Consider the following 143,738-nt stretch of genomic DNA (forward strand, 5'->3'; position numbering starts at 1 on the left):
TTCACAGGTACATGAGCACTTAAGATTATGAATGGTTATTGTGTATGAAGGAAACCAACTAGGAGCAATATAAATGTCCACTGCTGGATTGTGGTACATAATATAGTGAGAAACATGCAGCTTAAAAAAATGAAGTAGATTTGTTGAGACTTAAGAGGAATGGTAGGTAAATTTTCATATCTGTGAGATTTCCATCCCTAGCATTTCTACTAGCTATTGAAACTGCCACTAACCTGAGTGCTGTTTGAAGGGATTTCATGGACTAATTAACATCGAGTTTAACACAGGGGGATCACTTTCAGTGGGCTTATGTGCACTCATCCTGGCAAACATGCTGGAAATGTAGAGCTTGCACGAGGACAGCCTCTATTTCTGGCCGTCGAGATGAAGATCAGCCATGTGGCAAAGCCTGCGCTGCTTCTGAGTGTAGATGGCAGCCCTACAGCTGACAGCTCAGAAGGAAATAGGTGCCTCAGCCCGGCCTCAGTAGGGAACGTAATTCTGCCAGTGACCTGCATGGCCTGGAAGTAGATCTCTCTTCCAGCACCCACAGTCAAGAACTCAGCCTTTAAACAGAGACCCCAGTCATACCGGATTCAGATTTACTGAAAGCTCTGAAATAATAAGTAGATGTGGCTTTAAGCTGATACATTTACGTTAACGTCACATAGAAGCAGAAAACCAATACAATAGATAATACACCTGGAAACATACATTATGATCCTATTCACCTGGTTTTCAGTGTGTGTGTGTGTGTGTAAGTGGCAGACCAAGCCAAGACCTTGTGTATCCTAGCCAAGCACTCTACCACTGATTTATAACTCCATGCCTATTTACTGATCAAAAAGTAATACAAATTTACAGGAAAAAGTTAGAAGATCATAAATAGTAGTGATTTCTAGATAGGATTGTAGGTGAGTTTTTCTTTCTGTGTTTTATGTTTATGTTCAAATTGTTTAGAACAAGTACATATTTTTAGGAAAGAGAAAAAAACAGAGATAAAGTATTTGCTGTCTTAGAGGTTTAAACATTACCATGTTCAACTGTCTTAAACCTTTGTTTTGGAATATGGTATAGTGTCAGTAAGTATAGTCAGCTCTCAGGAGCATTGTCCTTTCAGTTTTGAATTTATCTATTTAATATGCTGAGCACTCGTGTGGTGCAAAGCAGCCTGCATACACGGTCCTCCCCAACACATCCTGATCCTCTGCAGTATCGCCTGGCCTAGCACGGTGCTCAGTTCCCTATTATTTCACATCCTTCCTGCATGAACCCAAGTTCCCACAGAGCCTTTAACCAGATGTGCTTGGATACCAGCAATTCTTTACTGACATTTAACAGTGTTTTTCTTTTAGCATTAAGGAATCTTAATTCAGGTCATTCATGCCAGGGGTGGACCAGAGGCAGTCAAGAGACTTGTGGCACAGTGGGTTCAGAAGTCCACATGCAGGTTAGCCTGCCCTACAGTTCTTGTGTGTAAAACAAGGTTCCTGTGAGAATCCAGCGAGGCAGGTGGGCACCCTTCTCTGGCATTTGAGACTATCATCTACTATGTACTTAACATACCTCCCCAGTCACTGCCACTGCTTATCGGCAGTACACGGCAGAGTATAACTTGTTTACCCTCCTCATGGATTCCCTGCGTTGTTGGCAACAAGAGAGATTATCCACCACACATTGCTAACACAGGAACAGATCCAAACTCAACGTCAAGAATGGTGGCCAGAACTGAAGACATGGCTCAGTGGCTGAGAACACCTGTGGCTCTCACAGAGGACACTAGTTGGATTCCCGGCATCTACTTGGTGGCTCCCAACAGCCTCTAACTCCATTCTCCAGGATTCCAAACCTTCTCATGGTGTCTGTGGCACCAGGCAAGCACACACATATCTATAGGCTAAACACTTATATGTACTAAATAAATACGAAAATAAAAGGGAAATGCAGAATGAACCTTGGATGAATACAGCTAACTGTGGAAGCTTGTGACCAGCCTTAAATTCATGGTGACACCTAAAAACAACAAAACAAACGAAAAAAGATGAGTTTATTTAGGGACCTCTACCAAAAAAGCCAACAGGAGATTAGGAAAGTTGGCTCATGCCACTGCCTTTCCGGGATTATCGCACCTTCCAGAAGCATGTCAAGATAAAATGCCCACGTGGGAATGGTATAACACAGAAACACTGAAGTCGAGGGCCGGTATCCTAGACGCCAAATTTTGTAGCGCACCTTCTCGAAGCTTTGCTGCCTTTCCTCAGAGAGCTCCATCATTTTGGTATTGTTAGAATATGGTTCTATATTGTGCTGTTATCATATTGACCAGGATTTGTCTCTTCAAATGTGCATCTTCTAATGTGTCATCCTAGTGTTAACTGGCCTTTGAGGACTGATGGTGGCGGTTTTGAGAACTGGCAAGAGTCTCTTTACACTCACTTTTAGTCTTTCCGTGTTTTCAGACATAGGTGGCAAACAACAACAACAACAAAAGACTCCAAGAATCCCAGCCGATTGGCATCTTACCATGGGAAGAACAGTGCGCTCCCAGTGGGTTCTCGGGCCTCAGTGGGCTCCGCTCCGTTTTACAATTCAACTTTTAAGTGGATTGGGACTTCTAAGTTTCTCAAAGCGGGGCCCTCTGGTTTGGGATCAGAGAGAAAACGAGGGATGTAAAGGCCAGCCCTGGGTGGGAGGAAAGGACCCCACCCGGAGGCCTGGGAAGTCTCTAGGGACAGCGCCCTCGGTTGGATGCCCCTTCCATGCCCGGCTCCTGGGCGCACGCGGGTCCGGACCCCTCTGCCTCCGCCCCCGGGGAGCCCAGCCCGGGCTGCGGCCCCGCGGGTCTCGGCGGGCGGGCAGGGCGCGGCGAGGGCGAAGGGCGAAGGGCCAGCAGCGGCCTCGGCGGCCGCGTGTGGCGGGGGCCGTAGGGGGAGGACGCGGGCCGAGGGGGAGGGCTCACATCTCGGCGAAGTTCCCGGATGGTCGCAGCCTCCCCGCGCGGAGCGCTTTTCCTGCCCGCCCCGGCTCAGCCCTGCGGACCCGGAGAGAAGTTTGCCAGAAAAAAATGCCCCGCGCGCCGCGGGGCCGAGGAGCCGCCCGGAGCCGCCGCGCGGTAAGGGAGCCGCGCCCAGCCATGCAGGACCAGGGCGTCCGCGGAGTTGGGGGGCGGACGGGCGGGATGCCGGGGCCGCGATCCCCGCTCGGGCCCGCGCGGGAGGAAGGGGCGGCGGCAGTCCCCGGGCTCTGGACGCAGCGCTCCCTGATGAGCGCTGCTGGGCTGCACCGCCCCGAGGCCGCCCGCGGTCGGGACCCGACCTAACCGCGGTCTTCCCGTGATGTCCGGATGCCACATCTGCAGCCCCAGGCTCCGCCGAGGGCGGGTGACTTTGGAGCGTGTGGATCCCAGAACTTGGCGCCCCCCTTCAATGCTCCCAGGCGGCCGGACCCTAGGTGACTGGCCCTGGAAGTGCGGCCAGCTCGGGTCAGGACTTTGCGCCCAGGGCGTTTCCCCAAGTTTCGGACAGCTTCCCTTCAGTCTCATACCCCCCTACTTTGGCGTGCTTTCCTCTTAAAAGAAAGAACTGCTAAACTTGCTAGTGTAAGGGAAATTCAATAGGGATGACCCAGATCCTCAGTTTGTGGCTAGACTTTGAACTTAGATTAACAAAAGGTGTGTCTATGTGGAACCTGGCTGGGCTAGGTTCTGCTTAATCTCCAAGGAATAGTCACCCCTTGGCTATGGGCTCCCAGCCCCTCAGGTTCTCTTGAGTGAGCAGATTTGGCTTTTCTTTGAAAATTGTTAGTCTGCCTTGGATCTTCCTTGCCCTTCATCTCTCTCCAGTTGTTTGGGCTGGGATGCAGGTAGGCTCAGGGACCCTCAGGGATGGTTTACGCATATGCAGTCTGGGTAGGTTTTCCTTTAACACTTTCCATTCATTTTTAATACTACAGTTTCATTTGGAGTCATTGATAGATAGATTTTGCTTCCTCAAAAATGTTTATTTCAGTAATGGATAAAGACATTTTCTGTTTCAGTTTGTAGAGCACCTTTTGACTTCTTAGAGAAATGTTTGCCTAAACTAACAGCATTGCATCTCACAGCGCTCAGGACAGTGCCCGAGTTACCTGTCAGCTGTCATTCATAAGGTCAAGTCTCTCAGAGACATAGGGGTGTTGCGTTGTATAGATCACACACACATCAGTGAGTGACCATTGTGGGCTGGAGAGGAGTGGCAGACAAGGCTTTGCAAATGTTCTTGCAGCTTCTCAGCAACATCACTTATTCCCTGGCACCTACCCAAACCCTGTTTTTCTCCCTAGGAATCACATGAGCTCTTTTAGGTTAAGTGGTGATGAGCAAAGAGCTTTGAAAGCAAGGTAAGATCAACTTCTGGGACATTTAAAGAGAATGAAGTTACTTCCAGCCGGCAAGCTTTGCGTCTTCCTTCATTTCATACATTTTTCTACTGTGTGTTTAGCTACTTCCTAAAGTCCTTAGGTTTACCACGTGATTGGAGCCTCATTCAGAAATGAATGAGTGGATAATCTTGACAGTTATTCAATTACAGGGTGTGAGGATGTAGTAGAATAACAGAGTACGAAACAGCAAGAAGCAATATGACACAGGGTAACTCAGCTGTGCGTCATCTAACACCAAGACACGGGCAAAAATGAACTGGCTGTTACGTTTTCATCACTGTCTTTGATGTCTAAGTGTGTTCCCAACCAAGCTGTAATTTTAAAGATGTGCACTTTCCACAGTGAAACCATAAGAATAGAAGTACACAAGAACATTTTGATCCGTTGCTGGGTCCCCTTCGTCTGTCTCCCAGAGCTGGGCCTTCCAGGGGCCTGTCCACCAGTGGAGTCTACTAGATTTCTAATGATTTCCATATAGAGTGCCCTCTGCAGCTGGTTCCCAGCAACCCACACAGTTAGGCCATGGGCCCCACAGATGCCAATTAGGTCGCATTTGGAATCAAGCTGGCTGCTCTTTGAGCACTGAGGGCTCTGCTGGAAGATTTAGTCATGGTTTCTGTTGGTAGAGGGGAACTTAGCAGAGAATGGCTTGCACCTGGACGCTTCCCATCGGTATACACAACCTTGTTTTGAAGCAGCATGAAACTGCAAGGTGAATGTGGTAGGACGGAAAGGGGTACAGAACGAATACTAAGGGGTTTCCAGGAGTGAAATTGCTTGCAGCTGGTGGGACTCGGTCCATCACTGGCTTGTCCCCTTAGCAATTATTTATCATTTTCTGTGTGCTTGCCATGTCCCACCATCCCTGCTTCCGTTGAGAAACACCCCTGGTTTCACTTCCCTGGGACAAAGGACTTCCTCATGGAGCCTCATTGTACTGCCCAGCCTGTGGGAATTATAGTCAGGTTGAGATCACTAACTCTGACTCATGTATACTTTTGAATAATAAAAGCTCAGAGAATCCCTTCAGTTAGTTAGTTAGTATTATCTGTTAACGTGTGAATTAGTGTGGGGCAATCTGGTCCTTAGCTGTGTGTGACTAGAAGACCCAATTCTGTGAGTGTGGAGTGAGGGGTATAAGTTTTGTTTTGTTTTGTTTATGACAGGGTCTTGATAGATAATCATCCCTGGCCTGGAACCTGCACTATAGACCAGGCTGGCCTTGAATTTGGGGCAATCTTCCTCCTTCTGCCTGTCAGTTACCGGGATTACATGAATGAACCTCTAGCCTTAGATGTTTCATGTTTTGAGAGCTCCCAGGTAATGCAGTGTGTACTGAATACAGTTCCCATGTGCTTACTTCGTGGACTACAAAGTCTTCTCCATCTTGCATCTACTACAAGTACTGTATCTTACGCGGTCATTTTCTCGTTCACCCTAAACTGGGAGCAGTGGTCTCTACACAGGGGATTGCTGTGAGGCTCATATGTGGTCATGTGCACAGTATACTTAGCAGGTTGTATACCATGGTGCTATTGGTGTTTGTGGACTGTTATCATTAACGTTGTTATGATCAGTATTAGTGTGTACACAACAAAATAGCCTGCATATTGGAGCTTCTTTTTGCATAAATTAACATATAGGAGCAATCTCTTGGCTCTCCACAGTCTATCCCATGTTTCATATCTACCATGCAGCCCTAGGGAGGAGAATAACCTTGGTGTGTAGGTGCTGCAGTATCTGTATACCCAGTAGCCTTCTCCGCTGAGGTTTTGAGGACAGATGAAGGACAGGGAATGCAAAGGTGGCGTGCATCACTGTCTGAGCGCTTTGGCAGCAGGAAATATTGGCTATCATGCTGTGGTAGTCACGGCATAGCCTCCATTCATGGGAGTGGAGAATGAACAGTATACTAGACTGCCTGCCTCAGGCCGAGCAGTTTGATCTCAGGTATGGAACCCAATTCCAGTAGTCAGAATACCATTGTTATTGAGAAGTATAAGCTTTGCTACTCAATGAAAGAATACAGGTGAGATTAACAGGAGATGTAATTAGCTACAGTTTTTGTATTGTAGCTTTGATTGCTATGATTTACATAAGAATGTGTCACTATGTAATATTTTAATGCTGTTTACTGTATTTTTCCTCTTTGAATAAACTTTTTTTTTGTATAACTCATTTCTTGTTTTAATTCCTCTTTATCTCTTGGTTATATTACTTGAGGCTTTTCTTTTTGCGGTGCTGAGGTTTGAACATAGGGCTTTGGGCATGCATAGGGCTTTGGGCATGCTCGGCAAGACTCTATCACTGAGCTGCAGTTAAGTGCAACTGTATCTATTTAAGTGAGTGAAATTCTTCATCTCTTTGAATGATTTGACTCAGGTTAAAAATCAAACAATCCAGGGCCTGTGCACCACATGAATGCAGGTGTCCTTGGAGCCCCAAGGAGCATGTTGGATTCCATGGAACTGGAGTTACAGATGGTTGCCAGTCACCATGTGGGTGCTGAGCCATTTCTCCAGCCCTCTCTCTTTCCTTTATTTCCTTTGTCTCTTTTTCCTTCCCTCCCCCTTCCTTTAACATTTCCACTCACATGTCCCTTAGCTGATTCATTTACTATTCATGCAACCCTGTGAGATTTCTGCTTCTGTGGGCCTGAGGCTAAACTGCATAGCTAGTGACAGGATTAGTGTTCAGACCTGGGCAGTCTCCTCCCAGACCCTGCACCTTTAACTCATAACTCTGTCCCCAGCCTTATTCTACACTACTCTACCATCCTGGGCCCCAGCCACACTATGCATCTCATTCTCATCTGATGGCCTTTCCCTCCTCTCCCCTTGCCTTCTCTTCATTTGCATGGTGAATTCTGCAGACTTTTTGGATTGGTCACAAATCCTTAAGAAGACAGAGATGATAGAGTTTGCTGCTTTCTGTAAGAGCAGAGCTAAGTCAGTGGGAGGCACCATTCTGCACACATCTCTTTAGTAAATGTGGTCGGCGTGGCACACAGTGTAAAAACTCACTCCTGCACACTGAGATGCTCCGAGCTCTCCCGCTTGTTCCTCTCAGCCAACTTCTGTCACTGTTAGCCTGGGCCCACTCTGTGCTTGATTTCTGATGTCCTGTATTGCAGTCATTTGTCTTTTCTTCCCCATTTGACTGCAGGATCTTCAAAGCAACCACTTTTTAAAAAACATCCATGTTTATATTTACTCCCCTGAAAAGGTAGTTTATCTGGCCATTAAGTGGTGGTAGATCTCTCACCCTGTCAGAGTTGAGGTGAATGACTTCCATGTGGAGTCAAAACAGATCCTTGGTTTGCAGAACACTGACTTTTATGTCAACCTAAAACTGGACTTTTACTCTGTGTGATCTGTATAAGTGACATTCATCACCATGGATGACCTTAACTGTAGAGTATCTTTATACATTCCAAAGTAGGAAATATTCTGATAATGCATAGGATTTGTAGGAAAGGTGACAATCATTGTTGGAGAATCTGAGAGGTGATATTCTCTGCTCTACTGCTGTTAGAGACAGCGGGTAGATAGAACTCCAAAATGAGGTAAACAGGGACCAAGAGCTCCTGACTAATCTTGGGAGTATGCCCTTTGTAGTGACACAGGCCAACAGCCAGGAACATCCTGTGGGAGCATCCAGCAGTTAAGACCCAGGCCTGGGGACCCCACTACAAGCCTTGGATAAGAAAAGCCCAGGAATACAAGTTATTTTAGGAAACCAGGCCAGCCTACTTCCTCCCATCCATAGTGATTCCTAAAAAGGGGGGAGAGGAGGCAGACAGACCCCAGACCCAATTGAGAGCTCTGTCCAGCCTTTAGATCAATCAAAGCTACTTTTTTAGTTAGTTTGTTTTGTTTTTCAGTGGATAAGAACCCCAGACTGTCTTCTTGGCATTCCATTTTCAGGCCCCCTCTCATTTGCTGAGAACTTTTTCTTTCGGTTACTGAATTTCTCCACCCACTCGCTGTGATTCATGTGCCTCCTTCTAGTAAGGTAAGGACTGAGCCCAGGACCCCTGTTGAGAAGCCTGCATTTGCTTCTCTTCACATGAGTGTGAAGGCTCAGCTCAAGGCTGAGAAGAGACACAAGCCCAGGGGAGAAGCTGAAGACACCAGCCTCCCCTGTCACTCCTTTGAACTTGGATTACAACCAGGTCTGTCAGGAAAATGGTGCCTGTAGCAGGAAGGAAGTGTGCATGGAATGTGGCTTCAGATCCAGTTTTCTGGGCTAGTGCAGTCAATTGTTTAAGTCAAAGTTGATTTTCACAAGTTTTTAATTTTCCATACCAGACAATACGGGCTCCTTTAAATATGTCTATATGTGTTCAAATGTGTATAGTCTCTAGAGAGCAAAGCTTGTCACTTTAAATATGTACAACCCATCTGTCTTCTCTCCCAGTTCATGCCCGTCATTCCTCATATTCTTACCGTCCTTGTGTGTAGCATTCTGAAGTTGGGATGTATTTAATTAGTCCCCTATTGGTTGTTCACAACCAGCCATTAATGTCCACTGCTAGTCAGTGACTACCAGCTCACCTATTAGCTTTTGCTAAAGTTGTCCACACAGCCAGCCATTTGCTCTGTGGCAGTATGCATGTGTCCTGTTGACCCTACATAGACCAATGGGCAGCTGGTTGAACTTCTTGTTTTTCAGCCACTTGTATTTCCAGTGACCTCAACCCATTTCTGAAACATCCCAGACATTTTCTTGTTGATATGTGCAAGAGATTGTGTATAGGGAATAAGGAAGTTAGACCTCCGAGGGTCAAAGAAAGCAGACTGACTGTGAGTAATACCACGTTGAAAGTGTTAACGTTAGCTATCAAATAATGCTCGGAAACCTTGGGTCTCCCCTCCTCCAGCAGAATAGCTTTGCATTGCAGAGAACCTTGATGGTCTTGAGAAAACATGTACCCTAGCTATTTACTCTCTGAGAATGTAAACAGTGAGAGTTGTGTCTTGACCACAATAGTCATGTGTTGTAGGGATGAGTAGTTAAATAATAGAGGCAGTCAGATTAGCCCTGGATAGAGGAGAAAGGAAACAGCCTGCTCTTAAACAGGCCACAGCCCATCAACAGCCCCTGTATGTGGATGCCATTAGGCGGGCTGTGGGTATGACTTCCAGGAAGGACTATAGTAATGGATTGGGCATGAAAGGGTTAGAGTGTTCAGAAGAAAGAAAGAATAAACCAGTTCTCATCCCTGGATCTCACAGCCATCTGAGGAACGTTGAAACAAGCTTTTAGGTGTGCCAAACTTCCTGATTATATTTTTGAGAACCTAGAAAAAGGCAAAATAGCTGAAGGTCTTTTAAAGGATTTTAAAAGCAGGAAGGTGGTTTGCTTTAGGCAGGGCCTGTGTGTCCATTACAGATGGAATCTGATTATCATGTATGTATACATTGCCAAAGAGAAAACCCAGAATGCCAGTTTTAAATAATACTGGTTTTTTTTTTTAATTTTATAGCAAACCCTCACACTGTCCTTTCCCTTAGTGTCAGCATTGCTTACTTTCAAAAATTCACATTTTGTCTGAGACAAATAAAAAAATATTAGGTTGAGGGTATATGGGGCTTCTGTTAGCATAGAAGGCTCTAGATCTAGAAGGTAATTTTTTAGATAGTATAATTCCCTCTTCCCTCAATATGTGTTGAAGAGGAACTAGAATCTGAAGAAATTACTCTTGAATGATTAAAGAGCTGTGAGTATAGTATTATAGTCTTATTTTAACCATAAAATTCCTTTCTGTGCAAAAATCTTTAAATAACCACCTCCATTTGCTATGATAAAACAATGAGCTTGGGAGAAGTTTTACTCACCAACAGGCCAGGCATTCAGCATTTGTTATGTAGTCCTACTGAACACGTGACTCTGTCACTTTTTGAAAATAATAGTTTCAATTTGTTCAGATCACAAAATTATTATGTATCCCTAGCTGAAGAGATGGCTCTGTGGAGCATGGGGTCTGGGTTTGAATATCCAGCACCTGAATGAAATCCAGGTATTGCTTTGCATACCTGTAACCCTAGCATTGCCTGGTGAAGAGAGAGGATCCCCGGAGCTCATTGGCCAAGCAGCCTCATCAACAGTGAGCTTCAGGGTTAGTGAGGAACTGGTCCCAATAATGAGACTGAGAACAGATGTCTTCTTCCTGTCTTCACATGTCTGCATGTTTGCACGTACATGCACGCACTCATACACATTCTCTCTCTCACACACACACACCTATATACCTCACACATATGTAGACTTTAAAAAGACCAAAAAAAGTATAAAAAGTTGATTTTCTCCTCTTTTAAATTCTCATTCCTAGAGGTAATCAATATGAGTAGTGCAGGCTGATGCTTTTTTCTTGCTTACATAACTGCTGACACGTGCATTTTCATAAATAGCTTCCAGTACTAAAAGTGGGAGTCTACATACTAGCCTATGACTTTTTTCCCCCACAGCACTAGGGATTAAACCCAGGACCTCAAACATAGCTAGGTAAGTGATCTACCAATGAGCTACACCCTCAGCTCCAGGCATAGTCCTTTGAAACATGATAAAGCATCATAGACATTCTCTCCAGGTAAAAACTCAACTACAGTGTGAACGGTTAATATTCTGTAACTTATTTCCCCATTCATGTTGTTTGAAGTTTTCTTCTGAAACAGTAGTTGTCTTGAGAACATGTTCTGCCTGTGTGTTTGAGCATGCTAACACACAGCAGCTTTTGTTTCTGTGTGCTGTGTGGTATTACTTTCAAAATTATGGCAACTCACAATCTCAGTAACAAATACTGTTTGAAAGTGTGCTTCCCCATGTCCTCGACACACGATTCAGTTTAGGGATACAAACTTTCTAACCTCCTTTTCCTGATTTGTTTCATGTGATTCTTCTAGAGAACCTGTGTCAGTATCTCTCCCCACCCCCCCAAAAAAGCACTCATTTGAATTATTCATGCCTCACCTTTTTCTTAATTTCTTAAATGTGTGTGTTTGCCTTTTTGAAACAAAAAAGAAAAACTTGTGCCAAGGCTCACAGAGCTTAATTGTTCTTGTGCTAAACTAAAATGCTTAATTTCTATTTACAATAAAGTAAATAGAGACCTTTCAATCCTGATTTTTCTCCTTCTAAACATATATTATTTAAGACATTGTCTCAGGAAATATAAATGTTTTAATGGGAAAACCAGAAACTTACCACATACAAAGTTGGGAATACTTAAGGAGGTTTGAGCCCACAGAGCTAATTGGGTCTCCCTCAATTCCAAAAATCCTAAGACAAAGGTTCCTTGAGAACGAACATTCACTGTAAGCTCTACAGAAATTACATAGGAGGAAAAATGAATGCACACATAGGGATTGAAACCTGGATTGCTACTGAAAGCCCCCGCCCTCCCTGCTCCTGCTTTATTTTCTTGGGAGGTGAGACTAGATTCCTCTTCCCCTGCCCCTGTGCTTGCTGAGTTCATTATAAAATTATTTGTATATAACTCCAGCACTACACTGGCTAATCAAAAACAGCTGTGCAACTGCAGTCGTTTATACGAACAGAATAACCATCAGCGAGATTTCTTGTGTTTGAGTAGGTCAGGCCAGCATTGTGTAGCCCAGAATAACAGCATTTTGTAACTAACCTGTTGTTGGGGCAGCAGCAGAAGTTGGGATTGAAAATTAGGAAATTCTGTGAGCCCTTGATAAACACCACAGTAAAGTGGTACTGTGTCTTTAAAAAGCTAGGGAGATTCATAGAGGGACATCTTGTTTAAAATACAGACTGTTCTCTAAGCACTGAGTCCCTGGAGTAAGGCTGTATTGGCCTTGTCAGTGTTCCCAAAGAGAAGTCTGCCCATTCTGCCAAGCTGCCAGGACTGAGGCAAGTCCAGGGCCTCATGCTAAGTAAGACAAGGCTATAACACAGGTGGACTGACACGTCTGCCTACAGGTATCAGAACCAGGCCAGGCACACAACATCTGTTTCCTAGGAGCACTGAGACCAAAGTCCTGCACGTTTCAGTGTTTGAACTGTGTCCCATAGCAAGACAGTGTGGGTAGAAAGGTCTCTCCCTATACAACTCTCTGGCTAAAATGCAAAGGTGAGTTACACCTCAGAGCCAACCAGGTACTCACTCTCCAGTTCAAGCTTAGAACTCTGGTTAGTGGGGGCAGATAGGTATGTGGCCTTGCAGGGGCAGGATCCTTCATAACCACTGTGGAGGTGCAGATTTCTCATCATCGTCAAGCCTCCCATCCTCCCATGCTGGAGTCCGCATTAACACTGATGACTTGTAGGGATAGGAATCACAGGCTGTATGCTCACCCTGCTGCCATGGGTCTTTGGCACTGATACCTAAAGGCAGGTGATCTCTTTTCCCACTGTCCCTCCGCTTCTAGTCCTTTACTCCCACCAACCCCCAGAGACAGTACAGACTCTAGAAACTGATGGTATTCTCAGATTAAGACTGGATTATCAACTGGCTCATTGACTCAGTTCCTTTTATACCCTTTGTTAAACAAATGGTGCAAGAGGAGCAGAGACTCTTTAAGAGATGAACAGCGATACCCCACTGTGTAGGAGAGGTTAAGAATTTGTAGGAAGAAGATAAAAGTTTAGGTTTCTCTGGTGGAGCAGACCACTCCGGAGTAGTTCTGGAATAGGACCTTCTTAACAGCATGGTCAGTACTGCAAACTGTCAGCCAGAGATCTGATGAGCATAGAGTTTTTGCTGTGCCTTTGTTGTTGTTGTTAAGTAATAAATAAGGGAAAGAAGCAATGCTACCACATTTCTCAGTGAGCTAGTATATGTGTAACATGTAAAGATCAAGTTAGATTTTAGCCAGCTTCTAGAAATATTTATTTATACTCAGTGGGTACTTACTGAAGAAAAGTCATTAGCTGGAACAATGATCTTACTATGACAAGGGGGCTTTTAGATAATATTACTTTTCTAATACTTAATACTTGTATTATATTGTTACATAGTCTATGCTATAATATTACTTACTTTTGAGACAGGGTCTCAATAAGTAACTCTGGCTGGCCTGGAACTTCCTATGTAGACCAGGCTTGGCCTTGAACTCATAGAGATTCTCTTGCCTCTGCTCCCCAAATGCTGGGATTAAAGGTGTACACTACTATGCCTGGCCTATTACTTTAAAAAAAAATTACTAGTATAGATGAAACTTGACCTAGACAAGTAGATTTTGTGTTATATACAATAAAAACCAAAATCATACTCACCGTTCATACACACATCCTTCCTTTATCGCCTACCTTTGTTTTGCACACAAGCATACAATCTGAAACCATCTTCCACACCATGTGTGTGTGCACCCTCACACACAGAGGTGTCATGGCACTTTAAGGGGCATTTGAGCTCTAACCAGCTCATTCTAACCACCCATTCCTGACTTCCTAGGACAAGTCCTGTATTGCTGCTGTGTGCACTTCGTAGGCGCTTCGGAAGTTATTGCTTCCTGATGAGTGTGTGGTACTGCCCCAGACCAAACCCCACATACATGTGACTGTGTGTGCTGTGGAGAGTGTTTGCCATGGTGGTGGGGATTCCTGAGAGTGGATAAGAATACCCACATGGGCAGCACCGTTGAGAGTTCTGACCTGCTGTTGGTTGGCGGCTGTGCACATTGCTGGTTGAGTCTCTTGCTTGCGATTTTTACTTAGGGTCTGAGGGACATCACATTGCTGTTTTGACTCAGCCCAGACTATCCTGGATTGCAGTTGTTCATGGAAAGTTTCCATCTCTACACACTGATGTGTGGTTTCCCTATGAACTCAGATGCCCAAGAGAGTGGAGTGGAGTCCTAGTAGGTTCATCTCCTTGTCATCGCTGGTCCTAGTAACACTGAGATGGAGAGGAAAATCAGGAGGTTCCTGGGGATAGGGAAGGTGCAAAGCCTACCAATTAAAGAAGGATAGAAGTCAGGACTTCCAAACTTCAAGGAGAGGCTCAATAGGAGGACAGAGAGAGAATAGCAGCAACCTAATTCTCCTCAGTAGGGATGTAGCCCATTGCTGTGCAAAGAATAACCAGGCAATTTAGAGACCAATCCTGACCTCTCAGCTCCTTGCTGGAGGTTTGGATCCAGCGTTACTGTGCTCTGATCAGCTGTGTTAACATCTGCCACCCATCACAGACACACATCCCAAACAACCTTGAGGCTGCAGCAGTCCCTGATAGGAAAACCATCTTCTTGGGACATCTAAAGATCTAAGACTGCTCATACAGAATTCATGTGAAAACTGCAGAACTTTGTATCTTAGCCAAATCTGTAATATTCTAGGGTGTTAGTGATGAGAATCTGTGCAAAGATCTTGTTGCCATTTGGTGGGTGAAGAAGACATGGTAGAAGTTAGGTGTCCCAGACCAGGCCAGGGACCCGCTGGGTATGGAGTTGAGATAAGAACACAGGCCTGCTAAATTCTAGTTCAGTTTCTCTCCACTGCCTGAGTTTGCTTAGTATACCACAAATGAATTTCTTGTTAAGACACAGGAGAGTCAGTCTGTTTTTACTGGGCAGGATCACAGTTATCATGTTCTTAAAGATGGATGTTGGAAACCCATCACATCCAGGATAAATATCAAGAGACAGAGAGCAAGTCGCAGCTGAACCGCCAGTTGTCATGACACAGCTGAACCGCCAGTCTGCATGACACAGCTTTCTTCTGGAAGGTCCTAGTAGATCAGTCGTTAGCCCCCTCTGACTCTTAGATGTTTAGGAGGTGATGGCGTTAAGTTGGCTTGATTCATAGCAGAATTCATTGATGGGGTAGGGACAAGAGGGATGTGGCCTCTTCTTTCTGGCAAAGAGGACTGCATCTCAAACCCAGCTGTTAAGGGCTTGGACTCAGGGAGCTGTGACCTCACTGGCCTTGGGGATGAAGAGGCCAGTAAATAGTGGATTCTTGCCAGGCTCCAAGATGGAGCTGGAAGCCTTTCCTAGAGGAGGTTCAGGCAGCCTACTATTGGCCCAGACTAACAAGATGGCTATAAAACACCCTTGCTCCTGTACAGCAATGGCCTGGGGATCTTCAGAGCATGGAGGGGAGTTTAATGTTTTATCAGATAAGTTAAGATACACCTCTGAGCTGGAGTTCCTTAACCCAGTCCCAGGCAGTAGGGTGGGGTAGAGGGATCTGTGAGGTGTCATTGGCCTGGGACCCACTTTAGCTGTGATTCTGCACAGGTCTCTCCACAGGAAGAACATTTTGGGGGAACTGAAAAGGCAAGGCCAGAAAGGAGATGTGAAAGGAATTCCCCACAGCAACTGCAAAACACCGTACTTTGTAACCTGGATGAGAAGCGGTTCATTCTTTTCCACTCTCCATCCAGCAGGCCTGAAACACTGTCAGCCCCCACAATGATTCCTCTGCTGGAATATGTGCTAGACAACAACAAAACACTCCCACGAGTGTCAAATGGAGTCATGCCGACTCTTCACCCTGTCTGATGTGGGATCCAGCTTCAAATCCATGGGTCATTCTTTGTTCTAGATTAGAGTGCAATAGAATTGAATGGTTTGCCTATCCTCCCTTCCTCCTTCCCACCTCCCTTACCTCCCTTCTTTCCATGTATGTGGAGGGTTGCGTGCGTGTGTGTGTGTGTGTGTGTGTGTGTGTGTGTGTGTGTGTGTGTGTTATGTTTACAGAGATCGATTTTGGCATGTGTTTCTTGGGGCAGACTTCTATCCACCTTGCTTTTTGAGACAGAGACCTTGGGCTTGCCAGTTAGGCTCGGATGGCCACTTGTGAACCTCCTCGCGCCTCCCGTCTCTTCCTCTCCAGCCCTGGGATTACAAGCGCTGCTTCATGCCTGTCCTTGTGTGTGGGTTCTGGGGGTGTAACTTGGGTCTTCGTGCCTGTGTAGCAAGCACTGTGTAGACTGAGCTCTCTCTCCCAGTCTCTTTGTTTTTCTGGTATGACTCAGACCATTCTAAAATTAAGGAATTAGAGGTGGAGCTTGGATTCTGATTTAGAAGTCTCTGATGTCCAGTGTTTTGTACCTGCCTTGTCTTTGATTAGAATGACACTCTGGGTCCTGCTGTTGAGGGTGTTATTGTGTCATGTCAGCCCGTCTTCTGTGGAGCTAGACCTCCGGGTATGTGGAAGCTATTGCCTTAGAACTGCATTCTGTGGAGAGTGGCTTCGTCTATCTTCCAAACAGCCCAGAAGAAGCCTGCCAGGGCCTTGTGACTAAGTGACCTCGATCTTTTCCTGCCCTAGTCCCAGCATAAATCAGTGAGCTCCCTCAAAACTAGTAATGGCTTTCTTGCTTAGAGGAATTGGAGAGCAGAGTGTGCTGTGACTGACCTTATCGTGTAAAATGACCCAGGACCTTCCTCTTTGTTCCCCCTCTGTGAGGTAAATCAGAAGGGCCCACAGAAGAACAACTTTAGGAATAAACCCCCTATGAGCAAGGGAGTTTGCACCGTGTAGCTTCTAGGGAGTGGGGAAACAGATGTGGGGGATTCTTCAGTTCTTCCCAGAGTCAAAGTATTTTTACAGTTTTTACTGATGTAAGAATCTGTAAGTGGAACCATGAGTGGTGGCGCAGGCCTTTTATTCCAGCACTCTGGAGGCAGAGGCAGGCTGTTTTCTGTGAGTTCCAGGACAGCCAGGGCTACGTAGTAAACAAAAAAGGAACCTGTAAGTGTAAACAAGAAAAGGGAGCTTATGGATCATGTTCAGAGTGGGGCCCTTGACTACATCAAAATAAATTATAGACATGAAGGGAACAGTGGGGGCAGCGTCTGAAAAAGGATTCCTTGTAAGCACAGTCTAGCAGGTAAAGAAGCAGTATCTGAACCAGTGCTCTGAAACCTGTTCTTGGCTGTGGTCCGGAGTAACAGACACATTTTCCATTGAAGCTGGGTAGATGATGGGTGGGTGGGTGGATGGGTGGATGGGGGGTGGATGGGTGGGTGGGTGAGCAGATGGTTGGCTGAATGGATAGATAGAAAGAAACAAAAAAAACCCAAAAGTTTTATGAAACAATTCCCATGTTTACCAGATATATTTTCTATTCTGGCCTGTTTTTATTTTTATTATTTTACTGACTTGGCTGAGCTCATCAGGCTTGGAAGCAGGCAGGTATCTTTCACTTCTAGCCTGTTTTAAAAAATGAGAAGAGCTGGGGCCAGCAAGGTGACTTTTGGGTCAAAGTACTTGGCACTAAGCCTGGTGACTTGAGTGCAACCATTGAAACACATGGGAAGGTGGAAGGAGAGTTGGCCTCTGACCCGATAATTTGGAAAGATAAGAAAAAACTGGTTGGAATCCACCAGGGAATGGACAGCAACTTGCTGTGTGAAAATTGCCAATCTGAACAAGCATTTGTCAGGTAGGTGTAAACCAGTCTCGGATGCTTCCGCAGACTTCTGCAGGATCCAATGTCGGAGGCTGCATAATGCTAGATGAGGTTTACCTTTCTTTTGTAGTCCTAAAGGCTGGTGAGGAGGCGGTGATGGAGCACCCAGGGAGGGAGTGGGGATGATGGCTGATGGGGTGAGTACACGCTGAACCTTCGTTCTCTTTGGACAGGAAACATTTGCTTGTCTGACTTTGTTTACCCGATATAAGAAAGACATGAAACCTGCTCATAGTTCATGGTTGTCTATAGTCTAATGGATGTGTGATGATTGCCATAGCATTACATCTGAAAATAGTATGATTTTAGAGTGAACGAGAAACTTAAATGATGCTTTATTCAGTAGGAAGAACCATGTTATAGGACGCAAGCGTGTTATATCTCTAATTCTGTGTTTCTTATGTGTGAAGTTTTTATTGAATAGCTCTGTTGTACTGGGGATGTTCTCAGTGATAAAGTGCCTGCCCCGCACATGTGAGGCCCTGGGTTCAACCCCCAGCCCCACACACATCCCACCCACACAGAAAACAAACAAATAAAAAAAGCATATTAGTTAGCACTTTCAACTAAGATAGTCATTCTTCTAATTAGAGATAGCAGTATTGCTAATAAAGTATTATTTGAAGGGCACTGTGACACACATGATCTATGCAGCAGAGAATGAGACAGAAAAGTTTGGTTTATGTAACGGAGCCGCCCAGACTCATCTGGAACTTCAGGTCCTCTGCATGGCAAGCCTTCAAAACGGCAAGGGCTGTCAGCAGTGAACTGTAGCTAGGCTTAGGGCGGTGTGCTCTAATTCTTGGCCAGATCTAACTTTGATGTGCTAACTACTGGGAAATAAGTATGAATTAGGTAACATGTTCTTTCTTTCTCTCTCGTGTGTGTGTGTGTGTGTGTGTGTGTGTGTGTGTGTGTGTGTGTACATACATATTCCTGCCTGTGGTCAGGGTGGAAACCTGTGGGCAGAGTGGGAGTTGTTCATTACATCCTGACTGTCCAGAGCTGGTCTTTTGAGTCTGGGCTGAGCTTCCCGTCCAATGTCAACGTTCTGGATGATCTGACTCAAGCTTCAATCAACCTGGTTTATATATGATGGGTTTCTGTGGAAAGGGGGTGCTGATTCTCCTGTGGTCTTTGTTCTGGGTGTAGGAACACCCCAGCACTAATGGGGCATTGAGGCTGAGGAGTCAAGGACAATCCAGCCATTCTTGGCACCCTCTCCTTCCCCCACAGCACCCTTCCATAAAGAAGTTCTGCTCAGCTTACCCCATTCAAGAGAGAGAGACAGAGACAGAGAGACTGGCAGACAGAAAGAGAGAGAGGGAACGCAGGAAGGAGCCATTCTCAGGCCACTGTCTGCATGGCTCTGCCTCAGTCCCCTCATCCATAAATGGGGGAGGTTGGAAATGTGTGATTTCGGCTCAAATGCCTGCGGCTCTCTCTGGCCTGAGAAGCGTTTTCTGGCAGGAAGGAGTGGCTGCCCAGAGTTTCCTTTCCAACAGCCAGTGAGGACATTCTTTCCTGTGCCTGCATATGGAAGCAATTTCTAGATTAGCCGAGGCACTCTAGCACCACTGAGCTCGCCCGCAGCAGAAGAGCTTGGTGGTGGTGAGTGGAAAACAGAGAAACCTGGCATGCCTTTTCCTGTGTTTTCTACCACGGCAACTTTGCTGTATGGAATCTTAAGATCTGCTCTTCCGTGCTCAGACAGGGCAAGGCTTGGCATATTTCACAGTAAAACCTTAATAAACAAAATGATAATGTAGCTTACAGCTAGTCCCCAGAGGGCCGAGAGTGGGGGACTATGGGGCCCATGAATTCCTGAGTTTTGTTCCCACCGTTTATCATAATCTTTCTCTCTGATCTATTAAAAGTGAGGGCCGTTGAGGGACATCTGCACTGTTCTCTGTGAAGTTGGAAACATCAGGGCAAGTTTGGGAGGGGAAGTTGTTTTATTATTTTATTTTCCTCTGTGGAACAAACCCTTTACTAGTGCATGTCCTTCCGAACCCCCGGGGCTGTCAGTGATTGTCCCACAAATCTGTACACTTGGCTCCTAAACACAGGCCAAGAGAGGGACTTTGTCTAGGACACTGCTCTACTCACCAAGCCGTGTCTGCTTCCCTGGTCCCCGTAAATGGTGCCGAAGACTTTGCTTACTCCTCCCACCACTGCTTGAACCCGATTTCCAGAGATCACTGAAGAAGAAACGCCCAGAAATGGCTCTTGTTCCCTTCAGCATGCCCCTGACTCTTCCACTGCCCACCCCACACTGATGGGAAGGTTGAGGTTAATTTTGTCAAGCAGAGCACTTTTTTCCCTAGAGAGGAAATTTGAGCAGTTAAGGATATATATATATGTATATATGTGTATGAATGTTTACACTCATTAAAGGCACTAAATTAATGTTCTCATAAAAACAAGTATTTCTTTCCTAATCCTTTCTGGGAAAAGTCTCACAAAGTCAAGGTAGTAGGCTGTTGGATGCCAAAAGCTCAGCAGGGAACACATTCTTTATTTGTTTTGTTTCTGGTTCTGTGGTGCAGACCCTTCTGGCCCAAGAGCCCTACTGTTGCCTTCAGAAGGAGCATATTTACAGTGAGCCTGCTGAGTCTGGGTTGCTACCCTGAAGGACTGGAAATCACACAGGGCATCAGAGCCTTATAGTCCTTCCGATCCTTACCTCAAGACACTCAGAATTAGCCAAGGTTCAATATGCATGGATTTCCTTGATCTCTAGAACCAGAAGAGAAGAACGTGAGAGAGACCAACATCTGTAGAGCAAGAATGTGAGAGAGGCCCACATCTGTAGCAATGTTAGATTCTCTGCAGTGCTGAGTAGAGAAGCCATGCTTCAGCTTCCTGTCTTCCTGAGGCTTCCAGCTGAAATACCATCCAGCAAACAGAGCTGAAGGCACACCCCCCACACACCCTTTCTGCCCCTGAAGTGGAAGGTTCCTAGGGTAAGGAGGTCATGCAAAGCATTTCCCCCATGTCTCAGGAAAATGACCTAATGTGTTCTTTCACTCCAGGGCCTGAAATAATCCCAGCCACCCAGACAGCACCCACACTCACTAACCCACAGAGTTCAACCCAGCGTCCCACCCACACCTAGCACTTTCTTACCTGTCTACAGTTCCACTTATTTCCTGTATTTGTGGGTCACTTACTGTGAACACTTGCTTAAGGCAAGGTCACTGTCTCCACAGAGTTTATGTTCTCTGTTCTAGGGAGAAAGCAGAGCAAGCCAGAGAACACATAACTTGGGTAAATTAAGACAGTGATAAGCTGACCAGACGATTGGTTAGAGAGTGATGGAGATACTGTTTGGGATCTAGGAAACTCCCTCTGAAGATGTAACTGGAGACTTGAGATAGGAGTGGCCAGAGACCAGACACATGACATCTGGGCAAAATACGTGTCAGGCAGAGGGAATGCCAAATGCAAAGGTCCTGAGGTGAGAACAAGCTGGACACAACCCTGAAAAGGACAGAGGGAGTGTGGGCTTGTGGGAGAGGGGTGAACGGCCAAGTCAGAGCTGTGGGCGTGGACAGATCTAGGCCTGAACTCTAATTGGAACAGTCAGTGGGTAGTAGAGTCTGGTTTGTGTTTTAATAAGTCACTAGGCCCACAACTGCCTAGTTCTGATGATAGCCCCCCACACTGATACATACCTGCTGTGTCAGACCACCCTCAGATCTGCCTGCCAGCCCTCATCATTCATCCACCCACCCAACACTTACTACATACCTACTAAATACAATCCATGTGAGAAGGCACAGCCTAGTGGTAGTCTGGTAAGGGGAACAAGTGCCTGTTCCTGTTGCACACCAAGCCCTTGGGAGTAGCCAGCGTAATCCCCAGCAATTCTCCTGCAGACCACCACTTCTCTTACTGCAGGCTTCTCCCTTTCCTACAAGGGAGATTTCTTTTCTTTGCCCCCCTACCCTGCCCTCTACCCAGAGCCTCAGCCTGAAGCTACTTAGAAGAAAGTTAGAGGCTACATTTTCCATTCTCTAGCATTATCTCTTCATTATCCAGGGCAAGAAAGGAAGGGACCTCTGTGTGTGTCTCTGTGTCTGTGAGCGTGTCAAGGAGGCAAGAGATCAACCCTAGGCAACTCTTCTTCTAGCACTTTCTGTTGTCGTTTTTTGAGATAGTGTGTCTGAACCTTGTGCTTACCAATTCTGTGAGGCTAACTGTCCAGGAAGTGCTAGATACTTTGCCCATCTTACCACTCCACCTGCCCAGTTTTTTAACGTGGATGCTTAGGATCTGAACTCAGGTTCTCATGCCCGCTTGGCCAGCCATTTCCACAGCCCCTGTGGAATTTTTAAATTTTTGTTTTTAGAGACAGGGTTTCTCTAGGTAGCCCTGGCTGTCCTAGAACTCAAGAGATCTGCCTGCCTCTCTGAGTACTGGGATTAAAGCTATGTGCCACTATTTTTTTTTTTTTTTAAAGACAGGGTTTCATTGTGTCATCTTGGCTGTCCTGGAACTCACTGTGTAGAACGGGCTGGCCCCAGACTCACAGAGATCTCCCTGTATCTGCCTCCGAGTGGTACTTTCAATTTTTAACACTAGTGTTTGCTCTTGGCCATGTGTGGTAGGCATGCATGCCTAGTCTCAGCAGTGGGCAGGACATGGGTGTTTATGCTTGAGGTTGTATTGCTCTCACTCAAGATCTGGAGCCTTGCAAACCCCGGGAGTGGATCTTTCTCCCAAATCCTTCCTAAATCTACTTCCTTACTCAAAGTCTCTAACATATAAAATATGTTAATTCAAAGGAAACATGATAAATTACAAAAAAAAACCATAACTTTACTTGCAAGAGTTTGTTTATAAAAAAAAAAAAAAAACTTCGTGCCTTTAGTCCATTATAAAGTATTAAAATATCTATAGGCATTTTGTTTTTGATTGTTTTTAATGACAAAAGACAGATCCTTTGCTCAGGTAGGTTCTTACACAGTAGTCCTTTCTCTTTCTAAGGGACACCGGTGAGGAGGAGGAATCTCCAGTTCCACCAAGTCAGGGTAATTGTGGCCATTTTTCTCATCATAGCAGACAGCCATGCTCATGTAATTGTCTAATATTTGGGGTTTTAAAAGGACTCTGAAGACCCTAGATTGTGCCATGGTGTGTATTAACTGTCTCCATGGGGCACCAGTATACTTTTTGCATGTCTGTAACTGTTTGGATGTCTGGGTTGAAATCACTGGGTAACTGATAACACAGAGATACATCACAAGGCTGTGTGTATAAGGACTGGCCAGTGTCTTCATTTGGGATGGTCCATTTTTCACATAGAACTGAACATTTTGTCCAGGCAGGCTAAGCCAGAGTTCCCATAGTTGTCCTTGTCCTCCTGAGCACTACAGCATGGATGGCTCAGCCCTAGGAGTTTAAGCAGTTTTCATTTATTTGTTAGTGTTCTCTTACATTCTTGGTTGGACTCCTTAATGTTAATGTCAGGCCTGGAATCTTTTTTTTTTTTTTAAGAGAAGAGAGGGAGGGAAATCTTTTCATTGGAAAATGTCTTAAAAACAACAGAGGGAAAACGTTATAGAAACCGATGGAATCAGTTCCTCTATATCCTTTCAGTTCTTTTGCTATTTTCTTTATTAAAAATACATGGAGAGGAGAGAGAGAGAGAGAGAGAGAGAGAGAGAGAGAGAGAGAGAGAGAGAGAGAGAACACAGGCATGCCATCGACAGAGGACAATGTGTGGGGTCAGTGAACCGGCTTTTTCCTTTTACCACTCATGAGTTGGGTTTTGGGGATGGACTCAGTTGTCAGGCTTGGTGACAAGCGGTTCCTCTACTGAGCCTTCTTGCCAGCTTGAGGTTTTCTTTTTAATCTGCTATTTCATTTAAATGTTACTTTAAAACATTGGCTTGTCACATCAATTTATCCTATGTAATGTCTTCTTATTCCCTCTTATGTATGGAGTTAATATTATATATATTTGTATAATATATTGTGTTAAATATCACAACCAGAGTTACCTGGTTTACAGTTCTATATGGCGTGGCAACAGGTAGGCATGGTAGCTGAGAGATCACATCTTTGTTGAACACAGGAAGCAGAGCGAGAATCAGGAAGTAGGGTGAGGCTATAAACCCTAAAATCTTGTCCCCAGTGACATACTTCCTCCAGCAAGGCTTCACCACCTAAAGGTTCCATAATGGGCTCAAACAGCACCTTCAGTTGGGGATCATGTATTGAAGTGCATGAGTTCATGGGGGACATTTTTCACTCAGATTGTCACGATATATTTGCATATTGCTGTGTAACCAAGCACCCTAGAACTTAGTGTTTAAGACATTAGTCATTTCACTTGCTTTACAGGTCTGGGATGACTTCACAGCTGGGCAGCTCTCTTGCTGTTCTTGTCTGGGGTTTATCTGATACTCTAGCTGGGCAAGAATGTGCAGGGAAGCAGGGTTGGGTACTCTCTTTTTCAGTGTAGGTGATTCAGGATCACTAAAGCAGAAGTAACAGGTTCTCATTTCTGTAGCCTTTTTAGGATTAAAGAAATCACAGCTGTAGTGCAGATTCAAGGGGAGACTATAAACAGTGTGAATATCAGCCAGTGTGGTTATCGGAAGCCACCAAAAGACTCAGACACTACACAATCATTTCTCAGTAAGTGGATACTGTTGAGTACATGAGATGCCAGGCACTGGGCATCCAGTGGTGAACATGTGAAGCATGGGTCTGCCCTCGTGAGCTTATGGTCCATGGTGAGTGCAACTGGGCCATCATGAGGTTGACACACAGGGTGGAGAAGGTTGGGATAGGAAGCAAGCACATTATACATTCAAATTATTCAAATTAGGCATGGCTACATAGTAAGACCCTGTGTTAAAAAAACAAAAATCATAAGCATGATACAGCCTGCCAATCATGAACTCATATCTGCTGTGGTTACTGGAACTGGGCCTATGCTGGCCCAAAGTCAGCTGTGGATCAGGGAAGGAGTACAGCTCTCTACTTACTATTGACGACTAAGTCTTTCTTGGAGAGGGGCAGGCACAGTGCCCAACCAGTGGATTATTTCAAACCCATGGGTCACACAGATAGTTTGTGTCAAGCTCAGTGGGACACACACACACACACACACACACACACACACACACACACACACACACACACAAACCCATGAATATGGGGAAGAGATTTATAGGAAAGAAGAGGAAATGGCAGGAGTAAGAGAGAGTAATCAGAGTGCATTTATGCATGTATAAAATTGTGAAAACACAAGTTATTAAAAAGCAAAACAACCAAACCAAACCATCAACTAAACCAAAGCACTGGGGTTGATCTTAGTCACAAAGGGAAAAGGCAGATATGCCTTTTTCAGAGGTTACACTGACTGTAGCAGATGGAGGGTAGAGGGCCATGGGCCCTGAGACACCCAGAAACTGTTGCAGAAGGCCTGGCAGAGGGGGTTGTTGCCATGGCATAAAGTCCAGGGGATTTGTTCCAAAGACAAGAGGAGATGGACTCAACACATTTGGTTATGACTGTCTGTGGAGGTGACAGTGACCCTCGTGCTTTTGGCTTGAACAGTCAGTGATGATGTCATCCACTGTAACAGGAGACACTGGATCACGACGGACCCTGGGAGAGGTAAGGTTGTACCAAGGTTTCCATCTTTAACGCGTGAAATCGGATGTCACGAAGACCTTTGTCAGACTAATACATCATGAGTACCCTTAGTACTTCCGGACCTCTGCTCAGCTCTCATGACTTCCACATTGATGTCCTCTCTGATCCTCTCCTGCTCTCCCTTAGAGACCCACGGAGTGGTCAGGTCTGAGCCACAGTGTCCAGGGTGGCGGGAGGCACTGGGGAGAACATCACGGGATTTGGTTGGTGGGTAGCAGAGACACACCCAGGTTGTAATTAGGGTTGAGAAGTTCAAAGATGAGATGATTTAGGGAGAAATTGAAAATAGAGAAAGGGGGGGGGGAGGAGTTCAAAGTTAACCTGCAACTAAAGATGTAATAAAGAAAAATGAGTCGAGAGAGAGAAGAGCAGAGTGGAAAAGGCAAAGAGAAAGAGGTTCTAGAAGCTATGGCTCTGCTGTGGAAGACTCTAGAATCTTGTTCTCTTATGCTTCCTTTTTGTGTCAGGTTCTAAGCATTAGAAAGTAAAACAGCCCTCGGTGGGTATTGAAGCCCTCGGTGGGTAGGGAATGGGCCTTTGGATGAGGAGATGAACAGTTACTACCTGAGATAAGACCTCGACCTCTTGTGACCAAAGAGCATCTCTAGAAGAAAGGACGTGCAGTTAACATGAATTAAGAAGAAATTGAGTGGAATGCTTTGTTGTCTGTTCCCAAGTGGTCTGCAGAGAAATATTGGTGGCCTCAGAGGATGGAGAGGGAGCATGTCCCCATGATCAATTTTTAATAAACATAAATGGCATAATAAATTATGCATGGAGGAATGGCATAAAGCATTAAACAACGGAGAATAAATTATTTAAGCGATTAAAAATTGTCTGTCATACATGTAATGTATGAGAACTCTGAATTTTCTCTTTAAGGAAATAGAGCAAGGTTTTATTAAAGGGTGCTTTTTCAAAGAAGATTCATTAATGAGTGAGTCATGAGGGCCTGCCAGGAAAGGCGGTCCAGCATGGAGCCCAGTGTCTTTGTGGTTTCTCTCTAAGTGTGTGAGAAGCATCTTGCTGATGAATGGCCCTCTATCACATGACCAATGATACAAGCACTGCCCATCTTTCAGAAGGCTCAAGATCTCTTTCCAGGTAGCCAGGGACAGGTTCAGGGGTCAGCAGGACACTTTCTGTACAGACTTAACCTTACATGATTCCCAGAGAAGAGGCTGTACTCTGCATAGTCCCTGCCCATCGTACACGCCATTTCTGTCCCAGAGACAAGCCAACAAGGCATGGCCCCTTCCAACCAGCCTTGCCTTAGGGGAGTCACATTTATCAGGAGCATCATGTTACATGACATGTGTTTTCATTGAGGTCAAATGTATCTACCTGTGAACTCCACTCTGCTGTGCATTGGTTTTCTCACCTTTACCAGTTAATTTGATCTGTCATAGCTCAGTTCTCTTATCTGTAAAAGAGGCCTAGAGATACCCTCCCCCAACCTCAGGTGCAACTACCAACTCCAGGGCCTGGAAAAGAGTGTCTCCGTGAGTGTTCATTATTAACTGCAGAATTAGACAACGATGTTGGAGTCTCAGATGGCAATGAAAAGTAGGGCTAGGGGTGCAGCTTAATGGTGGAACACTTGTCTAGCAACAATAAAGCTCTGAGTTCAACCCAAGAATCCAGAGGGGAAGCAGCTATTAGAGAGGAACGCAAACTACGGCAAAACCTAAGGAATCTAAGAAAGACCCATGACCTAATGCAAACCAAAGATTATAAGCTGTGGGCCAAGGACTGAGTTTTGAAGTGTAGAAGTACAGCTTTTTAAAACATTGAATCTAAATGCCAAGCAGGGGCGCATGCTGTCCATTGTTTCTATTACCTGGCCTCAGCCTGCCTGCTCAGCTCTAGGAGGAGCTTGAGTTTGCCACTAGAGTCAGTAGTCTACAAGCTAAATAACTTTCTGTTCTCTAGATCTGAAATGTTTTAATGCATTTTTTTTGATCATCTGATGGATGCATACCCTTAACAGAAATAAACTATAAACTGGGCAGTGGTGGTGCACACCTTTAATCCCAGCACTCAGGAGGCAGAGGCAGGATGATCTCTGTGAGTTCGAGGCCAACCTGATCTACAATTCAAGTTCCAGAACAACTAGGGCTATTATACAGAGAAACCCTGTCTCAGAAAACCAAGAGAAAAAGAAAAAAGAAAAAGAAGAGAAAGAAAAAGATAGAAATGATGTTTTGCCCCACTGATAAATTTTAGTAAAATTTTAGTAAAAGTTTAAGGATGAAAACATTTTATCACCTGTTCCCTTTGTTGTTATTCCAAATTAATATTTACCCAACACCAATGTAAATCTTCCAATGCTTTGGGACTGTGACCTCTTCCAATGCAGAGACTGGCTAATTAGAAACATAATTATAGATAGTCATGGCTGGTTTTCTATAAGTCATTATGCGTGTCAACAAAATCTCAAGTTCCACCTGTTTTAAGATGTGCCCGCTAATAATGTCACTATTCCAAGTGAGAGGATCGTCTGGGCCCCTTCTACTTGAATCAGCTGGTGGAGAGGTTTATGACTTCCTTACTGGTGTGTCTGGCAGAAGTAAGTCCTGTGACTTCCAAGGCTGTCATAAAAGGCTGTGCTTGGGCCCTGCTCATCTGAGACCTCCTTGAGCAAACATGTAAGAAGTTTACCTGGGCACTGTGGTTACATTGTAATCCTAGCACCGGGAAAGCTGACCCAGAGGGTTGCCACAAGTTCTAGGCCAGCTTGAGTTACAAAGTCAGTTTTTGACCCTATCTAAAAATAAATAAATAAATAAATAAATAAATAAATAAATAAATGGAAGGAAGGGAAGGAGGGAGGGAGGGACAGAGGGAGGGAAAGAAGAAAAAAAAGAAAGAGAGCAAGAAATCCAGCTATGGACCAAGGATAATGCCAGCTATAGTTCAGTATAGAATATTTTCTTAGTATGACCCTGGGTTTTATCCAGGCGTTAAAAAAAAAAAAATTAAAGAAAAAAAAAAAAAAAGACAGAAATAAATAAAAGACGTGTAGGTGAAACCAAAAAGGCCCCATGTAAATACTTAGACAACCTCGGTTCAGCCCATCCCAGCCTTCCTGGCTTGTGCCAGATGTGTATGTAAATGAGGAGGCTGTCTTGGAAATGGATTCTGCAGCCCCAGTGTTCTAGCTTTCGGTGCAGCTGGTGAACCCGGAGGAGACCAAGGATGTCATGAAACAGTATAGCTGCCTCCACTGTACTGTTTCTGAATTCCTGACAACATGCATGATCCAAGAGGACAGTGAAATGGCAGTGGTTTTATACAGCTAGTCTTAGGGCCATTTATTACATGGTAATGGATGCCTGGAGCAATCAGCCAGCTTGCCTTACTTTATACATAGCTTGGTAGCTTCCACATAACACATCGTATTTGTAAGGTCATAACTGAAATTCGCTGGTCCCATGTGTTCCATACAACTGCCAGTTTTTGTTTTTCCCATGAAAGGTAAGCAGGGACATGGTAATCTCTTTCTTTCATGTGCTTTGGTTCTTAAATGTCTGCAAGGGTCCATGCATTAAAGGCTTGGTCCCCAGTGGTGTGCCAGTGAGAAATGATGGAACCTTTGAGCCAGGTAGGAGGAACTGTGGGAATCCCTGGCCCCAAGGTGAGCCTGGAAGACCCACTGCATCGCCACGAGCTCAGAGCAGTGGGGCTGTGAATTGAAACCCCCAAAACGGTGGGCCACAAAATACCCTAAAAGATGCCTGTCGTCTAAGATATCTGTTATAACAACACACAGCTAGCAACCTCTAACAATGAGTTCACTTAGTTTGGGGCTGGGACTCAAATGAAAGATGACAAATCCAAGAAGTTCTGCAACTTTATGGCTTGCTTGGGTGTGCTTCTGATATTTTCATTCATCAGTAACAATGTCTTCACTTTTTAAAGTAGGAATGGTTTCCTTAGTAATGATAAATTGGACTAATGCACAAAAAGGCACTTTGGATTTTTAAAAATGATAATATTATTGGTATCCATAAACATTTAATGTAATAATTATTTGGGGTTAATGGGTAAGGCTGATTGTGCTACTAAGAGCATTATTAAGTGATCTGACCCCATGGGGCAGATGCTTCAGAGCCTTCTGAGCTGAAGGGACAGTGTCATCCCTTCCTTTTGAAACTACATGAGTGGTATTGTTTATGAACACGTAATTGAGCCAGAAGTTTGACAGATAGTGTGGCCAGTCACAGGGTATGTGATTGCATCCCACAATCTTCAATGACCTAAAATCTTTTTATTGCTTCTGTTGGCTGTCTTTTTAGCCTGGAAAGCAGTTATGGATCTGTGTCTGGCATAGCAACTTCATGGCACATATGATGTCAGTCAGTGGGGTAGTCTCTGTAGGCTTCAGTTGGTCCTGTCCAGGCTATGTGGCAATTACCCAGGTTCTCCTGGCATGGTCCTCTTATCATTTCCTCACTGCCCATGCCTCTGGGTAGAGGTCACAGATACTCAAAGCACAGTTCTGGGTGAATACAGGTTTGGAGCTTTCCTTTGGGATACCCCTCTTTGTATTAAAAATAGTGCCAGGAAATGTACTGCATAATAGTAAAGAGAAAGCAGAACAGCGAAAGCCACTTGGTCATTCTCGAAAAGAACAGTCATGGCAGCCATGAGAAAGCGAGTCTAGGAAATGCTTTCATAAGACAGTAGGAAGAGGAGGATGTTCACATCTGACAGGACTGCTCTCCAAAATATACAAAGAACTCAAGAAACTAGACATCAAAAGATCAAAAACCCCAATAAAAATGGTGTACAGATCTAAAAAGAGAACTCTCAACAGAGGAATTTCAAATGGCTGAAGGACAATTAAGGAAATGTTCACCATCCTTAGTCATCAGAGAAATGCAAATCCAAACAACTCTGAGATACCATCTTAATGGCCAAGATCAAAAACTCTGATGACAGCTTATCCTGGAGAGCTGTAGAGTCAGGGGGACACTCCTCCACTGCTGGTGAAAGTGCAAACTTGTACAGCTGCTTTGGAAATAAGTCTGGCGATTTCTCAGAAAATTGGGAATCAGTCTACCTCAAGACTTTGTAATATCACTTTTGGGCATATACCCAAAGGTTGCATCTCATACCACAAGGACACTAGCTCAACTGTGTTCATAGTAGCATTATTCATAAAATAACCAGAACCTGGAAACAACCTAGATGCCCCTCAACCAAAGAATGGATAAGGAAAATGTGGTACATTTACACAATGGAGTTTTACTCAGCAGTAAAAACACAATGACATCTTGTGAGGTAACCCAGACCCAGGAAGACAAATATAATATGTACTCACTTATAAGTGGATATTAGACATAGCACAAAGGACAACAGGCCACAACCCCCCCCCCAGAGAACCTAAGTAACAGATGAACTTGAGAGGCGTATACATGAATCCACCTAGGAAGGGGAAAAAGGCAAGATCTCCTGAGTAAATTGGAAGTGGGGGGGGCAGGGAGAGAATGGAAAGGGAGAGGGGAGGAGGGGAGGGGAGTGAGGAAAACTGTATAAACTGTATGGCTCAATAAAAAAAGAGGAGAGAGCCATGCATGACTAGGAAGGCTGCGGTAGACTCTGAATCAGCACTTTTATTTTGAAGCGTGTTATGTGTACAGAGTAGACCATTGACAGACTAGTGGGGCAGATCTGTGCATCTTGGGAAGGGGTGCCTCTTTGTTGCTGGACGACAGTAATTTTTCATTTCAAAGATGTCAGCCTAGGAGGAAGTACATCTGCATGGGAGGAGGGCGGTAGCCTCTACTGGTGCCCGATGAGATACAAGACTGTGCTCCTGGGAGGGTCCAGAAGGAAGACACTGACCCACGCCAAGGTGGAGAGCACTGTGGGAGGTTGAACCCTCTCCTGCAGTGCGTATCCCCAGGAGGGCTAACAGTCTTCTCATCCGCCTAATGAAGGGAACTGAAGTGGGAGAGGCTGCCCAGAGGAAGGGTGCTTATCACTCAGCTGGGACAGGAAGAGCCTCGTGGAGGGAGACAGGCTTCTGGTTCCATGCAGTTCAGGGAGGTCAAGGGTCACAGTCCATGCAGAGGTAGGAACACAGCTGTTCAGTAACTCTTGAGCACTATTTCCCTGACTGATGATCAGTCTGTTTAACATCCTTTAAGGAAGTCAGCTGTGGCCTCAAGCAGAGACAACAAAATTCACTATGCTTTTAGGTACTCAGAAAAAAAAAAGAGGTGTATCTTACCACAGAGTGGTACCACCTGTGAAGGAAAGTAGAGTGGCTGGGAGGCAGAACTACTCTCCCAGAGAAAAACTATGTAGGTCAGATCCTTTATCAGGGTTTCTGCATGAAAGGGAAGTCAGGATAGGGCAGGCCATTTAGGCTGGCCAGCCTGAATTATTTTGGAGGACTGCTAGCTCTAGGGTGGTCCCTAGTTACCTGGAACATGCCTGGTCCTGGGATGGCAAAGGCCTCCTGAGTGTATGGCAGAGGAAGTCTGGCTTCCATTGGTGAGTTTGCTTATCAGGAGCCTATCTTGGCTGAACCCTTGCCAGATTCTCCCTCAGCTAAAAAGCTTTTGTTGTCTTTCAGATGTTGAGACCTCTTTTACACGTGTTTGTATTTGTATATGCATACATACAGTATACAGATGAACTATAAATGGTTGTTTATGGATTCTGGGATGTGGAAACTGTATCTTTGAGAACAGGAATCACACCTTAGATTGCATGGTGCTGACACACTGGGAGTCCCAAGAAGAGACTGTAGAGTCACGTCTCGTTTCTGGTCACTCTAGGGGTGTACCTGTGGTATGGAATGGTGCCTAAAATGGCCATCACTATTTCAATGTTTTCTTTCTCTGGCAGGAAAGAGTTGCACTTATGCTATGCATGTAGATAACAAATATGTTTGCCATGCAAACTTCACAAATGCCAAGTGCAGTCCCCTAGTCTCAGTCTACAGGTATGGGTTACAGTTTCCCATTTGGTTCGTTGGTTGTCTTTTTTTTGTTTGTTTGTTTATAGTCCAAGGCCATCTGTCACCATGACAGTCCAGGGTGGTGGTTATTTATGTTTGCTTTGTAACATTAACTTCATACTTCTAATCAGGTTAGGTTTTGTTTTGTTTTGTTTTGTTTTTTTCCTTTTAGCTTTGAGTAGTTTGAGTATATTCTGTAGCACACTATACTTGAAAATAATGTGTTTTCACCTGCATGTATATTTCTTCTTGGTAGGAGAGTTGCACACCTATAAAATCTGTTACTCGAAATATGCTTAAGCTTGATAAATACTTTAGTTTATGGTACTAATTTCCCAGTAATCATGGAGGTAGAGTTTATTAGAAACTGGTGCTGAAAAGGGAAATGGTTTAGCTGGTGAGTGCACCTGCCGTGGAAGCCTGATGACTGAAGTTCCATGCCTGGGACCCACACAGACTTGGAAGGAGAGAGCCCATTGCACAGTTGTTCCCTGGCCTCCACACACATGTTCTGTGGCACAATGCGTCCCTCTCATCATGCACACACACAGCGATAAATATGATTTTTAAAAATAATAAAAGCCTCCAATCAGCTCAGTGTAACATGCCACAACACCCTCTTTGTCACCTCTTGCCACTGTGATGGCTGCCCCGTGGTACCCAGTGTGAAGACGCAGTGCGCACAAATGTTCAGGAGACATATTTCAGGAAACACACTTCATGTTATTAAACAAAGATGGCTGATTATTTCTGTATATAAGTTTGTTCTTGGAAGTTAATTGATGGGTATTATGCTGCATTTAGTACCTAAGTATGTCGTTGAGGTATACAACAGTAATTTAGTAAATTTTAGACATCACCCAGAGTACCAACTTTATTTCCAGAAGCTGATTGGAGACAAAGAAGATAATAGATGCTGATATACAAAATATAGTGTTTCTCATTCATTATGGCTGTTACTAATTAATAAACTCTTGACAGATGTTTGTGTTTTGTAAATTCACTTCCTTTGCAGAACATGTAATTTAGGCTGACTGCAGCCACTTCAAAATCAAAATCAGAGTCCAGGAAAGAAAATATGATAAACACACCAGGTTGGGTTTGATATTGCTCAGCTGGATATGACCCACACTCTAATTATAACCTGAATAAATCTGAGGCTTCACACAACCAGATTCTGTCTGGAGTCACCCACTCCAGTGCCAGAGGTCTTAAAAAACATATCTCTTGAATCCAGGTTTGTCTGAAAGGCCCTGAGTAAGAGTCCTTGGCTTTTACCACATAAACACTTCCCCAAAGTTCAGTGAACATCCCCTTCCTCCCCAGCACACATGGCTCATCCCCTCTCCTCCCCAGCACACATGGCTCATCCTCCTTCCTCCCCAGCACACATGGCTCCTCCTTACTCCTCCCTAGCACACATGGCTCCTCCTTACTCCTCCCCAGCACACATGGCTCATCCCCATTCCTCCCCAGCACACATGGCTCATCCTCCTTCCTCCCCAGCACACATGGCTCCTCCTTACTCCTCCCCAGCACACATGGCTCATCCCCATTCCTCCCCAGCACACATGGCTCATCCTAAGCCTGGTTTTATTGCTTCTCACTAGTAGTGATGCTTTTCTTGTTCATTTATCATGAGATGTTGTAATTCATGTACCATTTTCTTCCTGGTTTCTAGTCAGTTGCAAATACTTCCAAATCTAGGAACAAAATGCTTCCATAACACCTACAGGCTCAGGGCAGCCTTGTGGAGCTCTGGTCCTACTTCCTGACTGGCTGTGATTTTCCAGAAAGATCTAAACTTTAACTTCATTTTTCCTCACTCCCAAATACACTTTATTTTCTGCATGCAGAACACCCCATAAATGAAGTTCTTTGCTTGACTAGTTGTCTCTCTTGCTGATTTAGAACTTCCCAAGAATAAAAGTCCCTTACCTATCAAGAGTGACAACATCCACCATTGTTACATCATACTGCCTAAGATTTCTGAATGTCACATCAAATTTTATACTTGTAAAAATGTTCCTATGTTAAAATGAGAAAACTGGGAGCCAAAAGAATGAAATAACTCACTGCAACTAGTAATTAAGAGATCTGTTCGAATCTAGGCATTCTGATTTCAAAATCCTTCAGCTGTGAAATGGTAAGAACTTATTTACCAGTTCTACCTTATCTGTGTTTTCTTTGTTGTGAAAGAGAGGGAAGAAGAACCTGAGAAGGAAGATTGTTCAGACACTTATATGTTCTCTTGGCCCCATGTTCAGCAGAGGAAAAACACAAATTCTGAAAACTACCCATCTGCATGGCAAGGGGCACCTTATCACTCTGGATGTCGCCCAGCATCCTGGATGACTTATAAAATGTGTGTGTTCCTTGTACTAGTTTATTCACCATTCAGTCTTCGTGGAAGAAATGGAGTGGTCTAAAGTGCTTGAACAAAAGCTCGAGGATCTGCCTTTGATCCCCAGAGCCCAAATTAAAAGCCTAATGTGGTATTTCTGTAATCCAGGGAGACAGATAGAATCCAAGTGGAGATAGGAGGACGATTTCTGAGGCTTGCTGGCCAACCAGTCTAGCAGAATCTGTGAGCTCTGGTCACTGAGAGACCCTGCCTCAAAAAAAGAGAGAGGGAAGTGGAAGATGACAGCTGATGTTAACTTCCCTCGTTCACAGACAGCACTCACAACACACACAGAGCTTGGCACAAGCATCGTGGTTCTTAGCACTGTCTTGGCTGACTATGGAATTCTGTCTTAATGAGGGTTCTTAATCTCATTCTGGATGATAGCAGGGTTTTTTTTTTTTTAATGACTAATGATTTTTATCCCTGAAATATTTTACATTGCATGATTGTTATCCTGAAGACACTCATACTTACATAATTCACCTTTGTAATAGGGACTTTCTAAATGTTATTTTACTGTTCAGGTATTTCTCTTTTATTGAAAATATTTTTTTCTTATATATGTATTGTAATTATAGTTGTCCCTCCCTCTGCTCCTCTCAGCTCCTCCCCGCCTACACTCCCATCCCGATCCACCCTCTTCTGTCTCTCATTAGCAAACAAACAGGCTTCTAAGAGATAATAATAAAATAGCATAATAGGAACAAAAATCAACACATTGGAACAGGACAAAGCAAACAAACGGAAAGAAAAGAGGCCAAAAGAGGAACAAGAAAAAGAGACGAACTTGCTCTCACTCTCAGGAATCCCATGGAAACATAAACTGGAAGTTGTAATACATATGCGAAGGAATAGTAACGTAATTATTAATGTAACAAAAATTTAAAAGTAAGGTAATTTTTTTAGAAGAAAGAAAAGCCTAACACAGCATTGGGAGACAAGAAACCAACAAAGACGCTGTGGAGTTTGTTTTCTGTTGGCCATCTAATGCTGGGCATGCAGCCTTCCTTTGAGAGTAGTTTGCTTCCCCAGTGAGACTCCCCTGGGAGGAAACAAAAATTGCATTTTTAAGTGGTTATCAATTGGAGCTAGCTTCTAGATTAGGGATGAGGGCATGTGTTGCCTTGTCCTTTCAGTTCTTGGGCCCCGTCTGGAGTAGACCCATGCAGCCGTCAGGGCTTTTCTGCGTGCCGAGCCAGTCTTTTTATGAGCAAAGGAATTTGACATTTCCTTTCTGTGTCTTGATTAACAATAAAGATGAATTAATGGCTTGGTTATTTGTAATCCAATTCCATTATGTTGACAGAAAGCCAACTGGGTTTATGGCATCAGGCCGTGTGGTATGCCAAAGAGGGACCATGCTATCGAAGTAGGAGCTCTGGCTTTGGGGGGCAGATAGTCCAGGTCTCAATAATTCCAGCTTGCACTATGTTGCAGAAGTACAGTGTTCCACTGTGTGGTGGTACACCATCAAGAGAACTTTGTTGACCTTTTAACTTCCCTTTAACTGTTCCAAGGGCTCGCAGACATGGTGCATGCAGTCTTTTTGCATGAGTACTAAGGGGGAAGCCTTTGTGTGATGTAATGCTTCAAAAATCCCCCCACCATTTCAGAAGGATGCAGTTGCTCTGTGGTCTGTCTGGACAGCTGACTGCTGCAAAGCTGACTGACAAGCTTTGCAGCACTCAGCCTCTTACACAGCCCACAGAGAGTGCATGGGCTCTGGGCTTCTTTGTCTCATATGCACAGGAAATAACGCTGGATATAGTCAGAAACTTTGGTACCGAGTCCCAGTGCCATCACTTGTTTACCAGTCTGGGGAAGGCTCTTTCATTCTTGGAAGGTTGCTCTCTTAATTTGTAACATGGGGATGATTAAAAATGATTTGATTATATGAAAACAAAATCACCCTTAGCAGACATCCAACCACTTCTTCTTTGTGGTCCTAGCCTGAGTTTCTGACCAGTGAACAATTGCTGGAAGGTCTGTAAATTGTTTCTAGATCTCTACCCTTCTTCCTCCTTTACTGTCACTCCAGTCTCTGGAAAATTTAGTAAGGAATTTAAATATTAGCCATCATTCAAATGCACACAGTGTTAATGTAAATTGTACCCCCCCCACACACACACACATACAACCAACACATTCATTTTATGACCAGAATTTCTTCCACTCTATCCCTAGCCATACCAATCCTTAAGTAAATGACAGACACCCCATTTTCAGAGAAGTTTATGGTGACTTGACTTGGTGCCTTCTTAGCTGTCCACTAGGAAACTCAGATGTCTAGCCTCTTGCAGGTCTCATACTATTTTTCTCAGTTGAGTACCTTAACTCTTCAGAGCATGTGCTAACATCCTATGATCCTGCCTCATTCTAGGGCAGATGCCTTAGCAGGCAGCTGTGGTAACAGGAGTGAGGTAGTCAGAGCCACCTTGGGCAGCCTCCCTCCTGCAGACACACCTACAGATTTTCCTAGTGTCTATGGGTCTCAGAGCCCACCGTCCATACAGGAAGGATGGAAGTGAGTGGAGACATTGCAGCCTGTCCTTTTATACTAATCTGGAGCCTGGTGTAATGGTGCTTCTGTAATCCCAGCATTCAGAAAGCTGAGGTAGGAGAGTCACAAATTCTAGGCCAGTCTGGGCTACATAGCAAGACTGTCTCATCCCTATGCCCTGCAAGGGGACAGTTCCTGATGCCTGTGGAATGCCACCCCTTTGATCTGCTGTTAATGTTACTAACATAAAGCTATCATTTCATTTCCATAAACACCAATTTTACCAGGATCCGGCTGGCAGTGCTCTGGTATTCACCTAGCAAGGTCACATGTATTTGATAGCTAGAGAAAAGTATAGGTAGTATTTCTAAACCATTAAAATTGAAAGCTCATATTCACAGTCAAGGTCAGAGGATATTATTATAGTAAAAAACAAGGGCAGTCAGCAAAATTTAAGACAGAGGGAAAAACTAAAAAGGAAATATGACAATAAATATACTAAAGTGGCAGAGTAAGAGAAACTAATGTAAGTAGATTAAGCTCTAATAAAACCATTGGTTCTCAGATACATCAGAAAGATAATCTAGGAGCCAGGCATTGGTGGCACACACCTTTAATCCCAGCACTTGGGAGGCAGAGGAAAGTGGATCTCTGTGAATTTGAGGCCAACCTGTCCTACAGAGCTAGTTCCAGGATAGTCTCCAAAGCCACAGAGAAAACCTGTCTCAAAAAATAAAAAAAATAAAAAAATAAAAAATATAAGATAGAGAGAAAGAGAGAGAGAGAGAGAGAGAGAGAGAGAGAGAGAGAAGAAAAGAAAGAAAGAAAGAAAGAAAAAAAGAAAGAAAGAAAGAAAGAAAAGTAATCTAGGGACATAACCAGTAGAGCACTTGTCTACCACGATTGAGCTCTGTGTTCAGCTCCTAGCACTGGAAAAACAAAAACTCTCTGGCTATATTCAGGATTGCACGTCAATTGGCATTGCATAGAGAGGATGAAGATCAAGCAGTAGTTGAAATTCTAAATAACAAAACAAAGTTAGGAATAAAAAATTTAGTATTAAAACTAAATATAAAAAACGTGGACAAAGTTACAGAAGAATAGTATAAATCCCAGAAGAAAACTTGCCTATAGTGAACATTTGTTAGTGCAAATAAAATAATACAAATGAAATATAACAAAGATAAAAATGCAAATAAACTTTCATAATTTAATAAAATCCTTTCAGAATTGGTTCAATAAAAAAGGATAAACAAGAGAGTCTTTAAATGGCATTAAGATCACCATTGATTTAATCAAATAGAAACAGTTTTTGTAGAAAATGATTAAATGAATACTAGTTTAAAAACTTCTATTTAATTGATCAAAAATGTAAAAAATTAGACATGAGGTGACCACATGTAACAAAAGTATTGAAACTTTGTGGTTATTTGTGTGTGTGAGAGTTTAAAACATGTTTTTACTTATGACACAGGAAATTAAACATTTTATGACTAAATTTTAATAGTTTAACATTTGTATAAAATGTGAAATGATGGGGTCAAGATAGCTGGTATATCTATCACACATTCTCATTGTCTTGTGTTTTGAGCAAGCAAAATTCTCTCTACTGTTCTCTGCTTTAAAAATATACAATTAATTGTTATTAGCCACAGTTATCTGGTTTGCTAAAGGACATTTAAACCTGTTCTTTCCATCCAGGGACACCCTGTATCTATTGGTAATCTTCTTTCTCCCTCTCCCCCTTTGACAGAAGTTGGTACCAGAAGTGGGGTATTGCTGTGATAGTCCTGACTATGTTTTTGTGTGGAGGAATTTGGACTTGGGTACTTTGGGTTAGGAAAGTGGTGGAATGCTTTAAGCACTGCTTAATGGGGGCATTCTATTAGGAGCACAGAAGACTGTGGTGCTCAGGGTGATTCGAACTGCGGGTAACTGGCTCAAGAGGTTTCAGAGGAGAATTTTAGTATTTTGCCTAGAGATCATTCTTGTTATATTTTAGTGAAGAATGTGGCTGGTTTTGCCCTTATCCAAAGAGTCTGTCTGGGGCTAAAGTGAAGAGATTTGGATTAATTCCATTGGCAGAGGAAATTTCAAAAGAGCCTAGTATAGACATGTGGTTATTAGTGTTAACTCTAATGAAGATTTGTAATGAAAAGGAGCAAATTGAACAAAGAAACTATCAAAATGTATAATTTGAAGAGAAAAAGGGGCACCAAGAAATAAAATTGACCTAAATCCTGTGCTCAAGGAGATAAACAGATTAAAGGAAAACCTGATGCTAAACGGACTAAAGGGAGTGGAGACCTCAGGGCAATATCCCACCCAGCTAAACTTCCAACTTGTGAAAAGGAATTAAGGAATAGCTTTGGTCCAGGTGTGATGGCACTTGTCTTTAATCCCAGCACTCAGGAGACAGGGGCATGCGGATCACTGAGTTCAAGGCCAGCTTGGTCTATAGAGCAAGTTCCAGGACAGCCAAGCTTAGACAGTGAAGGAAACCATGGAAAACAGAAAGTTAGTGAAGATGTAATTGAATGAAGGGGACATGTCCTAGTCCATGCAAGAACAGAATTTGGCACTTTGGCAATGTGGTTCTGGCTTTAGAGGCAAGGACACAAGAAAGGGTTATAAAGTTTGCCTCCAAGAATAAGGAAAGCTGCTGAGGCCAGGCATGTGTCAGGGTGTCCCTGCATGGAGGCTCAGAGAGGCCATTGTGTGAAGCTGTGAAGGTGAGGCCTGGACTGACTTGGAGACCCCAAGATGTTGGAGAATGTAGATTTGTGGGATACCTGCTGAGAAGAAACGGCTAAGAGGGAATGGAACCAGCCCAAGAGAAAGAAATGGGATGCAGTCGACAAAGCTGAGAGTAGCTGGAGATCTGAAGAGCACTTTGACATCAGACGTGGAGATGCAGAGTTTGTAGTTTGTCCAGCTGGGTTTTGATCTTGCTTTGGCCCAATATTTCCTTGCTATGTTCCCTTTCCTCCATTTTGGAATGCTAATGTATATCCTGTGCCATTTTGGAATGCTAATGTATATCCTGTGCCATTTTATGTTTGAAGCATGTGATCTGGTTTTTATTTTTATATTATAGGGGATTGTAATTAAGAGATTGCATGAATCTCAGAAGAGACATTGAATTTTGGCCTTTTAAACATTGTGGAGACTGTTACAGATTATGGGGACTTTTGAAATTGGACTAAATGCATTTTGCATTATGTATGGCTACAAGCCTATTGGGGACAGGGAGTAAAATGTGGTGGTTTGAGTCTAATTGGCCCCCATAATCTTATAGGGAGCGACACTGTTAGGGTGTGTGGCTTTGCTGGAGTGGGACTGGCCTTGTGGGAGGAAGTGTGTCACTGGTGGGCAGGCTTTGAGGTCTCATATATGCGCAAGCTACGCCCACTACACAGTTCTTTCCCTGCTGCTGTGGATCAAGATGTAGAACTCTTAGCTCCTTCTCCAGCACTGTGCTGTCTGCATGCCACCTGCCATGAGGACAATGGACCTAACCTCTGGAACTATGAGCCAGCTCCAGGGAAATGTGTTCCTTTATAAGAATTGCTATGATCATGGTATCTCTTCACAGCAATAGAAATCCTAAGGAGGACACTCTTCTACCACCCTTCTCGGCCTCTAAAGCATTGTTCTGTCTCTACATCTTCAAGGTGAACTCTTTTGTGTGTGAGAACATGTGGTACTCATCTTCCCTCCTGTGCATGCCTTATTTTAGTTAACATTGTGTTCTTTGGTTCCATGTGTGTTGCAACAAGTTGCAGTGAGCGTGGCGGGGAACAGGTATCCCCTCAACATACCGACTCCTTTCCACAGTAATGGTAATGCTGCATCTTGCTGGAGTTTTACTTTTAGGTTTTTTTTTTTTCTTTTTTTTTTTTTTGTTTTTTGTTTTTTGTTTTTTGAGGAACTTCCATAGTGTTTTGCATAATGGCTGCCCTAATTTACATGCCAGCTGATCGTGTATGAAAGTTCCCCTTCTTTGTATCCTCAGCCAGCATTTGTTACTTTTTTGTTTGTTTGTGAGATAATAAGTCATTCTAACTGGAGTTAGATGGTATCACATTCTGGTTTTGATGGGCATTTCCCAAATGGTCAGATAGAACCAAGCTTGCAAGTTGGCTTCAAACTCATCAGGGGTCACTGGACAGTTTAGTGATTTTTAAGGTTGGTTACTTCTTGGTGAAGCAGAGATGACCATAGCTGGCTCACAGGACTGCAGTAAGAATTATCAACATCTATATGTAAAGCACTTAGCTCTGGGTAAATGCTAAAGTTCTGGTAAATGACCAGTGAAAACAGCCAGTGTGGCAGCATCTCTCCACCCTTGCTGGGTGCTGCTGAGATGATTAGGGACCATCAGTACTTTTTTTTTAGCACCTTTTCCATGGGGATGAGACAGAGAGTAATGTTTATAGGGCCAGTTTCTGCCCTGGATGAAAAGGTTGGGCATTTTGTCTGTGACCATTTGTGAAACATGGCAGTAGCAAATGGTTGAGTTAGTCTTCACCCTGTAAAGGAAAGGCACGGTGCTTCCAAAACGGAAGAAGAGGAGGTTCTGGCCATGGAGAAAGGAGTAGTGGGCTCTGCCAGTCTGCGCTTGTCTGCCATCCTGAGTAAAGTAGAAGCAAGGGCCCTCTCCTCCACCCCTGTCCATCTGCTGCAGGGAGTGTGCTCCTCATCCACCAGGCTCCATTTCTCCAACCCTGTGGATGCACCACTAGCTCCCCGGACATGGAGTGAAGAAGCAATCACTAAAGGAGGGAATGTAATCCTCCCTCTTGTGTGCGTAGAACTTGGTTTGAGGTAAAGTTACACTGTATCTAGTAGTAGTTAAAAATCCTGCATTAAAAAGGAAAATCTGTAGACTCTATATCCCTAACTACTTTAATCAAAATATTTGTTCAGTTTCAGGGAAATAAGGAAAGATACTTAAGTATATTTATTAGTTCCAACAAGAGTTGATTGACCACTGTTTCCCTTGTCTCAAGACACCATCAAATGTAAGGTCATTTCTTAACTTTTAGTGTACTTTTCTTTGTCCCAGAAAATATCAGCTATGGACTTGAGTTAATGTTTCAGTACCAGCTTACTCCTTACTTACACATCCTATTAGCATGTAAAATGTTAGTGACAGAGGTGACTGGGTGTAGAATATATGAGCTTTCTATACTATCTCAGATTTTCTGTGGCTTTTCAACTGCTCTAAAAATAAAATCCTAGAGATTTCGAAGTTGGAGAGATAGCTCGGTGGTTAAAACTGTTACACACAAGGATAAGGATAGAGGTTTGGATCCAGAACCCATGTAAGTGCTTTTTTGTGTGTGATGTTCACTTGTAGTTCCAGCCTCCGAAGGGGATCCTCAGAGTCATTTGGTCAACAAGATTGGCCATATTGGCAAGTTCTGGGATGGATTGAGAGACCCTTCTTCGATGAACAGGCTGGAAGAGCAATTGAGGATGATTCCCAACCTTGAACCTCCATGTGCATATGGACACACATACATGTACACCCCACACACATGTGCCCATACATGTGAAAACATACCTGCACTCCACACACAAAAAATGGAAAAACATAAATCTTAAAAATTTTAAATTGTCTTAAAATTTGTTTTAATTTAAAATTTGGAAACAGAAGAAGCATCCACATGGAGAAGCCAGGTTAAGTGTTTGAAGGCCTTAACTGACCCCACACAGCCCACACAGCACAAGAGAGCATACAGACCCGCTGAGTGGAAAACAGAGCTAGAAACCAAACTCAGAATGTGAGAAGACTAAGTGTCACCCCATGTTCATATAGAGCCCTTACTGTTTTCATCCACAAAATTCTTTGCAATGTCTGGTTCCAAGATGGTAAAGAGTTACCTCTACTCCCATTACAAAGCTAATGTAGAAGCTGTAGTGTGTGTGCACAGCCATCTCGGGTCAGCTGTCTAATCCAGATGTGCAGTCCAATCCCCAAGCTGGCCATTAGCTGTCAAAATGGGAGGGTGCTTACTCGTGTTCCCAAAGCCAGAGCTGTAATCTTGTGGTGAGACTCTGGAGTCTAACCATTGTCCACAGCACTCATTCAGGGTTGGTTTCCTCACTGTGGGGCTCACATGGAAACCACACTGAGGAATTACATGGGAAATAGCTTTGACACTTGGCACCTGTCTATACTTACCTTGCTGAAATCCAAAAACAAAATTCTCTTTTATAGCATTTTTAAAAATTATGCTGGGGTGGCCAAAAAGAAACTCATTTTGGGTTTTCCCCCCCAAGGGTCAAGTTGAACAAATTGGAGAATATTCCTGCTAGTAGGACATAGTTTTATTCCCACACACTACTTCCTATATCTACAAGTTCTTGTGTGTTTGGACCCTCCTGAGAGCTGGGGCATTTGTCAGACAGCCAGACAGGAAAATTAGAAATGGTTCTGCCAGTCTTCTCCCGAATCCAGGGCAGAGAGGGGACATAGCCAGGTCACCGCCTCTTCCTTTCCTGCCAGGCTAGCATGAAAGTGACTTAGTGTGTGGAGGCTGACAACGCAGTGGCTTTGTTTCCTAACCAAGGATCAGGGCACAGTGTCTGACAGCACTGCTGATGGGCTGCATGAACTCGAGACTCTCAGACGTTTGGGTTGCATGGCTGTGGTTGCAGCAGGACCCAGAAGTGTGGGCCAAGACCCCATTCTGTTCTGCTGGTGGTAGTGCATCCCTAGAGGAGAGTGTGGAGATATCTTGGAACAGCACTATCAAAAGCCCTTCCTTAGACATCTCCAGGGCGGGCATCATTATCAGGAGAGTGTCCAGATCCAGGCTTTCATATCGGTCTGTTCTTTTTCAGTTGAGGAACCCCAACTCTAGATCGGAGGGCCTGGGGCAGTAGACTCTCCCTTTCCCTGCTTCCCTGTCACGTAGCGTGCAGGCTACCTACCCCCAGCCTTATCTCCTCTTTACCTGTAAACACCCAAAAGAAGCCAGGGAACCACACCACCAGGAAATGGCCATTTCCATAGGCGCAGGCCAGCCTGTGTGAGAAAGCAGCTGGAGGATTGTGTCACATGCCTCTGAGCAGTTAGAGAGGCGAGCAGAAGAAGGTGTCTTGGGGAAGTACAATGTCACATGCAGCCTTACAGGAAGCTGGCCAGAAGATAGCTGAGGACTACAGCACTCAGCAGTTTTCCTCAGCGGATTAAAGCAACGCAGGTTAGTGCCTTTTTCTTTCTAACCACTCCCCCCCCCAGTGGCTCTAAAACACCCACCCGATTGACTCCCTTCCCTTGAACCGACTGTACGTGTGTCTCTAGTGGAAAGGAACCGCCCTGGCTTTGAATGGAAGACTCTGCTCAAAGCTGGTAAGCAACCGCATGTTGTCAGAGGAACAAACGTTGAGCCACCGCAGTGAGAATGAAATTCTCAGAATCGTTGGCTTCCTTGTTTAGAACTTCTATGCCTTTAGAAAGAACAAACTTCAGATGTCCGTGAATAAGTTATTTCATGGAATGCAGCTAAGGCTCTTCTCGTTTTTTTTGCTTATTAGCACAAAATCTGAAACAGGACTGGTCAACTTGTGTTTGCAGATGTGTGGGATGTTAGAGAAAACAGAAATACTGTGGGTAAAAATGTATTTCGAGACTAAGTGTAAAAGCTTCTTGTTTTATGGACTTTGATCTCATAAAACCTGTCTTTTAACTTGTGTTTCATGACAGAATAACTTTTCCGGCCTATACGTTTCTCTCTCTCTCTCTCCCCTCCTTCCTCCCCTCCCTTTCCTCACTAACACTAGCTGTGGGTAGAGGAGAGGGGGTAGGGCAGCTTGAGTGAAGATGGGGAAGTCCTCAGTGTGAGAAGCCCCACGACCTGGACTAAAGCTGAGCCGGTTCAGAGAGGCGAGGCTGGTGGTGACTAGAGCCCTCTGTCCTCACTCTTGGCCTTCAGATGGTAAAGAACACTGGGTGAGTCTAGCACAGTGACAAAAAGGTGGGTGGCAAAAAGAAGGGTTGGGTGGGACGTTCTCAGGAGCCCCTAAGCAGCCCGGACCATCTGATGGCCACAGAGGGAGCACATTCACAAACAGCAGGGTCCACAGAAATTCTGTCACAGTGACTGGCTGCTTCCAGACCTGTAACGAGCAGGGAAAATGTCTCAAGTCTGAGTCAGGAGGAGGAGAACAGCCACGTTAGCCAGGGAGGTGGCTTCGCTCTTTCTGGGGCTGGAGCTGGGGCTTGGTAGGTAGAGCATTTGCCTCCTGTGCACAACGCCCTGGGTTTGATTTTAATTGCAGCACCATATAAACTGGGTGTGGCCATGCACTGGCCTGTAATCTCAGCACTGGGGATGTGGAGGCAGGAGAATCAGGACTTGAAGGTCATCTTCAGTAACATAATGTCTTCAAAGTCAGTCCGACCTATCTAAAGACAAACAAACAAACAAATAGCAATAATGAGAGCGGACTAGGATCAGTTTCCTATTTCCTCTTTCTCTTGGGTCTAGCTTGGGCCTTCTAACGCGTCTGTACCAAAAAACAAGGGGTGATAGGTTAGTGGACTCATGTGTTGTTTACATTCCAGTAGTGCACAATAACCCGGACAGTGATGAAAGTTAAAACTCACTGCTGGTTATATACTGGAATTGCAGCATACTTGTCATTTTTTACTATCATGTTGTGCAAGAAAGTGGAGAGGAAGCTGATGCTGAGGGAGGGTTCTCTGAGCTGAGAGCTGAGCCCCACTGTTTTCCGAAAGCCATTCCCTAGTGCTGACAGAGGCAGAGCATGATTTCAGCGGACGGACGGGACAGAGCAGATCGGACTTCTCTGCCATTGGAGCCTTGGCCACAAACACCGGATGGAGACAGTGGTGTTGGGGCTGCAGCCTGTTACATGGTGCTACCCCCAGAGTACCAGCAAGAGGCCTGTCGTTTAGCCACAGCTGGGCATCCCTCGAAGGAGCACCTCTTTGGTTCTGTTTTGCTCTGTAAAGTTTGTCAGAGAGCTTTGCTATTCAGGGAGTCTTGTATTATGTTAATCTGCTGTTCATAGTAAAAAAGGCCTTTTTATTTTGTTTAATGCTTTCCAGATGGGCCCGATGTCTTTTTTGTGTATGCATCGTTCCAAAGGCTGTTTCCATTCCATCTTCTGTCCTTAGGCATTTCTTGGCCTCTTTTCCAGCTTTCTGCGACCACTGTGTCTGAGACTCCAGAAAAGGCATAGGAAGGGTTCTCCTTATACATCTTCCTGACCCCCAGGCTGGAAGGGGTCTGAAAGGAAGGTCGATCCAGGATGGCAGATGGTGGGTCATGCTGGGTGGGAAAGCACTGGTAATTTTTAGTTAGGCATTGCTGCCAAGTTAAATACTGAGTCAGCTTGAAGGTGAAAAGTGGGAAGAGATGAGTTGTCCACTTAAAGCTGCAGAGAAAAACAGTACGTTTGATGAGGGACCGTGCGGGTGCATTGCAGATGCTCTAGGAAAGAAAGGGAGTGGGAGCCACGATCTTCCTTTTCCCCCAGACCCTGACACATACAGTGTCCTTTTCCCAGGCTCCCCTGTGTAATGGGAGAAGCACTGTGTATCTGTCAGTGCCCACAGCTGTTTGCACAGGTACCTACCAACTTTGTGATTTCTCCACACTATTGAAAATTACTGTTCGGAAGCTGCTAACTGGATGCCTCTCAGAGTTGATGTTGTCTGGAATGACTTGGGTACCTCTGCACTTGCGTTCATCCCTGTATTTCCATGTATATTTCACAGTCCCGTGCATCAGATTGTGGGATAGTAAGACTTCATCACTGCAACAGCATTTCTGGTATGAACTATATAATGGAGGAGTGGTTTGTTTGGCTCACAGGTACAGAGGTTTCAGACAGTGGCTGGCTGGCTCCTGTACTCATGGCATGACAGGACCACAGTGGAGTAATAGAATAACAGAGGAAAGATGTTAACCTCTTGATAGCTGGGAAGCAAAGAAAGAGACAGGAAGGGGCTCAGAATAAAGAATACCTTTGCAGGTCACAAAATAAGGGGCCTATAAGTAGGCCCCACTCCTTGCTTTCCAGCACTTTCCAATAATGCCATCCTTTTTTGAGTCCATCAGGGAATTAAGCCACTGATGAAGTCAGAGCTCTCATGGTCCAATCACATCTCAGGAATCCTAGATCTGAACACCGCTGCAGTGGGTGCTAGACTTCCAATGCTTGAGCTGTAGGAAGAATGCCTCATGTCAAAGCTGGGACAGCTGGAAATCATAGTGTGGCTTAAAAGGAGTTGTAGAACTATAATAAGGGAGGTGTGTGTGTGTGTGTGTGTGTGTGTGTGTGTGTGTGTGTGTGTGTGTGTATAGGAAATTCCTAGGGGATTTTGTTTTCTCAGCTAAAAATCATTAGACGAGTTAGACATGGTGGTGCATGTCTTTAATCCCTTCACTTGGGAGGCAGAGGCAGGTAGATTTCTGAGTTTGAGGCCAGCCTGAGCTACATAGTGAGATTCTGTCTCAAAAGAACTGAAGCATTATTAGATAGTTTCTTCGAGTTATTTGAACCAAGTTGTTACAAGTCATTGTAACAAGTTCTTGTTACTAAGTTATTGTTATTTGACTAAGATGTTTCCTCTGAGTGTGTGTGTGTGTGTTCATTTGGAGAGGCTGCCAGTGGACAATGCTGTCCTCTGTGTGGTGGTACTCTGTGTCTTCTTTGACCTCTAGCCCCCCCCCCCCAGTGGGAAGAATTGGTCTTCCTTAAAGGCATTAGAAACCTGTATGGAGATTCTGACTGCAGAAGACTGGGGCTGCCCAGTACCTCACCAATTTTCTATGCAGAACACTGCACAGAAGAAGCTATTAAAGGATGGGAATTGATGCCCCAGCTCAGCCCCTCACCACAGTGGGACTTCTCAGGAAAAGCATACAAATTCCACCACTCGTTGAAATGAACATACTTGATGAACTGCCACCAGGATTTCTCCCAAAATCTCTCCCACAGATCACCGTGTCTCTCCGCCTTCTTCACGTCCCGTCCTCCCCATTTCTTTCTTCTCCCAAATTTCTCCTCTGCCACTGCTTGCCTGTCACCTTCTGAAGGCTCAAGACCGAATTTTTATGTGTAAATGGTCTGTTTCCTTGTGAGCATTTAACAAGCTTCTCATAAAAAGGGAACACGGCGACACTGGTAAGCGTAGCTACCGGAATGAAACCGTGGAGAGGCTGAGCACAAGGGAAGCAGTTTAGGAAAATTAATTAAGAGCCCGATGAATCAGGAAGGAAGAATAGTTTACTCATTTTATTTTTCTTTAAAGCATTTATAAGGAAATAGCAGTAAGAGAAGACTTGAAAAAGCCAAAGGTAATTTTCATTAAAAGACACAAAAGTCGGGTTATTGAAAAACTGTTTTTCCTTCCTTGGTGCCAGTAACATCTGGCTTTGGAGTTTAGGAAAGGGTCTTACAGATGCTGTTGTCAACATTTAAGGAGGTGAATAGAAAATAGGATCTTAGTAGATTTTGTTGTTTTGTTTTTTGTTTGTTTTAGAAAAAAGGAGATTTTAGGAGGCTCCCTCCTCTCATTTTTAAATTTGGAGACAAAAATCCAGAAAGGCCAGTGACTTGTTAGAGGTTATAACAGCTCATTCATGATAGGCCTAGGACAAGGCCCCTAATCTCAGCACTGGTCACCACACAAAAGAATAATGTTGAGGTGCCCCAAGAATTTGGGGTCTGGATACAGGTGCCTATTTGGTAACTACAGTCCTACCTCATGCCTAATGGGGAGGAGATTTGGAGGTTAAGGGTTTGCCAAAGCAACCTTTGCTTACTGATACTTACTTCTAAATTCTCCTGAGAGACAGCAATGCAATCGTAATTTTGCCAACAGAAACCTATCCCATTTTACCTACATAAAGCCTGTGTGCAATGAGTTGATCCTCAGGGAGTAAAGCAGGGGGTTAGCAATGGGCCCAGGATAGGACAGGAAAATGGGTTGAATCTTGTAGACACAGGTGTGAATCAGAAACTGGAAAGTATAGATGAGTATCAGGGCTCATTGTCAGGCTGCTGCTTCCTCCACCTTCAGAGGTCTGAAGCAAACTCCATTGTCTGGGGGAGGGGCCGTAATCTGAGCAGTACGTGGTCAGTGGACTATACCATTTGTACATTCTCACATGTTCAGCTCCTTGTGCATTTTAAGGAGGGTCAGCCATTCTGAGTCTATGCCTTCTGGCTGTCAAAGGGAAAGCTTTAGGACCTCTTCAGTGATAACTGAATTTACAGTTATTAACCTGCCTCTGAACCAGCTTCCATTTGGACTCAAGCTTCTCCTTCCACACACTCACAACACACATCACTTCTCCAGCCCTAGAAAGCATGAGGATATTTCCCAACTCGTGAAGGAGCAAGCACCTCTGTAGCAGACACCAGCCGGTGTCCTCTAACCCAGCTCAGATCTGGCACGGCCCACCTAGCAGACAGCAGACAGCTCAGTTCCCAAGAGTGCTCCCCTCCTCCCCACCGCTCTACTTCAGATGTGAGTTACAAGCACCCCTTCCCATGATTCTAACTGGCTACAAATTGCTGCTGTCACAACCCCTCCTTAGGTTTGATGAATTTGCTAGAGAAGCTTGTAGAACAGTGGGAGGCAGTTGTGTGGACCTATTGATTATATAGTGTGTCACCAAGGACACTAATAAGGACATGCACAGGTGGAAATGTGAGAGAAGGGGTTGGTGTGCCCTCTGCAGAAGTCTCTGCCCTCAAGCTCTCGGGAAACTCTCCAGCCCTATCCTGTTGGCTAAGGAGAAGCTTCGTTGCATAGCTAATGCTATAGACTGACAGGGGAACCTGTCTGTTAGCTTTCTTGGCCTCTCTAAGCAGCATTCCTCCCTCCAGGGTGTGGAGCAAGGAACTCCTCTGGAATGAGGAGGGTCTTCTGACCACTGTAAGGCAGTGGTAAGTCAGGGAATCCCTTTATGGCCTCTTCCGAGATGAAAGGGTGGGGAAGATTTGATGTTTTATGACCCTCCTGGGGGGGAGAGAGCCCTAGCTCCTGGGCCTGCCTTGCTCAGGAGCTGTAGAGGTGTACATCTTAGCAGCACAGCCACTCCTGGGGTCTTTCCTGGGCAAACACAGCTTTCTCAGTGTCAATCCCCCTTCTCTGTCTTTCCTCTCTGGAACATCACAAGCCAGCTGGAGAGCTGGCCCAGTGGGTAGGACCCAGATTGGATAGCAGCACCCACCCAGCTCACAACTGGCTGTAACTCCAGTCCCAGGGGAGCTTCTGTTAACCTTCATGGGCAACAGGCACACACACGGTCTGCATGCATGCAGGCAGGCAAAAAGCAAAACAAAACCAAAGAACAAACTATACACATAAAATAAATAAAATACTACAAGCAGTGTGTGTGTGTGTGTGTGCGCGCGCACAGTCAGCGCTGAGTTTCCCCACTTGTTCTCCAGCAGTGATTCGGGTAGACTGGCTGGCCAGCAAGCCCCAAGGATCCCCCATCACAGCCTCTGGAACACTGGGACAACAGGCACAAACTGCCAGACCAGGCTTTCAAACGTGAGTTCTGGACATTTGACCAAGCCGGGGCTTGTCACTGGGCTACATCCTCTACATGTATTATGAGAAGAAACAGGGCACACGCAGGCTCTGCCATTAGAACTCACCTGTCCCTTTAGATCTGGGCTTTATTACATAGTTATGTTTGCTTTCTGCACATTTCTTCTTTCCTTCCCCATTCCCCCTTCCTTCCTTCCTTTTTTTTTTTTTTTTTTTTTTTGACATTTCCTCTTAATTCAGAAACATTTGTTGATCACCTTTCATGTAGACCTTCTCTTCTCGTTGAAGGCTGTGAGCCATAAGCAATATACCTAAGAAATGCTACATGATTTTTGACCTAGTCTTGAACTCACCATCCTCCAGCCTTGGCTTTCCTTGTATGGGGATCACAGGCTTGTATCATCATACGCCGTTTTCATGATATGCGCGCTTAGAAGGTTAGAGAGTCATAAGTGTTGAGAGGTAAACAGGGCCAGGCCAGGCACAGTGGTAGGTTTGTGAATCCAAGCGGGTTGATGAGGGTGATGGTGGTAAGAAGATGGTACAGACTAAGAAGGAGTGAGAGAAGTTGCTGTGTAGGTACATGGGAGAAAGCATAGGGCAGAGAGGCAGGAGCATGCCTGGCATGTGCAGGGAATCGCCAGGAACCAGTGCAACTCAAGGCAGAGTGAGGGAGGAAAGTGCTGGAGGTTCCATGCATAGGAAACAATAGAAAGAAATGTCAGATGGCCACGACACTTACATTTATATAAATGTTATATTAAAGGTAACTGGGGTGGCATTTGTCACAGACATTGCGCCTTTCCACAAACTTTAAGGAAGTGATCTTAAGTTGTTTTTCTGTGGAAAAAGGTATATTACATCATCAGGCAAGATCTGGGACTCGTGGGTACTGAGTCCATGCAAACTATTAACTTACATTTTGACATCTACAGTCACTGTTTCGTCTTTGCTTTTTAACCAGCTTGTGTGACATGAAGCCCAGGGAGGTTGTGTACACCAACTAGTACTTGGGAGGTGATGCCAGCAAGATTGTGAGTTTGCAGCAAGCCTATCCACACCGCCAGACCTTGTCTCAACAAACAAACAAAACCAGCGTGTATGGACAAAATCCAACTATTTAAAACTAGCTAGCCCTTAGCACACTGCAGTGATGTTTGGCATGTCTTCACTGAGATAACTCAAGTTCTAAATTCTTACTGTTGCTCTCAAATTACCAGAAGACCATTTGTCAAGTTTGTCTGTAAATTCTCTTTACACCTTCAGCCTGCATAAGAGGCAGGTGAGGCTCGTTTACTAGGTGAAAATTGTCTCAGGGAAGAAGTAACTCGATTGCATTCCAAGAGTCTGTATATGTTCAGGGCCCCCTCCCATCCGCTTCCCACAAGCATAAAGTAAAACACATGGGAGCGTTTCAGTAGTTTAAAAAGCATTTTGTAACTTTACTTGTGGGCCTAGTATATATGTTGCAGAAGGATCTTCATGATAAGCCTAAAACAATGTGGAATCGACCCATGTCCGGTAGTTGCTCTTGGTTGGGAGGATCCATGAATAATGTTTTCCTTGTCCTCTGCCCAGACATCGATGGGCACCTGGGTGCAGTGTTACCTGTGTGCTGCTCAGTCAGATCCATGCAACACCTGACCTCTCTTCCACAAAAGCTTTAGTTCATCTTAGCCAGCTGCAGTGTGTCCCGTCTGTGCACAAGTATGTCTGGAAATGGTGGGTACTGCCAGGCAAATACCCCAGAGAGAGCTGAGTGAGAGGCTTTGAAAGCCTTGGAAGTAGCCAGGACCCTGAGGCTCTGGCCTCAGAGCAGGACCCTGGGAGGAGAACTGGACTCCATCCCCTCCATGCAGCCTCCCAAGGAGACATCATTAAACAACCAGCTAGTGAGTTGTCCACACCTTCTGTTGCCTGAGCGAACCACACAGAGTCCCAGTGACTTCTGTAATGCTGCAGCTGAAAAACCAGTGCCAGGCACCGCTGCAGGACCAAGTTCCAACACTAGACACAGTCCAGTTATGAAATGTGTTGTATGTAGCCTCTGTCCTACCCTGAGAAAATGAACACAAAGTATTTATGTGAGCAAATGACAAGGATTCCCATTGGGTCCAGGATGGCAAAATCTGCAATTGTATCTCTAGTTGACTGGTTCTATGCACTGCCTTCTCAATAGCAGCCCAGGCTAGTCCACGCTCACGAGGAGGGTGGCTACAACTGTCAAGACTATGAAGATAACAGAGGTGAAGCACCGCCCCTCCCCCACATCCTCACACATAATTTAGGTTCCTGTTTTTAGTGGCCCTAGTTTTTAAGATTGGAATTCTCCAGGAAAGTATCTCCATCTCTACTTGTTTTCTGCTTTTCATGAGAAAGAAAGCAGGATTTGTTTGTTCATATAGCTCACGGGTGACCACCTGCCGGAGTAGGTAAAGGTTCACTACAAACAACTCCAGTCATCTCACTTACAGGGGGCAGACATTTGCCTTTTTTGGCTACAAGGGAAGTTTACAAGTTGGATATATTTCCAAGCGGACAACAAACCACGCTTTAAAAAGATCTCTCACAAACACTTACTAGTAAACCCACGTGATGGATTTCAGGGATGTGTGAGGAATCTTTGTGCCCATCCCCAGAGCACCCAGCTTGCTTTTAGATGGTGTTAGATACAGTGATTACCTCATATGCAGGGTTTTCTGTCTGACATTATAAGCTGGATACAGAAATCGGGCTTCTCAGACTGGGGAAATGGCCCAGTGGGTAAGGGTAGGCACTTAACTACCTGCAGAGGACCTGGGTTTGATTCCCAGGCCCCATATGGTGACTCACAACTGTCTGTAACTCCAATTTCAGGGGATCCAATGACATAAGCACCATGTGCACCAGGAACACATATGGCACACAGACATGCATGCAGGCACAACACTCATACACATAAAATGAAAACATAAAATGAATTAAAAAGAAAGTAGTACTTCCTTATCTCTACTAGTCCCTAGGAGAAATTTTGTGTTTCCTTTGATTGTGAATGTAGCCAGCAAACTGTGGTAGAAGTAGGGGCCCCTGTGACATCACCTCCTACAGAAAACTGTAGATGTTTTATGTCACCAGGTAGCAGAGTGCTTATAAGAATGCCCAGTGATCCAAACCCCTTGAAATTCACACCCTTATATAAAACTCCTCATTCGGCTCCACAGTCTTGTGATATGTGTAGCTGTCTTGCTTGTGCGGAATGGATTTAATGTTTCACTTTAGAAAAGGAAGTACAGCAGAGAGGATGGGATGCTCTTCTGAGACCAAGCTACAAAGAGACTTCTGCTTTCATCTTGGGGCTCTTGCTCACTCTGAAGAAAGCCAGCCACAGTGTCGTGAACTGCCCTATAGAGAGAACGAAATGCCACCCAGCCAAGGTGCTGTCTGCCAGCTGGGGGAGACAGAGGGTTTGGGTTGGGGTAGGCAGAGGTGACTTAACTCTGAGGTATGTGAGCTAGGGTGCAGTTTCTTCCTCAGTCAAGCATTTAGATGAGATTACAGCTGAGGCTGACACTGTGGCTGCCAGTTAGGCTGTGTGACATACCTGTCCCATGGGTGCTGTGATATAATGTAATGGTCTTGGTTTAAGTGCTCAATTCTGGGGTAATTTATTATACAACAGTTGATTAATTGATGCATATTGTCATTGCAGACATTTCTATATGTTGTTTATACCCATTTCTACTTTGAAGTGTAGCACATATATAGGCTGACCACTGGATCTTGTTATCTAATGCATAAGGAAACACATGTATTAATGTATAACTAATTTGTTTTAAACCACTTTGATGCCATGAAACTCCATCATTGAAATTTCTCGGTTCTTTGGAGCTTATGAGAATTCAAATTGAAAATCAATCGGCTAACAGAAAGAAATATTAGGAGGGCATTGGTAGGTTCTACAGCTGCTTCTGTCATATGAGATGTATAGATATAAAAATATCTAGCAGCTGGTGGGAGGGCGTGCGGGTCAACCAGAGCAAATGCCAGTCTGAACATAAGCAGCGGGTAGCAGTGTCCATGGCTCAATGTGGGAGGGTGGAGACTGTGAGTCGGGATGTGTGGCCCTCAGAAATCTCCTGCTGTAAAGAGGGCATCTGCCCCAGCTGCCTCCCTTCTCTCCCTGGGACTGTGTGTCTAGATCTCCCTGTTGGTGGTGTAGAAGATGAGTTTGAGAACTATGGATACACAATTTTTTATTTAAATAACTCAATTAAAATATATCTTAGGAGAAAACATAATGCCATATAAAATTCAAGGCTGTGTGTGGTGGCCCATAAAGGTAATCTCCTGTAACCCAGGAAGTAGATACAGGAGAATCACAAATTCATCCTTAGCTAAGACCCTGTCACAAAAAAACCCAACCCCCCACACACACAAATATTGTGGTGGTTTGAATAGGAATGGTACCCTCAGATTCTTATGCTTAAATGCTTGGCTCATAGGGAGTGGCACTATTAAGAGGTGTGGCCTTGTTGGAGAATGTGTGTCACTGTAGGGGCTGGCTCTGAGGTTTTACCTGCTTAAGTTAGGCCTAGTGTGGTACACACTCTCCTGCTGCCTACAGAACAAGATGTGGAACTGTCAGCTCCTTCTCCAGCACCATGTCTGCCTGCCTGCCACCATGCTTTTCGCCATGACAATAGCCAACTAAAATCCAAAACTGTAAGCCACCCCAACTATATATTTTCCTTTATAAGAGTTACCATGTTCATGGTGTCTCTACACAGCAATAGAAACCCTAAGAGAGATTTGCATTTTATTAGGATGGCACCCAAATATGTACTCAGATTTCTTTAGGTTAGCTAAAGTAACAAAAACATTAAGCAAATTGTAGCTATACATCACTTCATAAAGAGGGAGACAGTCTTAGAAATACATTGTGGGTGGTTCCATCATTGTGCTGACATCCCAGAGTACACTTACACAAAATGAGATTGCACTAAGCAATATCTGAGAGGACCATTGTCATCTCTGTGGTCTTGTCATTGGCCGCAATGTCACTGTGCTGTGTAATGCATGACTATAACGTTGGTAGTGTGAAATGGTCACAAAATTATGAAGTTCATTGTAAATATCTGAAGTTGGGAAATCAGTGCCTTAAGAAACTTTCAATAAACTATACTTATATAAACAATGAGAGATAATCAATGAGAGGCTGGAGAGGTGGATCAGCAGTTAAGAGCAAGTACTGTTCAATTCCCAGCACCCACATCCATCAGCTCACAACCACCTGTAAGCCTAGCTACAGAAGGATCCAACACTTCTGTCCTCTTTGGTTACTTGCACTTATTACACACAGATACACACATGTGTGGATAGTTAATAATAAAAACAGGAGATAATCAGTTGAAGGCTATGGATCTCAGTTTAATGGGGTCTATCAGGGTGTTTTATAACCTAGAAAGCCCAGGTTAGAGGGAAGGACTCACTCTGCTTTTTGCCTCCCCGTAAGGTGTACACTGTCCCCTTTGTTTTCCCTACTAGGACAGAAGGAGGGAATGGGCAGTGACTTGGGGGCCCAACAGGCTTCCTCACTGTTTTCTCATTAGCAAAATTCAATTCCATTTGATTTAATCCCACAAATTCCAAGGCTGAGTGTCTTGTTGGTGCTGAAGTCACCAAAGGGTAGTGTCTCCTTCTACAAAATCCAGTGTTACGGCTGTAGTGGATGTGGCCAGGCCATATTGAGACAGACTGTGCTAGAAGCAAAAGATGCATGGCATTTGAAGGCTTATATAAAGCGAAGATGGGAGCTTTTTTGTGAGAGGGAGGTCAGTGATGTGGGGAATGAATGAGAAGCAGGTGTGACACCCACCTGCATGAGCCCCATGATGAAACCCATTACTTTGTATGTTAGCCTACAATATTGCTTTAAAGAAGAAAAAAATTACTTTAGTGCTAAAATGATATTTTAGATACCTTAAGTTACATAAAATATATAATTGAAGTTGTTTCATGTCATCTTTTGAAGTATAGCTATGAGAAACTGCAAGTTGCAGATTGCCTGGCATATCTTCTCATGGAAAGTACTGGTCTACCTTTCCCCATCTGCAGACACGAGAGAGCACCCTCGTGTGGGTGGGTGGTGGCTGTAACTAGATTGTGTTTATATGTGGCTGTGCTTGTCCCTCCCTTGATCTCTGGGTTTGTGGGTTTTCTGCACACACCTGGTAACTCAATGGATCTCAAGCTCTGTGTGCACAATCCTTCTCATGTGAAAGCTTGCCCTGCTCCTTTTTTTTTTTTTTTTTTTTAACAGTTCTGATTGATGGCTCCCACATGCAATAAGTCTCTGTCTTGTTATTTCATACTGTTAAATATTGCTTAGGTATATCTCTTTTATAGTTCCTACATCCCATCCCAATTGAGACAATCAAAGACTGACTGGACCAATACAAATAAGCCTCCTGTTTTCGAAGTCTGAGTCCTTTCCCACATTGCCACCAAGTGAGCTTGAAAATGTGGCACTATTGCCTAAATAGCTTTCATGGAGTCTCCAGCAATTCTAGGCAAAGGTCCAAATTCCCGAACACTGCCTGGCCCTGGACACCTCTCTAGCCTCACCTTGTTCCAAGGCTTTCTCCAGGGCTGCCGTGGTTAGCCATGTCTGACAGCAGGTGTTTCAGTGCTCCTCTGCCTCCTTCAAACATAGCTGTGGTTCCTCCATGAAGCCATCCCTCTCCACTCTGTAGCATCTACGACACTTTCTGAACGCCTGCCACTGCCCAGGCAGACAGGCCATGATGTGCTCACATGCCTTCTTGCCTACCTCTCTCTAGAGTGAGTCCCTCATTTCTTGCCTTGGGAATCTCCCCTCCTTCTGCCTCTCAGTACTTCACACAGGTACAGGTCAGTGTATAGTTGGTAAATACAGGCTAGATGAGAGGATGGTGGGTAAATGTAAATGCTGACTATTTTAATGGTGCAAAGAAAAAAAGAACCTGCAAATTCAAGGGGGAATCCTGAGACTAGAGTGTACATTTAGAATGTTAATATTTACTTTTGCCTATAAATGAATTCTTTCTGGTTTGATACCTGAAGACAAAACAGAATTTAGAGCAAACTTCTTTTGCAAATACACCTGGGCAAATCTTTCTCCTTATTTTGCTAACAGTGAGTTGTTGCTTCTGTTAGATTGAAGCAACAACCTGAACTCAAGAAATGACCCATGGAGCCTGAATCAAGACTTACGTTCCAATTTTGGTGCATTGCCTGAGCCGTTGAGCCTCTCTGAGTATGCTTACTTTATTCACACACTAAGATAGCTGATTTACTCAGTGGCTTCTAAAACATTTTATGGCTTCTAGGGCCCCAAAGTTGGGAATATCCAGTCTTAGTGGGTTCGTTCTTAATACTATAAACTCTCCTCTGGCATATTATAGATGAACATGAGCTAAAATATATGGGTCACTTTTCTGACCCATTAAAGAAATCAAATTAGAGTAAAGATTTTTTTAAAAATGTATCTTTTGGTTTAACAAGAATATGGTGAGTGGAACATTAATTGTATGTGGTCAGAGGGCAGGAGGAAGGGAGGGAGGGAAGGAGGGAGGGAGAACACTGAGCATGTTTAAATTGTTCAAACTCTGATTTGGTGATTCTGTGTCTATCATTTATTCCATAGCAAAAGACTAGCCGTGCACAAGTTATGTATGTGCATTTTGTTTTCCAAACAGGGTCTCACTGGGTGTGTAGTCCTAGCTAACCTGGAACTCATTATATAGATCAGGCTGGCCTCGAACTCACAGGGATCCTGCCTCTGCCTCCTGTGTCTGGTATTAAAGGTGTGTGCCTCCACATCCAGACTATAGATGATGTTCTCATCAGCATAAATTATAAAGTAAAAGGAATTAAGTGAATGACAACAGCAGAATGTTAAATAAAAGACCACACTGTCATTTAAACATATATTTTCAAAGGACATTTAGATAGTATGAAAGAATAACAGAGTTGGGGCTGGAGAGATGACTCAGCAGTTAGGGGCACTGGCTGCTCTTCCAGAGGGCCCAAGTTTGTTTCCCAGCACCTGCCTGACAGCTCACAACTGCCTGTAACTCCGCCTCTAGGGCTTCTAACTCCCTCTTCTGGCCTCCGTGGGTACTGCATATGTGCACTGCTCATGCAGGCAAGACACACACATAAAGTAAAAATAAATAAATAAATAAATGTTTTGCGTCAAGAGATACTTTAGAACTGCATACAAGATAATCGTAACTTTAAAATATTTGAGACATATATATATAAACTAGAGGAAAAATATTCTGAAAACTCAGCAATGTGTATGGTGACTAATGCCTGTAATCACAGTATTTGGAAAGTAGAAGAAGGGGGAAGATCGGGAGTTCAAGGTCAGCCTGGGCTAGATAGTAAGTTCAATGTTAGACTGGGCTTCATGAGACCCTGCCTCTTCGAGGGCAGATCCTAGGACAGACTTCTTTATTGAGGGGTGTTCTTGCAAGGATGGGCAATAAAGGGGGTGGGGAAACCAGGACAGATGTTAAGGGAGGTGCTTACTGTGTTGAAGTGTGGGCTCCCGAGCCATCGTGTAAGCTCATGTTCTTGCTATGTTCTTTGTCTTGTTGCTCCCACTCAGTCACTATCATCATCACCACCACCATCATGTTGTGAAATAAGAGGTGATGATTTAAAAAAAAAAAAAAAACCTCCTAGCATAGGTAGTCCTTGACATGTAGCAGGAATGCAGTAACTGGTAGTTACTGTCACTCTTGGTATTCATATAAGGATTGTGATATGCACTTAGGAGCAGTTTGGTTGCTGAAACTCCTGCAGGTACCTACACCCCTGTAAGACAGAGGCTGCCCTCTCCTCTGTCTATGGATACCCTGCTGTTTTCTCCTCTTGCCTCCCTCTGTCCCGACTCCATGATTCCAGGTTCATTCTTGAGGAACTAGAGTTGCTTAGGGCTTGCTTCCTTCCTTTCCTTTTTTCCTTCTTTCCTCCCTCCCTCCCTCTCTTCCTTCCTTCCTCCCTTTTTTCTTGCCAGACCAGCTCACAGTTTGAGCTCTAGCCTGAGTGTGGCCACCCTGGTTCAGTTGGTAGGGCTGGAGTAGAGCCAGCTGCAATTGTTCTCACAAGGGGAATGAAGACATCGAGGATGCTCTTATGAATATAGAACTTCAATTCTGAATAGGCTTGGAAACGTTGAAAACCATTTTAAAGGACATAAAACCATGGATAAGGAACATGATGAACTTTAGCATTTTCCTCATGAGTACTGATTCATTTTCTAAGGCTCATCAGTTGTTGTTAAAAGGAAGCTGTGTGACTCAGAACGGTGGAAATGAAAGAATCCCTCAAAGGCGTTTGCTGAACTCAGCCACTGTAGGCCATGCCCTTTCCACCCCTGCATCCGTTCACCTTGCAGCCGCCTCTGCAGCCAAGAACACACCGTGTGCACACCACACAGAGATGCCAGGGGGCCTTCTCAGGATTTTCTGGAACTGAGGGAGCACTGTGTGGAAGTTCTGTCAAGAGACAGTGACTGCATGTAGAGCGTTCCACAGACCATACATCTGTGTTCTCTGCCATTGCTGAAGAACTCAGACTTCTACTATTCTGGGTCTTCAAAGAGATAAGAAACCTATTCCTTGTAAAGTGAGACCACACTAGTGTGCAAGCCATGTCTGACCTCTGTTACTGCTCCTCTGGCGTCAATCAATGGCTCAAGTGTCTGCAGCTGAGGACAGGCAGGTGGACACGTAGGCGGGCTGGTGCATTCAGTCTTGGAGAGGTCTTTGTTCCTCCGGGCCATCTGTCTTTTCCAGATGCCTCTGGTTTGGTGTTTTTCCTGGCCAGAGAATAGCATGGAAACACTGAACACCATTCACTCTAGCCCTTAATTCTCCGTAGAAGATGATGCTGGATTTTACCTGCTGCGGAGGATGGTACAGTGGCGTGCCACCTAGAAAGACAGATGGCAGAAAGTGTAAGGCTTGGAATACCCCTTGTGAGTCCACCATGAGCAGACATTTGAGGATCCAAACCCTCTGTTTCCTGTGCCCAGTTTGAATGTTGTAGCCAAACCCCCGAAGAAGCAAACTGCAGTTTAAATCGTTGTAATTGTCCCCACATATGACCTGGGCCCTAATTTTTTTTTAACTAAATATCTCACTACTCTGTTGAAAGTCAATGGCACAAAATACCAAACTTAATCTCTCTTTCCTGTTTCCTTTTCCCATTCCTAAGGGACAAAGGAAAATGAATGGACCATCAGCTGTGAGGTCAGTTTTCCTGAATGACCAAAACTGAAGAATGATTTGGGTACCCTTAACTTTATTTGGAATAAACACTTTAAAAGGACAACATAAAACCAATATTAAAAAAGATAATTTAAAAAGTGATTGACAAGGTTCATCTCAAGTAGCAGTTATTTGAAATAAACATCAAATGCTTTTTGAAATATTGGTGGGGAACATCTTTTTGCTTCGAAAAAACAACCACTTTTTACAGAAAATACTGCTTCCCCAAACCAAATAAAACATTGATATCTATTATTGATATGTTCATCTCAAAATTTTAAATTTCAATTAACTTATTATTGTTATTGTTGTTGTTGACAAAGTCTCTCTACATAGTTCTGGCTGGCCTGGAACTGTCTATATAAAGCAGGTGACCCCCAGACTAAGAGCTCTGGCTGCTTTGCCTCCTGAGTGCTGGGATTAAAGGAATGTGCTACAAGGTCCAGCTCAGGATTGTTTTTCATAAACAAAAATTGGAAATTCAGTATTGACTGTTTTCAAGATGGCATTTAGAGGATGTGTTTTAGGATTCCTTCTCCTCATTTACTTAGTTCTGCAGGTAAGGCACCATAACAAGAAGACCTTCTGGAGAGGCCTCGGCAGCAAGAGACTGTGTTGTGGGCTCAGAATGAGTTTCCAATCTAGTAGTGGCCTGAGGAAGGGGTGCCTTCCCGCATGCCTCCTGGACAGCAAGGTGGTGAGGAGCCTACCTGTCTCTTAAGGTGGGACACCCACCCTCTCAGGCACAGGCAGTTCTGTGTCTGAAGCCACAGTGGGTAGATGTATCTTTTGTTGCATCCCGACCTCGGGGTAGACAACCTTGCCTGTTCATTCCTTTTGGCACAGACCAAAATTACTGCATAAGCAGGACCTTCAGCTTTCTGCCTGTGTGTAGCCATGGCCAAGGTAAACTGGTCTCTTGGAGGTCCCCCCCCCCCCCCGAGTTGAAACTAGCTGAGCTGTTTATTTCCTTTAAGCCATACACAGATGCTTTGAGCTATCTTTGTGTTGGAGGGCTCTTTTTTTTTTTTTCCCTTGGTATCAGCACACCACTTCCTCTCAAGTCATTGCTTTGAACAAGTTTTGTGAAGGGAGATATCCCTGTCAGCTCTGCACAGTGGAAGCCGGGGGAGTTTTATTGTGTGTATCATGTTTGAGAATGAGTTCATGAAAATAACTTGTCCACTAATTTTGGGAGATAAGATGGCTGAGTGAGCCTGAGGTCACAAGGAGAGCTTCATGTTGCAGCGGGGGCCTTGGTCCACACTAGCATATAACGGGAAGGCCTACATAGGGCTGTGCTCCTGTGTGACATCTACGTGATCTCCTGAGAATCCCATGCAATGTTTTATGTATAGACTTCCACTAGATATTTGATAGTTCCAGGCTCTCTGGTCCTGATACACTTTAGAAATTGAAAGTGGGCATAGTAGCTCACATATGTGGCCCATCCCAACATGTGGGAGGCGGAGGCAGAAGGATGGCTCTTAGTTTGAGGTCAGCCTGGGGTGCAGAGTGAGACCCTGTCTCAAAAAAAATCATAAGTTTGAGTAAAACCATCCTTAACTTTCCTTTTATTATGCTTTAAAATATTTCTTAACAATGAAAGACAAATGCTTTTAAACATTGGCAGGCCTTACGAACATGTTCTGTAAAACCACCCTTTCCTGTGTTTATAAACTGCTTTTGCCATGAAGACAGTAATACTTTATATTATCTTAAGAGTAAATCCTAAACTTCTAAGTTCTTTTATGTGTTCACTAAGGAAAACAGAACTAGGAGCTAAAAATGTATCAGTACATTGTTTGTAATGATGGTTATTTGCTTCCTATCAAATAATGTATTTCGACTTGGTCCTGTCTTTGTTCTGGATGGACTTGATTTTTTTTTTTTTTTTTTTGAGAGTGTCCTTTGTTTTTACGAACACTTGGTTCTAGAAAAGTGATAGCAGATAACATTTACATCTCAAGAAATAAACTGTACTCTTTTTTTTTTTTTTTTTTTTTTTTTTTTTTTTTTGTCTTGGAGCATATTTTAATGACGTTGCTATGATGCTAAGACTTTCTAAGGCTGTTTTTGTGCAGGTAGTGGCTGTGAGCAGATTTAGAGTTGGGAACATCACTGGTCTCCACTGCCCGAACTGTTTGTTGTTGGCGCTACAGTTGTTTCTGAGATATTCTTGTCTTTGTTTATCTCTCAGCGTTTCTGAGAAACCGCCATCTACATTTTCAAAATAGAGGGATAGAGGAAGCAATGGGAGGAAGCTGTGCCTCAACCTTTGTACCATTAGCTATTGAGGGGAAGTACAGTGGACAGTAGAGGAGAGTTTCAGAACTGAGCCTCCGGGCTGCGGGTGTGCTCCAGGGGCAGAGTGCTATTCGGAGACCCGAGTTTGATCCCCAGTATAGGAAAATGGATAGCAGGCTTTGGAGGCACACACATGTGATCCCAACACTGAGGGAAGCGGAGGCCAAAGAATTGCCAGGAGTTCAAGGGCATATTAACATGGGTTCTGCAAAACCTATCCAGAGGCCGTGGGGGGGGGGGAGGGGCCGCCATGGGCTAATGGAAAGATCCAGTATTGAGAATGGAGAAGAGAGGGGAGTCTCCTTGAGTTATTTGGCTTCCAAGGAGAGTAGATGTGGATGAACAGGAAGTTCTGTGTACAGAATGAGATTTCTCCCTGATCTTCATGCTGCTTTCCATGAATGCCTGTCAGAGAGAGCTGGGGCATGAAGTATTTCTGTGAGGTCTCGCATTTTACTGCAGCTTTATTCAGTTCTTGGCACTGGTGTCTTTCTGGTCAGGGTGCCATCTTCTGGTAGTAGCTGAATATGGACAGACTGGTAGGCTGGTAGGCTTGTTCAGAGACCAGGCCCTTGCTTAGGCGTATTTTCTTTCAGTTCATTTTGTGCCACCTCTGGAAACATCCACAGACAATTGCTATTGTTGTGTCTATTTTATAACTCTAGACTAAAACATCCTGGAAAGTAAGCCTATTTCATTCTCAGGTCTTTGGCCTGAAGGGCCATTAGTCATTTTCTCAGTGGATCCAAGAAAGATCGTGTTTGTTGTAATAGAGGGTTCTGGAACAAGTGGCTCTCCTTTCGTCTGGACTGTAGCTGCCCTATTGGTTGGCAGCAGTTCTCTTCAGGTGACAGACAAGACAGCGGGCATGAAACCAATTTGCCCATGTCTAGTTCATCTCAAACTGTAGGAACCCATATGTCTAGGAGGCTTCTTGGGCACTCTTCTGCTAGTGGACGAGGGTGAGGCTGGCACAGACTGAGTGAATCAATCCCAGATTTCTGGAGTGGGGATAAGGATATTTGAGAACTAAGTATAAATAGACTTACATGGCCACTTTTTAACAGTTTTTCAAATATCAAACAGATCAAAGTCTGCATCGTCTCTGTGTTACCCTTTTACATGACCCCTTACCTGTCATGCCTTACCAGCCTGCTCATGTTTCCTCCTTTACCAAGTGTCACTTCTTGAGAAACTCAGTCTGCTTAATGGTGTGATCATTAATGATCGCTAATGCTAATGTTCAATGTGTGCCAAGCTCATTACCCCAGAGCATCTGCTTATCTAATAGACTTACTGAACACCATCTTAGTCCAACCGGGAGAAGTATAAAAAGCAAAGAGTATCCACCTTCATCTCAGGTTGTTACTTGGTCAGAACTAGGTAGAGAGAACACTACAGGATGTCATTCCAGCCCTGGTCTCGGTCACTGTCACTATGCAGCTCATTAGAGTAGCTTTGAATGATCCATGCTCAGAAAGGGGTGTTGATCCACAACTTTGCAATCCTAAAAGAGGAAATCAGAATTGATTTTCCTTTTTCCTAAATTCTCAAAACGGCAACTGAAGTTAGTGAAGATAAAGGAAATTTAGACAGCAGGTCAGCCTAAATTACTCCTCTGTTTCTGGGAACTTTGGTCTTGTGAAAGACAGAATGAAGTGATGTGGGGTCATAATACATGTCTCTGGCTGCTCTTGTGTAGCATAAAGCCAGGTATTCCTGCCTTTGTCTCCAGGGCAGGAAGTGCTGTGAGGCTATGTGTTTAGAAATCCTGCACCCTCTTTCCAGCCTGACACAGAGACCATTCTCACAGATGTCCCAGTAAATTTAACCACAGTTGCAAAATCATGGTGGTCCAGTTTCTAAGCTCCTGGGAACGGCCATTGCCCACAAAGCCCAGGGGCTAAATATTTCATTTGTGTTTTGTTTTGAAAACTCATGAAGCTCAGAGTGAGAGTGCTTGTCTAGCATGTGTGTGACCCTGGAATTGGTCCCCACCCTATGCACTGAGGTTGGGAAGCAAAGAGGACATGATGTGTTGGAAAATACTCATGTGTACATGTATGAACTTGGACACACGTGTGCTATGGCACACATGTGGACATCAGAGGAGCATCCTTGCATTTAAAGTAACAGGGGCATATGGTAGATGCTGTGTATTTGCTGAATGTAGATGGTGAATAGGACCCTTCACTAATTTATGGGGTAGTTAGAGACGCACAGAAGGGCAGAAGAAAACATCATGTCACAGGACATGTAGTACTTCTATTTCTACAACCCAACAGCATGGTGTGTTTAGCTAGAAGAGAAAACATAGGAAGTAATGCAGGGTCAGAACAAGGGGAAAAAGCAAGGATGGCCAGAGCCTCACCATTACAGAGGCTTATCTGAACGGCAGAGCAATGAACTCCCAGAGAAGACACAATCGGGGACATGTTGTGGACATGTTCGTGGCACCCAGACAACCATATGTGCCTTACCAGGACAGTGACATAAGCCAAGAGTAGGGTCCAGACTGAGTTGTGCTTGTTTCATTTTATTTTGGTCTGTCTGTTTATTTGTTTTATTGAATGAAGGTGTGGATGAGAGAGAAAGAATTTAAGTTTTTTTTCTTCTGAATGCTGTTCGTGTGTCTTCCTGGAGCCTACAAAATATTAACCATGTGGTTTTTATACCACTTGGTAGTTTGTTGTTCTCAAAGCAGTCAATATTTAAATGTAGCCATGGAGCTCCTTTGTACACAACTGGTCATACTGTTGGAATGGACCTGAAACAGATTAAATGGTCCAAGACTTGGGTTGGACAGCTTCTGTGTTGCAGGGGAAAGAGTCAGTAGTGGGGCCGGGATCCTGCAAAAAATGATGAGTTTGATCACCTTGGTTGCATCTTTCCTGACCTTTGCATACACGTGTGGCCTCTTGTTGGTAGCCTGTCAGGATACTGACCCCATTGCAGACAAGCTGGGAGGGTTTTCTCAAGTTTCCCCATCAGTCATTTGGAGAATTCAGAGCAGCCAGAGGGGAAGGGAGGTTCTTGGAGGGAATCTGGGGTCATCTGGGGAGAACAGACTCTGTTTGGCAGGGCCATGGAGGAAAGCAGAATGCACTCAGAAGCCAGAGAGAGGGACACACAGGAGCGGAGTGTGAAATCTCCCCTCAATGCTTCACTCCCAAACTGAGCTGCAGCAGAAGCAGCTGCTCTCATGCTTGCCTCTCTCACCCTTACCGCCCGCCCCTCGCCATCTTCAGTGAGCATCTTTGGGGGGACCGGTTCAAGGCAGGGTTTCTCTGTGTAACCGCCTTGGCTGCCCTGGAACTCACCCACTCTGTAGACCAGGCTGGCCTCACACTCCCAGAGATCCACCTGCCTCCCCCCGCCCTGCCCCCACCAGTGCTAGGCATGCATCACCATGCCCAGTTTCAGTAAACTTTTTAAATGAAATTGTCTGGCCTCATACATCATTCCCAGTTGTTTTTTGTTTTTAAAGTCAGTATAATCTTAATTATAGGGGAAGCGGGTTTTTATTTATTTACTTACTTAGTTTTGGTTTTCTGAGACAGGGTTTCTCTGTGTAGCAGTTAACTTTAGTTTGTAAGTGATCAAGGCAGCATCTTAAGGAGCTAACACAACAGAGCCAGTGGTCAGGCATCTCTGTCTGTGTATAGAGTCCTGTGAATTCCAGTGACCCCTATATGTAATCTCTAGCTAGAGGCTTAAAGACAGACTGGCAGTGTCCTTGGGCACATTGTAAACCCACAGAGACAGCTGACCTGAACAAGGGGGGAGCTTGATAACTGGGAAACCAGCATTGGACCCACTCAGACCCCCTGAACATGGGTCTCAGTTAGAAGGCCTGGGCAGTCTGTGGGACCTCTGACAGTGGAACCAGGATGTATCCCTGGTGCACAAAAGGACTTTGGGAGCACATTCCCCATGGAGGGAGACTCCCTTAACCTAGAGACAAAATGACTTGACAGATTTGATGATCCCTTCTGGAAGGCATCACCCTCCCTGTGGAGTGAGGGGGATGGGATGAGAGGGGGGTTGGGGAGGCATGGGAGGGAGGGAGGGATGGAGAGGGGACTGGGATCAATATGTAAAATAAGAAAAAACAATAAATATATATAAAAGCAACAACAACAAAAATGTTTCATCAATCTTTTTTAAAAGGGCAAATTCTCAAAAAGCTCTGATTTTTATTTGGGAATGGCAGAGCGCTGCAGGGGGATTGCAAATGCCATAGTGCACTATGGGTATATTGGAAGGGCTCGAGGTATAGGGAAGGAAGCCTTCAGAGGCAAAAGTACGGGTCGACAGCAGCTATTTTGAAACACTATTCTGGCCACTGTGATTGATAACAAGAGTGGCTTCAGTCAAGCTGACAGTTGCCGGGCAAATGTCCTTGGCGGGGGGGGGGGGGGGGAATAGGGAAGGGGTGGGTGGGGTGGGTACTTTCTCTATAAGGTTGTTGTGACCGCTTGTGTATTCTGTGGTTCTGGCCAACACATGTGTGATGGCCAATATCAGACGACTGTGTTTACGGACATTTCCTTTATAACATCCAGGCTTTTTTTGCTTTTTTTTTTTTTTTTTTTTTTTTTTTTTTTTCCCCTTGTCATTAAGGTTGACACAATGATTCCTTTTTTATTTCGACAACTTTTCCATTTCTTTCACAATCAGAACAAAGTAAGTGTTTCACTGATGGAATAGTTATATTTCTGGGAGTTCAAACAATGAGTGCAACCATGTTGTTTCCAGATTTATGGCAGCTCGGCTGGGCTTTCGGGTTTTCAACTCTGTGGTGGTGCAGATTATCATGAGTTAGTATCACCTGTGCACTGACTGCTGGTCTCCTGGGTGCGAGCGATGCTGAAGTGGCAGTCTCTGAATGGTGGGAGGAGGAGAGCGACAGGATAAGCTACAGCTCATTGAGTTGCTGCACTAGCATGCTCAGTGGATTACATGATTAAATGCATTTATAACTCTTTCTTTAAGACTATTTTCTAACTGATAGGTAAACATTAAACATACATAGTAATGATGTGTTGATATCTGTATGTGTCATGTAATATTCATCATGTTAAACATGTCCTCCTGAGTCAGGTGTGGTACGTACGCCTTTGATCCCAACATCTGGGAGGCAGAAGCAGGCAGATCTTTGAGTTTGAAGCCAACATGGTTTACAGAGTGAGATCCAGGACAGCCAAGGCTACACAGAGAGACACTTTCAAAACCACGAAGCAAAACCAAAAGAGAGAGAGAGAGAGACTCCTCCCAAATATCTCCCCTCAAATGTTATTGTTTATGTGAAAAATCCCAAATCTTACCTCTAACTTTTTGAGATGCACAGTATGTGTCTGTTATGTGCAGATACACAGTGTTGCTTTTACACAAACAAAACTTAGTGTCGGCCCAGTGTTTTCACCTTACAATGAGTTTATAAGGAGGCAACGTGGTTTTAAGTCAAGGAACATCTGTAGTTACTTTGCATTTACCCATAAATTGGAGTTAAGAGCAGGATCAGATAATTATAAGCAGTCCCCCCCCCCCACATTAGTATCTAACAGAACCTTTGAAGGGGGCAGTTTTGCGCTGAATGGGACTCTCTCATGTGGTGAATCCCAGAAAAGCCTCTCATTATTGAACCCACAGATGTCCTCCTGTTTCCTGTCTTCACAGAGCAGCTGGGTCAGCCTCTTTCAGGCAGTGTCACCATCCAGGCCTGGCTCATGTGTAGTCAGAGTGCTCCAAGGGGCATCTCGGGTCACTGAGCTCCTCCTACAGTGTTTAGAGGAGTGATGTCAGGCCCCAAGTGCACAGATGTATCTACCCTTATTCCCTGGGATTTCAGGGGAGTTTTCTGTGCCCTTATGGCTCTGCCCTCCGAGAGAAGGCATGGGGTAACCCTGGGCTACCGAGGAGGCTGGAGAAGAACCTAGATGGCCATTGTCCCCACCCTAGAAATGATTGTACAGGCTTTATTTGGCCCTCAAGCCATCAACAGGCAACCAAAAGGAATGTGTGTTTAGCCATTTGTCAGTAGCAGCCCCCCCCCCAGTGTATGTGCAGAAAGTATACATGGCAGGATGTAGAAGGGGACTTTCCACCAGTTTCCCACTTGGGCTATAAGAAGCCACTCTCTATGTTTTGTATGGGTTTTCCCCTGGGGACATTTGTTCTGGAAGTTGGTGACCCAACTGGAAATTTTTCACAGTTTAATGAGATTACTGAAAGCAAGATGGTGCTTTCAAAGGGCACATGCTTGGTCTTCCCATATCCAAAAAGCATTCCTTTCTACAAAGAAGTAAGCCAAGTGGCATTCTAACCTGGAGCTGGGAGTTTCTCCAGTCCCCTTCCGTGTATTTTTCACATTCTATGATGTGCCAGGTACTGTTCGAAGCAGCTGGGGAGATAGCACTAGACAAGACAGGGTCTCTGCCCTCAGTGACAGCTGCCCCTGCGGAGGGCAAAGTGGATCATGTCCAAATAATGGCTGGCCTGAGTGAAGTGGACAACCAAGAGAGGAATATCCTCAGGAGAGAATTCAGCAGGCTCAGAAGGGAGAGAAGGCAAAGAGGTAGAAAGGGTCAAGAGAAGCAGGGCTGCGCTGCAGAGGGCGGGCAGGGAGGGTGGGCCCCTGCAGCCCTCAGCATAGAAGGCGCTTAGATTTCACTTACTGTAAATGAAAGGGCACAGAGGTTTTTGAGCCCATGGATTTCTTTGGAGTCTCCAAACTAAAACTGTATACCATAGCATCTCTCTGAAGCTGAGGATTCTTCTCCGGTATGGGATTATTAACATTAACACCCCAGGACAAAGATGCTATTGGCTACATGCCCAAGATGTCAAGCTTAATGCCCTGATTGAAAAAATGATTCCAACCATGATAAAGTTTTCTTTATACCTATAGCAATAGCCCAGAGTTGGGTCCAGGTGAACTAACACTGTCCCAGGAACAACTTGGATTGTATGTGTGCTGAGGGTCATCCTGGCAGAAAACAAGACAATGAGATGGTTGGCCCCACCCATCAGGCCTGTGCCTTCTGTGCTAAGGAAACAATCTCATTATGCTCTCCCCTGTTTCTTCTTGCATCTTTGGGTGTTTGTTTGTTCTCTTGTTTCTTAGCTGACTGGTTGGGATTTTATTTATTTATTTTTATTACCACTGTTACTGAAGTCTCAGATATGGAGACTTTAATCTCTTCCTGGGAAGAGCTACCTAGATTCTCAACTATTATGGAGAAGACCTTGGTATCCTGCTTTATCCCAAAGCCAAGAGATCATCTTGAGACAAACAAAACAACTTTTCCTTAATGCCACATCAGAGCAGGTTGCTCATCAATGGAGCAGATCCCCACACAGCCTCTAGTGGATGAAGAAGGCAGTGAGCCACGGGCCTTTTCCCTTTTCCTTTGCTTGTTTTTCTTAGCTTCACTTGATGGAAACATTTCAAACACTGGAAAGTAGACCAGACAGTAGACCACGGTGCATTGCTCTCTGGGTTTTAAAAGCCATCATCTCAGGACCATTTTGGTCTCCTTTGAACCCAGAACCACTTAGCCTCATTTCTCTGTTATTTTGACACTAATCCAGACAAATCATTTTGTTCACAATATTTTAGTGTGAATCTCTAAAAATTAAGAGTTCTTTGTAAAATATAACAATTGCAGTAACACCTAATCTAAAATCAGGGCTGTCTTCAAATCATTAATAGCCAATCAGTATCCAAATTCTAGCTGCTTTGAGTTTTTAAGGGCTTTTTGTTTTTTGTTTGTTTCTTTCTTTTTTTATCTGGAGCCCACACATTGCGTTTGATTTCCGTGCCCTTTAAGCTTCAGGCTTCCTTCTATGTCTTTCTGAATTAGCTTCCTTCTTAAAGCCCCTTCCCCCGCCCATGTCTATAATGGGCTTCAATGCGGCCAGCTCCAGCCCTGGGTGTTAGAATACCTCTCATTGAATCTCTTTGCTTAAAAGTAGTCACATGTTTGTCTGAACCTGTCACTGCACCAGGGATCCCCCAAAGCAGTAATGAAGCAAGCTGGTTACTTGTTACCCCTGGAGTGAGGGTAGAGTTAGCCCCACTGCTGCAGGAGCAGTGGTCTCTCCCCAGGTCTGAACTCCATACTCTAACAGTAAAGGGAGGGAAGATGTGAGAGGAACAAGCAGGGCCTGGAGAGTTGGCTCAGCAGTAAGAGCATTGGCTGCTCTTCCAGAGAACCGGGGTTCAACCGCAGCACCCACATGGTAGCTCACAAGTCTCTGTAACTCCAGTTCCAGGGGATCTGATACCCTCACACAGATATACATGCAGGCAAAACACTAATGCACATTTACGAGAGAGAGAGAGAGCCCCAAGAGACAGCTAACCTGGTTCTAAAGCGGCCAGATCCAAACTTTTCATAGGATAATCTGCTTCTTGTTGGTAAGATGGCTCCCAACACCGAGATGTTCCTCAGAGAAGGAATAGAATGGCTTTGCAGACACAGCAAGTAATCCACTTTTAGTACATTCCAGATGTGTCTCCTGATAGAGTTTCACCTCTTTCCCTGCTTTATGTGAGTCAGACTAGTAAGGAGCATTGGGGTTTTCTCCCCTGCAGGGCTCCAGATTCAGTTCTCACCCATTGGGCTGCATATCACAAGGGGGGAAGGGGGCACTTTGTTTACAAAGCTATGGTGTCCTTTTTCTACCAGAGTTTCTCTTTTCTGCCTTGTCCTACAGGGTACCCCTAAGTACCCCCAACATTCTAAGTATTTTCTGTTAATTGTGTAGCATCAACAGGTTCCTGGTCAATCATGGATTAATAGGTGACATCATAACCAAAAATTAGCAGCTTCTGTCCTCACACAGCTAGTAGCAGCCTTCCCCAACCTTAAACCGCCACATTTAAAACTCACATCTAATACCAGTTACTGTATCACTTAGGATGTCTACCCTGGCTTACTCCTAGTAAAATGTAAATAAACATCACTGAAAAGGGCTATGTGGAGGCACACATCAGCCTTAACCGCTGCGAAGGGCATTGTACTTGCTTTTCTCCACCCCAGATCCCTGTTGTGTTTAGTTTCATACCCAGTGTGGCCAAAGGATGGATGGGGAAGATCCAACCCCTGCACTCTCACAGGTCATGCCCAGTCTCCTCCTATTTCCTTGGTCAGATTACATAGTGGGCCATCAATGCAAAGAAATCTGTAGGGCTATGTATATGCCAGAGTCTGGGCTGCTGGGAATCACTGAGCTATTGATGCTATTGCTGTATATGCAGTGTGATGAGTACTCTCCACAAAGCAAAATGCAAGGACAAGAAATGTAGGTGGTCCTGTAGCCCCAGACTACTAAGGCATGGCAGGCAAAGGGCTATATAGCAAGCTCTTCTTTCAAATATAAAACAAAACAGGATTGGCTACATTTCCAAAACACAGTGAAATATATTGCAAAATTTTCTTCAAGTAGGGTTAGGCCAATTTATATCTGCAGGACATGGAATACTAGGGAATATAGTTTTAGATTTTTTTTTTTTTTAACTCAGGTCAGTTCCAAGTGATCAGCCCTTCATATAACTGTTGATAACTATTTGGGCAAAGGATTAACCCTTATTTCTGTTCTTTCAAATCAGGCAACTTTCATATTTTAACATTTTTGGGGGAGCAGTATTAGATATTGAACCCAGGTCCTTTTGCAAGTCAGTCCAGTCTCCTATGAGTCAGCTGCATTCCTAAGTGGATTCCTCTTACAGTAGATGCACACATGCAGCCTGGCTGTGTTTACCCCACCCTCCACCCCCACCAAAAACCTGTAAGAGGGTCATTCTCTATGGAGGAAGGCATTTGGGGTTGAGGGAATGCATGCAGGATTAGAAACATTTGTGCATTGTCAGAGTGCACCTGGAGAGGTGGTCATGGAAAAACAACGTGACAGACATGAATTATTAAAACTTGAATGTTTTATGGATGTCACTATGACATTGGTTTCATGGGTGTTGATTTGGGGTGACTGGGTTGATGCAGGGCTGGTGGTTAGAATTCTCTAATGCTTTTCTAAGAGTGGTTAGACCTTCGCTATTGTTTCTTAGTTTTCTGTCTGGCACTGGCTTTTTACTTGTGTAAATGAATATTGAGAGTAGGCTAACGTGAAAGGTTCTCTGAAGAACAGCCCTTTCACAGTGTTCCCCAACAAAACGTAGAGCTCCTCCTTAGTACTTGTCATTATTGCTTCAGGAAAAACTATCCATCTTAAGTTCTGTTCTAGTTTGCTTTCTGTCATTGTGATTTAAAAAAACAAAACAAAACACTGACCCAGCCGGGGGTGGGGGGGGTGGGGGGAGGGTGGCACATGACTTTAATCCCAGCACTCAAGGCAGAGGCAGGTGGATCTTTTGTGAGTTGGAAGACCAACCTGGTCTACAGAGTGAGTTCCAGGACAGCTAGGGTTACACAGAGAAACCCTGTCTCAAAAAATACTAAAACTAAAACAAAACAAAAAAACAACATTGCCTGAAAATCACTTGGGGAGTAAAGGGTTTATTTCAACTTACAAGTTATAATGAGATCATCTTTTAGGGAAGCCAGGGCTGGAGCTCAAATGGGAACCTGGATGCAGAAGCTGAACTGGAGGAGAGGTGCTTACCGGCTAGCTCTGCTAGCTTTCTTATACAGAACTAGCCTACCTATAGGGATGGTACTGTCCCTAGTTGAGTGAGCTCTCCTCCATCACTTGGCAGTGATGAAAATAGCCAAAGACGTGCCATTCTCATCAAGGCAGCTCTTCCGTTGAGCTTGCCTCTTCCCAGGTGACTCTGGGCTTACCTCGTGCTGACAAGTGAAACTGACTATGGCAAGCTTAGAAGGAAACGTTGTGTTTTGGTAGGATTTATAAGATATCCAAATCCACTATTTATTGAGCACATACCAGGCTCTGGAAACTGTATTAGATGCTGAGAAGACAGCAGAAAACATGACAAGATCCCAGCTCTCATGGAGCTTGAATTGTGGTGAGGAGAGATATACAAACAAGAGCAATATCAAGTGATGGCATGCATTCTGCAAAGAGAAAGAGCAAGCCCAGTGGTGGTGCTGCACGCCTTTAATTGCAGCACTTGGGAGGCAGAGGCAGAGGCAGGCAGATCTCTGTGAATTCGAGGCTAGCCTGATCTACAAAGTGAGTTGCAGGACAGCTAGGGCTGTTACACAGAGAAACCCTCTTTTAGAGAGGGAGAGAGAAAGGAGAGAGAGAGAGAGAGAGAGAGAGAGAGAGAGAGAGAGAGAGAGAGAGAGAGAGAGAGAGAGAGAGAGAGAGCAGAGATGGGACCTGGGCATTTTTACTGACATCTAAACAATGAGAAGGATCCAGAAGAGGAAGGCCCCAGGTGAGAGGACTTGTAAGTATAAAGCCCCAAGATGCAAATGAACTTGGTACAGTTAAGGAACAGAAAGGGGAGGGGGGTGCAAATTAGCAAGAGGGTTTGGGGCAGGCTGTGGTGGTGCACACCTGAAATCCCAACACTGTGTAGGTTGAGTGCAGAGACAAGATTACAGCAAATTCAAAGCCAGCCTGGATGACAAAGGACTAGGAAAAGTCAGAACTTACGGGCCTTTGTAGTGTAGGCAAGGTGTTTGGAGTTTGTAAATGAAGGAGAAGCTGTTGGAGGTGTTTAAACAGAGGAGCATTATCTGATTCCCATCCTGTCTTATGTAACGCACATCTCAAGCAGCCTAGAGTGCATTTACAGACTTCGTAAAAGATGAAATAGACCCCAATTCTATATGCCTACTCCCTGCCTTCTAAGTGACAAGCTTTTGCTAATGAATAGAATAGCTATGGAAAGTGCCCCCCAGCCGTGTGTGTGTGTGTGTGTGTGTGTGTGTGTGTGTGTGTGTGTGTGTGTGTGCACGCGCGCACGCGCACGCGCACGCGTGTTTGGGGTACCTGACATAGTGAACTTCAAAATAACTCTGTAAATACGTAGACAAATCATCTCATTGCCCCTGTTCTTGTTTTAGAGCCAGCTATAATTAGACTTCCTCAAAGATTTCACTCAAGCATTTAAGTTTTGAGTTGATAACATTTTCTGTTGCCCCAAGGGTTTTCAGAAGTGGACGCTGGCTGCAAGCCTCTGCCTCTGTTTGGCCTCGTGCCTAATGTCCCTGTTTGAACACCACTTGTACTCAGAGTCCTGCTTTAGGCAAGAAAGAGGTCCTGCATGCCTTCAGACAGCTCCAGGTGGAAGTGAAGGACCTGTCATTTACCCTTGAATGTTCACCTCTAGGAATTATGCCCCTGGCCTGACATTGTGAGCGGCTTATTCCATTCAACTCAGATCTCAGGGAATCTGAATTTACCACCTTTCAAACTTTGAGTTCACCTGTCCAGCTCCCCTCCATACTGGTACTGCTGGCATTGTGGTAGGGCTGTCCTAACACCAGAGGAAATTAATATTACTGGTCCCACTGCATCCTACACTCTCCTCCAACCAGTCTCCACTGAAACCACCCTTTGCTTCTCTCTCAGCCATCTGCACAGGTAAGGGGATGCCAGGTAGCTTGGATCTTTGTGTGCATCTGAATCAGGACCCCACATTCAGGGTTCAAAATGGAATTTCTGAAATATGACTCTTTTTTCAGTCCTGTGGTATGTGTTGCAAACATGAGTATGAGTTGCTCAGATGCATTATCAAGAGAAATGTGTGGATATTTTATGCTATTCTATACACAACCCAAGGCTGTGAAATAGCGAGCTATATTTCCTTGTCATCTACCCCAGAAGTAAGAAATCTAAATCCCTCATCAGCCTTTACTTTCTGTGGTGTTTTGTCAGATGTCTTCTAAAAGAGTTGACTGTCACCCTGTAAGTACAGAGAGAGGAAACAAAGCATTTGGGTCTAGAAGGCTATGGCTCTACAGCTTGCCCGGTGTATCTTTTATCCTGACTTACACCCTAGTGGCATTTCCAAGCTTCCTTGCTGTGATACACCCAACCTGCACGCCTCACCTGCATCCGACTTTCTCCCCACACACTTGAATACTTGCAAATGAGGAAGGCTCACTAATTCTCAGTGCAGTCAAGGGCTTTTATTTCTTGAGTGACTCTTCTCAATATTGCTAAATGAAATAGTCAGAATTGAGAGTTGTGCTTTCAAATCGAATTCTTTTGAAGGAATCTCAGGTTCTAGGAGTGATTATTTTTGTAGTGGTGTCGAGGAAAAAGAAAAAAAAAAGGCTGTTAACTGGAGAGAGGTAGAGACCCACTTTACAGTATCGAGTGGTTACATTCTATCCTGGAGGAAGGAGAAACTTTTTAATTTGTTTTTTTTTTTTTTCTTTGCTTCTTAAGCAAAACCAATCTAGTTTCTTTTTCTATAGCAAAGGAGGAAGGAACAAACGAGAAATTAATCAGGCAGGAAGTGAATACCACAGAACGCTGCCTGCCTCTGACTCAGTGTGTCACCCAGAACAGGAGGCCAGAGCGTGTCCAAAATGGCTGCCCAGAAACAACCCCTCGTTTGTGTTAGAAGATGATGCCATTTGGAGGGCCAGTTTTCTGTACTGTCTCACGTCTTGCTTGCTCTCTTATCTGCCTGAGTCCCTGATCATGCCTTCCTTTTTAACGGTAAGAAAAACTGTATTCAGACTTAATTTCTTTCCCTTATCAGCAAAAGGGAAGAACTAAATGGTGTTTAATGGGCCATAGTATGTGGAGATAAAGATGTTTAATTGTTCTGTAGAAAACCATGTGATTTATTCCTATTGCCTGCTATCGTGATAGTGAGTGCTTTGTAACTTGTTCTGAGCCAAGAGGCAAGTGAGATTTTCTGTAGAATTTTTCCTGACCATTGGACAAATTTGGATCCACATTAATTTCTTTCCCATTTTCCCCTGAAATGGGGGCTGTGTCATTTAACATACCTGTGCTGTGTACAGTCAAGTCAGGTCCACAGAGCTGCCTCTGAGTCTTCAGTTTGATCCGCCGCAGGATGTTTTAAAGTCTAAGCAGTCACTGTCAGTTTCAAAGCAAAGCACCAGCTCTGTGCTTGCTAAGCCTGATGCTGTCCCGATGCTGCAGATGTGGTGTGTCCCAGGCTCAGGCAGGGTATTAGCAAGGACTGACATGGTCTTTTAGAGTAATTTGATCCACATCAGGACAGTGCAGAAGCAATGACTGGTGTTAATCAGATTCAGTATCATTTGTCATAATTAATTTTAACATGGTTAATATTAAATTATGTCAACGTAAAATGTAACCTTAAATTTTAAAGCTGTGCACACAGAGGCCCAGTGGAGCAGGATTAAGGAAATGTTTTATATAAAAAATAATTCTCTGGGCTGTATTTGAAAAAGCAATTTGTGCTCCTTTTTCCCCTTTAGGAAATATAGAGTGACACTTTTAAAGCTAAGGAGGATGCCTACAACTTTAGTCAATAGGCACAGATGTTTTTCACTAATGTAATATGTAGCTGTTGTGTAAAAATACAATGTAAATGAAGACTACAGAAGAATTCTAGTTCAGAAGGTAGAGGGCTACATGCAGACTGACTGATAGAATGGGGAAGGTGGATTAGAGGGGGGAGGAAGAGGAGGAGCTAGGGATCTCCTGAGTGTGGGTCTTACAGTGTTTGGCCTCTTGGTGTTACATGCTAGCCTCCCAGCATTTTGTTCTCGTCAAAACTTTTTTTAATAGGTCTAAAGAGAGTAAGTGATTTGTCTAAACCACAGGCAGCTTTTTTGATGCTCTGCAAAGTTTGTCTGTGGGTACTTGTGTAGAGCTCTCCAAGACTCCATTTAAACTGTGGAGGGAAACACAGTCTAGAAGAATTATGGTGGAGTGTGTTCCCTGGTGCCAGCTTCATTTCAGAGGAAATCAAATGCTAGCTCTGGCCTGTAAGCTGCAACTCCCCCAGACCCATGTTCAGCTTGTTAGAAGAGCTGCTACCATGTTCCAGACCCTTGAGGACTGTGTAATGTTTTAATGAAGACATCATTTGTGTTAGAATTTTCTTTAAACTTCTGCTGGGAATGTAAAGTTTCTCTTTAAATTCTGATACATTTATCCCTTAAGGGATTAAGGATGGCTCTATTTTTTTTTGTTATCAACTTTTTAAAAGATTTATTTATTTATTATGTATTCAGTGTTCTGCCTGCATACATGTATGTATGTGTGTGTCCCATATTGGAAAGAATATTTACTTTGGACTGCCATAAATACTTGTCTGTGTTTCATGACCTTAAGTTCTAAAAAGTAAAACTGAAACAGAAAACTAGAATGAGAAATGCCTTAATAAGGACAGTTTTCTGGGAAATGTAAACTGTGATTTGTTTTTATTTGTTTTATTTACACACACACACACCAGTGTCTTTGTGTTCGTGTGTGTGTGTGTGCAGGTGCCCGCTGAGGCAAGAGAGTATAGGATCCCCTGGAACTGAAGTTACAAGCAGTTGTGATATGGGTGCTGGGAACCGAACTCAGATCCTAAGAAGAGCAATAAGACATCTTAACCACTGAGCCATTTCTCCAGCCCCCTAAGATTGGCTTATATGTGTGTTTTCTCATCTCCTTTGTGATTCAGTGGTAGTGTAGATGTGCACATGTCTGTGCACATGAGGGCTAAGGTTTCACACTCGACACTTGTGTGTGATTTGACCTTTACTATTGCTTGTTCTTTTTAGTATTATTTCTAACAAATGACTAATACTTATTAAGCCCTGCCTCCTTTAAGTCATATATAAACCTAATTAAGTAGATACCATTATGTCCATCCACAGTGGAAACTGGACTTAGGCAGGCTAAGTCTTTTGCCCAAACCACCTAACTACTGAGTGTAGAGGAAATTTTCTAGATTCCAGGAGCATTTTCCACCTGTACAGTTGGGAGGTCACGTGATAAGTTGTATAATTGTTTTCCAGGTCCTTTTCTAGCCCTGAGAATTACAGGGGGTTACAACATGTTTTGTTTTAATTATCATAGCAACATTAAATATGCTTCAAATGATTAATCATAAGTAAAATATTTTCCTTTCTAAGTATTTTGACCTTTTTAGAAATAAATCTCGTGACATTTCAGCACATATTACAAGGCTGTACTTGAGATGATGAAATAAATATATTGGGTATGTTGACCTGAGTGCTCTCTGTGTGTGTGTGTGTGTGTGTGTGTGTGTGTGTGTGTGTGTGTGTGTGTGTCCTGCAGGTTGGAGCAGAGATTAATTCTCATGGGAATACTAGGGAATACTAGAAATGGTGCTGAGGATTTAGGGAAACTTCAGCTTTGAGCTTTGAGCTGCTTGAAGAAGGTACTTGTAAAGATGGAAGATAGTGGGAAGAAAATCGTGTTACTTTTATGCATAAAATAAAGGATTCCTGGCCTTTACCCCTTAAGCTAACCCACAAGTAGCTCAGTCACCCAGCTAAACTTAGAAGGGCCTGGGATACCTATAGCTTCTGTTAATTTTTAAATATGTAAGATAGTGGGTTAAAATAAAATCTTCATGGTAACCTCTGTTTCTCCTGTAGTCACTATTAGAGTGAGATTTTGAGTCTGTGTCCCAAGTCGCTCTCCGCGTTGCTCTGGAGAGAGCTTTTGGGGCCACATGCTGGCAAGCATCCTACCACCACCACTGCAACCTCAGCCCTAAACCACCTCTTTCTCTAGAACTCTGAGTGAAGCCTGTCTGAGCTAACTTCTGAGTGCCACAGGCACAACCTGCTACCATGAGAAAGAAAACAGCTCTAGCAAACAGTCACTGAAGCTGTTGTTTCAAATGAGCAAAGAACACGTGCATTTTGGGGCATGGAGGATTCTGGGTGCAGCCTGTGTGGGTTCCACAGCAGTTGCTAGTGAGGGCAAACCATCACTAACTGGGACACTGGGTTTGTCTGTTTGCTTTCTGTACTCTGCTTGTCTCTCATGTTCGGACTGCCTCCTTACCCTGAGCAGGGACCTGCAGCTCAGGAGAGGTGAAGTAACTAACAGTAAGAGCAACAAACCTTTCTGTGTAGGTTTTAAGTCTCTGAAATGGCCATGGAGGATGCAGGGTGGGGTAGGGGTGGGGGTACCCCCCCACATTCGTTGCCTAGCAACTGGTGACATAAAATAGAAACTACAGGCAACTGCACCTGTGAAAAGATTGTGTTAAAGAAACAGGATGACTGTGGTTTACTGTGAGCACCAGTTTTCCCGTTGAGCCCTTTTACAGGAAGTTGAAGAACAAAGCCAAATTCACCTTAATTAGTTTTGATGGTTTTCAGGTCTTAAAGATATCCAACTCAGTTTGCATTGTGGAGTCTCTAAAGAATAAAATCAAGAAGGATTTTTCCAGCAGGAATCTCAAAACTCTGAGCTTTTAAAAAATTCCTGATTTTAGCAGCAATTTCATATTACTAAATTAAGTTCATGTGCCTTGAGTAAATCCACGGCTTCTGAATGAATGCCCTTGCCTTTATATATTTTTATGGCTGTAATAACAATGTGAATTTAAGACCTTTGACTCATTTAAACATTACTAAGTTATATGTATTCTAAAACCTCTTATATTAATGTCTTGGCCAAACATAGGGAGTGGAGAACACATTTTCCCAGCCTGAGAGAGGGGTGGATAGGTGCCCAGCCATACATACTACTGCATTTTTAAGCTAGGAGGGTATACATCAAAACAAGAATGACTTCTGGGGGTTGTTTACCCCAGCTCCCTTTCAATCTAAGAGCTAATTATTACTGAATACTTTTTTTTTTCCTGAGGACAAACAGAACTTTTGGTGTCTTTCTATGTTGCCCGATATTTTCTACAATGTTCCCCCTTGAAGTCGGAGGAGAAAATAAGAAAGTGAAGTTGGAAGGGAGCCAGGAGCATGCAAGCAATCATGAAGATAAAGTAGGGGTGCTATATATAAACTGTTACTGGACTTAAATGGAAATTATAGAAAGAATATAAAAGTACCAAGAGCAAGAGCAGTTGGACCTTCGGATCTGTTGCCTTGTTTCTCTGGTAACCCTCCCCCACCCTTCCACACACAGGACCCCTTTTGTGGAGAAAGGGCTACTTTCCCCTATTCCCTTTTATGTAGCATAGTGTTTAAGGGCAACTTCTGGAAATGCTTACAGAACAATATGCTCTGAGTTTTCAAACAGCCCATAGCAGTTAAAAAACAACAACAACAAAAAGCAAAACAAACACAACTGGATAAAGCCATTTCCGGTCTTCTCTAATGAAATTCCCCCAAACCCCCAGGATTAGAAAGCCCCTTCTGATGACTGCTGGTGGCCCTGGTGCATTTATTGGAAATCCCTTTGGGTTATTTAGTGCTGTGGGCCTCGTAGGGTCAACTTCAGATTGAATTCTAAATTAGCTTTAGACTATGAAGCAACTTATTTAAATGACTAGCAAATTCTCTCAGTCCCCCAAATCAGTCATTTTATGTTCAGGATAATTCTGTCTTCCAAGCATATTGTAGAAGTTGTGAGCTTCCTGGGACAAATCTGTGGCGAGACTCTCTAGAAAAGGGAGTGTGCTAGCAATTCTTTTATTCACAGTGTTCTCCACAACCAGCTCCATGCAGTTAACAAATGGGGCGCAGCTGTGAGATACTCAGGTGCTCTAGGATGGGGTGTGATGTCTAGTGCATTGTACTTCTCAAATATTCACTTTGTTTTGATCCTCCAAGCTCACAAGCTGCTGATCCATCTGTAGACCCTGTAGGTGTGAGGATGGATACAGTCAGGAATGCCTAGTCCATTAGGGTCTGTGACCTGGTCCAGGAAGATCATCTCTGACTGGTGTGGGCTGTGGGAGGCACTAGAAAGCCCTACTTTTCAAGGCCTTGGAGTTTGAGTTTACTCAGAAAGTCCCAGGCTGCCATAAAAACAAGTCCCAGCAGTTAACACTAGCAAGCCCTTCTGAGATACGGCACATTCTTTGCCTAAGCCTCATAGAACACTAGGTACACTGCGAGCCATTCCAGTGACGAGCATTCGGTGTGCTTATGTAACCCCAGCTCCTTCCTTACACGTATTTAGTGAGAACCTGTATGTCACTGGGGAGACCTGGTGGAGTCTATAGTCTGGCAAGAAGACTATGTGGGCCTGGCAGTGAGCCGAGCATGGGGAGACACAAACTTGGCCTTTGATCCATGTGATGAGTGATGTGCCAAGACTGGGATTTCTGGGATTTTAAAAAAGCTTTCCCTTAAGGCTCAGCTTGGAAGCGTACAGACCATGCTTAGTAGCTACTCAGCTAAAGAGTAACAAAGGTACTTGGCAGCCTTTTAGTACTGAGGTGAACGCATGGATAGTTCATCTGGAGAGGCAGAGATGTTCTCTTCTAGGACAGTTTCTTACTTCAAAGGATTCCAGCCTAGGTAACAAGCAAGCTTCATCAAACAAACAAACAAAAACTGCTTAAAATGGCCAGGAACAGGGAGCCCGGTGAGAGAGCAGAGACCAAAAGGACAGGGTTCTAATGAACAGCCTTGGGGATTTTTAGTGAGAGTCAGTTTTTCTAGGTCGCGGGATCCCTGGCTGTAGGATGAATGCAGCCGAGCTTCCTTGCAATGTTGTTGAAGGTTAGCGACTGGATGAAGAACCAGGGTCTCTGCAGCTCTGGCTAACCTAGGGCTTGCTGTGTAGACCTGGCTCACTGTGTAGGCCTCAGGCTTGCTATGGTTCTCCTGCTTCTGCCTCCTAAGTACTTGGATTGCAGGGATGTCCCACCACACTGGGCTAAGTTCCATTTCACAGTTAGCTCACTTTGAAGGGAATGGGTCCCAGATGTCTTCATCCTTGTTTAGAAGCAGGTGTGAGGAATCTAGCTATGCTGTTCACAGGAAGCAAGCTGTCCACAGTATTTCAATAGATGGCGTGTTTTAAGGCATAAATTTTCCACATCAACTTTTTAGTGGTTCAGCTAAAATAATGCTTAAGCTCCAAAATTGTTTTCTGCATTGGGAAAGACTATTGAGAATAAAGGCAAATAATTCCTGTGTTTGGAATTTGCGCATATGTTATTTAGAACTCAGATGGCTGATGTCTCAGACTGTTCAAGTGACTGAAAGCTCAAACTGTGTAACAAAGGTTCTTAAATTTTAATGCTTTTGACCCATCTAGAGTTTTTGGTTTTCTTTCTTTCTTTCTTTTTTTTTTTTTTTTTTGTTTTGTTTGTTTGTTTGTTTCTTTCTTTCTTTCTTATTTTTCAAGATAGGGTTTCTCTGTGTAACTGCTCTGGCTGTCCTGGAACTCGCTCTGTAGACCAGGTTGGCCTTGAACTCACAGAGATCCACCTGCCTCTGCCCCCTGAGCTCTGGGACTAAAAGTATGCATCATCACTGCCTGGCTATCATCTAGGGATCTTACCTGATTCAAGGGGAGCTGAAAGATGGGAGAGCAGAAAATATTTTATGCAAATGAATGTGGAAGAGGAAGTACTACTTAAAATATGTTTGACCAGACTGGGATTCATTTCCAGTAGCTTCCAGAAACTCTTCCTGGTTTGCAGGCACAGGCTCACAGACACCCTGATCCACTGTGGCCTGCAATGTGGGGACAGAAATGACTAGAGTTAGTACTGGGTGTGACTTTCAGGCACCCTGTATCTCCTTTCAGACTTTCTCTCCCAGGAGGGTCCCTCCTAAACAGTCCTACCTGAGCAATGAGGGCAGGGTAGTCCATCTCATCCCCTTCTAAAAGGCGGCCTGTGTCACTGAAGTAGACTAGTAGGGAGGCTCGGACAGACATCGTAGAATGAGCTAATGCACCAATGTGTTTTGTTTATACAGATTTATCCTCAAGACTGTTGAAGTTTTAACTGTCCAAGATGCCTGTCCCTCCCCCACCGGCACCACCACCACCACCAACATTTGCTCTGGTAAGTACCTTTCCTTTGTTCGCTTTTTCTTAGAAAAAGGAAAAACAAAAACAAAAAAACAAAAAACTTCTTAGAAAAAGTCTTGCAGTCCAAGCTGGTCTGCAACTCCTGTCTTTACCTCCTAAGACCTAGGATTATTTACGGACCGTGCCAACACAGTGGCTTTCTCCCTTCACTCTGCCCATGAAGGAGACCAAACAAAGTCAAACCCTGGCATGTAGTTGTGTCATAAGTGCATTGGCATTCTGGTATTGGCCTGCCCTCGAAGGCTTTGCCAGGGCCCCATCTTTTCTTAGGTGAGAACCTAGTTGAGACCTATCAAAGACACACAACACAAAGGTTGTGTTTGGTCCAGGTCTCCTGGGATGCAGGCTGGGAGCCTGGAGTATGGGTTATTAGGCTTCCTCTACAGGTCCATCAAGGCAAATGTGTTGGTTTAACATAAGGGTTCTCAGGACAGCTCTGAAGCTGTTGGCACTGTTTCCCGTTCAGATGAACTCAGTGCCTGGCCAGTCACTCTTGGGTGGGCCGATCCAGAGAGTGCAGGCTCTCAGCAGTGTACCGACTGCCTTCCAGACTCACTCCTTTCTCTTTCCACCTTCTCCCCTCTCTTCACTCTGTTCTCCACTGATGCTATCCCCATCACCACCACCGCCTTTCCCACACTCTCCCATTATAACCTGTCCTTGTGTCTAGATGATTATGTCCTAGAGGAATGTCCTCACTGGACTCCTGGTCCTTTGATGAGCCTATTGGGGAATGTAGTGCATTGTCTTTCAGGAAGACTCCAAGACACACTTCATCCCAAAGCCCCACTATTGTGTGAGCCTTGACTCCAAGGCAAGCGTCATCCCAAAGCTCCCTCCACCTTGTGAGCCTTTTCTGCTTGGGAGGCACTCATTGATGACCGATCCTTTTATTTCTTGTATGGGGAACCTGAGGCTTGGGGAGAAAACATCCCTGGCTCCAGGTTCCCATGGGCACATTTTAAAACTCTTCTGAGTTTTAAACTAACACTTAGTCCCAGCTCCCTGAGAGAGCCTCTTTGGGCATAAGGACAAATTATGTTTAAACATTTAGAAATATTTATAGCAATTTGATGGGAGTTAGGTTTATTCTAAGGTAGAGTTTGTGTATCTTTTTAGCCAATTTGTTTTTACAATAATTTCTTTTTCTTTTTCTAAACGTGTCAGTCCATAAAATTTTAAGCAGTCTTGTGTGGATTAATTAGAAAACACTCTTAGCTGGCTAATGTGGCAAGATTAGTTTATCCGTATTTCTCCCAAAATGTGAGGTGCCTATCATTATTAATTGGCACATGGGTTAAGTTTTAGAATTTTAATGCCGATGTATTTATTTTAATATGTGTTCTAAAAATGTGTGATTGGCCCAGCAAAGCCCGAGGCTGATTTGAAAGCCAGTGATTTCATTTAAAAGAAAGTGTTCATTAAAAAACAGTACAGAAAATGATAGAGTGAATGAATTTAATGAAAATATTAAATAAATAACACAGCATGAGGAGGGTTTTAAAATCATGAATGTTGAACCTAAAGACTAAAGTTTGAAGCCTGTGTGGTGGCTCACCTACCATCCAAACTCCTGACACTGAGGCAGGAGATTAGTTCAAGGCCAGCTAGGGATACAAATACAGACCTCAAAACAAGATCCAGGAGGAAGGGAAGGTGGACTGGTGACCACCAGGGGATACTGACCTAGTGGAGTAATGTAAGTAAGGGTCCTGGTCTGCCATAGGAGCGAGGCTGGCATCCAAGGAGGTCAGGAGGAAGCCAAGCAGGCGGCTCTTCACTCAAAACTGAAGGTGTCCAGTGGGAACACATCAGTTACTCTCTAGCCCTGAGTTGACCTTCATCCTTAAAATAAAGGGACCAGGTAGTTTTTAAAGGTCCCTCCATGATGTTTTAGGTATAATAGAGAATAAAATTACTAGCAAACCAAGTTACTCCCGCAAAGACTGTCTGGAAGGACAGTAGGAAGGCTCCCAGCAGGCTGCTTTGGGGTTGGAGGTAGGGGTATTGATGGGGAAGGCACACTGGGACCCCACATTTACTCTTCCTTCAGATTCCAAGGAAGGTTCTGGAGTCAGACTGCCAGTGTTCAGACCTCAGCACCTCCTCTTAGCCTCTGCAGCAGAGTGTGTGTGTGTGTGTGTGTGTGTGTGTGTGTGTGTGTGTGTGTAGAGACATTTAACTTACTACAGGTTTTCATTGATGTTTTTGTTTTGCCTTTGTGGGCACACGTGTGGCTGTAAAGCGGAAATAGCACACAGGGTCAATGAAGACTGAATTAAAATAATATACAGCACACTGAAAAGAGCTTAGCTGTGACCATTGCTACCAAGGGCTGCCTCACCATGTCACTATGTTTGCAACATGATATACAGTAATTCCAAATAGCCGAGCTGCCCTTCTGCCTCCCATGATGACACTAAAAGACTTGAGTGAGGTGTCAAACCATGTGCTTCCCCAGCTTTACTCCTCATGCCCACAACTGTCTTGTCTGGGCTCTCACCCCTTTCAGAAGGGTGGGGCCATCCCTGGAGGACTCTCAGGCCTCCTGGAAAGACCTTTAGCCTTGAGGCAGCCACAAACGAGCAAGACCAAGCGAGTATCCACATGTGAGAAACGCTTACCTCCATATCCGTGTGCTAGACCCCTGAGTGTCCATATTCCTAAAATAACTGTAAAGGGCCAAGGTCTCTGTTTCCTAGTCAGGAACGTTAAGATTGTAAGAATTGCCCAAACATTTTTGTAAGTAGTAGGGTACTTTCTCTGAGCTAAGCTTTCAAAGGAATTAAACATTAGAAACATCTTATGGTCAAAAGAACATGAGGGAATTGCCCCGTAAGGAAAAATATTGTCTTCTGTATCTTGACTATGTTTGTCAAAATTAGTAGTACTATGAACTGGCAGGAAGGATTCACTTTAATGGAAATTATGCCATAGCAAATCTGACAAATCAAAGAAGGAAAGCACTTTAGTCAATGCACTCAGAGGGAGTTGTTTCCTAAAAGTTGAGTGAGTTTAAAAACCTACAGTGCTTTGACAGAGTCAGGCACTTCCTTGTATCAGGTGAGTGCTAAACATGGGAGAGGCCTCATACTTAACCCCTCCTCCTGTGAGGGGACCAGCACACCCTGGCTGTTTATGGGAAGATTATGGTCTGAAAATTTAGATTTTTATCACAGACTTATTCTTCCTCTTTCTTTCTTTTTTTTTTTTTTTTTTTTTTTTGTTGTTGCTGTATCTGCTCCCAGACATCAGGCCTTAAAGAGAATGGCATAGAGTCCAAAACTCTCATAGAGTTTACAGCCTGGACTCTTAAAACTACAGTGCCTGATTTTACCCCAAGGGTGGCTGATGAGTCTATGTGGTTACCTTTCAGGCCAATACCGAGAAACCCACCTTGAATAAGACACAGCAGGCTGGGAGGAATGCCCTTCTCTCTGACATCAGCAAAGGGAAGAAACTCAAGAAGACAACCACCAACGACAGAAGTGCACCAATATTGGACAGTGAGTAAAAGTTCTTTCCATAGTGCTAAATGGTTTGCAGCCTAATGGTCAAATTACACTTCTCACCAAACCTTCACCTCCCCCCTCACACTAACAGCAGCTGCAAAGCTAGCAAAAGACAGGACTGAGCTAGTCATTGTAGCCACAGCTTTGGCTTGGGTCCCCTCTAATGCTCCAGGAAGCTAGCATAATAATTCTTTGTCCAAGAAACACACAGCAGCGATTCTCTGAATTATTCATAGTGCTTTCTGGAGATTAACCCATTGCTCCAGGCATCACAGATGACAAGGAAGCATGAAACATGGAGTGTCGCGGCCTTCGGATGAGGATTCAGGGCCCAGGGAAGCCATCAGGCCACAACTCCCAGCCTTAATGTCTTCATTTGTAAAGCTGAGGTGATACCTCAGAACCGACCATATGAGTCTGTTGTGAGCTTCCAATGACATAAAGCTGGCACAGTGCTCTGTTGTCTGCAAGGTGGAATTCTGGAGGAAGATGTGATTCCCAGGAGGCTGGGGAGAGGAAATGAGATCACAATGTGCTTATCTGTGCATCTGAGACCGAGGAGCCTTTTGCAGTAAAACAGGGTCTATATAAACAGGCAAGTGCGTACAATGTAAGTCTCCTCATTGGCCTTGTGAGGGAGTGCAAACCATGCCTGACTGGACACTGTCCTTTCCATGTCACCAGGATTGATCATAACCTCAGATCTCATTTAGACTCAAGGAAACTGGCTGAACTGGCAGTCACCAAGTGCAGCTTTGTGGACGGTGAATTAGGATGCAGTGTTTAGGAGGGTTAGAGGTAGGTAGAGCATCACTGGGGAAGACGTGGGTGGGAGGGCAGTCAGCTGGAAGAGAAAGGGAGGGAAATGGAAATGAGGAAAGCAAAGCAGAGACTTTGAACGGGGCTCTGTTGTCAGGCGCATGTCTGCACAGAGCTCAGAAAGGCACTGTGGATTTTCAGCACCTGAATAGCAGTCAGATCTCTAGATCAAACACCCCATGGGCGTCTGGGAGCCCAGCACAGTTTTAGCTGGGAAGCTTTGGTCCAACAGTCATCTGAGTTGTACTCTCTAGTGTGCGGCTAGAGAAGCTACCGACTCTAGGACAGAGGACATCGGCTCTCCCTAAGAGTCTGGAGCCTTGAAAAGAAGGTGTGAGTTCTCCCCAACTCTGATGGGAACTGGACAGTGTGGGCCTATTCCTGACTCCATATGGAAACTCCTCCTAGTCTTCAAGGTCCGTGTCTTCCATTGCACTGAAATAATGTTAGCCTTTTCCTCTCAGGCTAAGTGGTGCTGAGGGGTGTGCATCTGACAGATGTAAGATGTAACCCAATATATGCCTTCATTGTCCCTACACTTAACTGGATACCTACACTGCTGTTCAGGCTCTTTGCAAACAACAAAATTCATCCATGGTTTTGTATTTGTTTGCATGCCAAACCTCCCTGACTCTGTATCAAAGTGCTTATACATGATAGCTTTGTAATTCAGCCCTGTCTACCATTTATACTAAATGGCCTGAAGCCAGCTCACTGCCCTCAATTTCACGTTTTTTTGTATTAGTCCACTCTGTTATTATAACAAAAGACCTAATACCAAGTACTGCATAAGGAGAGGAAATTGGTTTAACTTATAGGTTAGAGGTTTAAGCGTATGGTATTGGCATTGGCCTGGCTCTGACAAGGACCTCATAGAGATGGTGTTACAGCAATGGCAGAAATACAGGCATAGGGCAGACCATTTAGCAAGACAGAAAACCAGAAAGGGGGTTAGCAAGTCTTGCTGTTTTATAATAAACCCTTTCAGTGTCCTGTGAAACCATATTAGTTTCTTCTGAGGGCAATAACAACCCTTCCTCCATTGCTTAATTATTTCCCATCACCCCCTATTTCCTAAAGGTCATACTCCCTCTCTCATGGACACACTGAGGACTAGGTTTCCCACATGTGAGCCTTGATCGATACACATAAATGATACCCAGACCATCACACTTCCCTATATGAGGGTAGACAAGACATATGGATGTGTCTTATAGCACAGCACACTTTCTATTTATAATACCATGTAATACCATGTAAATGTGCCCTGTGTGTATATGTGGTGCTGTAAGATGTATTATTCAGTGATGAGTAATATTTGAATGACAAGGACAATGTTACGTTATTGCTAGTTAAAATCAGTAAAATTTTAAACCTCATTCTAAAGCAAACAATCTAGAAATTGTTGCTGTAATTTGGTTTAGCCTGTTAGGTAAAGTAATCCTTGTCAATTCATTTTCAGATTATGTCTCCAGCAGAGAGCTGTATACATAGGAAAGATGGAGAGCTAATGACTAATTTAGAAAAATGAATTAATGAATAAGATGAAATCTCAGAAAGTCAATAAAGAGATTTGAAACAGATTTTCTAAAATTAAGGCTAGAATAGTGAAGTTCCATGCTGAAACGTCTTCAGATAGTTCCTTTGTGAGTGACAGGATTATAGGTGTGCTTCATGCTGCTCAGCTCATCTTAAAATCTCGAAGAAATTAATTTCCTAAGAAATCATTACATTACCAAACTTCACTCAGGAAGCCACATCACCAATGAAAACTGTCTAAGACTATTTTCTCTCTGAATAACTGAGGGATCAAGTGGTTTATTATTACTAAGTTCTGTGTTTCAGATTTCAAGAAACAGCTAATTCATTCTCAAGCAGGAAGCCACAGAAAGCTCTCTGGTAGATGTCATGAAACTGTTGTCATCCTGACAGCAAAGTGGAGCAAAGGTCTTCCACACAAGAAGTCTGCAGGCTGGTGGTGTTCATCAGGGCTCTCCAGACATTCTTGTAATATTAGGCAAGCCTCTACCACTGAGTTACCTGCTAATCCCGGGTGACATTCTTAGCCATCTCTAACTGGGTAGGGATGGGATGCTTCTAGTGGGGACAGGTCAGAGATGCTGTAAACAGACAGGACAGCCACCCAAACAAACTGTCAGCATAGGAGTTCCAGAAATAAAAAAGTGGCATGTACTATTTATCATGAATAAGAAAATACTAAGCAAAAAAAAAAAAATCTAGTAAGAATAATTCACCAAGACCAAAGATATTCCCATTTTTCAGTACTAGATTTAAAATCTATTCTTCTTATAAAATAATAAAAATCATATAGTCAGCTCAGTAAATGCTATGTAGGTATTGGATAAGATTCCATATTATAAATCTTTTAGCCTAATATAGAAGTATCCTTATTGACAGTAAATATTTAAAAACAACAATAACAAAAAAGACCCTCTGGTAACCTAATAGTTAGTATTTAACTTCAGAACAGGAGTGGTCTCATTAAAATAAGAACATGGTTACCATAGCAACATTGATAATTTACATTGTTTAGGAGGTTCGGCCATCAAAGTAATTATTTACAGAAAAATAGAAAGAAGGGGTACAGCTTTTAGAAAAGAAGGAAGCCTTTACTATTTGAAGACTATATGCCTACTAGAAAATGAAAGATCACTAATGTTTCTATAATTTTTAACTTAAAATATACAGCAAAATAGCTAAATCAAATAAAATTTCTTGGTAGCAATAACTAAGTACAAAATACAATAGAAAAGTGCCCTTTTCAAAATTTTAAAGCACACACACACACACACACACACACACACACGCACACACACACAGTTATACAACTGCAAACTCCCTCCAAATCTAAAAGACATAAATAGCAAGTTTTGCTTTGTTTCCAAATGTCAAATGTAAATATTGTCTGTGTGAGTTACTGACAATGAATGTGTAGATCTCAGCTGTGTGATACTTCTCCAGGACAAAGTATAGGTTGGGGAAATAGGACTTTCATGGATGTTTAACCTTAAACACACACAAACATACATAAGTTTCTAAAAAGATGAACTTTTTAAAAAGCATATGTCTTCAGCTGGGTGTTAGTGGTGCAAGCCTTTAATCCCAGCACTGGGGAGGCAGAGACAGGTGGATCTCTGTGAGTTCGAAGCCAACCTAGTCTTCGAGCTAGTTCCAAGACAGGCTCCAAAGCTACAGAGAAACCTTGTCTCAACCCACCCCCCCCCCCAAAAAAAAGCATATGTCTCTTCCTTGGTGTTGGTGGAGCATGCCTTCTCCCCCAGCACTGGGGAGAAAGAAGTAGGTGGATCACTGTGAGTTCAAGGCTAGCCTGACCTACAGCGCAAGTTCCAGGACAAGCTCTAAAGCTACAGAGAAACCTTGTCTTGATAAACGATTTGCTGAATGTTAGGATAGAAAGCAAATAGGTACTAATATGTCAGCCAATCAAATGAGGGGATCATGGAGACACACCACCCCCTCTTACTGTTTCTTCTACCAATGGACCCAAATCTCTTCGGTTCTGTGGTTAAGGCAACCCCTTAAAACCCCTCAGCTGAATGAAGAAATCGTCATCCCACAGGTGCCCAGCATCAGCCTGCTCTTTCAGCACCGTCTTAACGGCTTTCCTGGGGCTAGGACTGGTAAATACGTCTGCATTTTCTCAAGTATGTTTTCTCCTTCTGCAGAACCGAAAGGAGCCGGTGCCAGTGGCGGTGGTGGTTATGGAGGAGGCGGCGGCAGCGGCAGTGGCGGTGGAGGAGGCGGCGGTGGTGGTAGCGGTGGAAATTTTGGAGGGGGTGGACCCCCGGGATTGGGAGGACTATTCCAGGCTGGAATGCCGAAGCTGAGGTCCACTGCCAACAGGGATAATGGTATTTACAATTCCTTCTCTGATGTGCAGAACAACAGGCAATTTGGCAGTTTGGAGGCTTGGCAGACCTGCCTGAGGCTCTGTCTGCCCTTAAAAAAAAATTTTTACATTGTTTAAGATGTCACCCTGTTTTATGAGGGACTATGTCCCAGCTCCTCCCCTTTATCGGTAGGAACCAGGCAGTCCTGTAGAGTTATGAAATATTTGGACAGTATACTTGGGGTAGCCCATCCTCCATGCTTTTCTAAGGGGTGAGCTGGAGCTGGGAGAATGGCAAAGGGAGAGTGGGACCAGCTTCCTCTACCCGATAACCTGGGAGGGTAGCTCTCTGTCAGGGAGGGTAACCCTTATCTGAAATCTGGCATGACCATGATGAGGCAGGTGGCTTGAGGATGGGACCCAAGCCCATCACAGAATTCATTTGGGTTTCAAATAGGCCTTATACGCTCAGCTTGAAGGTAATCTTGAAGGCAACAGTATGAACATCTGGCATTCATCTGAAGTTGAAGTCACTGATCCTCGGGGGTGGCTGACTATAGGTCCTATCTTGCCAGTCTTGTGTTCAAATATAAAATCGTTTCCCTAAAACACACAAAAGGATGTTAGGCAGCTGCCAGATGCATGCATTTGGTACTTTAACAAAGGTAAAGAAGTTAAACAAAAGGAAGGAAGTAAAATGAAGAAGGCATTGAAGTCAGTGCCAGGAGACCTGCCACTTTTTTAAGATGGATAGTAGCTACATAGCCTCCATGTGAATTTGGAAGACACAGCGTAAGCTGGATGTCATAGAAGTATACCACCTACTCAAGAGAAATACATTTTTTACAATGCTAAAATCAGAATTAAAATTACCTCAGGTTCATGTTACTATACTGAATAAACCTATCCAAGTGCTTCTTCTTTTTTAAAAAAGATTTATTTATTATTATTCAGTATTATGCCTGCATGTATGCCTATAGGCCAGAAGAGGGCACCAGATCTTATTACAGATGGTTGTGAGATCCCATATGGTTGCTGGGAATTGGACCTTTGGAATAGCAGGCAGTGCTCTTAACCAATGAGCCATCTCTCCAGCCACCCCCCCCCCAAGTGCTTCATGTGTGGGGGTAAAGTCTAACTCCTTCTGGCCTATATGTTCTTAGTAGCCTGCCCAGTTGGGCTCCATTTCCTGTGGATTCGATCCTCTGTGCTGTGGTACCCAGGCTTCTGTTTGGAGTGTGAAGCTTCTGTCCCTGTCAAAGGCCTTTGTCCCTACTAGCCCTAACTGCCTCAGGTGTGCTCTGGCTACTTCCTGTTAGACCTCAGCTAACACAGCCTAGCCCCAGAGTCGCTGTCCCCAGCCCGTCAGGCCTGGCCTCTCCAGGCATCCTTGATTTGTCAGATTCATTTTGATACTAATAACTGTTAGAAAGTCCCCCTTTTCTAACTCATCATTTGTGTCCCCAAAGAATATAAAATACAGGGGAGAAGTGTTTTGTTTTGCTTATCCAGCTGTTTCTAACATCTAGAAAAATGGATGTACAATAAATATTTGTACATTGTTTAATTCACAGTTGAAGTGAAAGATGTTTCAATGGTAACGATTTGATTTCAAGGAGAGACAGCTCAGGGCTTAAAAGCGCTGGTCACTCTTTCAGAGGACCTGGGTTTGAGTCCCAACACCTGCCTGGCATGATGACACCACCAACTCCAGAGGACCCGACACCATCCCCTGGTCTCCTAGGGCACTGTAAACATGTGATACACAGATAAAACATACAGGCAAATCATAATCTAAAAATAAGTGCATCTTTTTAAAAAATTTAAAAAGAATTACCTTGGGTTACCCTTTCCACCTAGTTCCTCCTTAAGAACTTAGTTTGGCCAAATATCCACTATACTCATTGAACAAAGGCATTACAGAATTGTTATATCCTAACACTGAAGGTTGACCTAGCGTGTGTGTGTGTGTGTGTGTGTGTGTGTGTGTGTGTGTGTGTGTGTGTGAGAGAGACATACAAGGACCAAAGGGATAAAGATGGCAGTGGGGGTCCATGACAACTATTAGCACAAATCTATCCAAGCTATCCATTCCTTCTTGTTTTGTGGTATCATAGAGACCTCTCCAGAACTCTCGCCAGGGATGCTTTAATTCATCCTTTGGAAAGTCTGGCTATAAAACCTGTACCTGGAAGATAAACAGCTATACATCTCTGCCTCCAGGAAACCCACACAAGCATTTCAAACAATTTAAGTTTATGAAGCTAGATAAAAGGGCCAACACCCACCCTTGCCCTCTGATTTATTTAGGATCCCTCACTTTTTGACCCCGTGTCTGTTTTCTTGTTCTTTAGATTCTGGGGGAAGCCGACCACCAATTTTGCCACCAGGAGGAAGAGCAACATCTGCCAAGCCCTTTTCGCCCCCAAGTGGGCCCCCAGCACGGTTCCCTGCACCCTCACCAGGCCACAGGAGTGGTCCCCCAGAGCTGCCCAGGAACCGAATGCCTCCCGCGAGGCCTGATGTGGGCTCAAAACCCGATAGCCTTCCCCCTCCGGTACCAAATACGCCAAGACCCATTCAGTCGAATCTGCACAACCGGGGATCCCCAACAGGGCCGGGAGCCCCCAGGCCCCCCTTTCCTGGAAACCGAGGTGCTGCTTTTGGAGCCAGCTCTGTGCGCCAGAACCCCTCGAGCTCCTCCTCTCCGTTCTCCAGGCCCCCTTTGCCCCCCACCCCAAGCCGAGCCTTGGATGACAAGCCCCCTCCACCACCTCCTCCTGTGGGCAACAGGCCCCCCATCCACAGAGAAGCCGTTCCACCTCCCCCCTCACAGAACAACAAACCTCCAGTGCCTTCCACCCCACGGCCTGGGGCCGGGTCACAGGCACCACCTCCTCCGCCACCACCCAGCCGGCCCGGCCCTCCTCCCCTGCCTCCTGCTTCCAACGATGAGATCCCGAGGCTGCCACAGCGGAACCTGTCCCTCACATCCTCTGCACCTCCCTTGCCTTCACCTGGACGCTCCGGGCCTCTCCCTCCCCCACCCAACGAGAGGCCCCCTCCTCCAGTGAGGGATCCACCAGGCAGATCAGGTATGGCAAGACTGGGGGGGCGGTGCTGGGGGGGGGCGCATCATGTCCTTAAAACCGCCCTCTCCCAAATATCTCAAGCAATGAGAAACAAGTAAAGCTTTGGATGTTGCACAATACCGATGGTGGGATGCCATGATTGAGGCTAAAACCTCTGGGAAAGGGCCAGATAGTTTGTGCCTAGTAAGTGAACTGACCAACAAGTCTGCAGTTGATAATGAAAGGCGGGAGCTTTCATCTTCCACCCTGACCTGCTCCGCAGATGAAGCTTGACTGGTATGGCTTGGAGTAGTTACCATCTCATTGGGAGCACCAGTGACATCAGAGCCAGAATCCCATCCCCTCCCTCCTCTCCTCTCCCCTCCTCTCTTCTTCTGCCCTGTCCTCCCCCCTCCTCTCCTCTCCCCTCCCCTTCCCTCTCTTCTCCTCCCCCTCCCCCTTCCTCCCCTCCTCTCCTTTCCTCACCCCGCCCCACCCCACCCTGCCCTGACTTCCCCCTCCTCTGTCCTTCCCACCCCACCCCTGTCATTCAGAGGTTGAGAGTACTTCCTACTGGTGGTAACAAATGTCCCAGCAAAGGCCTATAGCTCCAGCTCAGAGGGCTGCCAGAGACTGGAGGATCTCTGAGGCTTGATGGCTCCCAGCACAGCATTAAAAAAGGGAGGCCCAGGTTCAGGAGGAAACTCATAACTTATATATCACATTTTTTGAAAAAACTGTTTCAAATGTATGGGTAATACATGTCTTTATTTTACATATAAGTATTTTTGAGACAGGGTCTCATGCAGGCCCGGAACTCATTATGTAGAGCATTCTAGCATTAGACTCACAGAGATCCATCTCCCTTTGCCTCTGGAGTGCTGGATTATCTGTAGTTTTTAATTTGATTTTTTTCACTTTTTTCTCCTGGGCAACACCGTTTCGAGAGAGGTGACAACTACCTGACTATTGGTGGACAGGGACCCAAGTCCCACAGCCTGGGAGCAGGACCCACCACTGAGTCTATAGCAGGAGATAGGGGCCAACAGTTTGTCAGCCCTGTGCTCAGCTGCCCCCACCCCAAGAGGAATAATCTAGAAGTGACCCCTACAGTTCTCCAGATGACTAGTGTTTGGTCTCCTGGTGACACTTGTTCCTGAACACAGATCCTATATATCACAGAAATATGCGTGTATGATCTGTCATGATGCTGCTTGTCTGAAAACAGTACTGGGGCCAGCTAGAGAGTAGGCTCAGCCACGTAGAATGTTTGTGGCTCACGCCTGATGACCTGAGCTTGACCCCTGGAATCCAGGTGAAGGTGGTAGACAACAGTAGACTCCAAAGTTGCCCTCTGACCTCCATACGTGTGCCATGGTGCAGACACATGTGCACACAAATAATTGTTTTTTATTTTAAAAAAAAAAGTTCTTCTAAATACCTAAACTAATTTTATAATTATCTTACTCTTTTAAAACAATATTTTTATGATGTCACATTAATTAGTTCAATAACTCTTTAAAGGGATAAAATGCTTTTTAAATGGCATGGCTGTCAATATAAATAGATTATTACCTGTTTTCAATTTCACTTTTTGGCCTCCAGCCTCAGTGGTAACCTGAAGCCATACAGCAGGCTAGCTGCCATTACAGGCTCTTACCTCACATACCCACATGGGTTTATGTCCACTTCATGCTTATGTCCATGACTAGGAGGGTTCCGCCTTCTCTCATTTTCCCTAGTTAAGGGGCGCGTATTCAGCAGGCACTCCACCTTGCATAGTGATGATGCCCACAGTGGCAATGTTTTGCTGCATGTCTTGTCTTTTGCTCCAGGCCCCCTCCCACCACCACCTCCAATAAGCAGAAACGGAAGCACTGCTCGGGCCCTGCCTGCCACCCCTCAGTTGCCATCCAGGAGTGGAGTGGACAGTCCCAGAAGCGGGCCTAGACCTCCTCTTCCTCCTGATAGGCCTGGTGCTGGGCCACCGCCCCCACCCCCACCATCAACATCAGTTCGAAATGGCTTCCAAGACTCGTCTTGTGAAGGTGTGTGACGTTTGCTTATGTGAAGTGATGCTCCGTGTTCTGTCATTGTTACCCACACTGTACCCACTAACATTTAGTTCTAACTAACACAGTGAGGCTCACTATGACTCCCTATTGCGATTGCCTTTCTCTCCCAAAAAGACAACTCATTTTTTCTTTTTCTACTCTGTTCCCTGTTTGAGTCTTGGTGTGGCTAACTTGTCAGAGATTCCAATTTAATTCCCCAGAGATTTTTGTAATGGCCCTTTTGTGTTTGTAAATTACCATCTTGTGGCCTACATTTCTGAACAGCTGGCTGTGAGCAGTGGCCCTCAGTTATTAAGTTGCTTCCTTCTGCCATGTCACCAGTTAGGCTCAGCTGTTCTTCCAGAGGACCTGGTTTGATTTCCAGAACCTGCAGGTGACTCACAACCATGTACAATGCCAGTTCTAGGTAATCCAGAGCCCCCTCCCTCACCTTCACAGGCAACAGGCACATACATGATGCACAGACATACATGCAGCCAAAACGCCCATACACATAAAATAAAAAATGAAAAAAGTTTAAATGTTCCCCTTATCCCTGGGCCCAGGGATGGGAAGAAAAGTGCCCTGTATCTTAGCCCCCAGCTCCTGGGAGAGACCTACTGGGTTCACCATCACTCCAGTTCCATCATTTTGCTTTGCTTTGCAGGCCAGGATCAGTGAGGGAGCTGGGCACACTGGTCACATTGTCAGCTCCTCTGTGCACATCTGGCCAGGAAACCAGAACTGGTTTCTAAGCGCTCTGTCTCTTTGCCTTCTTCTCCAAGTCTCCCTAGCAGATTTCTTGTGCTGAGATTGTTTGTTTCTCCCCCAGATGAGTGGGAAAGCAGATTCTACTTCCATCCGATTTCTGATTTGCCACCTCCAGAGCCATATGTACCAACAACGAAGACGTATCCCAGTAAATTGGCCAGAAATGAAAGCCGGAGTAAGTATCTCTGCTAGGGCATTGTGCAGGCTTGTCCTGTGAGGGTCTGGGTTCCACCTGAGTTGCACAGGAATGCCAGTCCTCTTGCCTGGAGTGGAGTAGAAAGCCCCAGTTGGAGCTGTCTGCACTCTGGTAGCCTCTCAAACACACCAGGAATGAGACATGGTGGCTCTTTGAAGGTGACTTTAGCAGCTCAGGACACCTCTGATGTATCAGTGTTGAGTTCTGTTGTCTTGCTTCTTTGGGTAGTCTCCCCCATTCTGACCTTCCTAGGACAGCAAAGGGTCAATTCGTCTTTGATTCCTTCTAGTTTGAGACTGGAAAATGCCGTATAAATTAACAAAACACTGCCTTGATCTTTTAGATGTATTGTGACCACAGTCTTGTGGAGTAGGGGATGAAAATGTTGAATAGCTCTATAATCTCACAGAGCAGATATTTTCCTTTTACCAGATCCTCTTCCTGTTGTTTTCTATCTAATTCTGGCTTTTTGCACGGCTGTAATGACAGTAGACCATTTGGGATGGTAGGTTTTTACATAGCATTGCTGAGTAAACACGCTTCTATTTTACCACATGGTTTTGTCCCACGGGAGTCCATTAAGTCTGCATATAAGAATTTGCCAGTATTGCATATTTGGATCATTTCCCGTTTCTTGCTAATGTCTGCATTGCCTGCCATAAGGAAGCACACCATCTTTCCCCTGCGGAAGAAGAAATGTGAACTAAAAGGTAGATAGACACATTGGAACTTCACAGCAATACCTGCACAGGACTGAGAAAAAAATTAACATGAAAGATGTAAAATTAGCACTGATGAGTTTGAAACTTGCAAAGGCCTAAGCCTCAGAACCTGATCCCTCAAGTTGGACAGCAGGCACAGCACCCATAGCCAGGTCCCCGCTCCCTAACAGACATCCAGAGCCTGCTAAGCCTCTCAGCACACAGCTCTTACGTATACACTGGTCAGTGAGTTCCCAGCCTTTGAGCAGTGGAATATTAATGTCAGCGGAAATTAAGGCTAATTAGAAGCAAAGTTGATGATTTTAGGAGGGAAGAATTTATATATATATATGCTGGGTCACAAGGAGAGCCAGGGCAGTGGAACTGTGAACTGTGCCGTGGGTTACAGTAAAGGACCATTCCAGCAGTTGTTATTGTGTTATTGTGTACACTTTGAGTTAAATGAAACACATCAAATATTGGGTATGCACCACTGACTTCAAAGAGTTAGGGAATGCTGTAGGGAATTTTCCAAGAACAAATGCCAGAAGCAAACAAAATATTGTTACTTGAAAGAAAAACTCTAATCCTAGACGTTTCATGTTGTTGGGATACTGCATTTTGTAGGCAGCACATGCCCAAAGTTATAACTATAAGGAAACTATCATGTTGGTGATTGAAGTTTTGAGTGAAAATAAGCCTTCATGTGGAACAGATGCCTTTGGCTGTTTTGCGAATGAATGTGTGCGTGTGTGTTCATCAGTAGGGCATGTCTATCTGTTAAGGGAACTAGAATGAACTCACTGAAGGGGTTGTTTGTTTAAACTCTAAATACTTCCCCAATTTATCATAAATATTCTTAATAGAATTTAAATATCACTTTTGTTTTTAAATCAATAACAGATCCCTAGATTTCAATAACTAACCATATCCCTTCCCATCCTCCTTTCGGTATGACTCCATTGAGTGATTTGAGGACCAGAACGATGGCCTGCTCCCTGTTACAGATTTCCTGGGTGACATAGACCCTGAAAGAGAGTAGGCATCTAAAATAGTTTTTAAATTGGTAATTTTTCATTGCCACCCCCAGTTTCACAGATTTTGCTTTCAATATTAATGGAATGTACAAATTTTAATAGCAAGTCAGCTGATGAAAATAAGGTTCTGTCAGATGACATTTTATTCTGCTCTCCTCTAGCTGCCTCAGCCTCTCAGACAAAGTGAGGTACACTTTGAATGGCCTCTCACTGCAGCACTCTACAGGCCACCTCTTGTCTTACTGGCCACTTGTGGTCTATCAGGTGACAGTCAGGTGGCATGACTGATGGCTGACTTACATCCAGATAAGTCTTTTGCAGATGACTTCTCAAGAAAAGATTTAGGGGGCTGGAGAGATGGCTCAGAGGTTAAGAGCACTGGCTGCTCTTCCAGAGGTCCTGAGTTCAGTTCCCAGCAATCAAATGGAGTCACAACCATCTTTAGTGAGATCTGGTGCCATTTCCGGGCCAGCAGGGATACATGCAGACAGAATACTGTATGCATGGTACATAAATAAATCTTTTTTAAAAAGATGGAGTTGGAATGGTGAAAGGAAGAGGTAAGAATGTGTTTTCATGGCTCAGACACTTGCTCTATACCAAAAGTTCCTGAGGAGTCCCTCACGTCCCTGCAGGATGGCTGCTGAGGAATCAATCTAACTTAAGTTAGAACAATGTCCAAACAGACGTGTACCAATGACATGTGCCTCGGGTAGACCCGCCCACAGTATTTGAGCACTGAAGCTTCATGCCTCATACTGGTTAGAGCCTCCAAAAAGCATGGCAGATGAGTGAACATTTTTAAATGTGAGTGGATTTTAAAACCTTGTCCCAGTGCAACGATAACCCATAAGTAAGCTTTCACAGCTTTAAAAAGGACACAGTAATGGAGTGAAAAGGAAAACACAGAGAATATTCAGTAATCATGTCTGATAAGAGATTAGTATGCAGAATTTATAAAGAATTCCTATAACTTAGTTTGGGACTGATGAGATTGCTTATGGATAGAGGCCTTTGCTGCCACGCCTGACTTCAATCCCTGGGACCCACAGGGTAAAGAAAACCAACTCCAGTTAAGTTGTCCTCTGAACATGTTGTGGAATACTATGCCCCCTATGTCCACAATTTAAAAATATTTTTAAAGACAAAAATTAAAAATAGATTAAACATTTCAGTAGACATTTTTAAAGAAGATATGAACATGGCTGATAAGCATATGAAAAGTTGCTCAACATTACTAATCTTTATGGAAATGTAAAAGACTAATGCAAGATACAACTTCCCTGGATATATACAATACATTTTGGTGTGCCACCAGTAATTATATTTTCACTGAGTATTAGCTTTGGAAAACATTCTAGGATCCTTACTTAGGATCCTGTTTCTGAGAAGAAAAGGTGCTTGTGTCTAAATGGAAAACACACACAATGTTGGTCTGGGGGAACACGCAGGTGTGAATTTTTTGTTTTGTTTTTATTTAATCTGTATTTTTAAACCTTCGATCAATATGCACATTATTTTTACATAACTGTGAGGAGGTACTCAGTCGCCAGCATCCATCGTCTTCTACTCGTTTGCTCACATCACCCCCTACTTCCAGCCTTGATCTCTGGGTAAGGCAGTGAGCACCTTTGCAACCATCTTGGAGTTTGCACAGGAAACACAAGCTTCTAACCAAAATTATATTTCATCTTTTTTTTTTTTTTATCAAGGTGGATCCAACCGAAGAGAAAGGGGTGCCCCACCCCTCCCCCCCATCCCGAGGTGATCTCTGCCTGCTCGTCTCTACCCAAGCTCCAAAGCTGCTTGTGTTGTTGCTGTTTGAAAACTGCACACCCTCTCCCTTCCTTTGTCCCTCTCAGAGATAGTAGGAGGGAAGGACGGAAGCTGGGGTGGGGATTCGTGCATTTGGTGGGGGGGGGGGAGGATCAGGAAAGATGCAGCTAGCTGTTTGTGTTGTATATATTCTTGAGCTATTGCTTGTGTCAGCTGCGAAGTGCCGGGGTTGGCTGCTGGGATCGATAAGCTTTTGTTGCAAGGAGGCAGAGACAAATTGTATGCTGGCTTTCAGCCCCACACAGTCAGACATTCACTGCTTATTTGCTACAGGCTATAGTTGTTAAATTCCCCGAGAGCTGGTTTTGCCCATGCCTTTCTAGCTCACGTGGTCTCAGGTCTGTTTCCATGAACCACGGACCGCCCTCCCTAATTAAATTGCTGAGCAAGCCTAACATAAATAAAGCCTTGTGGTTGCAGGATATCCAATTTTTGGCTGTCCAACAGAAACATACCCATCTTAAAGTGACCAGCAGCCATGTTTTGTAAAGGTAAAAAGAAACCGGAGAAAAAAATTCCATTTTACTTAACTCTGTGCATCTGAAATATCACTTCAACCTGTAATCAGTATAGAAATTATTAATGAGATATTTACATGTTTGGTACTAAGTCTTCACACTCCAGTGATCTTTCTTTACTTAGGACAAACACATCACCAGGTTTTGGGTGTCCAGTAGCCACATGTGCCTAAGCGCCTTATGTCAGACCGTCTGGATCTGGAAGATAGGAGCTAGTACAGGAACCTCTTGTCTAAACAGGCAAATTGAGTTTTAGCAATTCAAGAGATGCCCCAAGACAAGGACGACAGAATTCAACACCATAATTGGCAGACAGTGAGATTTTTGGATTTTGGTCCCTTATTTTACCTTTTCTGTAATGTGTCCAAGTATTTCTTCTGAGTGTATCTGTCAGAAGTTGACCTAGTACAGTTTACAGTGGCTTGGAGTAAAGCAAACAAACTGAAAGCTGGTGGATGTTTCTGGCTCAGAACCAGCAGGCTGTGCACTCATTGGTCAGTAGGTGGAGTGCCTAGCAGATCTCCAGTGGCCTTCAGTCCTCCACCCCAGAGCAAACTCCTCCCTCAAGGCCAGTTGGAAAGGTCAGGAAGGCAGAAAATTATAAAGCCAGAATTACAGAGTAGGGGGGTAGATTTGAGACGATGGGTAGAACTCTGTAAAACCCACAGGGTCAAGTGAATTAAGGAGCTTAGCAGTAGAAACTGGAAAGAACTGGTTTTGAATCTCTTGGGAGAATCCCTTGTTCTGGATCTATGCGATTAAGTTCCACTACAGGACCACAGAAAGGACAGGGCTTGCCTTTTTATATATATATATATATATATAATTTTGTTTACAAGATTTACTAGGACTTTTAAATGTAGCTATAGAGTTGGAAAAAGATTTCCATTTTGATGTTTTATATAGTTATGTTTAATATTACCTTTGTCTCTATTAAAGCACATGGCCACATGTGTGTATCTACCTGAACTTTGTATTTTGGGTCCAGCGTATTGTTCACATGTTGCTGGGAGATGCAGACAAAAAAAAAAAGAAATCAATCCAAAGAAAAATGAAAAGACATTCCTATTTATAGAGTAATTGTTTCATTTATATGGAAGCAGAACTTAGAAGTTCTAATAGTTGAAATGTCTAATAAATTATGAAGTAACTGATTTGAATATATTGTATTTTTGTAACTTTCCTTGCCAAAGCCCTGAACTTAGTATCTTAGTCATTTTCCTCCCTTCTCCTCTGCCCTTTGTCTGTCTTCCATGAGAATAAAGAAATAAAGGCTTAACAAGCTCCATCTTTTTTTTTTTTTTTTTTTTTTTTTTTTTTTTTGGTTTTTCCAGACAGGGTTTCTCTGTGAAGCTTTGCAGCCTGTCCTGGAACTCACTCTATAGACCAGGCTGGCCTTGAACTCACATAGATCCAACTGCCTCTGCCTCCCGAGTGCTGGGATTAAAGGTGTGTACCAACAATGCCCAGCACAAGCTTGACATTTTTTACTGCTAACATTTTTATAATGTATTTCAAATTCTTTGAGCTGATGTTCCCTATACTAAACATCCTTCTGATAGACTCTAAATGACCCAATCTACTAAAAAATAGAATTGTTCCTTCCTTGTGCTATGTATGGCAGAGAAAAGTCTGACTCAAAAAACACATAGGTCTGAATTTTTAGATTGTGAGCCTAGTCTTTATTGGCTGAGCCTCCAGGGTCTGAATTAGAAATAGGGTCACAGCTCAAAGCTGCCATTCATAATAAAGGAGTTTTAGGATGTATTTTTTCAAAGAATGCTTCAATAATGCACCTACATTCCTTCTCTAGAAATTAGTAACCCAGCTGCATCTTGAACTCTGGAGTTTTGTGCTTATCTTAAACCTACGGCAGAACACACACACACACAAACCCGACTGTTTTCTTCCCTGAAGTCAAAGCTTACCTGTATGTTTTATTCCATAATATTTCCAGGTCTGTGTATTCAAGATGCAATGCAACATTTGCAAATCATTTTATATGGAAATATATTGCAGTATTAAAATTCAGTGTTCAGGGTCTCCTTCACCATGCATTTTATTTACTGAAAGCTGAGAAAATGTTTAACCCAATGGTGCCTTACTCTGTGATCTGAAAGGAATTGACTTTTTATGTCTATGTGGTGGATTATTTGCATATTTGTAAAAAACTGTTAGGCCTTTATATTTTAACTTGTAATAGCAATTTTGTTATTGTAATAGCAGAAACAGGGTGGTTATTAAAGTATCCTCAGATCTTTGTTATGAAATTAATTTTCCCTGTTTATAAGCAGGAGTTGTAGAGGAATTTTTTTTCATACCACTGCACTGTGTTAACAGACACACTTAGGTATCTGTGTCATCAGGGTAGTTAAATGGGAGGGTAGACTCTACCCTAGACACCTGCATATTTGTAAGTTATCCAGACGATAAATAAAACGCAGAATGATATGGTGTCGACTTGTGGCTTTCTTACCTGTGTAAATATAAACAGAAAGGTGAATGTCTGCCTCCTGTTTTACACTGTGGTAGAGACGAACTCAAACAAGGCCCTCTTAAGTAAGTAAATACCTATTACTCATCACACCTCAAGACCCTGTTGTGTTTGCTTTTCCAGAGACTGCATCTTAGTCAGTCTATAAAGTGGATACTGGAGGCAATGGAAGAGGTAGCAGCAGGAGACACACAGATCTGGGAGCTTAGGAACCCGAGAGCTTCCAGAACCATCTGCTATGCATGTGTGCCTTGCATACATGTTACTCAGCACAGCGCTGTAGCTGAGCATGGTAGAAGACCTGGCATCATCTCTTTGTTCTAAGTCTTTTCTCTAGCCCAGTGCAGTAGGTACAGAGTGAGGAACTGTCTGACAGCAGCAACATGTGTTAGACAAGGAGAAGCACTCGGCACGGACTTACTAGAGCAAGGAAACAAGTGGTCTCTGCTGGCAGTGTAGAGTAGGAAGCGAGCACTTATGCAGAGATCCCAAAGCTATTGGAATGCAGTCAGCCAGAGGAGGATTTACCAGTATGATTTTACAGGAAGCAACCCTAGCAGAGAAATTATCCCACCAGTAGCACAAGCTCTAGATTCACAGTTTGAGGATTTGGTTCATTGTGTCAGGGAAGGCGTGACTACAGGCTGGTCCCGTACATCTGCACTCAGGAAGGGAACAGAATCAGTACTGGTTCTCAGCTTGCTCTCTCCTTTTTATTCAGGCTGGGAACCACAGAATGGTGCTGCCCACAGCTAGGGTGGATCTTCCCCACCCCCCTTAATTAAAAGAATCTAGAAACTTGACAGTCATTCTCTGAGGCTAGTCTCCTAGATGATCCAGGTCTGAAGACAATATTAACCATTATTCTCATGTTACCAGTCAATTGGGTTCAATTTGAGGTTCCAGAAATTAAGAGCCAGAAAGAACCTTCGAGACAGAGCGGCCATAGCACTCAATGTCTACAGTGGGATACTTCTGAGTAGAAAGTGATAAGTTTCCATAGCACAGCAAGTAGCCACTGAGACTGCCACAGCAAACTAGGCCATGTAGTCTCCCCTCTCAGAAGTCATTCAGTCCAGCCCTGTCAACTCTCAGATGGGCAATTTAATGTCCATCAAATGGCATGCTGTGGACACACAAACACACAGTGGGGTGATGAAAATCCTCCCTGCCCTCTCTCACTGTTCTAAAAATCTCACATTTGTTGCAAAGGAAAGTCAATGAAGAGGCCACAGAGTCAGCATGCTTGCACGCACACACGCAGGGGTTTGGATCCTACCTCAGCCATTTCCCCTGTAAGGCCACAGATGGGTCATTTAAGCACTCTGCATTCCCTTCTCCCACTGTACAATGCTTACAACAATACATACACAAACATCAGGCAAAACAACACGTAAGGTGTTCAATAACAGTCCTGCAGTAAACATAGACTATAGTGAGGGAAGAATTCTCCACAGAAAGAAGTCTGATGAAATTTAATTGCAGAATGGTTAGAATTAAAATTTCATTTCAAAACTGGCTTCATTTGTTAAACTGAAATTGCTTGTTTATCTATTCAGTAAGACTTTAGTGAACACTAGGCATGTGCTAGCTTCATGTCAACACAAGAGCAGCCAGCCCACTGTGTGCCTGGGAGGAGGCCACCATGCATGCTGTGACTTCACTCAGCCAGCAGGGGGCTTTCTACAACAGTAAATCCTCCAGTACCCACCTCCCTACCCCATTAGGCAATGTATCTGATTCCTTTGTTCCTGTAGTCTCAATGGGTAAATTACATCAATTTTCTCTTTAATCTTTAACCTACAGGAAAACTGGGAGAAGAAACCCCACAAAGTATTTAGAAAGGGTTTTTTGATGACCAATTGGTGTGGGCAGGGGTTGTTTTAATTCATATGAAAAGTAAATTCAAGGATTTCAGTTTCCTAAATAATCTGACTAACTGGAGGCCTCCTGATTTATGCTGTCTCCAGCTCGTGTAGGGTGGTCCTTCCTTTCCTGTCACCCTTGCAACCTTGCTCTGCCCACTTGGAAACTTGCTACTCCGTGTCTACCAGGAACTTACATCTACCATATGGCTGTGGTTCTCTTGCTGATGTTTAGAACTACCCCACTCCTCACCGTCACAAACACATATTCCTTGGTCTTAAAATGTTGCTTCTGGAGCTAAGCGGTGGTGGCACACACCTTTAATCCCAGTAATTAGGAGGCAGAGGCAGGCTGATTTCCGTGAGTTCAAGGCCAGCCTGGTCTACAGAGTGAGTTCCAGAGAAACCCTGTCTCAAAAAAGCAAAAGCAAACCCACAGGTTGCTTCTGTTAGTACACATTTCTCTCACAGCTAATTAAACTCAAGCTCTGAGGACCCCACATACACACATATTGCAAGAGGAGTCCACTAATTAATGAGGTTTTGATTTTTGGGGTTTTGTTGTTGGTTATTTTGAGAGGACTCACTGTGTGGACCAGCCTGACCTCAGACTCACAGAGATCCACCTGCTCCTGCCTCCCAACTGCTGGGATTAAAGGTATGCACCACCAGGCAGGCCTGTCCAGGACTTTTATATCTAAGTTTTATAAGGTATTTTGTGTTTTGAGCCTCAGGAGGCCCAAGTCAGTCATTTGGTTATCATTATCTTTAGCTTCCGGTTCAGGACTCAGCCAAAAAGAGCTTCTTCTAGGTTACCATTTTCCCCTGTGTGATGAGGATGCTGACAGAGGGAAGACAGTAGCTGTTTGCTGGCTTCATACTCCCCAGCATGACCAGAAACACTCAGGTAATTTTCTCGCTGAGCTGCCCATACTGCTATAGAATCTAAATGTGACTTCTCTAGGAAACTACCTTTGGGGTGCCTGGGAAACAAGTCTGGATGTTCTTATCTTAAAGCAGTGGTTCTCAACCTTCCCAATGCTGCAACCCTTTAATACAGTTCCTCTTGTTGAAACCTCCAACCAGAAAGTTATTTTGTAGCTACTTCATAACCAATTTTACTACCATTATAATCATAATGTAAATGTCTGATTTGTAGGACATCTGATATGCGACCCCTGACTTTCCAAAGGGGTCTTGACCCACAGGTTGAGAAACACTGGTTTAAATTTTCAGTGAGAAGCCTGTTGGACACCTGGAATGCACATCATAGATGTCAGCCAGGAGCTCCTTCCCGACTTCCTGTTTACAATCTTTCTCAAGTAAGTTAAAAGGCATGCATCAAGATGGTATTTGCTTTCAATAGTCCCAGAACCAAGCAGCAGCAGGTCTTAAGGAAGCTCCAAGAGATTCACGAAGCTTTTATATGTTTACTCACTCCTTCAGATCATCACACATTGGCAAAAAAGGATTCATTAAGCCTTGGGAGTAGAGGGGGTATGTTATATAATTTTGTAAATATCAGTCTTAGTATCAAGAGTGTGTGTTGAAAATATACATCCAACAAAACCAGACAGTAGACTCAGCCCCACTCAACCACTGGTTCTAGAACATTCTTTACCATCAACACAGGGCTATTTTGTGTACATGAAAGGGAAAATCTCGTAATGCCTGTTCCTTAATGGTTTATTCTTGGAACAAAGGCCTAAGAAGTCCCCAAATGAGGCCAGGAAGCAGGGAACACTGAGCACTGTAGTAAAGGCAGTGATGCTAGACCATCAAAATTCTGCCTCATTTATTTACCTAAGTAACAATACTTACATGTTGTGTTAATTTTTCATGCAACCGCCACTACTTATCATCTACTACTATGCACTATAACTATCCACTATGAAGTAGGGTCTCTGCATGTTGTCATTGTATGTATTATTGCTAATCTTTGTATCTTTACACATAGAAGACTCCAGGCCAGGAGATATAGCTCCATGGTTTAAAAGCACTTGTTATACAACCTTGAGGACCTGAGTTCAAATCCCCAGCACCCACATAAACAGCTGTGCATGCCTGTAATCCCAGTACTGAGGGGCAGACACAGGTGGATCCCAAGAGCTTGCTGGCCAGCCAATCTAACTGAACTCATGAACTTCAGGTTCAGTGAGTCTCAAAACTGTAATATAGACAGCAATAAAGGAAGACACCCAACCTCCTACCCTGACCACAAAGGCCCACCTGAACACAAACACACACACACATACACAGAGAGAGAGAGAGAGAAAGAGAAAGAGAGAGAGAGAGAGAGAGAAGGAGGGAGGGAGGGAGAGAGGGAGGGAGGGAGGAAGGGAGAGGGAGAGAGAATCAACAAAAATGTAATTACTTTTTAAAAAGGAGAGATAAATCAATGCCCAAATTTGCCTTGAGAGAGCAGCTTCTTGTGGACCCAGGATTCAAACTAAAATAAATACTGCTATTCTGTAAAGACAGGAGATGAAGCTAATTAGCATTGCTTAATGGGAGGCTTTACATTGCTCTTATTTTTCTCCCTGGACCATGTATGGGCTGACTCTATCCCTATACTACCTGGGACACACTGCTACCTCCTTCACCACTGCCTCCTCCACCTTCATCATTACCCTCCTCTCCATCCTCATCATTGTTCTTCTCCTTCTTCCTCCCCCTCCAGGTGTTAATACTGGCCTGGGTACTGGGAATGCAGGCAAGGCTAATGTGCTTGCCCACATACTGTTCCTCGGGTGTGACATAACATCCTCCCTTCTTCCATTCTTTACTCCCACAAGAGGCTATAATGCTTTCTGTGAGGCTTTAAAAGGGACGTTTATACCTGTGCCGTTCAGCTTCCATCTGTCACAAACCCACAGCATTTCAGAGTGACCTCAGAGAAGCTGCTAAAATGCAGCTGTTGTTTCATTCAACAGTTTCAGATTTCTGGAACTCTCCACAGACGAGTCAAACTATAATGTGTACCTCTGTTCATTTTGTCTATTCAGTATTTGTGGGGTGCTTTTGTGAACTTATCTTTTATTCTCCTTGGAATTGGAGAACGATGTGGCTCAGTCAAATACCAAATAATAGGAATCACTTCGTATAAAAGTTTAAAGCAGACTCTATGTGCTTTAATCATACGGCCCCACACATATTCAGAGGGAAAATAAGGTTACAGCAAAAAGACAGGCTCATGTCTGACAAGATTGAGACAGTGCCATCTGTTTCAAAGGCTTTCCCCATACATTACCTCATTTTGAACCCACAGCAGAAGGAAGAAACTTGTCCCCATTTTGTAGAGTGCTAACAGTACTGAGAAGTGACAAGTCAATCAGGGTCTCCTGGTGTTCTGTTGGTATTTGAGACAGGCACTAGCTAGATAGCCCTCACTGACCTAGAACTCATGACCCTCCTCTCAAGTGCTGGGTTTACTGTTGTACTCTGGCAAGATCTCACAGTGTTTGTGTTGGGTAAGAGGAGGCCAGGCCAGGTATTGTAGTAAGCACACAGTCAGGCCTGTGGGCCGCACTGTGTGGGTAACAGCAGCGCTGTCTCAAATTATTATAAATTCACAAAAGGCTTGAGATGCGGCTCAGCAGTAGAGGGCTTGCTCAGCTAACCAAACCCTAATTTCAGTTCCCACACTGTTTTGTGGCATTTTTACCATAATTGTCCTAACTTATTTGACAAATGTTACTGACTGAGCACTGTTTCACTAAGAAGAACACGAAGGGTCTGTGTCACATGTACCGACATTCCAGGAAGTTCATGGAGCAAGCCTATAGCTCCAGAGCTAGGCAGGATACAACACTGCTCTGAAACAATGCATCCTGGGGACTCAGAGAAAGACTGAGTTTGTGAAGCTGGCTTGGGCCATGTTGGTTCATACTTGTATCATTGCCCTCATAACTCTGAGGTAGCTGTGTAATTTTCACAGTGGTAGATAAGAACCCCTGCACCAGGACCACTGGAGAGCTTGTCACTTGCAGACACCAGGACTCACCTTGAACTCTCCAAAACAACAATCCTCAGAACTCAAGGAGCAAGCTTCAAGAGCATCACACATTCAAGTTTCAGAGTTACGGTCCTTTGGGTTTTGCCCTTGCCTTGAGTCTTTAAAGCAACATTTCCATCTAGAAAATATATGAAACAATATGAAAACCAAACCACCATGATGGCCTCACTTTTTGTCATACTCATGACCTACATCACATGCTGTTCACATGTGCTGAGTCATTAAGGTGCTATTGTCTCTAAAACAACCACCTTAAAAACTATGTCGGGGTGGTAAGATGGCTGAGGGGTACCTTGGTTACTTTTCTATTGCTGTGAAGAGACACCATGACCAGGACAATTTATAAAAGAAAGCATTTAATGAGGGCTTGCTTCCAGTTTCAGAGGCTTAGTCCACGACCATTGTAGCAGGGAACATGGCAGCAGGCAGGCAAGTGTGTTTTGGGAGCTGTAGCTGAGAGCTTTTATGTTAAGACAACAACCATGAGTCAAAAAGAGTGCTAACTGGGAATGGCATGGGGTTTTGAAACCTCAGAGCCCACCCCCAGTAACATACCTCTTCCAACAGGGTCACACCTCCTAATTCTTCCCAAACATCTAAACCAACTGGGAACTAAGTATTTAAATTTATGAGCCTATGGGGGCCGTTTCATTCAAACCACCACAGAAGATAAAAAGAATTTACCTAGAGAGCCTGACAGCCAGAGGGACACCCAGAATGGTGGGAGAGCCACTCCTGAAAAGTCTGGCCCTAACACATATATAACACTGTGACATGGGCATGCTCACACTCACACACATGCATTGTTTACATGCAAAAATGATAAATTTAAATGTTAGACCTGGCATGATGGTGCACCCTTGTAATTTTAGCCACTTAGGGGGTAGAGACGGGTAAATTGTGAGTTTCAGACCATGTAGGGAAAAAAAAAAAAGATGGCTGCAAGGAAATGGTCAGTACCAAAGGGAAATGATCACCAGGGATGGGGTGGTGGAAGTCTTTTGACAAGAAGGTTATCTTACCAACCAGTATGAAGCATCTCCAATGGCCCTGTCTAGTAACTAAGTGCTCCCCAAATATAATAATTAAATAGCTTTATTCGCATTAAACTACTAGTGTGCACCATTTCCACCAACTTAGCTGATTAAAGGAGAAAACCAGTCAGTATGGCATCATTGTACTCAGAACATAATTAATTACCCCATTCTCTCTCTCTCCTTCTCTCTGACCATTAGTCTTATTTATTCATCTTTCTTTGTTGTTGTTTCCCTTTTACCCACATATCATGGCGCTTCTAGTGGAATCCAAAATGTTAATAGATGTTAATTATGGATTTTTAAAAATCAAATCAAAACAGCAGAAATCATGAGAAAAGCTGACAAGCCTCCACCCTTAATCATCTCAGGGTTAAATAATGATCCACGTTCTTCTCGTTGAAGCACTTATGTTGCATCTTGATGTTGACTATCATAAATATTACTGTGCTATTAGGCTCTATTTTTCATTGCAGATGAAATTGATGCATCTTTGTATGGTGTAGCCTGACATGGTAAAATTGTTACTCTCTAGGTAGGATATTCATAAAAATGTAATTATCGTAATCAGAACAGTCTTTAGGCTCATGAGCAGGGACTGCCAGCTTCATGATTGGCAGTTTTCAATCACTTCCCATATAATAGAGAAACTTTTTAAAGCAGCCTTTGGATCATTAATGTCCTATAGAGATAAACTATTCCAACCAAATGACAAAAGGTGCTAGGAGATGCTGACAAGAGCTCAAAATAGCATCCTCTGCTAGCTCTGGGTAGAAATGGACCAAGAATTTTAACATGTTTCACTCTGTTATTCACCAACAGCAGTGCTGCCCGCTAGGAGAGAAGGAAGAGATCTCCTAGGTGTAACTCCGAAACCGTTACCAACTATACACTCTGCATTTAACATCTGCTTTCCAATCAGGGACCACCCTGCCAGCACATGCCACCCAAGGAAAAGGTCGCAGGTCCTGGCCTGTCAGAGTGTCGGAGTACTCAATGTCCCATATGCTAGTGCAGGCACCATACTTCCTAGATTCAGAGGTACTGAAGGGTTGGCTTAGTTTCGTTACTTAGAGAAATGGAAATCAGCAAAGTGAATCGAATAGGCTTTTCAGCTCACAGAGAAAGCCATCCTTTCAAACAAGGACACTGGGCCCACCACCCCTTTTCATAGTCCTTAGCATGGGAACAGTACTCCCTCCAACATCCCATGACTTAACCATCTTAAGTAAGAAAAAAAATCCTACAGCCACTTTCTGTCTCCACAGTCTCAATTGGAGCCCCTCTGTTTGCTCATATGAGGCCTTCTGCTGCCAGAAAGCCAGGCAACGAGACAGGCCTGCTCTTGTTTTCCTCCGGCTTTATGCCCCCACTCCATGGATGGGGGTCCATTTGGGGCTCAAGTAGGAACTGAATTAACTGACCATCTCATGCAAGTGGCTTCTCTCTTCCTGGGCTAGACTATGGCAAAGTAAAGCTGTTCCTTCCTTATGTGGGTTCTTCATAGACACTGCCACCCTGTTTCTGGGGACTCCTGTTTCTGGGGACTTGTCCCCTGACAACCCCAATCAGCCAAACTCCCTCAGCTCTGCAGCAGAACTCTAGTTTCCCGTGTTAGAGCCTCACAGCTCCTCTAGGTGGCCCTATTGGACAGAAGCCGAGCTTCTCCTGTGCCCCATTCCACCAGCCCTGGTCCCAGCCAGTCCAGCAACCTGGCTTTTGCTGTTAAGTCAGGATTTTCTTAGCAGGGAAACTTCCAGACAGAAGGCACATACTAGTCTCCATTGTTGCTCTATTGTCCCCTCCACACGAAAGCCATTTTGGAGTGTCACTGAGCTTTTAGCCTGGCTCCTAGAGGAAGACTCTTCATATGTCATCCCTCCAAATCTCTACTCGGCTGAGATTTCGTTGTGGAAAGTAGCGTGAAGAGTCCTGTACATGAACTACCACACACTTAACCAAGTCCCCTCACTCTACCTCTAACACAGTCACTGACACACTCAGTAAACACACCAACACCACTTACAGAGCACCCGGGCCAGCCCTTTGCTTCCTCCTTCTGGCCTGTCTCAGTTACTAGCCTTAGTTGTGAAGCTCTGTTCTGCTAGGAGGTTGCTAGCCTAAACCTAAAGAATGGCCAACAGTCCTTTTGGTTGGTACACCAAGCTTGCCCTCCACCTTGGTCTCTCTCAGTAATAAAGGTAATATTTATTTCACCCTACCTGCTATCTTTCGTTTCCTTTTCCAATTTGCCTTTTTATGATGTATTTATTTTTATTTTATGTGCATTCATGTTTTGCCTGAGTGTATGTCTGTGTGAAGGTGTCAGTTCCCCTGGAACTGGAGTTACAGACAGTTGTGAGCTGTCATGTGGGTGTTGGGAATTGAACCCAGGTCCTGTGGAAAAGCAGTCAGTGCTCTTAACCACTGAGCTCCTCCTTTTCCAATCTGTATAAAAACTGGAATGGGAAGAGAAACCTCCTCGGAGGTGCAGCATCTTCTCACCTTGAAGTAGACAGGGAAGCCAGGCATGGTGCTGTATATGGTAATAGAGGAAGAAGGGTTAGGAATTCAAAGTCATCCCTGGCCACATGGCAAGGCCAGGCTGGGTATTATGATGCCCTGTTGAGGAAGAGGAGGAGAGGGGCAAGAGGGGAGTAGGCAAGAAAGATTTGAGTCATGTTTTTTCTTTCTTTTTATACCTTCTTTATAAAAAGTATTCTTTTTCTGATATCTCTTTTTGACTTGTCATGGGTGTCCTACCTTGGTAACTCTGTGAGAACTTCTTATTTAACATTCTGAAATGTGTCATATGGAAAATAACTAGCTAAAAGCTTTTAGAGTTTTCTTGAGAACTGATTATGACAACTATTTGAGGGCATATATAGCAATGAAATGAGGTCATTTTAGATAAAATTTGAAAATATTTCAAAGAGAAAAATTACTTTCAAAGAGATGCGAATTTTTATCTTGGCTCTGACAGAGACTAGTAAATCCCTCAGGCCCTCATTTTTGTCATTTGTGATGTAAAGGGTTTAGCCTAACTCATCATCTCAGGTACTTTCCCAACTCTTATCATGAATGTGTAAGACCTGGAAAGGAAGCAGGAGTCTGCTTCTGTCAACAACTGGACAAGTCTGGTGACATGGGCACAGAGACCAACAGTGCTTGACACCATTAACATGCAGAAAACATGAGGGTTCCTCCAACACTTGCTCACCTACTCGGCTAAGGGAATGTGTGTTTGTATAGTAAGGTATCCGAGTACATGAGAGGTAATCGTTGGCCCAAGGTCTTACAAACATGAAGAAGGTAGACATCATAAGTATTGCTATTGCTAACTAAGCAGGGTGTTTTATTTACCAACAAACATTTTGGGAGGTTTCCCATTCTGTGTACACCGTGGAAGGGTCACTGGAATTGGGCCTGGGGTGTGGTGGGTACAGCATTCTCTCTGAGCACTGTGCATACAACTATGAGGCTGTTCTAAACAGAACTCACCATCAGGAGGGTGGAAAGCACAAAGGATGCTGTGTTGCAGTCAATGGCACCAAAGAAGTCTTTGCAGTCTGCATCCACAGTCCTGTGAGCCTGAAAACAACAGGCATTTCAGTTAGGAAATGATGCTTCTATTTTCCTCCTTTCCTTTTTTTAAAAAACACATTATTATCCATCAGAATTCATTGTTTATAGTTCAACTGTTTCCCAGAAAACCGTGTCTGTAACACACCTGGTAGTTGTAAAAAGGCTTGGGTAAGGTTCGGAGAGCCAGATTAATATATGGTATTTATTCAGCTGTCCCAAGTCATTGTCATTTTCCTTACACTAAGGTCTGTTTGTCCTTTCTTAAATTCCATATCTCACATCATTCCTACAAGGTTAGACAGGAACACAACCAGAAAATCAAAGCCCTGTCCTCATGAAAATTATCCTCAAATACAAACACTCTTCCTGGCATTAAGGACATGCTTTCTGCTGTGCTAGAGATGGTGCAATGCACTGATCAAGGGTAAATGTTATCTGCCAAGACAGGTCCACAAGCACCGCCTGACTCCCACGGGGCCCCTATATACCCACACTGAGAGGCATCTTAGAAAATACCAGTGATGCTCCCACTTTCTCTACTCTGGGCCTCAGAACCACAGTAACAGTGAGCTTGTCACTGGCAGAGAGCAAGCTGCCCCAGTGGGCTCTGGACTTACTCTTCACACTTCTCTGGTCTCCCAGGCTGAACGTAACCTGCCTTCTTCTCTTCAGTGACTTCCCCAAGACAAAGCTCAATCCAAAGCATTTGTAAAGACTCTAAACTCTATTATGATCGTGGACATTTCATTCACTCAGAACTCTGATCAGGTAGCTTTTCATAAGGAGTTTGACTCCTGGCTTACTTTGTCTAATTTAAATATCTAATAGTGATTAAGTTGAAATCCCTTCTCAGCAGGATCCCGGAAGAGGCTGTCTTCTACTGTAGACACATGAGGAACTTTGCCTGTAGGACTCAGGAGATAGATGCCTCCTACAGAGATTTTCAAAATGATGAGCATGTGGGGAAACCCCCCACAAGGGAGGAGAGAAGTTGGGCGTCTCTGCTATAATCAGAGTGATCAGACTTTCCTAATGAGACTCCAGGGCAGATGGGCTGACCCACAGTTTGACAATAGGGCGGATCGTTTGATAACTGGGGTTTATGATCACCGTCTTCACAGGGAATGAAGCCAGCAAGAGCCAGGAACTGTTCCGAGTGAGTCATGAACAATGAACCTCTCTGAGGGAGCAATGGGGTGGGTGGGGAGCCTCACTGATGTCATCCATTTATGAGCCAGTGTTTCCTCGCCCAGCACAAAGAGGCTTTGTTGCCAGGGCTTTCCTGGGACCAGTGCTGTCATCACCTTGCTATCTGTAGGGACAGAGGTGTGATCTACTGACCACAGCACAATGAAGCTTTGCTTCCTGACCACTCAGTTTAGGAAAGCAAAACTCTAGAAAGTAAAGCAAGAACGGGCAGATCACCGGCTCTTCTAGACAGACTCTGTAACTGCTTTTGGATCTAAACATCGTGCCATACACACACAGAGACAGACAGACAGACAGACAGACACACACACAGAGACACGCGCACAGGCACGCATATGTGCATCCATGGGTTCCACCCCGACCTGCATCTGCAGTTCATACTATGTTCATCTTAATTAAGTTTTCATGTCTCAATGACTCCTGAACACTCAGTTTAAAACTCAGGCTGTTTCACTACAAAGGAGGAGATTCAAAAATTCCAATTCGCCTACTTAATGAGAACACTTGTCCAGCTCGAGTGAGATAGGAGAGTTTTCCCTTTCTCGCCAACACTCATAATAGCTCTATTATGTACTCGAGGTAGCAGTTAAATAAACACAACTAACAACATCTACCAGGAGTAGGAACTTAGACAATTCTACGTAGGTAAAGAAAAGGTTAAAAAAGAAAGAAAGAAAAGAAAAGGCCTTCTTACTGTTTTCCAATGAGATTATCTAGAGAATGAGCTTATTTATGACCCAGGGAACATTTTCTCCTGTTACAACAAGAAGAAGGTGTATGAGAAAAGGTGGACTGAGGAGGGGGCTGTAATTCTATGATCAGCCTGGGGGTCATCAGTGAAGAAAGAATATATGGTGCTAATTAGTTGCTGCAAACATCACAAAAGAGAAGCAAACGTTATATGTTTTCATGTGACAGAAAGCCCACATGTCACCTGTGAAGGACTCTTGCCAAGCCCCACCCCACCCCAAATCAGATGAAACTTCTAGATCTTTTAAAAGCCAGCTTAGAGGCAGCCTAGGAATCAAGGGAATTTACTAAGTAGCATCAGAGATGGCGAGCAAGCTTCAGACTCCATAGGTGCCACACCTGGCAAAGGCCATCACATCTTTCTTCCCAGACCCCCATCCAGGTCAGGTGCTTGCTGGTCTACAGAAGCAGGTGGTTCCTCCAGGGCAGGAGGATTAAAAACGGGGAACACTACTTAGGATTCTGAGAGTGAGAAATAGCTAGCTATGTTTAGTGTTCACAGCATCCCTATAAGGTTGGTAGCAGGGCTGGGCTGGGCTGGCTAGAGAAATTATTCTTTGATCCTTGTGGTCTCCCGGGGAGATGTCATAGCGTGAGCTGTGAGCGCCAGTGTGGGGAACAGGGGCAGTAACTAGTGTCCCTGTTTTTATTCTGTGAGAAACTTACTATAGAAGGAAGTCATGACTTCCTCTTCTTTTTCTTACTGGAAAGAAGCCTGCCTTAACTCCCTCATGTGCTTAGATGGAAGAATTTCAAGATATGCTCCAAGAGCTATCTTAGAAAAGCCCAAAGTAGGAATTGTAAGATTTCTTGGAACTTCTGGAAAAAAAAAAAAAAAAAAAGATGATCCTAACAAGGAGGACACAGAAGTCACCGCAATGCTTTCAATGTGGGGGCGGGGACAGGGAGACAAGAAACAGACACACAGAAACAGAAATGGGATCACCAAGCGTGGAGGGAGGCATGGACTTCTGCACCCAGTATGTAAGGCAACCCTGGAGTGCTCCCTCCAGCACATGGGCAAAAGGGTGAGGAGCCACCTGGACTCATCCCCAGTGGTCATCCCAGCTTACAATCTGACTCATGGGAAGCACAGAAGACAAAAGGTAAACCGTAAAGTTCCAAGACCGCTTCCCCCGGGGCCTGGGGGTGTCAGATGACAACCCTGCCCAGTCTGGTTTTTCTCTCAGTCTCCATCTCTCACTGACTGCCAAGAGGGGGACTTGAGTCCAGTGCCTTTGGGATCAACACCAGGGGGCCTTAGCCATCTGTTCACAAGGTTTGGTCATCTGTTAACACATTGCTGGCCTGTTGAGCCTTGTTAGGTAAGAAAGCAAAACAAACCAGGATGAGTAAAAGAAACCAAACAGGAAGCAGCATGAACTCTGTTCCACTTACATAAAGTTTGTCTCCCCAGTTCAGAGAACTTGTTCTTGAAGAGGACCTGGGTTTAATTCCCAGCACCCGAAAGATGATGGTTCACAGCCATCTCTAATGGCGATTCCAGGGATTCAATGCCCTCTTCTGGACTCTAAGGACACCGAGCACGCAAATAGTACACATGTACATGTAGTCAAAATGCACATAAAATAAAATGAATACACCTTAAAAAAAAAAAAAAAGAAAAACTAGATTTACCTACGAAAACCCAGGTTAATAGAAAAGTTATCTCTGCCTGGGTATTGACTGGGAGCAGGCATGAGGGAGCCTTGGGGGAAAGAGAGTTTTACCTCGGGATTGTTACCAAACCAGGTATCTTTTAGGCACTACCTGGGAACATCCCATCCTGAGCTTCTCAGGTTTCAGGGGGAAAAGGAAAGGTGTGTGTGTGGGGGGGGGGGTAGATTTCAAACCCTCAGCTCACCTTACTTAAACCCCAGGAATATTCGCCTAATCAAGATTGGTACTAGGGAGTGGTGGTGCACGCCTTTAATCCCAGCACTTGGAAGGCTTTAAAAATAAATAAATAAGAAAGTCAAGAATATATTTAGGGGGCCCAGTCTCCTTTGCTAGAAGGGACAGGTCCTTTTATCTCAGGAAGATGTGTCCACATCATTCTCACCATGACAGCCCTTGCCGTACAATATGGGGACATTTTAAAATTCACCAGGCAGCCAAGCTTAAGGAGATATAAGAAAGACCTGAATCCCTTCCCCCACAGGGCCTGGGGTGTTTATGGGATGGAGTAAACAAAGTGGCCTGGGTGTGAGGAAAGGTAATTAGAGGTGAGGTGACATAACGGAGGTCTGTCTGGTGTGAACAATGAGGCTCTACCCTTTCACAAACCAGCAGCGTTCCTTTGAACCCACCAGCCTACTCTTGCCCCTCTGACATCAAAACAGTAGCCACAGAACATTCTCTGATGTTTCTGAAGACTTGTGGTTTGAACTGGTTTGAGCCATCAAGCCCTTGCTCTCTCTAAGTTGCTTTCAAAAGGCCCAAGCCAGTCTCAGACTTCAGGCCTGTAGTCACAGCTGAGGCAGGAGGATGACTTGAGCTTCAGGGTGCACAGCCAACCCCGGGGGAACAAGTCAGGCTGCAGCTGAGGAATCAAACAGTTGCCCTCCCCCCCCCTCCCGGTGAGCACACCTCTGAGTTAGCAGGGTCCACTCCTGGGTTGGTGTCTTTTGGGTCAGTCTTGTTAGGCTGACCTTGAAAGTCAATCCTTCTGCCGCAGCCTTCCAAATTCTGGGGTTACAGGACTGGCCACCGTGCCAACCCCTGAGTGAGCAAGGATGTGCAATGAAAAAAATTTTAACTAGGAAGGAAGAATGACTAAAGCCTCCTAAATGAGGGAAAAAGCAGGACTAAAGAACATTGCATTGGCTGCTCTTCCTGAGGACCCAGGTCCAATCCCAGAACCCATGGCAGCTCACAAAGGAGGATCTGACACCCTCGAACAGATATACACGAAGGCAAAATACCAATGTACATAAAATACAAATAAATGTAAACTTCATTATAGGGATGAGATAACAATCGCACAGGTGCACACTTGTGTGAAAATCCACTGAGCCCCATCCACACTTAGGAGCTGTGTGCCTTAGTGTTATGGAAATGTTACCATCACTAAAGCAAACACATTGTAAAAGAAAGCACAACAATAAAGGAACACTGATTCTAAATAGTAACAGACCTGCTGGCTCCAGCTTGCCTATTACTGGGGCCACTTTTCCCCCTCTGCTGACTCAATTCCATTTCATCTGAAAATGAATCCAGCAATGTACTGCAAGACTTGCATGGGAAATGCAAAAGGTTAGAGGCGCACACTCAGCAGGGGGAGGGCTCCTGCATAGGGAGGGGGCAGGCAACATGGTGTTAGTGTGCAGAAATGGCAGAGCTAGGATCCTGAGGTTCAGGTGGCTGCCTTGCCACTAACAGTCATAATCTTAAGCAGCTTATTTCAACTCTCCATTCCTCAGTGTCCTGAGCTACGTAATGAGATTAATGATGAGGATTAAATCCATGTAAGCGCACTCAGGAAATATCCAAGAGCAATGTGTGCCAAGCTGGTATTAACTCTGTCATCCTTGCAGGTGACCTAATGGATGCTGTCACCCCCATCCCACAGGTGGAGAAATTGAAGCTCAGAGACGAAACATGCATAGTCGGCAATGGGCAACATCAGGATTTGAACTCAGATCCATCTTGTCTTTTCCTATTGAAAGGCTTCCCTGGTACTAGAGAGGTGGCTCAGTTGGCAAAATGCTTGTCACAAAAGCTTGAGGACCTGAGTTCAGAGGTCCCAAATTCATGTAAAAGCCAAGTATGGTGGCCTGTACCTGTAATCCCAGTACTGGAGACGTGGAGACAGGAGGGTCTCTGGGATTTGCTGACCACCTATCTAGCTGAGTCAATGAGCTCCGGGGTCTATGAGAGACCTTGTCTCAAAAACTAAAGGGGAGCAAGACTGAGAAAGACCCTGGACATCAACCTCTGACCTCCATACACACATGTACACATACATAAACACTCACATATACACACAAGGGCTTCCCTAAGGACAACTCAGATGCTCCCAAACCTCCTTTGATTGTCCTAGCGTTAGCCCATTGGCTGAGACTAGGTCACATGACCCACTCTAGTAGTTATGGTCTATTCTTTGCATCTGTATGAGAACAGCCACTTTGAATAACAAATCATTGCCTCAAAATAGTGAACCAAGGTTGTGTCCCCTTCCATCCTCATTTTTTTTTTTTTTTTTTAAAAAAAAAAATAGTAATATGGAGGAAAGAGTTGGTTTTAAATCCCAGCACTGGGGGGGCAGAAAAGAATGTCTCTACCAGGAAAATTACAAGAGTGGAGAGGAAGAAACCTACATCCTAGACTCAATAGAAGAAAATGCATCTAATGAATGATTACCATAGTCCCAGCACTCAGGAGGCCGAGGCAGGAGGATTATGAGTTTTAAACCACTCTGAAGCACATAGTGAGACCTTGTCTTTAAAAGTAAAATTAAATAACAAAGAAAAATAAATGACTAGACTAATGGGAAGTAAAAACAAATCCAGAGAGGATCCAAACTCAGAAAAGCATGTCTAGTGACACGGAAGAAGGGTCTGGAGCAGCCAGCAGAGTGTTAGTATAAGGAGTTTGTGAAACCATGATCTCCTGAACTAGCTAGGTGAAGTCTGGGCAGGGGAGAGGCCTTGGGAGGCAAAAACGCAAGAAGGACTGTTAGGATAATGGAGGTCTGCAAGGAAGGGCATGCGCGGTGTGCCTCTGCAGCATCTCAGCAAGGGAAGCCCACCATTCATTTTCTATCCCTGCTGGAACAAACGGCCTTTCAACGACACACATTTGTTGTCGTGTAGTCCTATGATCAGAAGTATGGCACAAGCCCAAGGAGGCTAGAATCGGCGTCAGAAGTATTCTTCCCTGAAGTTTCCAGGAGGCTTTCCCATCCACCTGGTGCCCACCCAGACTTAACCCGCTTCTCCTTTTCCAACTCCAAATGCAGCAGCACTATGGCTCTCTGAAGCTTTTCCATAGCCACCATGTCTTTCCCTGGTCAACTGGGGAAGATCCTCTGTCCTAACATAACCACGGATACTCTCTTGGTCTCAAATTCTTTAACAGTCACATCTTCAAAGTCCCTTCAAAGTCCAGGAATGCGTTTACAGGCTTATGGACTTAGGAGCACTGTCTTGCTCAGTAGATGTAATTGCCGGTGCCTCACAGATGCCCCCACATCCTGTCTTGATAGCTGTTTCTGTACTGCAGCCTTGGCTGTGGCGTCTTTGGCTCTTGTTTAGTGGTTCTCAACCTGTGGGTCTCGATTCCCTTAGGGTTCACATGTCACATATTTACATTCCGGCTCATAACAGTAGCAAAATTAGACTTATGACGTAGCAATGAAATAATTCTATGGTTGGGGGTCACCACAACATGAGGGTTGCAGCATTAAGAAGGCTGAGAATCTGTTCTTACTGGTTTTCCAAGCCTGCTTCTCAACCTTCTGGTCAATTTTGTGAGCAACCCAAAATCTGCCCATAAATTGTCTGCATAAAATAATAGGAATCAGTTTCTGCTGCTTATTGCCAATAATTCTGACTAATCTTTTGTTTGTTCCACACCTATTTATCCGTACACAAGTGCTTCCTGTGGGCATCCCCATATACCCTCTACTGGAAACTTACTTGCAGATGTAAGAAAAAGGCCATCAAGTACACACCCACTCAAGAGATAAAAAGCCTTTGACACCGATCTCTAATCTTCAGCCTGACTTTCTTTACAAATCCAGCTCTTCAAATATAGCTAGGATCACCAGACACTATGGGAGCAAAAAAACAAAACTCAAAAGCATTGTGGGACAAACAACCTGACTTGGGAGAAAAAAGAAATCAAAATAAAAATCTTCATCTTAACAACAACAAAGAACCCAGATTCACTAAGCATATTGTGCCCATGTACAAGAACACTTAGCTGATAAGAAAGTTCTTAGGGACTGAGAATGCAGCTCAACGACAGCGATCACACAGCAAGTGAGGCCCTGGGGGATGACGGGAAGAAAGAAGGGAGGAAGGAGAGAAGGAGGGAAGGGAGGAGAGACAGAAGGGAGAGAGGGAGGGAGGGAGAGAGGAGTCATTATTTTAGAAAATAAAACCTTAACAAAAAATTTTGTTCACCACCAAATGCCCATGTTTAAAATTATGTCTGGTCTGTCAGACATATCAGAAACTCACTAGATATTTGTTGAAGGAATGAATGATGAATGGATCTTATACAACTGAAAGCTAAATTGGTGATCTGAAAAAACAAAGGTAAGAAACTCACAAACTTAAAAGGGGAACACAGATGGGAAATACAAGAAAAACCTTAAGTGAAATGGAGAATGAACCCATATAATCAAACACATATCCCATAGTAGCTCATGCAGGATTGCACAGAGCACTGAAAGTAGAATCATCAAGAAAGGCTTTAGATAAAAAAACATTCTGGGGCTGAAGAAAAAAGGCATTGATCTTATTTTATTGACTCTTATTTCTTTGAGACAGGGTCTTAAGTAGTCCAGACTGACCTCAAACTCACTGTGTAGCCAAAGATGACCTTGAACTTCTGATTCTCCTGTCTCCCCTTGGCGAGTGCTAGATTGCAGGCGAGAATCACCACAGCCAGTTTACACAGTGCTGGAGCAGTATACTAGGCAAGCACTCTGTCAACCAAATACATCTCTCTGAAAGGAAAACTGCAGCTGCAAAGGGCCTTTGACATATCCTGCTGAAACTTAAGAACTCTAACCCTTAAAGGAAAACAAAAGGAACAAACAAAATTCATCAATTAAAAAAAGAGAGAAAAAAGGAAACAAGAAAATTGAATGGAAAGTATCAACAGAAATATATTTAAATGTATGAAGTTTAAAAAAAAAAGTGCATGGTAGTCCTAATTTGAGTTTAAAAGGGTCTAGGTACATGCTGCCAACTAAATAGGTACCTCAAACATCAAAGGAAAAGCTAGCTGGCTATTTCCAAATGATAAGACCAGTTACAAGTTACCAAGACATGAAAATCAAAAGCCATCCTGGATGCAATGGCACTTACCTACACGTGCACTCACATAGTGGCACATGCCTGTAATCCCAACAGTCAAGGGGCAAATGTAGTTAGATTTTTCTTGGTGCCACCAGCTCACAAAAACAACATGAAGACTAATAATTATGAAAGTTTGGAGTCAGGTTCGGCTTGTTTTTAACTAGCTCTTATAACTCATTTCTATTAATCTATGTTCTGTCAACTACTACCCATCCTGCTTCCTCTGTCTCCTCTAGCCTCTCTGGAGCTCCTAGATTCCTCCTCCTCCCTCTCTCTACCCAGCAGTCCTGCCTGTACCTCTCTTCTAGCTATTGGATGTTCAGCATCTTTATTACACCAATTACAATACACTGTCACACAGTGTACAAATACCCCACAACAGGCAGAGGTAAGAGGCTCATGAGTTTCAAACCAATCTGAGCCACAACATTATCTCAGAAGACAAAGAGGGAGCAAGGCGGATGGCTCAGCAAATGATGCACCTGCCTTTAAGCTGCAGTTCAGTCTCCCAAACCCACAGTTCTGTCTCACACCTCCAGGTAAAAAATCTGTAATCCCACCTCTATGGCAAGATGGGAGAGGCAGATAAGAGAAATTGCCAAAAGCTTCTTGGTCAGCTAGTCTAGACCAGTGTAGACAAGGGAGTCAGCTGTGCCTTTAATCCCAGTGCTCAAAAAGCTGAGGCAAAAGGATCTCTGTCAATTTGAGGCTGGACCAATCTAGATGGTGAGTTCCAAGGCTAGCTAAGGCTTCCTAGTGAGATTCCATCTCAAAACAACAAAAAGCAAACTACAAAACCCAAGAGAGACCTTGCCTCAAAAAACAATGGGGAGAGAACCAGCTCCTCAAAATGTCCTTTTCTCTTACCTTCACATACACATAGTCTCACACACACACACACACACACACACACACACACACACACACACACACACACACACGATAAAAACACATTGCCCACCTAACAAAGAACTTCAAATATTTTAAATTCAGAGATAAAAGAAATGAATTTATAATCTACAATGATGATGGGAGACTGAAGAACAACTGATTCTGAAATTTTTATACTAAAAATATTGCTTTCAGCCAACAAGTATGTTTGAATAGTGAATTTAAGCATGAATAAATAACTTTTTGAGGATTTCAATTGAAGAAAATCCAACTTTTTTTTTTTATATATATCTCATAAGATTAACCTGGCTTTGGGAGTGCCCTGCTGCAAAACTTTGTATCCAGAAGGGAAGCTCCTTCAGCCAGAAAGTAAACAACTCAAAATAGCTTCAGAAGTCCCCCAAACCGACCAGATTCACTAGGCCCCTCCCTCCCAGAGTAAATAAGCCAAGCTTCAAAGAAGGCTCTGGGAGCAGACCAGCTGCCTGGATTCAGAAGCTTCAGAAACCAGCTGAGCTGGAGGAAGAGGTATAGATCAACTGAGCCACCACTCTCCAGGGGGTTGAGCTGCTGCAGGCTGTGCAGTGTGCTCCAGGTTCCCAGCTTTTGTGAGCTGTCGCCATGCTCGGGTGGGTCTTGGTGATTGATGCAGCTGTGTCACTCCTGCCCCTGTAAGTTACCCCTTACCTACATTCCTGTAAGTAACTCAAATAAAAATTTGTGGTTCACCAAGTTGGACTTTGGTGGTATCGTACTGTAGTCTGTTGTGGGCTTCCTGGGGTGAATAGATGTGTGTGTAGCTTCTCCTCAAGAAAAGTTTGTCAGACAACAGGGGTTGTTATTGTGGTCCATGGTGCTGAAGCAACCATGTACCTGTCTGGAAATATAAACAGCACGGCATTCTGAAGGGCTTTGTTATGCCAAGGACTCTTAGACCTTTGTTTGTCTATTATGTAAATGGAAAGGAGAGAGAGCCAAGATCCTGTTCTGATGTGACTGCACAACACCACCCTGTTGATGTTGCTTGGAAACCTAAGAGGAAGCTCCAACATTACTACCAGGCAACAAATCAGCAACCTTAAGTCAGAACTGCAGGTGTCACTGATGATTGCACTCACACAACACCAAAACAGTTTCTAAAACCAACATAGTCTGGGAGCCTCCTCTGTACCAGCCTTTTCTTTTGGGTCCCAAATCTTGACACGGAGACTTAGTTATGAATGCTCAGCCTTAGCTTAGGCTCTTTTCTTGGTAGCTCTTAAACTTAACCTGCTTCTCTTCATCTACTCTTTGCCTCAGGCCTTTTTACCTTTCTTTCCTTCTGTACATCTTACCTTCACTGCTTCTCATGTCTGGCTGGCTGGGGCTGCCTGCCTTCTGACCCCCAGGGTGTCCCTCTCTTTCGCTTTTATTCTTTCCTCCTCCTTCTCTTTCATTCTCTTCTACTTATTCTCTCTGTCTGCCAACCCCACCTATCCCTCTCCAGCCCAGTTATTGGCCATTCAGCTTTTTATTAGACTAATCAGGTGCCCTAGGCAGGCAAGGTGAAACACATCTTTGCATAATCAAACACACATCCTTACATTTTAAACAAATACAGCATAAACAAATATAACACATCTTTACATAGTAAAAGTAATTTCCACAACACTTTCTTTGTTTAAATAATCATCTCAATTGTGGATACACAGACAAGAAGGAGCTGGTATCAGCTATGAATATTTCCACAAGACTTCTTATCACTGGGGAAATAGGGCCAGTGGGTGTGGAAGGGATGGCAAACCTTCACACCTGATTTCACTGAATCCTTTTCTAACTCTTTCCCTTTGCACATTGGAGAGGAAACTCCCCCTCCTCCTCCTCTTTATTAGACTTTAGTAAAATAAAGAAGTTCTGTATTTTCAGAGCCAGGTTCTAAAATGCCATTCATTAACATTAAAAATAGAATGCCAAGGGGTGGGGCTTAATTTTAGAAACAGAAAATGGAGTGTTTGGATTTGACTTGGTAAAATGGAAATTGTCTTCTGTCTCCCAAAAGGACTCTCTGACAGCCACAAGACCTACCAGAGCCAAGGGTCAGAAGCCCTCAACTGTTGTATAGCCTGCTGGTAAGGCAGAATAGTTGGTGGATCAAGGGTTCAGACGAATGGAATGCCCAATTGGGGAAGTTGTTGAAAGTGTTGTGCAGCAAAACAAAACAAAACAAAACTGAGAAAAGGGAACAGAAGTGAACCAGGAGACAGCTTGCTTTGGGGGGGGGGGGCGTTTATAAAGCAAGACATTTGGGTCTGATTTAAAGTGTGGAGAGATGAAAAAGTCACCAGTGGAGTTTGGTGGCAATTGGGATGCCCCTAGGTAAGAAGGGAAGCCTGGAAAAGAATGGTAGAGACAGAATGACTAGATGCAAAGAAACATCTGGAAAATGGTAGACATGTTATAAAGGAAAATGACTCAAAATTAAAACAATAAAACAGGAAAACAAGCAATAACAAAAAAACACCACCCAAAACAAAATACTGTAGAAACCACCAGAAGGAGCTGGTGGCACACACCTTTAGTTCCAGCACATGGAAGGCATGCTGATCTCTGTGAGTTTGAGGCCAGCCTGATCTACAAATCAAGTTCTGGGACAGCTAGGGAAGTTACACAGTGTCTCAAAAAACAAAACAAAACAAAAAACAAACAAACAAACAAACAAAAAAACCACCAGGAGGAAATCCCCAACAATTTAAGACAGGAATGAAAGCTTGGTGCCCCTTGGCTCTACTGTGAGGTTTAGCCTTGGAGGAGGGTGGATGTGGTGAGAGGCCTAGAAGAGGCCAGTGGGGATGAGCAGTTTGAGTGAGTGTGGAAGGCCCTGAGAGCCAGACTCAGATCCCTAACCATGGTATGATGAGTCCTGAGAATTTACAGTTTCTTCAGGAAAAGGAAGGAACACAGAAAGTAGCTGTCCAGCAAGCCTGAGGTCGGGAGAGGGGGAGAGTACTGCTGCTAGGGTGCCCCTGGAGGGAAGAGGAAAATGAACCCAAGGCTGGGGATATGTTCGCAGTTTGGGTGAAGACCTATCTAGTCCCTTCACAGCAGAGAGACTGAAGCTCATGGGTGTTTCCTCCACAGCCACGCACATCCTGCAGCAGGCACCACTTAATGCTGGTGAGATGTTTCAGTGCAGTCAAGATGGAGAAGCCTGACACAAGACCATGATGGAGCTCGTGGGTGGAAGGAATTCTGAAAGCGGTGCTGACTCCTTCCTCCACCAAACACCTTGCAGTGTTCTTCCTTCAACATCCTCTATGTAGCTATTTACATCTGTGTAGACCCCAGCAATACTGGGAGAATTCAGTGGACTCAAGGAAAATCATGTCTACATTCTAGTCAAAAGCTTCATTGACAGGAAACAAACAGCCCCACTTTTAGGAAACTACTGCCCAACCCCTGTCTGATCTGGGAATGTTGAGCATCCTGAGTGTTCAGCTTTCTGAAGAAGGAAATGTTATTTTCAAAGAAAGCACTAGATGGCACTTGTGATGTGTTCAATAGTTGCCTTAGCTTCTTTTTGGAAAAGGTTTGATGGGGTGGGGGGATGCAATAAATATTAAAATGGGAAAATCATCATTACAATAATGAAGATCAGTATCTTATGATTGTGTTTACTGTGTTACTATGTATGAGCAATATCTTTATGCAGTGTTTGCATTTAAAATCTGGGCTTCACTTTATGAGACCTGCAAGAGGGAACTAAGATCTCTATAATATATGGAAACCCTTCATCACTAAAATAATAAAACGAAAATAATGTTTGATTTATAAGGAGGTTCACTACAGGGTTGTTGTTTTTTAATGGCTGCCCTCCTCCACTTCCAATATTTCAGTTTATAAAAATGAGATACAAGATATGTTTCCAATGTCCATCTACCATACAAAGGAAAATAAGTTATCATTAATTCAAAATAAAGCATTGCCACTTAAAGGATTGCGGGGTCCTAGTAACAAAAAGAAAGGAAGGGGAGGGGAGAGGGGAGAAGAGGAACAGAGGGAAGGGGAAGAGAAGGGAAAGAGCAGCCGTCTCCCGAATTTCACCACCTTTTCAGAACCAACAAAGACTTGAGGCAGATACATTCTTTTGTGTAATTCAGTAGTCGATTCACTAGGCCAGTTGCTTAATGATCTCATGGTCCCACTTTAATGTAGAGAGTGTAAGCTTTTAACACACAGCACAGGTTAAAATGATTCCTATTTAAAGTACAAAATGTTGCCAGATACCATGGCAACAAGTGTAGCCTGCAGCCCCCATTGTGGCATCTTGCCTCTACCTGTTGTGGGGCCTTTACAGTAAGAGTCTTTGCATTAGGTCTGCAGTGGCTCTTCCGCTCTTCACTTTTTTTTTTTTTTTTTTTTTTTTTTTTTTTTGTGCTTGTTCCTTATTTTAAATGTACTTTTCCGACACAATGAAATTATTTGGGAGCAAGATGGGTTATAAGTAGATTAATAATTGTGATAATATGGTGGTTTGTAATTGCATTACTTTGTAGGTTTGGGATGACATTAGCATCCTGGAAGTAGTATCTCATGTAATAGTAAACTTGAGGTGTTAGAATGAGGAACTAAACAGGCTACTTTGCATAGAAATGGGTTCTGGTTAACTTAAGCACAAAGGGACTTCAGTGGTGACCCAGCCAGGAAGTCACGGGAGAGATGGGAGCCTGGGGCCAAGGCTGGACATGCCTGAATTCCGGGCAGCAAGAGCAACTCCAGGATCTTGTCTGGGCACTATTGCCCCATGTCCCCAAGCTTGTGTCTCTCCTCAAGATGGAAGGGTGTGCTCATCAAGATTCTTCTGACATAGCTTAAGAAAGATCAATCTCCTGATCCCACACTGCCTCGACTGTGCAGTCAGGGAAACCTGACCTTTCTTATGCTAAATAGTGAAATTACTTCAGAGTGTTCCATTTTTTTTTTCCACAAATTTACTGTCCCTCAAATATAGGGAATTTATTATGGAATAAAAGGCATCTCTTGAAAGGTTGCCAAACTTAAAGGAATACAAATTTATGAGAGCAAACAACCCAGAAGTTCCATTGTCTTAAGTTGTGTAAGATGCAACTCCTTAACTGTAGGATGATAAATACCAATTTTCATGCTCATCAAGTCTACCTGTAAAGTGGCGGGAGTGGGGTCGATTACTGAAAGCCACTGAAAAAGATTTGGGGAGTTCTGCTACCCTAAAAGCAGCTGTGGGCAGGAGCACACCAAAGGTGGGTTGCATGCTTCTGTTTTATACTGCAAAGCTAGAGTGACTGACGATTGAGCAGTGCCTAACATACCCTGGAAAGGCCCAGAACTTCGGTGTGGTTTTGTTTGGAAAGAGTTACCACAGATGCAATTGGTCAAGGTTCGAGATGAGCTCTTACCGTAGCAAACAAGGGGAACTGCAAAACCAGTGTGTGTGTGGGAAGACACAGCAGAGGCACACAGAGGAAAGAGCTACATGAAGATGAGAGCACAGACTGAACCAAGTATCTTTAAGCTAAGGACTATCAAGGATGGCCGGCAGCCGCTAGGGGCTAAGAGGAATGTGACTCCAAAGTAACTAACTTTGGTTTTGGACTTCCCACATACTGAGTGGTAAGAGAATATGTATCATTTAAGCTACCCAATCAATGTATCTTTCCTTGTTATTGTCATCCTTGGAAACTAACACAACTGTTAAGAGGCTTTTTTGTGTAAAGCCACAACTGGTAATGCCATGGAAGTAGGTAGACACTTGGGGGTCTTAGTACATTTTATGCTACTATAACCAGATACCTGAATCTTGGGACTTTAACATTTAGAGAGGTTTATTTGACTCGTGATTCTAATGGCTTGAAGATCCAAGCAGTAGCTAAGGACTCTGGCAAGGACAGTTCCATTCCACCCCCAGACTGCATCACATTATGAGATAGAAGTAGAAAAGGGAATAGCCACATACAGAAGGGCCAAGTTTGTCGAGTGGCCTCACATTGTCACAGCATGTTTTTCAGAGAGTTATACAGTCACATGGTCACTGTCCCACTCCTGCAAGATGTCATTGATCCATTCCTGAGGATGGAGCCTTCGTGATTTGATTCCTTCACCTAGGACCACTACACCCAGGACCATACTTCCAACACAGTCACATCCAAACCATCACACTTAAGTGTACATTTAGGAAAACAGGAAGTTTTTCTACTTCAAAAGAAAAGTAAGTCTATGGGTCATTTAATTCATTCATTCCACAAGGGCTATTTAGCATCTCTCCACACTGAGATCGTCTTGGACCTGGAGACACAGTGGTGAGCAAGTGAGATGCATCGAGGTTGAGATCAGGTCTTCGGAAAAAGCGTAAGAGGGTGGTGTGATCTCAAGTCACAGACTGTGGGAATGTCGGCTTGTCGTGAGAGGTAAAACAAAGAGAAGAGAGATGAGCTCTGAATCATGAGGAGATATCCATGACCTGTGGGATGAACATTTCAGGCAGAGGAAACTCAGAGGATGAGAGTGAAGACTGAGAAATGAAGGAGAGCCAAGCTGAGGTTTAAGGAGAGACAGGTCACCATGTGCAGGTGGAGGATGCTAAGTAGGAGTGCAGACACATTATCTGGTTTAAACATGATGTCAGATAACGCTATGTGGCCAAAGGGGGCAGTGAGATACAGGGGCTTAGGCTAGATGACAGGAAGTAGAGATGAGATGCATTTTGTGGGGCTGCTGAGAAGTGGGTAGTTCTGGCCATGTATGAGGCAGAGTTAACAAGACTAGTAAGTATAAGATATGTGCCCTCTCTTGGTCGGTTGCTATTCAGAATTTTATGAAAGCAACACACACACACACACACACACACACACACACACACACAGAGAGAGAGAGAGAGAGAGAGAGAGAGTGAGACAGAGACAGAGACAGAGAGAGAGAGAGAGAGAGGAGTGCTCACACACCTTTCTATATGAAGATGCTTAGGTCTATCTAGGAGCATTGCATTAGGCAGAGAAGCTGCCATCACGTGCTTCTAACACAGACTCACAGTGCCTCCTAATACCAATAGAGGAGAAGTGCAGGAAAGAAAGACCCAGTGCTCTGAGAACTGGAGGTGGGTCTTCCAACATACCTAGGGTTGAAGAGTTGAATTCCAGGTCGGATAAAGAGATCCTGGATAAAAGAGAAAGGTAGATGAGGAACGTGCAATGTTTAGATGAATAAACTCATCTGAATTGAGTATAGCATAAATATAAAGTGAAAATGTCAATGAAGTTAGCTCAGCAAAGTGAAGATGGATGATAGAGGGCTTCAAAGTCCAAGGTTGGTTTTTCTATTTTGTTTTGTTTTTGTCTTCTGAGACAGGATCTTACTGTGTAACCCAGCTGGCTTTGAACACACAGGTATCATCTGCCTACCTCTGCCTCCTAAATGCTGGGATTAAAGGCATGAACCACAGGGCAGCAAACATTTTCTGAATGGGTCAGAAAGTTTAAGAGTTTTTTTTTTTGTTCTGTTCTATTCTATTGGACAAAGCCTCACTCTAGCCCCAGCCCTAGAAGCCACTATGTAGCCGAGGCTAGCTTTCAGCTACGGCACTCCTTCTGCCTCAGTGGAGTATTAGGATTACAGGTGTGTACCACCACACTGGCTGTAAAATGTTTTACAGACCGTACACATTCTCAAGGTGTCTATTGTAGCATGAAAGCAATCATAGATAATAAATACTCTTAGGAATGAGCATGGTTGTTTGATTTAAACTTTACAAGAATATGAGCAGACTAGATTTGCGCCTTAGGCTAGACAAGTGAGGCAACCCAATTAACGTGTTGTTGGGCTTTATGAAGAAGCCCTGGACAGGCAGTGTGCTTTGTTTGACTCCTTACTCCATCTCCACAGCCCCTTTCTGCCTCCTTCCTGACTTCCGGGCTTTCAATCGGATACCTTCTTCTCTCATACGAGCAGGAAAGAGAAGCACTCTAAGACCCAGGAGCCATCTCTGACTGAGCCATCAGGGTCTCATATTCTTTGCACAGCAACTGCTGGCTCACCCCAGTCTCCGCCAGCTACTACATGGCGTTTCTCAGGTATACATATTAATTCAGGGAAGGCATATGGCCTGAGTCAGGCCCCAAGTTCACTGGAGTGCCTGAGAAGTTTTCCCACTTTCTAGAACCATGGAATGGGGTACATTCTATATAACTTGGATTTCTGGATTCATTTTTGCTGTTCCTAGAGAAGCCGTATTCTGGATGAAGCGTGTCAGGCACACGGCAGAGCAGAAAATGACAAAGCTGGCAGATTTTTTTTTTTTTTTAACTTGAGCCATAGACTCAAACCAACATAAGATGGCCATTTTATTTTGATATCTCTATTTTGCCCTATGTGTATGAAAGTTTGTGCCTGGTGTCCTAGGTCAGCAGAGGGCAGTGGATGCTCTGGAGCTGCAGTAAGGCTGGCTGTGAGCTGCTATGCAGATGCTGCAGAACTTTGGTCCTGTATAAGAGCAACAAGTGCTCAAAACCACAGAGCCATCTCTCCAGCCCTAAGATATTTCTCTTGGTCAACTTGACACAATGTAAAATCACCCGAGAAGAGGATCGATCTCAATGAGGGATTATCCAGTTGATTATCTGGTTGGCCTATGGATGTGTCTGTGGGGGCCCATCTTGATTATGTTAATCGACATAGGAAAACCCAGTCCACTGTGGGCATCACCATTCCCCAGATTTGAGTCCTGAGATGTGAATAGAGAGGGTGAGCTGAGTAGTAAGCATACATGCATTAATTCTCTCTCTGGTCTTGATTGGATGTGTCTGGCTATCTCAAGATCCTGCCTTGATTTCCTCTTAGTGGTAGACTATTACCTGGAATTGTAAATAAACTCCTACCTTTCTCTCTCAATCTTACCTTCCCCAGAGTATTTCATCACAGCAACAGAAACAAGAGTAAAACACAACGTCAGGGCTGAGCTGCCCTGGTTAAAATGATTGCCACAAAAGCATGAGAACTAGAGTTTGGATCCCAAATACTGAGTGGTTGTGGTGGCCTGTCTGTAATTCCAGCCCCAAGGCACAGATGGGCTCCCTGGAGCAAGGGGCTAGCAAGACCAGGCATATTAGTGATTTCTGGGTTTGACTGAGGGACCTTACTTTAAAGAATGAGGTAGAAGAGTAACTGAGGATTATCCCTATCATCAACTGCAGCCTACACATGCACATGGACACACATGCATGCTCACAAACATGCATAAACATGTAAAAAAATGGAAAGGAAAATAACACCTATCCTACCTTGGAATTTCAGTTCTGCTAGAATTTTCTATTACTTTAAAATTAAGTATTCCACTGTCCCTGCAAAATAATCTGGAATGAGCAGACAAGGGACTTGGTGAAGACTGGCTGGGTCTGAAGCGATAAGAAGGGAGAGCTGGATGGTCTGGGTCATCAGAAAAGGAGACCTCATGTGGGGGGGCTGTCCATCACTCTGGCCAGAATTTCCACACTGAAAATGAAACAAAGGAACAGGGCGTGGGGAAGTTGAGTCCACCCACAAGCAAATCCATGTAAGAGTCAACCCAAAATATTAAAGACAAAACAGATGTTTTCTTGAAGGCTTATGCAACCCTAGCCCAACAGATGACTTCATACTTACAAGGAAAGAAGTGAAATAGCTTACCACAAAGTCTATAACCAGGTCCATAAAACACCATGTAAAACTGGAAGAATGATGAAGAGGGAAAGAATAAACGTCTGTGAGAATAGGATGGCTAGGGAGAACTTGTGGCTTGTAGTAGCATGGAGGAGGCACAAGATTAAGACTAAAAAAGGGGGAGAGAGAGAGAGAGTACCTGGATGATGGCCTCTTCTCAGAGGCCAAAGTAGGACCAATTGAGCCAGGCCACTGACTGGAAACTTCTGGGAATACAAAGGGAAAACCTTGCAGGGGACACAGATAGAAGCTGCTAGAACAAAGGCCAGCCAGACTCGCTGAGGTTCTACAAATTTCACTGGTAAAAAAGGGATGAACTGTTGAAAAGAGGAGTGAAGATGAAAAGGGAGAGGTGTTCAAAGAAGGAAGGGGCAACCGTGGAAAGGAAGATGTCTGGGATTGTGAGAGAAAAGCCAAAGATGGTTTCCAAAAGAAGTGAGGAAGACTCAAATGCAAAGAAAGGCCCTTTCTGGGGCACACAGGGGTCATTAGGACACAGTGGTGGAGAGGAACTGACTTTCTCCATGTTTGTCTCCATTATATACCCAATTAGACAAAGTGTTACTTTTAAATTATCTCAACCAGGCAATGGGATAGTATTGTTATTTTCTTTCTTTTTTTTGGGGGGGGGGGGTTCAAGACAGGGTTCCTATGTTTTGCTTTGGAGCCTGCCCTGGAACTTCCTTTGTAGACCAGGCTGGCCTTGAACTCACGGAGATTTGCCTGCCTCTGCCTCCCGAGTGCTGGAACTAAAGGCATTCACCACAAATGCCTGGCTTATTTTCAAGCCAAGAAACAGGAGGTGTATTTCAAAGGTTATAGCGGAAAAACTGTGGGCAGAAAAAGATTAAAACAAGAAATTTTCAAATGTGGAAAAGTTATGAAAAACCAAGGTGGCTGGCAGCAAGCTTGACATAACTTCCTGCTTTGAGCCCCTAAACATAAGGCAATGAGAGGTGAGACATTAAAAAAAAAAAAGGAAGCTGGACACTGTCTGGTTCCCTTCCATAAATAAGGGAGGAGCTTGGAGGTCCCACCCTAATGGGTGAAAATAAAAGATGAATAAACTGTAAAGTGAAAAACTTCACTAGGATCCATCAGAGAAGCAGAGTCACATTTCCTGGCCCTGAAATGGAGGAGACAGAAAACAGCTTACAAGGACAGAAACCCTTGCACGTGAGTGATGTGTCTCCAGAGCCTGTGAATTTACAGGACAAACGACTTAAAAGAAAGTACTCAAAGCAGATGTATGACTAAATCCAGTACCTTGAGATGGAGAGAGTGTTTGGGATTACCCAGGTGAACCCAACCTCATCACTGAAAGTGGAGAAAATGTCCAGACTGTGGTCACAAGAAAATGATTCCACAGTAGAAAGGCCAAGGAGATGCAGCATCTGGAATTGAGGAAGAGGGTCACAGGCCAAGGAACATGGATGACTAGAACCTGGGCAGTACTGCTTCCCTAAAACCTTCAGAAGAAACCAGCTCTGCTCAAACTTAGACTTTAACCCAGATGTAGAGCTGCTAACTTCCAGAGTTGTAAAACAGTAAGTTCGTACAGTTTCAAGTCACTACCATCTTTGTGATCTATCATGTCAACTGTAGAAATTGAACAAACTCAATATGCCTTAAGTATTTTAGAGCTCCACCCTTCCCTGCCCAATGCCTACCAAAGAGCCTAGCAGTCCTGTAGAGTGTGTAGGGGCTACCCGAAGCCAGGATCTCTGCAGGTTATACATCATCTAGGAATCCTCAGTAGATTCTCCACTAGAGTTGACAAGTTTTCCAGGGAGGCAGATGGCCCCTTCACCTGGGTCATGGGCACGTGCTGGCTCCTAGCATAGAATGCATAAGACTACTGAAGAAGTCCTCATAATGAGTTTGCCATTCCTAAGTGTTGTCATGTGTATGCTCAAGACAGAACTGCAAACTGTGACTGCAATGTCTCACAAGGCTTGCAGGGAAAGCATTATTTGGGCTGGGCTGGGTTCAGGTTCACCTGAAAAGAGGGAACACTGAGCAGTCCACCTGTGACTGTGAAGAAAGTGGAAGAAAACTCCAGACCCATAATCTTTCCTTCCTTCCTTCCTTCTTTCCTTCCTTCCTTTTTTCCTTCCTTTTAAAGACAAAGTCTTTCAGTTGCTCTGTAGTCAATGATGACCTTTGCACTTCTAATCTTCCTGCTTTATTTCCAAACTGATGAGGTTTAGGTGTACACACCACTAGACCCAATTTATGTGGTCCTGAGGATGGAACCCAGAGCATCATGCATGTGAGGCCAGCACTCTACTAAATGAGCTACATCCAGGGCCCCAGCCACACAATTATTGATGCTGTTTCAGGCACTTCTGTGGTGGCCAAGACTCTGTGACAGGAGGGCTCTAAATGGCCTGAAGTCTTTCAGATCATAAGCCTTGCCTCCAGGGAGAATGCTGCTGTATAGGGTCAGGTTACAATTCAGAGGACAGTTGGGGTGTGGAATCCAAGATCTCAGGGCAGTGGATTCCTGGGCTATTCCTCCATGGATAGCTCATGAGTGGAAGAAATAGAAATATGTGTCAGTCTGTGCTTGTTTTTTTTCCTCTGGAAGCAAACTTGGAGAAAAGAACATGGGTTGATAAGGCAGGAAAGAGCCACCTGCCTTCTGCCAGCAGCCAAGGCAGCCCTTTCCACCTCACACTCAGCCTTCTCCCCACCCTCCTCCTCTGGGATGCATGCAGTGGCACTTATAGCCGTCAGAAGGGAAGGGTGCTGGGGAGAAGTCATCACTCAGGCCTACCCAGGTACCAGAGTCACCTGGAAAGAGAAAAACACAGGCTTGGTATTGAACACAGGTGACTTCACTTCTGGGGAGATGGCTCTTTTGCTAGGATGACCGTGGACCAGATGGTTGGAGCAACTGGAGAGTCCTGTAAGCTTGGCTGTGTCGGTTTGTGGTGGTTTCCAGAAGGCGGCAGCTGGAAAGTTATGGCTGGCAGCTGATTTTTGCCAGCGTGAGAGGGGACCGAGGAGGTGACACAGAGGCCTTCTAATTTGAGGGGTTAGAGCACAGCGCACAAGTGAGCCAAGTCAATAACAGGTGGGCACAACGGGGGATCTGAAGCGATCCTTGGGGACAGGTAGAAGATGGCAGGGATAAATGATCACAAACCCATTTAAAAGCTGGAGCCCCCAATCCAACAACTAACTCCAAATTTGAGCCAGGAACAAGGGAGAGCAGGTGGATATGAGAAGCCAGAATAGAGTTCAGCTGTGAGAGCGCCTTCCAGGGACGTCATCCAAAGATTTCTTTCTGTGAGGCAGTTGGCTTCTCATTAACCTAAAATGGAACTGGGGAGTGACTTGCACAAGGGCATCTTCTTCAAGGCCCTGACAGACATTAAATAGGGTAAGCATTTGACAAACATACAAGTCACCTACCCATAGAGGGAAGGATTGGTAGCCTTTGGGACACACAAGCTATCGGCCTTATCTCTCCAGTACGGTAGAGAACCTATTGACTTTAAGATAACGTGTATTTCCAGTAGCTGATAACCCTTTGTTATCTTCCTTAAATACCTTCTGTAGGTAGATTCTTAAATCTCTTTGCCATTTCCATTACTTGATTTTCTGTTGTGGGACTTGGATGTTGATTGTATCAGGAGTCCCTCAAGTGGCGGGCCCCTGGGTGTGAAAGGACTTCCTAAGCTTTGGGTCTTGAATAGGGTTCCAGTGACAGATGGGAAGTTGAACAATGGCATCAAGTATAACAATTTTAAAAAGATACATTTAAGGAGAAAAATGTAAGTGAAGGCTGTTTTATGTTTTATACAGAAAGGACTTCTTACATAAAACACAAACCACAAAGGAGAAGATTAGCCAAGAGCCATAAAAACAGCAAAAACCAAACCAAAACAACAAAACAAAACAAAAAACCCCAACCCAAACCAAAACAAAAAAGCCTGGGTGGGGGGGGGGGGGAATAAGAGGAATCATAACTATTTCTTAAAGGCAAAGTTTTAAGAGATGGTGAAATGATTGCACTGGGTGGAGTCTTGCTGCAGAGCCCACAGAACACACCCCATGGATCATAAAGTTACTTCCCCAGTTGCATCTATAACATGGACTTTCTGAGTGGGATATAGAAACGGCACTACAGGGAAGACATGCTCTAGACCTATAAGAAGTGAGGACAGCAGTCATTTTGTTTTGCTTTTCCACACAAAGGAGAAACCAAAAAGAACTAGAAAGAGCCACTGACACAGAGTTCTGAAGGAAAATTCCAGATTCAGTGTGCCTTTTACCCATCATGAGTTTTCTCCTCTAGAGGGTCTGATACCCTAGAAAAACCTTCTGCCTTCTTCTTCTACAAATAGTCCTGCTTGCTCATTAGCATATTTTTGATTTCTAGAATCTACATTAGAACCATCTATAGACGATGAAGTACACTATATATAAATATATACATGTACATGATGTGTTATATACGCATATCACATCCTAAATCAATGACATTGATTTAGAAACCCTGCCTGGGACCCCGCCCCTTTATTTTTTGGGAATTATGTTCTGCAAGTGATTTTGGTCAGATTTTTGGATTTCTGGCTGTGATTAAGAGTCCTTCCTGGCTTTGCATTTCTAACAGGAGCACAAGAATGTTAGACACATTAGGAAATGTGGCTGTTCTCTCCGTACTCCTCAAGCTGAATAGGTGAAGGGAAAGGGAAAGAGGAGACATATATATATATATATATATATATATATATATATATATATATATATATAGTGGTTTGACATAAATAGCTTGCAGGACAGTTCTTACCATAACATAAGTGACAAACTTCCAAAATATGCATAGATGGAATGCCCCTTTTTAGTTAGCAGTCTACCTCTAGTCTCTAGCATCTTTCTCAAACTGTATGTAGAGTTGCATAGGATTACATGACACTAGGAGTTGGGGTGAGGTCCAGGACAGGAGGCATGGCCATGATCTCAGGTGAGGGTCAATGAGCCTTCTCCCAACTCCTTCCATGACAGAATGTTGAGCTCAACATCACAAGGGTTTTAGTAATCATATCTTCTCTGATCTTGAGACAGCCATGTCATACCCAGAGAACAGAGTTTCACAACAAATTTGTTCATCATATATTTTTTGTGTCATAGACAATGAGGAGTTCTCATTTATTGTTTCAACTATTATGAGTTCCCAAAAACATCTGGTTACTCTTCTGCCAAACAGAGTAAAGTTTGAATAACTCCCCCTGTTACCTTCATTTACAGTGAAGGAGGCAGCCCACAAAAGAGCAGGTGTTTCCGTTTTTTAAATGATTCTAAATATAGAGCTTTCACGGTCTTATCTAGGTTGTATCCTACTAGTCAGAATGCCAGCAAGTTATTTATCAAGGGCCTATTGTATAGCAAGGACTGTCATGGTGAGAATGATGTGGACACATCTTCCTTAGATAAAAGGACCTGTCCCTTCTAGCAAAGGAGACTGGACCCCCTAAATATATTCTTGACTTTCTTATTTATTTATTTTTAAAGACAGGGTTTCTCTGTATGTAGCCCTGATTGTCCTGGAACTTGTTCTGTAGACCAGGATGGCCTAGAATTCACAGAAATTCACCTGCCTCTGCCTTCCAAGTGCTGGGATTAAAGGCATGCACCACCACTCCCTAGTACCAATCTTGATTAGGTGAATATTCCTGGGGTTTAAGTAAGGTGAGCTGAGGGTTTGAACCCCCCCCCTTCCTTCCCTGTGCTGCTATTTACTGAGTAGTTCTACCTAGAAGCTGCCAAATAAAAAAATAAAAACTTACTCCAAAGTAAAGATAAGATTCAAAGTTTCCTCCACTGCCCCTTTCCAGTATACAAAGTTAGTTAGTTTTAGTATTTGATCTTGAACACCATCTAAACTTAAAGATAGTTTGCAGATTTTGTTCAGTGAGCTCTCTTGCAGGCTAGAAGAGGAGACAAATGCATTTCTTTTCTTTTCTTTCTTTCTTTTTTTTTTTTTTTTTTTTTTTTCATGTTCTTTCAAAATAAAGTGGTCAAAAGAAAACCACAAGTATGGAGAAGCTAAATCTTGAAACAGATTGTCTGTGCCCCCAAGGTTCCATTTTATGGTTTCAGCATCCTGTCTTATCTAATTCACTGATTTTACTCATAATTTCACAACCCAACTCTGTTTTCATGGTTTTTTTTTTTTTTCTGCTTGACTTCTTAAATTCTGGTCCAGACAATGGCCCCTGCTTATTTATTTACCTTACCTGTTCTCAACAAGATCAATAGCCAGGCGAGATGGTCAGGCTCTGCCTCCTCTCATTGCTTTTGTGTATTGTAATACCAGCTTGAAAGGGAGAGGGAACAATAACCTCTTCAGTGTTTGTCAAAGCACACACACCTGTAAGCATAGACAAAGATAATTTTCAGAACCTTAAAATGACCCGAAATTAACTTAAGTTATAATATTTACAATAAAGAAGTAAACTATTTAGACAAATATTAAAATTAGACTACAAAATTAAGCCAAGTGCAAAGTGGGGAAAAATAAGAAATCAGTTACTGAATTAAGAAACCAGTTACTGTTTAGCTAAGTTCTTTATAGCAAAGAACTCACATTAAATAGAAGACTTCAACCCCCTGGTTAGCTGGTAGGTAATGTAGACAATTATAATTTACTCAGCCATGCAAAAGTCATTTATAGAATGCCTATAAAATGTTATAGAAAGGATTAGTTTAAGCTCTAGGGTTGCTCTGTGTAGCTTTGTAGACCTGGTTGGCCTCGAACTCACAGAGATCTGCCTCTGCCTCCCAAATGCTGGGATTACACCATCACCATGTGGCTTCCAAGTCTAATTTTAATCCAGATTGAATGAGCAAGCAGAAAAATGAGAGCTAGCTATAAGCAGACACTGATGTATCAAATGTAAAGCAATGAACTGTGAATATATCTTTTGGCATTCATATGTCGTGTGCTGATGCCTTCTTGAGTACTGTCAGGTCACAAGCTCACAAGACAGTGAAATGTCTTTCATTCTTGCATCCAGGAGTAGCATATGAAGCCTGGAGGCTTTTAAACAAAGGGCTAAACTCCCAGGGGCTCAGGATGGAAAGAATGATGATTTCAAGGAAGAAGACTATTGTAAATAATGTCTCAGGATTTCAGATTTTCGGTCTAGAACCAAATTCATTCTTTGTAACTTCTTCCTCCTTTGTAAATGCATTGAAATAGTTCTTCCTTTCACCTCCAGATAACAGAACTTTAGAACTGGAAAATATATTAGAAACTCTATTCTTATTCCTTCTCTTTATTTCAGAGGATGAGGAAATACTTAACATTCACCAGATCCACTTCTTTGCCTGTATCAGCAATCGGGTGCTACAGCTCTTTTGAAATACCTGTCAGACTTACTCCATTTTTACTGCCATCAGCCCACAGTAGGTTATTTCCTTATGTCTTAGCTGGTCCCAAAGTCACCATACTCTTTCTCTTGCTTTTCCTTTTTTAACGTATCCCAGGAAAGTGTCCAGACCATACAGCATGAAACACACTGGCATGTTCCTGTGTGGGGAAACTACCAATATTTCTGTGTGGTCAAAGGATAAGGTTCAAGACCAAGATAATGTGAGTAACTCCCACAGGTTGGCTCTAACTTACCTTTCCAAGCCTATCTTTCAGTAGTCCTCTAACAGCCAAAGTTCACTAAATATTTAGTTTAATCTTCATATTTTCTCAGCAGAAATGTAGTCTTGAGATAACTGAAGTATTAATTTTAGTAGCTAGGTTCATGATTGAAAGTGAAAAAGACAATGAACCAAAAAGAAGTGATGGCCTACGTTTTAAAAAAAAAAAGTTTAAATTCTGTTCACCTTTTCTTAAGTTTTATATCCTTAAGCCCACTCTTGGCTCACTATGATTTGTCTTAGTAAAACATGTAGTTATGCACTAAAACTGCATAGACTATAGGGCACTGTAGTTTCCAGACAAAGCAGTTAAATTGGCAAAGCAAGAATTTTTAAAAGAAATACTTATAAAGATACTGAGATCAGTCTTTACATTTGAAATGATTTAGGTGCCATAAAATTGACTCAGTTATAGTTCACACGTTGACTTCAAGAAGCCTCGGTAGATTTACACGAATATTAGGAGATTCCTCCCAGTAAGCTATGAGAACACGCCCAGAGTTTCCTCCAAAATAGAAACAGAAGCAGTCATCGCTGATAATTTTATTCTAAATCAAGCACACAACTGACGCTTATATTTTAATCTCTTTTGATTTAGGAGGGTCAAGGTCATACTACTTCGGGAAAGGTAGAAGGCGGGCTTTGGACTCACATACTTAAGTCCTTGCTTTTATATCCTATACTATTAAATGACCAGGCTAACCATAAGAGGAACTGACA

At 43.9% G+C, this 143,738-nt stretch overlaps 2 protein-coding genes across 4 annotated transcripts; both read left to right on the forward strand.

Moving 5' to 3' along the window:
- Nucleotides 1–2,748: 2,748 nt before the first annotated feature.
- LOC127221873 (putative uncharacterized protein MGC34800) lies at nt 2,749–3,336 on the forward strand. The gene has a single exon (XM_051183839.1). The coding sequence runs from the start codon at nt 2,749–2,751 to the stop codon at nt 3,334–3,336; it is 588 nt and encodes a 195-aa protein (XP_051039796.1).
- Wipf1 (WAS/WASL interacting protein family member 1) lies at nt 2,966–102,341 on the forward strand. Of its 3 annotated transcripts, none has more exons than XM_051184461.1 (8): nt 2,966–3,112; nt 84,277–84,365; nt 87,768–87,897; nt 92,430–92,615; nt 94,948–95,688; nt 97,500–97,712; nt 98,551–98,664; nt 102,136–102,341. In XM_051184461.1, exons 2-8 carry the CDS (start codon nt 84,315–84,317, stop codon nt 102,189–102,191), a joined length of 1,491 nt encoding a protein of 496 aa, XP_051040418.1. In that variant the 5' UTR covers nt 2,966–3,112; nt 84,277–84,314; the 3' UTR covers nt 102,192–102,341. The 3 variants fall into 3 exon arrangements, with proteins under 3 accessions (XP_051040418.1, XP_051040419.1, XP_051040420.1); XM_051184462.1 differs by lacking the exon at nt 2,966–3,112 and adding an exon at nt 45,173–45,326; XM_051184463.1 differs by lacking the exon at nt 2,966–3,112 and adding an exon at nt 76,951–77,125.
- The last annotated feature ends 41,397 nt before the right edge of the window (nt 102,342–143,738 follow it).

Source organism: Phodopus roborovskii, unplaced genomic scaffold (genome assembly GCF_943737965.1).
Source record: "Phodopus roborovskii unplaced genomic scaffold, PHOROB, whole genome shotgun sequence".
Taxonomy (NCBI): Eukaryota; Metazoa; Chordata; class Mammalia; order Rodentia; family Cricetidae; genus Phodopus; species Phodopus roborovskii.

Excerpts from the sequence above, each read along its gene's own strand:
- LOC127221873 (XM_051183839.1), top strand. The coding sequence starts at position 2,749 with ATGCCCCTTCCATGCCCGGCTCCTGGGCGCACGCGGGTCCGGACCCCT.
- Wipf1 (XM_051184461.1), top strand. The coding sequence starts at position 84,315 with ATGCCTGTCCCTCCCCCACCGGCACCACCACCACCACCAACATTTGCT. Across the intron at positions 97,713-98,550 it reads CCAAGACTCGTCTTGTGAAG|ATGAGTGGGAAAGCAGATTC; the intron begins GTGTGTGACGTT and ends TTTCTCCCCCAG. Across the intron at positions 98,665-102,135 it reads GGCCAGAAATGAAAGCCGGA|GTGGATCCAACCGAAGAGAA; the intron begins GTAAGTATCTCT and ends TTTTTTATCAAG.